At 51.1% G+C, this 109758-nt stretch overlaps 30 protein-coding genes and 1 non-coding gene across 31 annotated transcripts; 13 read left to right on the top strand and 18 right to left on the bottom strand.

Moving 5' to 3' along the window:
• Positions 1-1206: 1206 nt before the first annotated feature.
• Positions 1207-3506, bottom strand: J4E82_009512 (uncharacterized protein; the record flags this gene model as incomplete). Its single annotated transcript, XM_051735736.1, has 3 exons — positions 1207-1386; positions 1526-3252; positions 3302-3506. 3 exons carry the CDS (start codon positions 3504-3506, stop codon positions 1207-1209), a joined length of 2112 nt encoding a protein of 703 aa, XP_051584476.1.
• Positions 3507-3860: 354 nt separating this feature from the next.
• Positions 3861-4750, top strand: YPT5 (GTPase Ypt5; the record flags this gene model as incomplete). The annotated part of the gene is made up of 5 exons (XM_051735737.1): positions 3861-3933; positions 3993-4012; positions 4061-4087; positions 4142-4333; positions 4397-4750. The coding sequence occupies 5 exons, from the start codon at positions 3861-3863 to the stop codon at positions 4748-4750; spliced, it is 666 nt and encodes a 221-aa protein (XP_051584477.1).
• Positions 4751-9512: 4762 nt separating this feature from the next.
• On the bottom strand, positions 9513-11370 carry J4E82_009514 (uncharacterized protein; the record flags this gene model as incomplete). The annotated part of the gene is made up of 6 exons (XM_051735738.1): positions 9513-9964; positions 10105-10582; positions 10675-10799; positions 10849-10917; positions 10973-11075; positions 11128-11370. The coding sequence occupies 6 exons, from the start codon at positions 11368-11370 to the stop codon at positions 9513-9515; spliced, it is 1470 nt and encodes a 489-aa protein (XP_051584478.1).
• A 1424-nt stretch (positions 11371-12794) lies between these two features.
• MIC60 (MICOS complex subunit mic60) lies at positions 12795-14741 on the bottom strand (the record flags this gene model as incomplete). Its single annotated transcript, XM_051735739.1, has 1 exon — positions 12795-14741. The coding sequence occupies one exon, from the start codon at positions 14739-14741 to the stop codon at positions 12795-12797; it is 1947 nt and encodes a 648-aa protein (XP_051584479.1).
• Positions 14742-15505: 764 nt separating this feature from the next.
• Positions 15506-16192, top strand: J4E82_009516 (uncharacterized protein; the record flags this gene model as incomplete). The annotated part of the gene is made up of 1 exon (XM_051735740.1): positions 15506-16192. The coding sequence occupies one exon, from the start codon at positions 15506-15508 to the stop codon at positions 16190-16192; it is 687 nt and encodes a 228-aa protein (XP_051584480.1).
• A 533-nt stretch (positions 16193-16725) lies between these two features.
• On the bottom strand, positions 16726-18624 carry J4E82_009517 (uncharacterized protein; the record flags this gene model as incomplete). The annotated part of the gene is made up of 2 exons (XM_051735741.1): positions 16726-18353; positions 18408-18624. 2 exons carry the CDS (start codon positions 18622-18624, stop codon positions 16726-16728), a joined length of 1845 nt encoding a protein of 614 aa, XP_051584481.1.
• Positions 18625-22517: 3893 nt separating this feature from the next.
• Positions 22518-23984, bottom strand: J4E82_009518 (uncharacterized protein; the record flags this gene model as incomplete). The annotated part of the gene is made up of 2 exons (XM_051735742.1): positions 22518-23361; positions 23416-23984. The coding sequence occupies 2 exons, from the start codon at positions 23982-23984 to the stop codon at positions 22518-22520; spliced, it is 1413 nt and encodes a 470-aa protein (XP_051584482.1).
• Positions 23985-25012: 1028 nt separating this feature from the next.
• On the top strand, positions 25013-26086 carry J4E82_009519 (uncharacterized protein; the record flags this gene model as incomplete). Its single annotated transcript, XM_051735743.1, has 1 exon — positions 25013-26086. One exon carries the CDS (start codon positions 25013-25015, stop codon positions 26084-26086), a length of 1074 nt encoding a protein of 357 aa, XP_051584483.1.
• Positions 26087-29840: 3754 nt separating this feature from the next.
• Positions 29841-30861, bottom strand: J4E82_009520 (uncharacterized protein; the record flags this gene model as incomplete). Its single annotated transcript, XM_051735744.1, has 2 exons — positions 29841-30229; positions 30312-30861. 2 exons carry the CDS (start codon positions 30859-30861, stop codon positions 29841-29843), a joined length of 939 nt encoding a protein of 312 aa, XP_051584484.1.
• A 1182-nt stretch (positions 30862-32043) lies between these two features.
• J4E82_009521 (uncharacterized protein) lies at positions 32044-33879 on the top strand (the record flags this gene model as incomplete). Its single annotated transcript, XM_051735745.1, has 1 exon — positions 32044-33879. The coding sequence occupies one exon, from the start codon at positions 32044-32046 to the stop codon at positions 33877-33879; it is 1836 nt and encodes a 611-aa protein (XP_051584485.1).
• A 569-nt stretch (positions 33880-34448) lies between these two features.
• Positions 34449-35801, top strand: J4E82_009522 (uncharacterized protein; the record flags this gene model as incomplete). The annotated part of the gene is made up of 1 exon (XM_051735746.1): positions 34449-35801. The coding sequence occupies one exon, from the start codon at positions 34449-34451 to the stop codon at positions 35799-35801; it is 1353 nt and encodes a 450-aa protein (XP_051584486.1).
• A 904-nt stretch (positions 35802-36705) lies between these two features.
• J4E82_009523 (uncharacterized protein) lies at positions 36706-38314 on the top strand (the record flags this gene model as incomplete). The annotated part of the gene is made up of 2 exons (XM_051735747.1): positions 36706-36946; positions 37023-38314. The coding sequence occupies 2 exons, from the start codon at positions 36706-36708 to the stop codon at positions 38312-38314; spliced, it is 1533 nt and encodes a 510-aa protein (XP_051584487.1).
• Positions 38315-38759: 445 nt separating this feature from the next.
• J4E82_009524 (uncharacterized protein) lies at positions 38760-40477 on the top strand (the record flags this gene model as incomplete). Its single annotated transcript, XM_051735748.1, has 3 exons — positions 38760-38765; positions 38819-39463; positions 39518-40477. 3 exons carry the CDS (start codon positions 38760-38762, stop codon positions 40475-40477), a joined length of 1611 nt encoding a protein of 536 aa, XP_051584488.1.
• Positions 40478-42952: 2475 nt separating this feature from the next.
• On the bottom strand, positions 42953-44063 carry J4E82_009525 (uncharacterized protein; the record flags this gene model as incomplete). The annotated part of the gene is made up of 3 exons (XM_051735749.1): positions 42953-43419; positions 43468-43944; positions 44006-44063. 3 exons carry the CDS (start codon positions 44061-44063, stop codon positions 42953-42955), a joined length of 1002 nt encoding a protein of 333 aa, XP_051584489.1.
• Positions 44064-47494: 3431 nt separating this feature from the next.
• Positions 47495-48943, bottom strand: J4E82_009526 (uncharacterized protein; the record flags this gene model as incomplete). Its single annotated transcript, XM_051735750.1, has 1 exon — positions 47495-48943. One exon carries the CDS (start codon positions 48941-48943, stop codon positions 47495-47497), a length of 1449 nt encoding a protein of 482 aa, XP_051584490.1.
• A 1340-nt stretch (positions 48944-50283) lies between these two features.
• J4E82_009527 (uncharacterized protein) lies at positions 50284-51649 on the bottom strand (the record flags this gene model as incomplete). The annotated part of the gene is made up of 4 exons (XM_051735751.1): positions 50284-50348; positions 50613-50691; positions 50741-51203; positions 51249-51649. The coding sequence occupies 4 exons, from the start codon at positions 51647-51649 to the stop codon at positions 50284-50286; spliced, it is 1008 nt and encodes a 335-aa protein (XP_051584491.1).
• Positions 51650-53320: 1671 nt separating this feature from the next.
• On the bottom strand, positions 53321-54259 carry J4E82_009528 (uncharacterized protein; the record flags this gene model as incomplete). The annotated part of the gene is made up of 1 exon (XM_051735752.1): positions 53321-54259. The coding sequence occupies one exon, from the start codon at positions 54257-54259 to the stop codon at positions 53321-53323; it is 939 nt and encodes a 312-aa protein (XP_051584492.1).
• Positions 54260-55022: 763 nt separating this feature from the next.
• Positions 55023-56236, bottom strand: J4E82_009529 (uncharacterized protein; the record flags this gene model as incomplete). The annotated part of the gene is made up of 4 exons (XM_051735753.1): positions 55023-55411; positions 55458-55604; positions 55656-56147; positions 56206-56236. 4 exons carry the CDS (start codon positions 56234-56236, stop codon positions 55023-55025), a joined length of 1059 nt encoding a protein of 352 aa, XP_051584493.1.
• Positions 56237-56744: 508 nt separating this feature from the next.
• On the top strand, positions 56745-57587 carry J4E82_009530 (uncharacterized protein; the record flags this gene model as incomplete). Its single annotated transcript, XM_051735754.1, has 1 exon — positions 56745-57587. The coding sequence occupies one exon, from the start codon at positions 56745-56747 to the stop codon at positions 57585-57587; it is 843 nt and encodes a 280-aa protein (XP_051584494.1).
• Positions 57588-58862: 1275 nt separating this feature from the next.
• Positions 58863-60209, top strand: J4E82_009531 (uncharacterized protein; the record flags this gene model as incomplete). The annotated part of the gene is made up of 1 exon (XM_051735755.1): positions 58863-60209. The coding sequence occupies one exon, from the start codon at positions 58863-58865 to the stop codon at positions 60207-60209; it is 1347 nt and encodes a 448-aa protein (XP_051584495.1).
• A 2550-nt stretch (positions 60210-62759) lies between these two features.
• Positions 62760-63887, bottom strand: J4E82_009532 (uncharacterized protein; the record flags this gene model as incomplete). The annotated part of the gene is made up of 1 exon (XM_051735756.1): positions 62760-63887. The coding sequence occupies one exon, from the start codon at positions 63885-63887 to the stop codon at positions 62760-62762; it is 1128 nt and encodes a 375-aa protein (XP_051584496.1).
• A 142-nt stretch (positions 63888-64029) lies between these two features.
• Positions 64030-64967, top strand: J4E82_009533 (uncharacterized protein; the record flags this gene model as incomplete). The annotated part of the gene is made up of 2 exons (XM_051735757.1): positions 64030-64724; positions 64949-64967. 2 exons carry the CDS (start codon positions 64030-64032, stop codon positions 64965-64967), a joined length of 714 nt encoding a protein of 237 aa, XP_051584497.1.
• An 18080-nt stretch (positions 64968-83047) lies between these two features.
• J4E82_009534 (uncharacterized protein) lies at positions 83048-86287 on the bottom strand (the record flags this gene model as incomplete). The annotated part of the gene is made up of 4 exons (XM_051735758.1): positions 83048-85576; positions 85622-85902; positions 85963-86047; positions 86105-86287. 4 exons carry the CDS (start codon positions 86285-86287, stop codon positions 83048-83050), a joined length of 3078 nt encoding a protein of 1025 aa, XP_051584498.1.
• A 419-nt stretch (positions 86288-86706) lies between these two features.
• Positions 86707-87980, top strand: J4E82_009535 (uncharacterized protein; the record flags this gene model as incomplete). The annotated part of the gene is made up of 2 exons (XM_051735759.1): positions 86707-87068; positions 87116-87980. 2 exons carry the CDS (start codon positions 86707-86709, stop codon positions 87978-87980), a joined length of 1227 nt encoding a protein of 408 aa, XP_051584499.1.
• A 183-nt stretch (positions 87981-88163) lies between these two features.
• On the bottom strand, positions 88164-88287 carry J4E82_009536. The gene has a single exon. It is a non-coding gene; the product is annotated as a tRNA-Lys (tRNA).
• An 850-nt stretch (positions 88288-89137) lies between these two features.
• J4E82_009537 (uncharacterized protein) lies at positions 89138-91579 on the bottom strand (the record flags this gene model as incomplete). The annotated part of the gene is made up of 1 exon (XM_051735760.1): positions 89138-91579. The coding sequence occupies one exon, from the start codon at positions 91577-91579 to the stop codon at positions 89138-89140; it is 2442 nt and encodes an 813-aa protein (XP_051584500.1).
• Positions 91580-92534: 955 nt separating this feature from the next.
• On the top strand, positions 92535-93871 carry J4E82_009538 (uncharacterized protein; the record flags this gene model as incomplete). Its single annotated transcript, XM_051735761.1, has 5 exons — positions 92535-92637; positions 92722-92729; positions 92782-92890; positions 92942-93385; positions 93453-93871. The coding sequence occupies 5 exons, from the start codon at positions 92535-92537 to the stop codon at positions 93869-93871; spliced, it is 1083 nt and encodes a 360-aa protein (XP_051584501.1).
• Positions 93872-96626: 2755 nt separating this feature from the next.
• On the top strand, positions 96627-97775 carry J4E82_009539 (uncharacterized protein; the record flags this gene model as incomplete). Its single annotated transcript, XM_051735762.1, has 1 exon — positions 96627-97775. The coding sequence occupies one exon, from the start codon at positions 96627-96629 to the stop codon at positions 97773-97775; it is 1149 nt and encodes a 382-aa protein (XP_051584502.1).
• Positions 97776-99962: 2187 nt separating this feature from the next.
• Positions 99963-100411, bottom strand: J4E82_009540 (uncharacterized protein; the record flags this gene model as incomplete). Its single annotated transcript, XM_051735763.1, has 2 exons — positions 99963-100334; positions 100367-100411. 2 exons carry the CDS (start codon positions 100409-100411, stop codon positions 99963-99965), a joined length of 417 nt encoding a protein of 138 aa, XP_051584503.1.
• A 469-nt stretch (positions 100412-100880) lies between these two features.
• Positions 100881-102187, bottom strand: J4E82_009541 (uncharacterized protein; the record flags this gene model as incomplete). The annotated part of the gene is made up of 3 exons (XM_051735764.1): positions 100881-101224; positions 101279-102093; positions 102150-102187. The coding sequence occupies 3 exons, from the start codon at positions 102185-102187 to the stop codon at positions 100881-100883; spliced, it is 1197 nt and encodes a 398-aa protein (XP_051584504.1).
• A 910-nt stretch (positions 102188-103097) lies between these two features.
• J4E82_009542 (uncharacterized protein) lies at positions 103098-105019 on the bottom strand (the record flags this gene model as incomplete). Its single annotated transcript, XM_051735765.1, has 2 exons — positions 103098-104461; positions 104518-105019. 2 exons carry the CDS (start codon positions 105017-105019, stop codon positions 103098-103100), a joined length of 1866 nt encoding a protein of 621 aa, XP_051584505.1.
• Positions 105020-109758: the final 4739 nt, after the last annotated feature.

Raw genomic sequence — 109758 nt, forward strand, 5'->3', positions numbered from 1 at the left:
TTGGTTACAACGATAACTCTTTTCCACCTGATCATTCCATACGATACCTCACGGACTACCGCTTTAGTCTACCTCGCCTTAGTACGGACCGAGCCTAGAGAAGTATAGCCTAACCCCGTGTAACATTGCATGAACCCTCGAGAAGATGCTAATGGCAAAACTCAAGTGGCCGACGGCGTACATTCACGTCTTCGTAATCGTATCCTTTGCGACGATAGTATCCATGTCAAGAAGATGGGATTATCATGTTACCGCGTTGCCGCCTCTGCAGACGCTGTCAAAGAGGTGCTTGGTGGCTCTCTTCCTCATTGGTGGGAGCCTACCACAGCTCAGAATCGGGTGTGCATACTCAATGATGGTAGTGACCGCTTTGTTGCCGCGTATCCACTCCGTCATCACGAGTACATGAACTTCTCATGCATCTTTCCTTCCCGTATGTCGAAGCAAAGCAACAGAACCAATTCATGGTCTGCGGACGCGAACAGCGACGAGATTATAGAGATTTTTCATGATTTTGAGGAGTCTTTCCGCAAGATTCTTAGGTAAGTAACGTTTTATCCTGTTCACCACACCCTCAAACAGAGTTTCACTTTTTGCTCACATTTTCTTTCCAAGCATCGCGACAGAAGTAAAATATTGGGAACTACAGGAACTTGATGCTCTGCCTACTTGGACTCGGGGCCGTGCAATTGTCATCGGAGATGCCGCCCATGCAATGCCACCGCTGCAAGGTCAAGGAGCTAATCAGGCTGTCGAAGATGGTGAGAGCTTCCGTTTGCTTGAAGGGGTGGAGCCCAGAGATGTTCCGAAAGCTCTAAAGCAGATCGATAGTCTGAGGAGACCCCGAGCAACGCAAGTTCAAGAAGATACCCGTAATATGGCCGGTGAAGTCAGTTGGGAGGACAGAATGGCCAAGTACGATTTTCTGTATAGTTATAACGGTATTCGTGAGGCTTAGAAAGCACAAATAGATTTCTACTTGGGTACCCTGTTATAGAATGCCTCTATACCCTAGAGGACCACTGTAAAGATTATTCTTATACCTTCTCTACCAATATTAAAAAAAGGAAAGAAGAAAGAAAAAACTATTTATACATCCGAAAAGACTCATAGACACTTCACTCTTCTCCTTCTTGTCTTTCAACGGCTCACCTCACCCCCTCATCTCGATCTTTTTTTTTTACAAGAACCACAATAGCTAACCATCTACTCAATCCTCTTCTTCCCCTCCTCCAGTCCCAACAACCTCGCATCACTCTTGCCCCTCTCGTGTTTCGCCGAACCCCCAACCAACGGTCCCACAACAGGATGGTTCCGGACCTTCTGTAGCGTCTCCTGGAAAGCTTCAATTTGCGGGGGTTGTCGGTTTAGTTTAGGCCAGTTGACCTGTTTGAGTGAGGAGAGGAAGTTAGCAAGCCGTTTTTGCGAGAAGGAAAAGGAAGAAAAGAGAGCTCCCTGGACGATGGTGCAGATGGAATGGACAAAGACAAGAAGAGAAAGGAAAAGAGACGGAGAAAAAACTTACGTATAATGTACCATGTCCCCACATAAAGTTCAGACAAGCCGCAGCCGTCAGAAGAGACAAAAGGAGGAGAAGACGCAAAGGCCAGACAGCAGCATCAGGCGCTCTCCGCGTCAGACTGCCGACGAGTATGAAGAAGACGGCCGCAGCGAAGATATACGGTATCGACTGAATGAACAGTGGCCGTCTATCCGCAAAGAGAAGTTGTCCACCCCCAACCCCATCGCTCGGCAGATAATTACCCAAGAAGAGATCAAACCCATCTTGTCTCGGCCCATCAGCAAAGTTATTGAGACAATATCTCGTAATACTATTATTCAAATCCTGCAACGCACCCGCCTTGGTCCTCACGCCCAGTCGAGTGAAATCAGTCTTGAGTGCGCCTGTGCCCGAATACGACTTGGACACAACATCCGCATTATCGGCCCAGACGTTGCGGAACAGAAACTCAAAGTCTTTATCCTCCTCGGCCGACTCGCCTTCGCGCAGGAGACCGAGGTCAATCAACATGCGTGACAGGACGAAGCGCCCCAGCATGCTCTGCACGACATTCGTGCGGTCGAGACAATCCATGCAATTCGTGCGCACGACAGCCGTCTGGTGGCGGCGGACTTCCACACCCGACCCATCGCCCGGCATATCGACGCCACAGAAATATCCGTGGCGCAGAATGTGCGGTTCGAGCTGGTTGAGCAGGAGCTTAGCGCGGTCCCAGCGGAGACCCTTTGTTTCGTTGTGGAAGTCAAAGTAAATGTAATGTAATCGATCGTAGACGGTTTGCGCCTTTGCCGGATCGATAATGTGGAACTTCTCCGACGTGATGCGGTCGCCTTGGACGTTTTCCGAAGGCGACGTGTGCAGCAGGTTGACCATTTGCTCGTAGGCTTCTTTGACGCGCTGCTCGCGGCCCTTTTGGTTGACGAGGTTGACCATCCAGTTATCGCCGTAGAGGCGGATTTGTTCGGCAAAGTGCTTCTTTGCGGCGGGGAGGGCGTTGTCGATGCCGCGGATTTGCAGCTTGGGCGTGTACTTGAGCGTGTTTACTTCGGCCCAGTAGACGGGTACGCTGCCTCTGGTCTGGACGTAAGCGAGGACTTGAGTCTCCTTGCCCGCCGTGCTGGACGGGTTCTGGTTGGAGCCGAAGCCGCCGGGGCCGCCTGATGCGTTGTCGTTGAGGATGATGGTCTGTTCGGTTTCGTTGAAGTTGGACACGTTGCCGTTCTCGTCGATGCCGCGGGAGAAGTAGCGGGTGCCTGCCTTGAGGCGCGAGCGGCGCGTGATGAGGATAAAGGTGAGCGGCGTGCCCTTGATAGACGTGTTTTTAATCTCCAACATGCCGTACATGACGGGCAGGATGTAGGGGTCTGCGCCCGGCTGGTGGCCACTCGAGTGCCTGCCATATCCGCCACTGAGACCACCGCGGAAGTCGATGAGGTCGCTGGACACGAAGCGGTTCCAGTAGAAGCGGTCGTCTGCGCGCTTCCACAGGGGGGTCGAGGGGTCGAGGTGGGCCTGGCGCTGGAACGTATTTGTTATGTCGAACGAGTAGGAGAAGAAGAGCGGGCTGGTCTTGATGAGCGTCTTGAGGAGACTGAGGTAATTATCTTCGTCGGCATCGTGCAGCGGCTTTTCGCGTAGGGAGAGGAACTCGGTAGCGACGACTCTGTAAATCATGTGGCCTTTGATCCTACCCATGGGCTGGGCCTTTGTGATGACAATGATGTACTTGTCTTCACATGTCAGCATTCGCTTTCGTGTCGCCAGAAGTGCAGCGCATACCCAGTCGCAGCTTGATCATGCCGAGGATGCCAGCAATGCTCGAGACCCTCTTGGAGCCCAGCAGCTTGCCATCATGAAGGCGGATGTCACCTGACGGGCGGTCGACGACGAGGGTAGGGGCTGAGGGCGACGATGGCGAGGAGAAGGCGTAGTGCGAGGGCGAAGAGTGGACATTGATGTCGCGGTAAGGGAGGGCGACACTCATGGCGGCGGGTGACTATAGGCTGAAGAGCGTGGAGCTCTGTCCTGGAGTCGTGTGGAGTAGTTGTTTGATACGTCGTGTTTTCGACGACGGACTGTTCCAGGGTTTCGTCATGGCGGCCATTGCGGCCAAGGGTCCCCGACTCGTGCGCTAGGGCCAAGCACCGGGACGCAGCACCTCGTCACAGCACCCACCAGCTCTTTCACCCTCACCCCAACACCACGCCTCTACATATTCCCTCCCACAGCCCGATATACCGACTGCTCTCGACAGTCTGTCCGCCGCTTCCACCGCTTCCGCCCTTCCACCGCCCAACCTCGAATACCCTACACCCGATAGCGCCGCGTCACCCCCGTCATGTCGGCCAGGATGCAGCAAGGTCAACGGCCTGGAGGCTCTAGATTTGCACAGTTCAAGCTGGTGTTGCTGGGTACGATCTGTTTTCAAAAAAAAACTGTTGGCGCAACTAGATAGACTAACAAGCACCAGGAGAATCCGCCGTCGGAAAGGTGCGCAAGCCTATCAAGGCAGCCATGACATAAGCTAACACCTCGCAGTCGTCTCTCGTGTTGCGCTTCGTCAAGGTGCGACATGCTCCTACCGCAAACACATGGGAGCTCAGCCGCTAACCCGACCAGGATCAATTCGACGACTACCGGGAATCCACCATCGGCGCCGCCTTCCTCACCCAGACCATCGCCCTCGATGAAAACACAACCGTCAAGTTTGAAATCTGGGATACCGCCGGTCAAGAACGCTACAAGTCGCTCGCGCCCATGTACTACAGAAACGCAAACTGCGCCGTAGTCGTCTACGACATCACACAGGCTGTACGTCCTTGATAATGCCATGGAAAGAAAGAAAAAAACTAACATAGCCCGTGAACCTTCCAGGCCTCCCTAGACAAAGCAAAAGCCTGGGTAAAAGAACTCCAACGCCAAGCCAACGAAAACATCATCATCGCCCTCGCGGGCAACAAACTCGATCTCGTCACCGAATCCCCCGATAAGCGCGCCATTTCCACGGCCGACGCCGAGCAGTACGCCAAAGAAGCCGGTCTGCTCTTCTTTGAAACGTCGGCCAAGACGGCTGAGAATGTTAAAGAGCTTTTCACGGCGATTGCGAAGAAGTTGCCGATTGATCAGGCGACGGGGCCGAGGAACTTGAGGCCGGGACAGCAGCGCCAAGGGGTTAATTTGAGGCCCGAGGCTAATCAGACGCAGGGGCCTGGTGGGTGTAACTGCTAGAACTTGATCATGGGCTATTCATGGCGTGTGCGAAAGGGGTGCTGTAGATTGTGTAAACTTGGGCATGGGGAATCTATGTACGCCATCGCCCGGATAGTGTGTGTCTGTGTTCCTTGTGTCTTCCACTATGTTCATTCTGGAACATATTTGGGCCTTTGGTGGGGATACGGAGTCAGGATTTTGTTTTGGTCGTTATCAGTTTCCCTTGTATTTCAAGAAGAGAGAGAGAGAGAAGATATTGGGGCCACCTGAGCTTTTTTTTAATTAATGATTTCGACAATCTGCTCTCCTGGTTCCGTTTCTTTCTCTTGTCCATGGTCTATTTCTGTCCAAGGGGCGGAAACGTTTTGCAACTTGATGGTGAAAGAGAGGTTCAACGAGAGATTTTGTGGGTTGAGGAAGAGAGGAGAGGATCGATTCACTCGAGTCCAAATTGTAAGTTCTGCGCAAGGTTTGTGTTGATTGGAGAGTCTGCGCTTCAAGATGGCAAAGTCTGCTTATTGTGCGTTCGCGTAGAACGACTGTGGTCTGCCTCTAGGTGGTCTCGATGCACTTGCAGTGTCTGACGACGTCATCGTGATTTCCCCTACATCAATTCGCTCTGGACTATTTCCTCTCTACACCACTTCTTTACACAAGACCTCCTCTTACAAAACTTCTCCTCGCAACACTTCTTCTCGCAACACTTGCCCAGCATGTAACATTGTTGAAGTAGGTAGCTTTCAACACAAGACGTTACACACAGGAGAAAAGCGCTGACAATACTTAGGCATCTCGAGTCCTCGTCATCACCCTCGTCCTCGGTATCGTCACCCTCATATTCCCCATTTCAATCAACAACGCTCGCACCGGTGATTCCTGAAGCGAGACACACAAGACTTAGGTGCTAACAAAGCTTCAGAAAGAGCTGGAAGCCGGGCTGCGATAGCGCGAAGCAATGCCATAGTATATTCCGTCTCACCCCACCGTACTGCAGAGCCATGGACGACTAGCCATTCCCACCTACCGCATCAACGTTGTTGCCATCGATGGAACGTACTCCGGACGACCAAAGCCTGCCAAGGGTGTCTGCACCTCAGCGCTGGAAGGCGTCCACCTTGCGGCTAGTACCCTTCTGCGCCAGATGTCTCTCCCCAAGGCCCAACGTAGCCGACCCTTAGAGCCAATCCTTTTCCCGAAGTTACGGATCTACTTTGCCGACTTCCTTTGTCTACATTATTCTATCAACTAGAGGCTGTTCACCAGTGCCTTATCAGAAACTGGCACTTCACTCGGCTCGACTTGAGTCATATCGTGCCCGCAAGTGTACCGAACTGTGCACTCATCGATAACAACGATTATCAACACTATTGCGCACCACCCTACGTCAAGCCAACAGCCTTGAGAGGCGCACGCGCGCTACGCTGAAAGAGCCAACGATCCTTTCCCCTCATTCGAAAGCATTTCTAATTGTCGTCGAAGATGTGGTGGTAGCCTCTTTGCTGTCCGGAAGTAGTGGTGGTTAGAATTATGCGTGGCTGGTATCTGTAAAGAACAACATATGCAAAAGGAAGAGCGCCGAGCTCGATTCCCCGCAGTCGCGCTGCACTGACGCTGAAAGGGCTGCAGGGAAAGTGCCCTGCTACATGGAAGCGGACGTTGTTTGGCTCGCTAACCGCCTTCAGAATAACTTTGCATTACATGAAACAGGGTGTGTAGGACATGGCTTACTCTGATGGCCGCTCTCGATGTGCCATAACCTCTTGCAGCCCCCAAACTCACACGCAGCACTCGCTTATCTGCTGCTACCATTGGTCAGCCGGTCGCCTCCAATAATCTCAGCCTTACATGGAGTAGGCTGTGCAGGACATAGCATGCTCCGATGACTGCTCTTAATGCGCTGTAGCCTCGACCCGCAACAAAGCTTGTTGAAAGTGATTTTGAATGTAGCAATCCTACATTATTGACATCAGAGTGGCACGGTTGGTCATTGCGCTTATCTTTATATCTCTATATTATCAAACATCGCTCACGATAGCCCTTCAATTGCATATGAATTTGTGCTTGGATTTTCTTGTCGAAAGCTCTTCCATCGGGGCGCCGTTTATGCACATCAATCAACCGGGATGTCTTTCCAAGGAAGCCATCCTACTGGAAAGCAAGACGTTTTCAGGTTCATTGCCTCTCTTGTCTGGCCCATCACTTTGGTTTTTACTATTGTCCTCCTAGGAGCTACTAAGCTCCACGACAAAAATTTGAACATCTTTGCTATAGCGTTCCTCGCTGCTAACGTCACTTGGGTCGTCACATTGGAGATAGCCGTGCGTTCCAACCGGTCGGGAAAGTGTCTATTCAAGGCCTATATGTAAGTTATTGTTCCATTCTTTATACATATAACTGGAAGTAGCATCCAACTGATCACTGTGGGGCGCAGAAAGCAGTCCAAGAATGAAAGTTTTGGATATGGACCTTCTATGGCCTTGTCGCGCCGTGGATTTGACAGGCAAACTGCGAACGAAATGACTGATGTGCAGCAATCTCCGTTAGCTGCTAGCAACCCAGTGCTTCCTGATGGCCTAACACATCTTAGCCGCCCTGCCTTCCATACATCCACCTCCAGTCTTGGACCGACCTGTAACGTCTACTCTCCATTGATAGGCGACGCAATCCGCTTGCTTCATATCCTTCCATCTACAAACGAAACGTGGGGCTTGGAAGCCGACCTAGTACATTTCCCACTACTATCTGCTCAATTAAAGAACTACAAAGCCTTGTCTTACACATGGGGAGAAGAGAAGGCTTCGGTATCTATTGCCATAAATGGTGTGTCTATGTTGATCAGACCAAACCTTGACAAGATACTCCGGAAACTAAGGGCTCTTGAATATGAGTATATTTGGGTAAGCCCAGGGGGCTCTAAGATTTTCAGCAGCTCGAGAGTTAACAGCAAGTTTAGGTTGATGCTATTTGCACAAATCAGCAAGACGACACAGAACGTAGTGCCCAGGTCATCCGCATGCGAGCCATCTACTCTGGAGCACAATCAATAATCGTCGCCACTGAAACTGGAGCTTCGACCGCTGCAGACCGGATCATCCAAATACTTGATTCCGTTGGAAAAGCATCATATCCGATCAGCCACGCTACCATTGTCGCCGATACCAGTTATGCCGCCGATACACTCAACGACGAACTGACTTTCTCGGCGCTTGAAGCATTCTTTAAAGACCCTTACTGGAAAAGGATATGGATCTTACAGGAGTTTGCGATTGGAAACAACACAGAGTTTCTCATCGGGGATCGTACGATTGCGGTCACCAAGTTGCGGGCATTACTCAATAAGCTGTACACACAAAGTTCAGTTCAGGATCGGTGGAATCAAGTATACACGGTTTTCAAGATCCGAAGGGATTGGCAGGGAGAAGTTTCACTGAAACTTCTACTACTTCTTGAGATCACTCAGGGATCATTGTGTGGTGTCAGACATGATCGCGTCTTTGCCCTACTTGGACTTTCGGTCGATGCGTTGAAGTACTTGCCCGAACCAAATTATAATATCGACCTGACCACGATGACAGTGGCAATCACACGCGCCTACATTCAGAGAAACACGTTAGAGATCATCCTCTTAGCCCCACATTGCCCTCACACTGATCTACCGACCTGGTCTCCAAACTTGTTCCATTTCGATTCCTTCCCTCCTGAAAGCCGACTAATCCACATGATATCGAACAGCGATTCCAAATCCCGGTGGCGAGCGACAATTGAAGCGGAATCAAGTATAACCTTTCGAGACCAGAGCTTCCTGACGCCTGCTGCTCGCATTGGATCCATTCGCAGTCTTGGAACTACATTTTCCGACCCTACGGAAACAGGATTTCCAGTCCACGACGCTACCTGGGCCCGAAAAGTAGGTTCTTCTCATCTCTGTAGAGAGTTGTACGAAGTAATGCTTGAAGAACTTTACACGCCAAACGCCAAACCTTCTTCTCTCAAGCTGTCTCACATGCGCATGTGCACGGTACATGGGCATAGTTTCGTGAAAAGCTTTCTCCCGAGCCATGGGTCGCCGGATCCAGAAATGCTACATAGCGAATTGGTGAGATGGATTTGTGCGAACAGAGCCTTTTTCAATGGCGCAAGCACACTGGCGGAGAGTGCGACGCGACTTAGACACCCCTTCTTGATGCATGGCTGGAATGCTTGGGATAGGACTTACTGGAATAACAAACTTTGGGGAAATCAAGCGGATCAGGTTTGGGCAAGAATGAACAGGACGGCAAAACTAGACATGCGCTTGATGTGCTTGGATGATGGCCCAAAGTACAAAATCGGTTGGGCGGCGAAAGGAGCGCGACTGCACGATGGAGTTTTTCTTATTCCTGGTTGTAGCAGCCCTGTTATTCTACGCAAGCGGCCTGACGCAAAGTACGAGGTTGTAGGTGACGCGATCGTTACAGGAGCTATGCAAGGAGAGCTTTGGGAGAAGTTGCGTTCAGAACACGTTCAGGATATTGAGATTGTGTAGAAGTATGTGAAGAAGAAACAAGGTCGGCATCGCTTGCGAGTGTACCAAACTTTGCAAGAGTACGGGGCATGGGGTGATCCCAATAAACATGAGGAGTCTGTATCTGTTGTCATTCCAGTGAGAGAAGCTGAGCAAGAGGATAAACAAGGGCGAAGACCACAGAAAAAGGAACAAACACCTACTCATCCCAAAGATGTTCGCTTGCTTTCTTGCCTATCTCATGCCACCAACTACCAGCTTCCCAAACACCCCGTTTCACACATACACCAACCCTTCCAAATCAACCTCCACCACCTCCTCCTTCCTCCTCCTAAACCTCAGCCGATTCCCCTTATCCAACGCCTCCGTCTCGCCAAACAATATCTTCGACGACAAATCACAATTCTCACCTACCTCCCAGTCATACTTGAGCAGCAAATGGCATAGCGCAATCTTCATCTCGTTTGCGGCGAAAAACCGCCCGGGGCAGCCTTGTACGCCGTGGCCGAAGGAGAGGTTGTCTGGGCCTGTGGATACGAGATGGGCTTGGCTGGCTTTGGTGGGGTCGAGACGCATGCGGTAGTAGCGGTAGATGTCGTATTTGTCTGGGTCGGGGTAGATGGCTGGGTCGGACATGTGGTAGCCGTCTACGGCGATTTGTTGGCCTTTGGGTATGACGGTGCCGTCGGGGAGGACGACGGTGCGTTTGGCTTTGCGGCGCATTGTTACTGTTTGGTTTGACGTTAGTATCTGTCACATGTTTGATTTGTTGTTCTCCTTTTCTTTCTTTCTTTCTCTCTCTCTCTCTCTCTCTCTCTCTCGCCATTTTCCAAGAAAAGGATAAAAGACGGGTTTTTGCACAACTTACAATACGCAGCGGGCCTATACCTCTGCGATTCCTTCAAGCAGCTATCCATCAACTTCAAATTAGCCAGCGCCCCCTTTGTCAACCCCTCACTACTTAACACCCGCACAATCTCTTCTCGAAGCGCGTCTATATATTCCGGCTCACTTGCTAATAGCGTCAAGGCATGCGTTAGCAGCTCACTTGTCGTATGTATCGCCACAAACGACAGCGCAGTCTGGAAAAGCGCTGGATCGTACTTGGTCCCTCGAGCTTCCTGCTCGTACCAGTCAATCATGTCGTTGAAGACGGGTTCGGGCTGCCCGTTCCGTCTTGCCTCGGCTTTTAGCGCTTGGCGCTGGGTGAATAATGGGGTGAGGATTTCGCGGCAGAGGTTTCCGTTTTCACGTACGGTTTTTGCTTCCGAGGAGAGGTAGGGGACGAGGAATTTTAGATATGGGGGGAGTGCTGCCATTTTGAGAGTCATGATGAAACATGTTGCCTGGGGTTCTTTACGTTAGTCTGGTGGTAATGTCTGGCTTGTATTGTCTTTTTGAATACAATGTTCTTTCGTGAAAAGGGATTTTGACTGACGGTGTAGGCTTTTGAGGCTGAGAGCCAGGCTTCGTTGCGGCACATGGTGTCACCGAGGAAGATTCTGGTGGACAGACGGGCGGTGAGTTGGAGGATCGAGTCTGCAATGACTGTTTCTTTCCATTCTGCGGGCGTGATTAATTGGTGTAAAGAAGGATGGTGAATGCATCGTACCAGGATCTTTGCCAAATATCACATCGCACGCATAAGTGGCTTCTTCTGAGAGGGGCTTTGTCAATGTGTCTTGGAAGATATTCGTTAGCTTGGTATATTCTACACAACTACTTGATCTGCTTACTCAAGTATTTGGTGAGTTGTTTCATCACAACGGTTTGTACCAGTCGTTTCTCGTGTAGCAGGACAGCGAACATTTCGAAGCCATGCACATGTCCAGAAAACATCTAATACTTGATGAGCTCCGACGTCATGTATCGACGGTATCAAATAACGTACCCTCACTACTGCTTCTGCAAAGCTAAGATCCATTGAGTTGCGAATCGTAGCCGCATACTCTGGAGGTAAGATAAGACATTCGCCCGTATCAGTAATCAACCTGTAAAGTTGCTTGCCATAGCGCCTCCTGGCTTCGCTCATTATGGCCCTCCCATTCTGTTGGAATTCCAGTCGTTTGAAAAGTGCAGTCTGATACCAGCGTGGAGGATTGGCTAGAGGTGGTTTCGCTTTACCGCTGGTCATGACAACGACCGAGAGTACAACCATGACGCCCAGAGAGATTGTCATCATCGCTGGCAAAGACGGCACAAGTGCGTCTAGCGATGGCTCCGGTGGAACATGAGGGATTCGCGATGGTCCAGGAATCGACATATTGAGGATATCGTGGTTGAATGGATGACTGGAATATCTGGTGTACACAAGAACAGCAGTTCTTATAGCGAATTCTCCATCAACGCAACCTCAACATCAGGTTCTTATCTAAGTACATCTTCCGTGCTAAGCGCATCGATAATCCCTTTGTCATCTGTACCCAGTCGTGTGGCTACATTTGACGTTGTACCGACCCACTGATCAACCACAGTCCACGGATAGCAAAAGCTCCTCCTTCCGAATGCAACCCCATATCTTTCAAGGCTCTCTTTAAGCCTTGGCATCATATGCATTGTATACGACCGACGCAATGGCTTCCCACGTTCAGAGGCCTGGTGCCTGAGCTCGAACCAACGCAACCACAACCCTCCCAACCCAACCCCCCAAATCCCTCGCCAAATCAGTCCTCTAAAATGGTAGAAAAGCCCCAAGTATAAGACGCCTGAGTGCCGTTACAGAAAAACCCCTGCCACCTGACCCGCTTTACGCTCTAACCAGGCGGGCGGGAGATTCTTTTTTTCTACCGACACTAAAACCTCCGAGTAACAACGACAGTTTCGAAAACCCTCCGAATGACGTCAGAGGCGCAGAAGTCCTGATTACTTGCGACATCCCTTATTGGCATGGTAGATACAAGGCCAGGAGCCGAAAGCTTGAGGTTGCTTGTTGAAGTCAAGTCCACCTCTTGCCATACTCTGACGGAACGGGCCGACGGCTTGGAGTTGCTTCTCGAAGCCAAGTCTGCCTACTCCCGTGTTAGTTGATACAACATCATCCGACACTTGGTTCTCATCTTGGATGCATCTTTTACTAATTCTTCTATCCTGTATAGAATAAGCGCCCAGTCCTCACTCAGCAACTGCAATTCCAGCAGAACCTATTTTTTATTCCTCAAACACTCTCTATCATACATCCCAGCGACATGAATGTCAACAACTGCGCTATATGCCCATCACTATATAGAAAACCACCATAAAAACAGCATATCTTCCCAACTTAGTAGTCAGAATGATTAACATCCCTGGCTTGCGATCACATCAGCAAGCCCATCTTTCAAATGTGCAAATCTTAACATTTACCACACTGTCAGAAATAACCTCCGAACAGAAACAAGAACAAGCAAAAAAGAATAGCTTTTCTATAGACTAATACTCGTATTGTTACAAAACTACAGTAGTATCGGACTACGGAAAAAACAAACCACCAAATGGGCGGGTTAGAGGGACGGGCAAATAAAAAAACCCACATTCGGCGCCTCCTCTAACCACCAAGAAGCTCATATCAAGCCTTGTCTCTTAATCAATAAGCAAGCTATTCAGCCTCGCCTCCGTAGCAATAACATCCAACGCCTGCTTCACCTCCAACACCCTCCTACACTCGCCCAACCAATCCTTACTCAGCACCTTAGCCCAACCCTGCAAGCCATTCATCTCACGAGCCGCGGCATCCAAATCGCCTTCCTCGAGCAAAACCTCTGTTCTGCTCAGCACAGCTTCCACATCCGCACCAACCGCCAATCCCGACTTCTTAAACAGGACCTTTGACATGGCCAAGCTAGCAAGATGGCTCGCCATGCCCGCATCCTCGGGCAAGAGCGCCGCTTTCCTGACTTCTGCCGCGACGCGGCGGAAGCGATCGATGAGGAGAGCGGAGCTGGGAATACCGCGCTGGTACGCTTGTGGGTTGATGGAAGCAATCGCCGCGCTGACGACGGGATCATCAGCCGCGATTTCCTTGAGGGCAGCCAGTTCCGTGACAAAAGGTTTGGGCGTGGCTTGGGTTTCGAGAGCCGACTTGACGGCCTCGACGGCTACGACGAGATGCTGCGTCTTGAGGTTGGCGTCGACGACGCTGTTCCACTCGCCCGTCAACTTTTCGAGCTCGTGGACAGACGACGAGAGTTCGTTGAGCTTGCCGAGGCGGCCGTCACGTTCGGCTTCGACGCGTTCGCGGACGTTTGCGGTAAAGGACTTTTGCATGTTGATGCTTTGCTCTAGGAGCTGGTTCTTGAGCTTCTGGTCGTAGACCTTTTGTGCGGCCTGGAGTTCAGACTGGAGACGCTCTTTGTAGGATTGTGATAGACGCTCGCGCTCATTCTCAAACTCCTCCTTGAACTGGGCTTCTTGGGCTTGCATTTGGTGATCGAGACGTGTGACGAGTTCCTTGGCGGCTTGGTCGAATTCCGCGTGGGCGGCGGCGACCTTGTCTTCGGTCTGCTTCTGCAGGCTCTCCTTCATCATGTTGATGTCAGACACGACCTTTGCGAGCTCGCTCTTGGCCTTGTCAAGCGCAGAGTTGTATTTGCCATCGTGGGCGTTGTCGGCGTTGATGACAGTGATGATGTTGTTGACGATCTTGACAACGTCTTGGACAACGGGCTCGGTGGCGGAGGGGACGCTGAGGTGGTCTAGCTGGGAGATGGGCTTGGCTGGAGTCTCCTTCTTGACGACCTCCTTGACCGGGGCGGCCTTCTCTTCTGTCTTGGACGGCGCGGGTGAAGGTGCACCGGAGGAGACCTTGGGCTGCTGACCACTCGACTCGGTGCTGTCGGGCTTCTTGTTGGCGTCGACAGCGCTCAGATGGGGGCCCTTGGAGCCCAGGTCGCTCTTGTTCTCCTGGGCTGGGCGCGCCGTCAAGCCGCTCCGTCCAGGGATGGTGACCTTGTTCTCGCCAGAGATCTGAGGGTGGAGCCTCGGTTCTCCAGCGCGGCCGGGGAATCGTCGCCTGAACTCGCGCTCCTCAAAGTATGCAACGGCATCCTCTCCGTACGGAATGTATTCGGTGAAGAAGTCATGGAAGTTGTCCGAGACGAGCGAGTACCAGACACCGCCGGCATAACCGAGGCCGGAGAGGACGGTGAGCCAGAGAAGGAGCTTGCGGAAGATGCGTCGCTTCTTCTTGGGCTTGGGCTGGATTGGGTCGGGGGCTATGCTCGACGATCCGGGGCCGGTGGGCGGTGTTGTCTTTGGCGATATGGCGGGCGCATCGCGAGAGGCTGCGGCAGCCACGGAGCTGTCGGGGGCGGGCGGTGCTTTGGGAACGTCCGAGGCCTGGATGGAGCCCTCGCCGACGGGGGTCGGGTTGGAGGGCGATGTGGTGGGTGCCGGGTTGGGGACGGCCGTCTCGCCCAGGTTCTTCTTATCGTCTGCGTAGAAGCGTTGGGCGACGTGCCATTGCGGGCGAGCGGCGCGGACCAATGGGCGGGCAGCTGGACGGGCCCTTAGGATGGAGGCGCGCAGCATGGTGGGCTGGCCCGGGAGATGCTGGATGTTTGAAGGGTTGGTGATGGTCGTCGATGTTGACCAAGGCCATGAAGATTTGGAGCTCAACCGACATCACACGTCAGGTGGTCCGTGTGTACCCACCTCCCTCTCGGCGCACACATAACCACGACACCGACAACACCGTCCCAAATTCGACACAACGTCGACAACATGCCGTGTCAAGTCCATATTTGCTCGCTGCACACAAGTCGCTGCTGGTAATAAGTTGCTGCTGCTAACAAGTCACTGCTGCTAATCAGTCACTAACTGCAGCTTCACTTTTCCCCCATTCTCAACCACCCGCAGCCAGTCGCTTCTGCTCACCTTGACCCTCCAACTCTCTCTCTCTCTTTTTTCTTTCTCTACATTGCATTTCACCTCTGGCTCTTTCTCTCACTCAACATCTTGCTCGTACCTTCCGTTTTGCAAACTCAAATAGACCCCGACTGAAACAAGACAAGTTAGCACAGCCTTGGGCGTCACCAGCTCGCAACGTCATCAGATCACGTCCAGAGCGCCGCCAACAGGCAGCCGCACTTCCACCTCAACAACATCCGCCCACCTTCACCCCGCGCGTTTCTAGCGGAGAGAGACCCACCTTCCAGATCCGTCTGCAGCGAGAAAATTTCACCTGTGGCTTCGTTCCTCGGCTACAAAGTGGCAAGCTCCAACACCAACATCAAGTCTGCACCTCCGTCAGCTGAGCAGAATCTGAACACCTGTCCCCACCTCCACCAAGGAAAATGGCCAACAACGCGCGACAAAGCGCCGCGGCGCATGACGACGAAGATTATAGCTACGATCTTAGCAACGCCATATATGGTCACTTCCCCATATCACCCCACCAGTCACGCGCCACGTCCCCAAACTCTTCCAAGAAAAGAAATCCCATCACCACCAGCGCCAACCAAAATCTCGCCAGAAAAACCACCATCTCACTCAACCGCCACAACGCACCTCCAACCTGGCTTCCGCAAGCCCAGCAATCTGGCAAAAGAGAATACAACATGTCCATCCACCAGAGCACGTGCTTGAACCTGAACATGGCGGCGTCGGGACAGAGTTCAGAATCCGATCTGTGGATCTTACCCGAACTCGACGACTGGGAGGAAGGCGAGGAGACGGAGACGGAATCGAGTAGCCAGGGCACCCTATCGCCATCGGCATCGCAATCGTCGACAACAGCACCCCAACCGCCAGCAGCATCTCAGGGACCCAACAAGTGGGCTGGGAGCTTTTTCCGCCGTGCAGCAAATAGTAATTTGGAACGTCTGCGGACTCGTCTTGAGGGGGATGGCTGGGATTTTGTGGGCGGGCGGTATCGTGATGATGAGATGAAGTGTCTGGGTGGTGGTGGTGGTGCTGAGGGAGAGGAGAGTTTGGATGAGGAGTTTGATGTTGTTGTTTTGTCGGGCGAGAGGGGGGTGTAGTACTACTGGTTGGTCGTGAAAGAGAAGTTACCTGGGTGAGGTATCGGTGGTAAAAAGAGAAGTATGTGGGCCGAAGACGAAGGGTTCCGACTTTGACGACAACTTTTCATGACATGAGTACACGAGGGTCTTTGCGGTTTTTTTCTAAAAGCGAGTGTTTTTCGACGATACCCCGGCTGTTTTTCTTTTGTAGTACATGCTATTGGTTGGTCACGATGGTGGAAAAGTTGACCAGAATATTACGAGTCACTAATGCAAACAAATATCGACCAACATGTCGTTATGACGGATACCCATGCTGTTGGAGATCTCTACCTGATAAATTCTGTTATCGCTTGGATTGTCCAATGAAGCTCATGTCTTCTGATCTGCATGTTATTGCCGTCGACCACTTGGAATGTATTCACGGTATACTTATCAGCGCACATGGTAACAAGTCATCATGATCATTATAACATTGTATGAAACCTATTTTCTAACAATAAGCCACACCATCCACCATGATCCGCCGTAAACGATCTCAACTCATCAAATCAGTGCACATGTGCGCCAGCCAGCTTAACCAGCTTAGGGAAATCCGGTGTTCCAAACCCAGTAATCGGATCCCAGCCTTCCGTGACGGGGAAACCTTCAACATTACATCCATGGCTGAAGCCCTTGGTAATATCAGTAAGGCCCTTGTACCCCTTCTTGTACAACCAAGGGTTCAAGAAACCCAGAGTGGGCTTGCCACTCGCCAACAGCGCATCGTTGACTAGGGAGAAGATACCAGCAGTCAATGGGCAAGACGCCGAAGTACCAGAAATGGTGCCTTCGGTGCCGTTCCAGAAGTAGGCAAAGTACAGACCTTGGGCAGCCAGATCAGGGTATCCGCGGCCCGTCTTGTTGTACAGACCCTCGTAGGTATCGCCGAGCGAGTCAACGTACTGTGGCACGACGCTGTCCTGGTACCAAGGGCGGGGGAAGTAGTTGCTAAAGCCACTGCCGCTAGAGTAGAGATCGCGGAAACCAGCAGACGTGTTGCGACTCGGGCGGTAAGCCGATTCCTCGGGCTCAAAGTTCATGGTCGCACCGACAGTGGTGACGTAGGGGCAGGAGGCGGGGAAGTTGGGCTGGAATTGGTACTTGTTGCGGCCGTCGTTTGTGTAGCAGGTGTCTGTGCCGCCGAGACCGCGGTCGCCGGAGGAGAAGAAGAGCGTTGTGCCTCTGGCACCTACTTGGGCGAATTGCTTGCAGACACGCTCGGCGTAGCTCTTGGGCACGGTCTGCTCCGAGTCGCCGTACGAGGTGGAGATGATGCGGGGGATGGAGTGCTGGGAGAGCAGCCAGTTCACCCACACGAGGTAGGGCTCGTTGGTGTTTGTGGGAGTGGAGACATCGGGTGTGAAGGGAGGTGAGCCGCCGGTGGAGAAGGAGGTGATGGGTGTTTTCCAGCTGATGCCCGAGATGGCTTGGACATCGAGGTTGGCCTCGCGGCTGATGCCTTCAACGGTGGACTGGTTGTAAGTCAAAGGACCGTCTTGAGTGGGGCCGTTGTCGATGGAGATTTGCTTGAAGGCGTAGGCTTGGGATACGGCTTCTGGGCGGTATTTCTCCAGGAACATCTTGGTGTCGGGTCGGATAGGGATCTCGCCGAGGTAGTTTGTGAAGCCGACGCTGTTCTTGCGGCTGGCTTTGGTGTGGTACCATTTGGTCTTGTAGAGAGTCTGGAAGCATTCCGGGGTGACGGATGTCACGTTGCAGACAGCAGAGATGGAGGAGTTCTGGGGTGTGTGGTAGCTCGCGGGTACCTCGACCGCCTCATCGACAAACGTCGCCTCGTTGGGGGCAACGCGGAAAAAGGATGTGGTAGGCTGGATGGTGTCGATGTGAGCGTGCAGGTGGCGGGGCAGAGACCAGGCAGTTGTACGCGCAACAATGGAGCCATCCTTGTGCTTGTAGGTGTGGTACTCGGTGTCGAGAAGGCTCTCGACCATCTCAATGGGAAGATGGACAATGACCCAATCCTTAGCCGAGCTGTAGCCCACATTATCGGTGTCGATACCGCTTTCGCGGAGCCACTCGTGCACCAGGTCGTGAGTCTCGGAGCTAGGCGCAACAAGCTCGTCAACCTCATCGGCGCTCAGATGCTGACCGTAGCGCTTGTGGTCTGGGTCGGAGACTATGCCATGTCAGCTACTCAAAGGTACCCAGATCTCAGATGCAACGAACGTACCTTCATGAAGATGGCGGTCAAGCTCCTCAAATCGACCCTGCTTGAGACCAATCTGCAGCTGGATAGTCTTGCCACCATGTGCCCTCTCGAGCTTGGTCCACTCCCTCGGCGCATAATGCGTCTCTTTGACAACATATGGGCTTCGAGCCTGGATAGGAGAAGCCAGCGCATCACGCGCGGCGACAGCAGCCAACACAACAGTCGCGAAGATCTGCATAATGAATATTGGTCTTGAGAGCAGATGGCAGACGCGCCCAGTCGCATCAAGCAGTCTTGATAGCTATTTAAGCTTCAGCGAAGCACCGGCTAACGTCGCGTCATTACTACCCAGAAGCTCGTTGGTACCTTGGCGTACTCCAGGGCCTGCTGCCCCATGTGGAAGGTTGATAATAAGGTGCATAGTACTTGCATGTCGATCCCCGTATAGTCGGAACAAACGCGACTGCTTTCCTATCGCCTGGGAGCGCGCAATCTGCATCGCGGCAAGCTGGAGATTGCCAGGATGGCACAAACGACATGCAGCATGCACATGGCGTGCTGCAATTCGTGGCGTGGTGATATGATAACGGTAATGACGATGTTCGCAGAGGCCGGGGACAAGGCTTGCGACATTGCAGGTCAGTTGGTGTTGCTAACGGAATAGCCTCGGAAGTAACCGCGCTAACGCCAGAATAGGAAGCTACAAAACTTGGACTCATTCGTGCCGCTCGATAAACAAGCAAAGTCAAGCCGCTAGTCGGTGGAACTGACGGCATTCAAGCTGGTCTTGGTAGAGCTTGAGTCGGTCTTGGGAAGGTGATTAAGTGGACCGTGTTCCGGACTCGACTGACTACCAACGACGACCCCGCCGCCAACCTGGTTGACGGCTTCGAACGATTGTACTGGGTCCGGTAAAACAGGAACGCATTTTCGAGCTCTTCATTGGTGAATTGGACATCAAGGTGCTCGCATTAATCTGTTTTCTACCATGGGTGGATGGGCAATGGGATTCAGCGCCGCGCGGTAGTCTAGCCTGACAAAGAATGATGTGAACTCTTGATAACTATACTATAGTGTGGTAGTCCTCACTGGAAACTTGTTGCTCACTATGCTTGCTTCCGAAGATCTCAGGACGAATGCGACGAAACAACCACATTTGATCTTTATAAAGTGGCCTTGAGGTAACTGCGGCAACGACAGTGATCACATACCCACTTATTGTTATAGTCTTCCTCCTTCCACTACCGCCCAATGATCTTCCCATGTCAACCTCCATTTTACACTCCATCACAGAAAATCATGCTATCTGTATGTCAACGATGCGACTTATCACATGACTGCCAAGGACGCCACCGGTACTGCGGGGCTCATGACCTCGCCACCCAGCCTGGTGCTTGTTCAAGGGCTGAAGATATCCTACTCATGCGACACCCTTGACCTTCACACGCAGACAAGCTGCGTCCTCCCAACACGATGCAATCAATAGCTTCAGCCCGGCGACAATCTTGGATGCCAAGCTCTATGAATGATTGTTGCAAGATGTGTCGCTCATTTCTCAATCTTGTTGCGTTGCAACGGACTAGTAGTGAAGCGATAGACTTTCATAACATCCAGCAGCTAAAAGAGTCTTCAGAGAATGGCTGTCATATGTGCATCTTGATCTTATTGTGTATAACAGCGGAACAGCAGCGTCGGTACCTTGAAGAGCTGGAACGCGCAAGCGAAGGCGAGCCCCAATTCGTGGCTGTTGTTGGGTTGTTCGGTCCTGGCGCCGTAACAACTTTGTACCTACACATTGAGGAAGCACATCCAAGACCACCTGTATGCAACCGAGAAATTGTCTGCAAATTGAAATGTGAGGTTCCGGCAGATGAGCATCAATTGAGTACGTATCACTATCCCTTGTTGCACTTCTCCACTTATGTATCGGCTACCAGCACGGCTACTCAAGCGAGTGCAGCCCTCTACAGACTCTTCTGAGACTCTCAACATGATACGTTACTGGCTGAGAGAATGCGAAACGACTCACATGAGATGCGCGAAAAGAAGAGGCGAACGGTCTCGCCGGACTCCTACCCGACTGCTGCAGGTGCAGCCCTCAAAACCAAGCCCCAAAGTTCGTCTCCGCCAGACTGCTCAAATACCAAGAGATGCAAGGTACACGACTCTAAGTCACTGCTGGGGTCAATATATGCCAGTAAAGCTTCAAAGGAGCACGTTGCCAGCATTTCTGGATGGGGTCAATGTTGACAAGCTTCCACCAACCTTCCAGCAAGCCATCATACTTACCAAGTCGCTTGGTATAGAGTACATATGGATCGATTCTCTTTGCATTATCCAGGACGACGACGATGACTGGGCTAATGAGTGTAGTAGAATGACCTCTGTCTACATGAATTCATTTATCAACATCGGGGCGAACGCGGCTGGAGACTCTCGAGGAGGTCTCTTTCAGCAACGGTCCTGGAAGTCTGTTGGCCCCTTATTCGTGCCACTTACGTGTACACCCGCAGGATGGCATCGCAAACCTGTTGTATTATGGCCGAATCCTGGAATCGGGGCCCTGCTGGATAATGCGCCGCTTGGGGGTAGAGGGTGGGTCGTCCAGGAGCGTCTTCTTGCGCCACGTACTGTCCATTTCCTGAAACACAAAGTCATATGGGAATGTGATGAATGTCAGGCATCCGAGACGGACGTCACAGGAGAGCTTGAATACCTTCACGTGTCTAAGAGGGCATATCTGGCTGTACCTATAGCACAGAGCAACGACGCCAGCGGTCGCATCACCCAGTTTCTGAACACATGGGGCAACATTGTCGACTTATACAGCACCGGCAAGCTGTCGGTAGCCACAGATAAGCTAGTAGCATTATCCGGAGTCGCAAAATATATGTTTGAACATCGTCAGGACAACGAGGGTTTGCGATATTACGCGGGCCATTGGAGCCAAGACTTCGAGTTGCAACTAACGTGGTCTGCCTCCCCCTTCAGCACTGGCAGTCGGTCACAGACTTACGTCGCACCTTCATGGTCGTGGGCATCGTACAATGGCAAGGTTTCATTCCCACGTCCTTACCGCGAAACCTCATTGGTACAGCTCATCAGTATAGAGACCTTCCCTCAATCGGACCCGTTCGGTGCAGTTTCAGCGAGCTCCCGGGGCTATGTTCGCATTCGAGGTCCTTTATGCAGAGCTGCTGTCACACATCTTAGCCGCTTGGGTGACGGGGAAAGCCCTAGCACACTCAGATCGCTCTCGTCTGGCGTCAACATTCGATGTGCTGATTTGTCATTTGATGAGCCTGACGAAGTGGTAATACTCGAGGATAGTGTTGAGCAGCAAAATTCTTTTGTTATCTTTGGGGTCTCACAGGTCGATTATAGCAGCAGACCATTGCAAGGGATCCTACTGCAGTTGACTGGGGTTCAAAGAGGTCAATACCGTCGAATTGGTTTCTTTCGAGTTCATGAGTTTGGGCAAGATCAACGGTACCACTTTAGTGCTTTAACAGCTGCGTTTGGTGCTATGGATATGCCTGAACAATACTATGAGCACAGGGGAAACGATTGGTATGAGTTTATGATTGTTTGAAATTGACTTCACTCTGGTTTGCTATGTACTTCTCTGGATCATTACTATCACTACGATGTCCGTCTTACACTAAGCGGTGTATAACTCCTCGTCCTCATACTTGGTATGCGTTCCCTACTCTTAGCATGTATGCACAAGATAGCTTTGGAATTACTGTTTTGGAAACTAAATAGAGTGCTATTAGAATCTGTGCTCTATTGAGGTATGCCTTAGCTGGGATAAGAGGCATGTTGGCACGGTCAAGACGAACCTAGCTATCTCCATGGCTCTCATCATGAGACCCTCATCGAGGTAGTCACAGTACGGAAGGCTCTAGTATTGTCATCTTGGAACACATAATTCGTGATCATATAGTTCCTACTCGTTGTCTTGACATTGCAGATCGCTGAGTCCCAACCAGCACATCTAAAAGCTAGACTACGTTAGAGCTAGATAGTGAGGCAGCTAACATGACTAAAGTTGACATGGCCTGGTTGCAAGTCCGCCAGACCAGGCGCCGCCACCTCCACCGATAAATCTCACTCTCTCCCTGCCCCGGACTATTCCGCACCATTCGAAGTAGCAACATCAGGGTTGGGGTAGTACCACGCAGCCACAGCCACAATGACATAAACAATGATAAGCATAGCGCCCTCAAGGTAGTTCGACTCGCCGTCTCTGAGGAAGTTACCCACCACAACAATAGCCAGCACCAGCAAGACAATCATGAAGATCTCAAAGTTGAGGTCCATATCCTTACCCATGATCCAGCCAACAATAACCACGAGCGGGGCGTTGAAGAGAGCAGTCTGGATAGACGGACCGATGCAGTGGAAGAGGGCAAAGTTGATCTGACCATCCCACGCTTCGTCAATAGCAGTCAGATGCTCAGCCGCCTTTTCGACAAGCGGCAGCATGATGAGACCGAGGAACTGGTCTGGAACCCCAGATTCAACAACATCTTCGATGCGCTCGACGAGGAAGACGGCGAGGAGCGTGACAATAGCGAGGGACAGGACAAGCGCAACCATGCACTCTGTGAAAGTAAACTTGGGCTTGGCGAGATCCTCGTGGTGGTCCAGATCAGCGTGTTCGTCCGCCTCGAGAACTTCGTCAAAGAGCGAGTGCTGGGAGCGCGCGTTGTACCAGATGAAGATGCAAAAGGCGATGATAAGGAGGATGGAAGTCACCTGACTGATCCTGAGGACGTTGTGCTGCAGGATCTTTTCCGTAAACTCGTGGTGCTTTGACGAGTGAGCGACGGCGGAGCCCTTGAGCGCGGAGTAGTAGGCTGATGGGATGAGCAGACCGAAACCGGCTACGAGGAGCAGACCGGACCCGACTTCGCTGACGGAAGCGTGGAATTTCTGGCTCATTTGGCGGAGGCCGCCGACGAAGAAGCAGCTAGCATCCAAGTCAGTATAACGTGCACACTTGAACTTGTCGTGGAGTACTCACAGTCCAAGACAAAGCAGCAAATTTGTCAGTATAGATCCCAGGATCGCTGCCTGGATGACCGGAATGAGGTTTCCATGCTCGCTCGAACCGTCCCTAGAATGATGTTTGGCAATCAAGATGATGAATAGGATGATTTCCACGATGCTTCCGAATGCAGTCTCGATCAGGATTCCGCTGACTTTCGGCATCTTCCTGGCAAACTCCTGGCCTGCGAAACCCAGGAGATTGGCTACTGGCACCATGGCGATGTAGCTGGTCGCGAAGATGGCAATGGGCATTGACGGTGCAGCAAAGTGCAGCACAATGGCTACGATGACAAAGGGCCAAAGGAGGTTGGTGTATTTTGCTGCATTGCTGCCGGAGCGCCAGGCTACGTTGATGAAGTGGGATGGGTGGAAGCCCTTGCGGCCGGACTCGCCATCGGGGTGGATGTGCGAGGGGATGATGTTGTGGAGGAGCGGGGTGGACTCGTTGTGGTTGTTATTGCGGTTGTTCTGCCCATTGACATGGTCGTACAAGACGCGTGAGACGTTGTGCGAATTGTCGTGGCCGTGGCGGTTGGAAGACATGGTTGCGAGATTCCGGGTAACCGGGAGTGAAGGGCGCTGTGGTTGGTGGGGATTGATGGATAAGCTACCCTGGAACGGCGGGCAGCTTTTGAGTGGCCCGCTGCAACGCTGGACGGGAAGCAAGGCTTGTCTTGCTGGTCAATTTGGCTCGCGAGCACAATGCGAGATGCGATGAAACTTCTTCCTGCGCAGAGCAGTTGGGATGGAAGAGTTGAGGTGAGAGCTGGAGGTTTTTGCGGAGGGCGGTGACGCGCTGCGAGACTGCCCAGACGCGGCTGGGGCTGGGCGTTGCCGAAAAACAAGGCAGGATCGTCGAGGTTTGCCAGCGAAGCAGCTTCTTGCATCTGGCAACATCGTCAAACATCACGAAAGATACTGTTTCGCGTTGCGATATCGCTCAGGGCTGGTATCTGATCTCTTCTGGCGCTCGCGATGCATAGCAGTGGTAGTTGATGGAACGTAATGGCCCTGGACACTTACGGCTGGCGAATGAGCTGTGTACGAAAACAAAGACCATCAGCGACTTCGCCTTGGTTGCTTCAAGTCGCTTCTAATTCCCCCGTGAACGACATGTGATGCGATATACCGGAAATCCAAAAGCGCGGTTCTGAATGAGTTCCACCACGGAGTTGACTAGAAAGCGTCTACGCGCGAACCAAGCCCGCCAAAGATCATGTTTCATCCATGGTCGACGCAGTTGACATGACCACGAAGAGACGAAAGTTTTATCTTCCAGACTTGCATGGTATTATCTTTGCTCGAATCAAATGCGCCTCCACGAGCATCCGAGGTGCGGACGATGAGCTCAACCGTAGGACTCTGGTGGGCCGTGGTCCATCCCCATCCAACGTCCAATGAGGCGGATTTGCATACAAACACCAGAACCTCGGTACAGAAATGAAGACTGTATATCTGTCCGACTGCCTCAAATTACTTGTAGGTCTTTACATGTTGCATCAGAGGTGCCACCGGCATACTCTGTGGTCTTCTCAACGTCGTAGCGACCTTATAGGAATAATCCAGCCATCATGCCTATGTCAACCGCTTCGAGGCCGAGCGGAAGCTGCACCAAATTTCCTGAACATACGCCGCTGCCAGTGGAGACACCCCTGACCGATGCGAAGCGCGGTATATGCCGACTACACTTCCTCGAGAGCGAAGGGCAAGACTCATTAGACTACCCCAGGTACAGGATTGCGATTCAGTTCGAACTCTTTACCGCTGTTCGATCATGTCCGCTATGCGATGCCGAACTCATCCGTTACGGCATGATCGCTCGCGTCGAGCATCTTCTGGCTCAGGCTTGCAAGGCCGAGGGCAATGTAACCGCCTTGAGAAAACGCTATGATTACGCGTACGAACCGTTTGAGCGACTTGAAGAGCTAGAAGAAGACGTAGCTAGCGTCATGGAAGATTTCAGAAACGAAACGAACAACTTATCCCAGCCGACTAAGGATTCCCTGTTCACCAAACTGCACAAAGTGCTCAACAAGGACAAGATCTGGGGCAGAGACTTGGACTACCTTGAACAACTTCTTCTGGACGGTCATATTGTTCCTGAAGCCATACAGATATGGTATACGTTCAAGCTCGACTGGGCTCAAGAGGACTTCGCGGCCCGAAGTAAGATGCTAGGCAAGCAACTCGATCCTCTTATCGATGAGCTACACGAACTTGAGTACGCCCTCCAGGGTCTATTTGCAGACCTTCACCAGTTCGACGGATTTTCAGACCTGGAGATTGCTTCGGAAGTACAAAACGTGTTTGGCTCCACCAGTCTATCGGACGAAGTCCTCGAAGAGCCGGAGGAATGGAGTTGTTGGCAAGATGACACAGGGCTGAAGATGGAATACGCTGAGATACAATCTGATTGGTTGCACAGAACTATCAGTCAATTTCAACGCGGGCTGAGCAGTCTTGGAGTATCGGGTCGCGTAGAGCGGGAAGAAGGCAGAGCCGACGTGCATATTGCGGTTACGAATGCGCTGGAGGTGGGTCATGGTTGGACGGAAGTGGAGGAATTTGCGGATAGCGAAAGTGTAATGGATAGTGACTATGGGGATGAAGACGCGATGGATTTTGATGTACTAGAATCGCCTTAGGGCTGCTGATGTCCTCGGGTATGAGCAAGGCAACGCCGTCGAACACCCCAAGATTCGCGACTCGATGAAGAACTCTAGTATCAATGAAGCTCGGGGGGTAATGGGAGTTGCGATAGCTATGCAAGATGTTAGGCTGCCATGAGGCCGAAAGAAGGCAGACCCGCTTCCCCGCCTGAATATGCCTCATGGCTAGGCGCATGCAACTAGTCATCATTCGTTGACTCTTGTTGGTCCAGCTGGACATGCATGCTGGTGTTTAGCGAAGATGCAGTCGCATGAAGGCTGGCTGGGGTTGACAGCCGAAAGTTGTGATTGGGGTAGCAATGGATAGTTGTGCTCAGCCACCACCACCCAGACCAGCACACGGAAAGAAGAATTACCATCCTCCGTGAACATAAGCAATCCGTCGTTACCACCTTCAACCGATAAAGCGACCCTCTCATCAACACACACTCTTTCGTACCATTGAGTAATGTGCTTCTACGATCAACACCGGTTCAAATGCGGGGATTGGAAATGGGGGCACTTCCGCCAACATTGCGCAAAAGAGTGGAGAATTGGAGAAACATGTGGGATGAAGTTAATTATGCAGATCGTTCCAGTGGATGCGCGTTGCAAATTGTGTGAGAAAGTCGATACCAAGATGCGACGCCGTGCTGCCGAGGTTGAAAGGGTCAGCCAACTACAGAAGCAGGGAGCGAAGCCTGCTTTGCTCAGTATCGGCGGATCGCTCACTGCCATCCAAGGCCTCGACGATGGAAGACCTTATTGGGACCTCGAACCAAAGTCACAATCTGGAGGCCAAGACTTCGGATCAGGTTTTACACCCATGTATGGAACCATGTGGGGATCAAGTTCTACACCCATGCTTGGAAGCACGTGGGGATCAACTGAACATGCGATCCAAGTCGCGAAGTACGCAGATCACAAGCTACGCACAAGGAGCTTACATGGAGCAAAGACGTCGTCCGGGCATAACGGAGAGCTGCCACACTCGGCCGTAACTTTTGTTACTCCCCTGGGATTCATACAACAGTTTGCCGGTACTATCTATAAGCATGCCGGCGCTCATCACTGGGCCGGACTCACAATGGCGCGATACTCTCCGACAAGCGTCAGGAACAGCCTCGGAATCCTTCTCATGGACTACTGTAGTAGCCTGAATAACAAATTCGCGACAGGGATTACGTCTTTTACGGACGCCAACTGGAGAAATAAGGAACTTGTCCTAATGGGAACATCTCTGGTAGAGGAATTCAGGATTGAGATCGCGGTGAACCTTTGTTCAATTCTATCTTCTGACTACAGCTCAGACGATCCTTCCCTACGAGAGATTCGCCCCGACTGGTTTGATCAGAGGCAGGAGTTTGAGCTTCACCAGAAGCGGCTTGAGCTGAATTGGGCACCAGTCACGCTACCGAGCGACTGGATCGAATCCTCAGAATTTCGCAACGAGGACGCGGCTAGTGCAGTGATTGAGGCAATGATATCCGAACGAGGTTCAACGGATACACTAAAGTGCTTAGCGCAAGACGTCCGCCGTGAGCTTTATGAAGATGACAGTATCGCAATGCGCACCATCGAGACGATAGTGTCAGAAAAATGTCGCCCCACGCTACATGGTTACGAAGCTATATTTCAAATACGCTGGTCGATTGAGAAGTTTATACAGGATCAGTACAGAGAAGACATGCCCCGATTCGGGTCAGTCTTGACTCTTACTGGTTCCGCGCTATATGCACAAGCCTCGACGTGTGCCAATTATATCGAGATGACATGGCCCTCTACTGGAACGTTCTTTTTGGAGCTTTTGGATGCCATTTACGCTTCTATGGTGGCATCGGATACAGAAAGACCAGTCCAAATTGACCTAGAAAGTGATCGGGGCCTCTCCGTCAACTTTAATGTCATCTACATACCCGATCTCGATCCCGTCGCCACCTGTTTGGCACATGCTACCGAAAGAAGCCTGCTTGTAGAGTTCGCTCAGCAATTATCTTGGTTGAGCTCTGCATTCACGACATCGCCGTCCAAAAAGCAACTGGCTTATTCGAGCCCGTCACTTGTTCAGATGGGTGGAGGTGTTTTCGAGATCACAATCAATTGCGAATTGATCGATGAATCTGAGAAGGCATGCTGGCTGCCTCTTTTTGATGGTGCATGCATCGTAGCCGGGTTTCCTATATCCGAGAGAGCGGACGAAGTGGGTCTTGAAGTATCGTTAGAGCTTCTAGCTGGGCTCTCAGGCGCTCGACACGTATTTGAGTATGACGGAGGCTTAGTGATGAAGGGCTTCTCACATATCTTTGTCCCAGTTCGACGGCAACTCGATCGGGTTCAATGGCACGCCGTCTCTAGTCCTGACCAAGAGACACCGCTATCGTATCAGGACGGTGTTTCGCGCTGCGCTTCGCGTGCCATGCTCGACGAAGTTAATCTGCAGGACCTTGCATCACTACGAGCCATTGTTGGATGGTGCTCGGAGGCAACTATTTGCCTTGGTTCTAGCCACGCGGATTACGAGAACATTGACTACACCAAGAGCGAGGAAGCTAATTCAGGGCTGAGGTGTACGGGAGGATCTCTCGGCTTTCAACAATTTGGAGTGGCTGCGTTGGATGTCAGATTCGGTCTGAAGGATGGAAAGAGTCACTTCCACAGAAGCGGTCCCTATCAGAGGATCATTCAATTTGCGGAAGGCAACCCAATAGTACTACTTGACGTCGAGGGGAAAAGATCGTGGCTTGTTCCTGCAACTAATGTCATGTTGCACATAGTCCAGCATCGTCATCGATTGTATCCTTTCCAGGCGAACGGGAAGACAATCAGTCTCGATACGAACATTGCAACAGGGTCATCGGCTAAAGAGGTCTTGCTGAACAATCGGACTCAAGTTCTGTTCGAAGACGACGAGCATACTTTCATGAACGAAATACTGGATATTTGGTCGCTTCTAGAGTTTCTCCTCGCTCAGAATGTCACCCGTCAACGCGACACGCCTGGAGTTCGTATTCCAAGCTCGGTTCACGAGAGTATATGCGGGTTTGAGTTCAAATCCATAGTTCACCAAGATGCGCTCTATAAGCTCAAGAAAACGACTATTAGCAGGAATCATGGCGGATGGATTAAGCTTGTTGAAGATATCGATGCCTTGGTCCTATTTGCTAATGGTTTTGGAGATGTCATCCTACCAACAGGTGGATTTGACAATTTTTTGTGTCAGAAGTGGAGAAGAGTACCAGATGGGCAAGACTATTTGACTACAACCACGGATATGCTGCAACGACTATTTGACAAGGCTGGAAGTCGGCTGGATCGGAAATACCTCACCACCAAAAGTAAGCTTCGGTGGCATCAGGGAAGCTCCACCTTGTTCAATGCATGCCGAGATGTGGCTCTTTGCGATTGTACCCGCCTGCAACAGCTCATCCCAGAATCAGCATTCAGAAGCGTTCAGCCCCCCACTTCTATAGCTAGTAAAGGGGCCGTAATCTTCGGACGTCCTAACCCTCGTCCAGCGCCACCGCGTCCCACAGAACCGCAGATCACCAGTAGCTTGTATAGCCAGCCGAACATACCAATCACAACAAGCGTCATCGCTCAGCACGACAACACGATCGATGAAGCTATGGAAAAGATCCAACGGTTGGATGTCGAGATCCATGAGTTGAGCTGTGAGCGCAACCGCCGGCTGCAAGCCATTCACTGAGCCGAACCTGGGGGCTTTGAGATGTGTTCATTCGTGTAGCAGCACCTATGCAACCACAAAAGACATAACCACCACACCTGCCACCAACGTAGCCATCCCCGCTTTCCTACCCCACTCCATACCCGCCGCCGCATTCTCATTGTTCACCGACTCCGGCGGCACACGACTTCCCTCCCGCACATGATCAGGCGCAATGCAAACGACCTTTGTCACGCCGCCCATAGATGCTTCTTCAGACACGGCAGCAACTAGAACCGGGACAGGCCTCGTAATGTATTCGTCGTACCAAGTGAAGTTGTCAACATTGGTATCGTAGTCCCAGGGTTCTTGTGTGGGGCCCACACCGAAGAGTCCACGCGTGCTGAAGCCAGCTGGTACGTCGATGCCCGGGGGAGCGCCGTTGCAAGTAGTGTTCGTGAGATTTGCTGTGCGGGCTAGATGAAGTGTTAGTGAGTCCAGACTAAATGTGATGTCGTCGTAGATAATTTGGTGGAGAGAATAAAACGCTGTGCTTACTCGTGCTAATTCCGCCCCAGAACCCTTCACCACAAGCTTCGTCTACTTCATCCTTGTCAAGCGACAAGCCAGGGCATTGATAGCCGTTTTTTGAGCTGTCGATGAGTTGAAGAATGTTAACAGGAAACGCGTATTCCTTCTCCAGTAAGTCCTGGCATTTCTGGGATATTACGCCGTCACAGCCATTCTGGCCGCCGCCTTGCCGGTGGTTGTCTATCGAATCAAACATATATACACATGCTTGAGTTGTTGTGTTTTCAGGAGCGCTAATGTATGCGTACGTCCATGGGTCGAAGACGCGGTTGTCGGTGCTGTTGCGAGGATTGTTGCGGGATTCGCCGAATGTGAGGGAGACGTAGAGGTCGATTGCGTCCCCGAGAGAGACGTTCCATGTACCTGTGCCATTTACAGGCTGCTCGTAAGAAGGCGTACGGCCGCCCGGGTTGCAGTCAACGGGTTCTGTGGTATTTGTGGTGTTTTGTGCGGCGGAGGTGCTTATGAGGGATGCAGCGAGGAGGACATTTCCGAGCCGAGATGATTGTGGTGCCATGTTGAAGGAGTTTCTCGAAATCGTTTAATCCTAGAGGTGTCAGGTTCGAGGGCTTGAAAGACCACGATGATGGTGTTGCCTGTGTACGTGCAACGCGCGCATCGCGTGATTTTGTACGCCCTCAGGCCTACCATATCAGACCGGTGGTACAGTTGACATTCATCGCCTCGCCGACTTGACGTCAGTTGTGATGGGCCCGTTCCATTCGTTTTACAAGACACGCGATGGGACGCCTAGCCAAGTATCGTGCTTGTGCCGATTTATCCATCCAACTATAACGCTAAGCATCGTATTTCAACATGTCCGGGTCTCATTGGAAGTAGCCGCAGGGATCCGGTTGGACGCAAGGCTGACTTGCTTAGACGAACTTAAGGCCATGGCCGTGTTGGGAAAGATGTGATCTTGCCAAAGTGAGATGTGTGGCATTGACATGCGCCAAGCTGGCTGTAACGGCTTAGCGATACCCACCAGGCACGCCTTAAATTCTTAAATAAAGAACGCCGATCTTTACAACTCCGTCATTCTGCACATAACTGCGGATTGAGCCGTCGCGACAGCAGGTGACCTTGTGGTGTTGCTGTGGTTCTCGGCGACCAGCATCCCGATAACGAGAGTGCTTTTGACGTGTATGTTACATTGCGGTAGGATGCCTCATCGAAGAGAGTGAGGCCAGCTAATGCAGCAAAATCATTGGTCGCGGAGCACTAGAGAAGGATATGAGTATGAATATACCTCTCATCGCAGGGTAAGAACAATCCAGAGCTTGTGCGCCGCCCTGGTGAGATGGCTTGATGACAAGGCGTCGTTTGAAGCGGCCGGGAATGCCGTCTCATGCTTGCGAACATGCAACAAGTGTGCGGAATAGGAGAATTGACGCGTATGCGTCGTAATCACCATTAGAGCATGTATGGTGCTGAGAAGTCTGGATCCAAGTTAGGGGAGAGAGGACGGGTAGGGGCTGGGGATCAGAGAGGCTAAGAATGCGGGGAAAGCTAAAGCCGCCACCCGCGCTCTTATCACCGGCACGAAAATACCATCCACTTATCCCACCTTCGATAAGCTCTGCGATGACTATATCGGACGTTGCTCTTATCATGCCAATGCACGGGATGGCAAGCTTTATCGACTTGCGCAAGGCCTCTTGCGTTACGTTCAGACTCCTCGGAAGCCCGTCTGAATAACATGCCCCGCAACATTCGCATAGCTGCCGCCCAAGTTGGTGCAGTGCATCGCGATGCCAGTCGCGAAACCACATTGCATCGACTCCTTGACCTTCTGTGTCAAGCTGCCACTCAAGGCGCACAGGTTGTGCTCTTTCCCGAATGCACGTTCACAACCTTCTTCCCGCGCTACTTCTTCGCCGATGAGGCGGAACTTGAGTCGTTCTTCGAGCATGGCGACGTCACCACAGCGAAGGAAACACGAGCGATATTCGATAAAGCTAGGGATTTGGAGGTAGATATCTGCATCGGATTCGCAGAAGCCACAGATGAAGGCGACCATTACAACGCGTGCATCTACTACCACGCCAAATCTGGTTCCATCCTGTCGAAGTATCGGAAAATCCATCTACCCGGAGATGTCGAGCCTTTTCCAGAACCTGATGCAGTCAACCAGCTTGAGAAGCGATACTTTAAGCCTGGTGATCTGGGCTTCAAGGCCTTCCGCGTACCGGGCTTGACGGATATCACACCTGAGGATGGCGAAACCATCTTCGGAATGATGATCTGCAACGACCGGCGTTGGGCCGAAGCATGGAGATGCTTAGGTCTTCAAGGCGTCGAAGTCGTTCTCGTTGGGTTCAATACACCAGGCTTCGCGCCACAGATGTGGGGTGCTTCACCCGATGTGAGTCCACAAGACGCGCGGGCTGAGGCTATCTTCCATCATAAACTTGTCATGCAAGCACATTCATATACAAATGCGTGTTTCTCTGTCAGCGCAGCAAGATGCGGGCTGGATGATGGGAAGTACGACTTGGTAGGTGGCTCGACTATCATTGGTCCTGACGGAAAGATCATGGCCGAAAGCAAAACAGAGGACGATGAGGTTATCGTGGCCGATTGCGATCTTGGTCGATGTATACCGGGCAAATCACGGACGTTCGATTTCGCGAGACACCGACGAACGGAACATTACGGTATATTGACTGCGCAAACGGGGGTCATCGAACCTCTAAGGCTGTCAACACCAGCGTCTGCTCCTAACGACGATGGAAAAGTCCTGGACGATTCTCAAAATAAATGCCTACACTCAGTGACTGGCACCACTGGTACCAGGCAAATTCGCATCCTCCTTTGCAACCCTAACGCCACGCCCTCGATGACGCATGCATGTCTTGAGATGGTCAAATCTACACTCACGCCCGATGTCACAGTCACTGGTTTCACGGCGCCCAAACCCGCACCCTCAGCCATCGAAGGGGGTTTTGATGACGTCATGTCTGCGGCAGCAGCCGCCCGAGCCATCATCCCGATCGCACATCAGTACGACGCTTTTCTTGTCGCCTGCTACAGCAACCACGCGCTTATAAAAGTGCTCAGAGAAGAGCTGTCGCAGCCGGTCGTCGGTATTATGGAGGCCTCGCTGTTTGCTGCGCGAACTCTTGGTGGACGGTTTGGCGTTATTGCTGCGTCACGGCGATCCAGGTATACCCTAGAAGAATCCGTGAAGCATTACGGGTTAGATTCATTTTGTATCGGTGTACGAAGCTGCGACCTGGGCGTTTTGGAGTTAGATTCTAAGCCCGAGAAAGAGGTGCTGGGTGTTATGTGCGAGGTGGGTAAGAAGCTCGTCGACGAAGGTGCGGATGTCCTGACACTTGGGTGTGCTGGCATGACGAATATGAAAGCTGCTGTTGAGGAAGCGGTTGGTAGCGATGTGCAGGTGGTCGATGGTGTCCTGGCTGGCGTGCAGCATTTGGCTGGGCTCTGTAGACTTGGTATGCGAACAGCTAAGAGGGGGATGTACGCTAGTTCTGCGAGTGACAGGGAAAGGAGAGGTCAGAATTGGTACTAAGAATGTTTGTAGGCTCGCTGTTCGTGTGCTAGAATTCGCTGTCGTTGTCGGGCTAGTACCGTCACCAATCGGGGAGACCATTCGTCCTTTGTCCACAAGTACGAGAAGGGATGTGTTGCCAAGCTTCATCGTACATCGCAGGTTCTGAAGTTCCGGAGCCCGACCCTTCCGCGCGTTCGATGTCCGACATTCCTCACCCAATCAGTGGCCACCACGCCTTATTCCAACTCTCTGTAGCGTCACGGTGCACAAGGATCTCGTACGAGACCAAAATATTCGCGGCATGAAATACAATCTATTCGGCGCGGGCCGCAGACCGCAGTCAACCGGACGAGTTTCTCAGATGATGGCGGACATTCTGTACGCTCAGCCTCAGCTCGTTGCTGAGTCGCATAAGATGATATATGGACTTGCAGCCAGTGGCCTTCGCAGTGTCTGTACAACAGCTCTACTCCAATCCCTTGACCCCCATCTGCACACGTGGATATCTTGAGACTCTATCTACAAATCTCGACGCAATATTCTCCCTCCGCTAAAAACACCCGCTGGTGACAAAACATCCGCAAACAATGGCAGCTGCAATGCAAGGCCCTTACGTAGGCGTTGGCCCTTCGAACGACGATCAAGAACCCGCCATAGAGATGACGAGGACACTCACTGGAAGGAAGCGGTACTCAGGACCCAATGTCTCGCCCTTGAAGATGCTGAAGGCCTTACTCCCAGCAGCGTTTTTGATAATGGCCGTCCTCTGGATCAACGCGTCCCACATTTACGGCCTGTTTCATCATCAAGGAGCTTATGTTCACAGAGCGAAAGTTGCGCTGGCAGACTTTGATGGAAGCGACTTTGGCGAGGCTCTACGATTAGCAGCAGCATCGAACAATGGGACTTACGGGTTTCCCACCTTCATCAATGTCAATACCACAGGATCATCCCCTGAGCGGATTCGACACGAGGTCTTCGAGGGAAAATATTGGGCAGCGATCGTTGCGCAACCTGGGGCAACCACTCGATTCGACGATGCCGTCAATGGCACTACTACACAATACGATTCCAGTAACGTCTATACCTACTATGTACTATCGGCGCGGTACTACACCCTCTACGCCTCGACAATACTCACATCGACTATCACCACTACATCAGTCGCATCCAGCATCTTCAACACTGAATTCATGACAGCCCGCCTCGCCAGCGGCTCATTTGCCAAAAGCACTGCTGCACTATCCGCTCTTGCGGTTCCTGCACGTGCTGTCGAAGCCCAAGCAGGATCTCAAGACTTCGCCGACCTAGACGACAAAGCCTTCATCAATACCCTTGGTACCGTCTTACCCATCCTCATGCAATTCTTCTTCATCATGGCATGGAACGGCATATGCAACGGCATGCACTTGTACGCTGCCTACGACCTGCGCACACATATTCTCGCCCGCCTTTTCTGGAGCACCGTTTGGCCCATATTCACCAGTTTATGTACTGCGGGATGGACTTTCGCATTTCGCGGCTCTTACCACATCGATGCGAAGATGTTCTTTGCTTTCTGGGCTCTGACTTGGGTATTCAGTATGATTCAATTTGATGTCCTGGACATCATTACTGGATTTATACCTATGGCTTTTGTGCCATTCTTCTTTCTCACTTGGGTAATCTTCAACGTTGCGGCATCGCTTGGGCCGGAGGAAATCCTTCATCACTGGTACAGGATCAGCTACTTCTTTCCATCGCTACATTGGTACAAGACATTTATTACCATCATCACACAGGGCGGCGTCAACAGGCTATACTACACACTACCTGTGCTCGCTGCTTGGCTAGTCTTGGTGAAGCTTTTGAGTCCGCTGGCTACGAGAAACCGTGTAAGGAGGGCACAGGAGGTGTATAAGTGGTACAATGAAAGGCACGCTATTGGCGGCCCTCACTAAGTGAATGTATAGGGCGGTTGTACTTTACCGCGCATTTCTTTTGTCTATTGCACTCAGTTCAGCATAGCATACTTCAGACTCTTGTCACTTTACACATCTTGTCCTCGAGGATCTCCTTATCTCAGTTTATAATATACTCTTCCAACCCATCTCCTTCTTGCAGCAGACCCTACCTTCTTCACTGGTTCGGCGAATCATCTCTAGCTTTTCATAATCTTAAGCATTCCATGACTTCTTCGGAAAGTTCTACATTAGCAGAACTGTAACGTGTTTAAGATATGTAGTTGGTAGCGTTGGGTAGGGTGATAAGTAATACAGGGCATTGAGCGCACCGACATGGCAAGGTGAAACATCAAGTTCACGGTTAGTCTCTAAGTACCAAGCGCTAGCATCGTACAACGATTGAGTCGCGCCAATCGGGCCGGCTTGTGAGGCAGCAGTCATCGTCTGCAACGCTCAACCCTGCGTTACCTACACTGCTTTTACAGTGTATCGGTTGAGAAAAAGAGCCAGTGAGAGACTCTCGAATATACAGGTTGTAAGTGTGCTAGAAGGACAGCCGGAAACGCGCTTACCCATCTAGACGCTTCCAATTGCCGAACTTTCTTTCCGCTTTAGAGAGGTGTTCTTAGGCTGTTGATAGACTCGGCCGAACCTTGGAGCGAGACTATTCGCATTCTATGGAGAATCATGCCAAGTTCCTGCAGGCTAGTAGCGGAGCGCGTTGTTCTGGTCATTATGCATGACGTCCGTCGGCCTAACCCCGCCCCCGCATGTTGTACGAGCGGTAGGCGCCGCAATTAGTACCGATAAATCCATGTATCTCAACGGTGTATAAAGATTCTTTCAAGCCGAGTTGATATCATCACGAGAGCACCTAGGTGGCTCTACTCCGACGACCATCATGGCATATCTCCTGTACACACAACAGACGGCCGGCGAAAGCTCGCACGGGCGATACTACGTCTACGGTGTGGTTGTGCTGCTTGTTTTGATCATCTTCAAGTATGTCTACCAGACCCTGGCTTCGCCTCTTCGAAGTGTGCCCGGCCCCATCCTCGCTCGCTTCACGCGACTCTGGGAAATCCATGCTGTGTGCAAGCACGAGAACTCAACCCACAACATTGCACTACATGAGAAGTATGGTAAGATCACACCAACATCAATGCTAATAGCGCTGTGAGCAAAATAGCGGTAGAAAAACACGGCTAATATACGCAGGTCCTATCGTGCGGCTTGCACCAAATCGGTACAGCATAAATGACGGAGAAGCCGCAAAGATGATTCTCGGACATCATGATGCCATGGATAAATCAAAGTACTATCATCCGTTCGGGCAACCGGATGAGTACAACCTCTTTTCCGAGCCGAGCATATCTGTTCATGCCAAAGTCAGACGTCCACTTGCGCAGCTATATTCGCAAACGAGCCTTCTATCCTATGAGCCTTTCGTCGACACTTGTAATAAGATCTTGTTGCAGAGACTAGAGGAGTATGCTCAAGATGGCAAGGCTCTCAATGTGAGAGAGCTCATGCAATACTACGCTTTCGACGTCATTGGCGAAATCACAGTCGGATCGCGATTTGGGTTGATGGAAGACGGTGGTGACAAGTCCGGCATCGTCGAGGCTATCGACGAGAGCATGACCTACGGAGCGGTCATAGGCTTGATTCCTGAATGGCACTGGTGGATCAGTATGACAATGGATACGCTTCGAATCAAGCCTAGCTTCAGGAAGCTTCTTGACTTTATAAACTTCCACCTCGACAATCGCGTCTCAGGGCGTACCAAGTCGCCCGAAGACCGCAAAGATTTCCTCGCCAAGATGCTGCCCATGGAACAGGAAGGCAAGGCGACACGCTTCCATACCCGCCAAGCCACCTCCCAGAATATCGTAGCGGGATCAGATACGACCGCCATCTCGCTCTCTGCCGTTTTTGCATACCTGACCATGCACCCGGACACGCTCGCCGCTCTCCGCCACGAACTCGACGAGGCCATAGCAGCCAGCACTCTTTCTGACCCAGCGACCTTCCAAGAAGCCCAAAAGCTTCCCTACCTCCAAGCCGTCATCATGGAAGCATTACGTGTACACCCTGCCGTCGGTGCACCCTTGACTCGAGTCGTCGGTCCCCAGGGCCTCGTAATCGCAGGTCAATTCTTCCCACCTGGCACCGAAGTCGGCGTCAACGCATGGACGATTCACAACAACAAGTCAATCTTTGGGCCCGACGCGCACGTTTTCCGTCCCGAGCGCTGGATCACAAAGAACAAGGAGGATCGCGCGTTGCTGGACCGCAATTTCTTGGCTTTTGGCGCGGGGCCACGGACGTGTATTGGCAAGAATATCAGTTTGTTGGAGATGAGCAAGGTCATTCCGCAGATTGTTAGAAAGTACGATTTCGAGATCCTTCCGGATGTGAATGGTGAGAGATACACGTGGAGGACGAGGTGGTTTGCGAAGCCGAGCTTCAATGCTGTTGTCAGGAGACGGATGGAGAAAGCTGCGTGAGGAGGTCAATAGTAGGACTCTTCATTACGTTGACGCTGGGGAAGTATCAGCAGAAATTAGTAAACACCATGATGAGAGAAGCTAGACCACTTGTCTCCAGATAGATGCCTTGAAATCGATGCATTCTTCAATCTCAGACTAGAACTACATCCACATACAGCAGAAGACGAGGGGATCGTTGCGCCCTATTCCTGCAGGACATAATTGTTCAGCCAGATTCTGGACATTGAATGTCCGGCGACATTACACTAGTCCCTAGCAACTAGCCACACGGCTCGGCAAAAGAGCTTATTTCCCCGCACCGATGGCCCCGCATGGGGTAGACGACCCAATTATATTCCTCAATCTGCGCATCATGGCGGAAGATTTACGATTGATAGCTCATGGGGATAAGTCGGGTAAACCACCGACATGCATCTAAACCAATGGCCAACAAGTCGGCAGAATGACCGTCATAGACACGCATGAGCATTCACCACGAGCTATAATAGTACATCTAGAGAGAAAAACGACTCTACGGATATTCTACCTTTGCTCTTTACTATAGACAGCACATCCTTCGCCATGCGACCTGGCGTATATCAGTTCCTCGTCGGGTGCTTTGCATCACTGGGCTCCTTCCTCTTTGGATACGATCTAGCCGTGATTGCAGAAGTCGTAGCATCCGACTCTTTCAAGTCCCTCTTTTTGCAACAAAACTCCGATTCTCGATCTGGTACCGTCGTTGCGCTCTTCACCGCAGGATGCTTCTTTGGCGCTTTTGGAGCAGGTTTCACCGATAAGCTCGGTAGACGAGGTACCATTCTGATGGCTTCGTGCATCTTCGTTGTGGGCGGTATTGTTCAGACTGCTGGCGTTGTCATAGGCATGTTGTATGCTGGAAGGTTTATCGCTGGTTTCGGTGTTGGGTTCTTGACCATGATTATTCCAATCTATCAAGCAGAGATTACTCACCGTCGTATTCGTGGCAAGGTCACTAGTCTTCAGCAGCTCTTTAGTGCAGTGGGGCAGATCTTCGCCAGCTGGACGGGCTATGGCTGTTACCTCACATGGGCAGGGACAGGCGACAGCCGTGAGTGGCGCATACCGCTCGCTGTGCAGATCATTCCAGCACTTTTCTTAGGAAGCTTGATCTACATGTTTCCTGAGGTATGTTTACGACCCAAAATTGCCTTTCGATACAATGCGCTGACGACACGGTAGAGTCCAAGGTGGCTGTGCGATCACGATCGAGCTGATGAGGGTCTTCGCAACCTCGCCCTTCTTCATGCTCACGGCGACATTCCGGATCCCTATGTGGTAGCCGAGTTCGACCTCATCCAAGCACAGATTCAGGCGGAGCATCTGGAGAAGAAAAAGACTTACTTCGACCTTGTTCGCGACTGGCCGAACCTCAGGCGAACAATGCTTGCATGCTTTATCCAAGCCGAATGTCAAATGACGGGAGTCAGCGCGATCCAATACTTTTCACCTCAAATCTACGCACAAATCGGCATCTCAACGTCTCAATCTTTGCTGTTCAACGGAGTCAACGCCATCATCGCTTTCGCCGGCACATCCGTATGTATCCTCGCGATAGATCGAATCGGACGACGGCCACTTGAGATCTACGGAGCGGGTCTCATGTGCATCACATTCTTGGTCAACGCCATTCTCATTCAACAGTTCCCAGCATCAGCTACCAACAATGGGGCTCATTGGGGTTTTGTCGCTTTGACATGGGTATTCAACTTTGTCTTCTTTATCACATCCGGCCCATTATCATGGGCGATTCCAGCCGAGCTCTTCGGAACTGCGCTGCGCATGAAAGGTGTGAGCGTTAGCGCAATGACAAGTTTTGCTTTCAACACCATGATAGGACAAGTCACGCCTATCGCCATCAGCGCAATCGGATGGAAATACTATATCGTCTTCATTGTCTGCAACTTTGTCAATGGCATTGTTTTCTGGGCGTTCTTGCCAGAAACCAAGGGACTCAGCCTCGAAGACATGGACGAAATGTTCTACAACAGTCCGACTTTTGTCCCCGGCAGCAAATGGGTGCCGCACTCTCATTTGGATGAAGATGCTCGCAGGATAGCCAATGGCGAAGATTACGCAGATGGAGTGGTGACGGCAAAATACAAAGCCACTGAGGTAGAGCATATCGAAGACGGTGCCTGATGTGGAATCAGGAAATACGATCCACGCGTCAGAGGTCCTGATAGACAGATGCAACATGAACACATAGGGCGTGCAGTCGCATTCTCGTGGCATGTAGATCTTATGTGTCCCATATTACACTATACAAAGACCTATGTTTGTGAAATTGATAGGATGTCATGTGATGTAAGCGAAAGAAATCCTTGTGCATTAGTAATACTGTGACGTACGTTTTCGTATATGCGGTGGCGAACCTCGTCCCTCTAGGCTGCCACTAACACACCTATCTGCATCTTAGATCATGGATGAGCCATTCAGTATAGCGCGATACTCAGTCACCATACGAAAGACTAAAAAATGCTCAGGATGCCTCGATATGGACCCGGAAATATTCGACTGGAGAGCGGTCACATGGGCGAGCATCTATCCAAAGCTTGATCCTCAGAAGATCATACATGGTTCGCAGAACCAGTGCATGTCATGCGCGATGATAAAAGAAGCCTTACACAGCGTCGGCTTTGATCTAGACATGACGCATAACAAGCAGAATCTTTCGCTGAGTCTCTTTCACATGAGCCAAGGTGGCAGTCTTGGAGTGTCCGCTCACTCCGGCATTGACGAAGTATATAAATCAGTGGATCTTTATACCGTTCTTGGTGAGTCAGCATTTGCTTTGTTGATGGCCATTGATCTATGCATCATATGTGAAGTACTAGAATCGCGCGACTATGCAACCGACTAATGATATTACCCAGAGAGTCCATCTTCGCCGTGGAGCATAGTTCGTCCCAATACACATTTATCGGGTAGCACAGCATTGGAGTTTAGTTCTCATAGAATCCAGAGGTGGATGAATGACTGCATTCTTGGCCACGGACAGTGTTCCAATCAAAGCGACGTGACGCTACCTACTCGGGTACTCGACCTAGGAGGCTCAAATGGATCTATCAGGCTGATAGAAACTCACGGATTGTCAGGCTCGTACATCTGCCTCAGCCACTCTTGGGGAGGTTACTCGACCATTTTGTGTACAAGAGAAACGTATGGCGGCTACCAAGAAAATGTATCCTGGGATACTCTTCCTCCATTGTTTCAGGATACGGTGAAGGTATGCCGCATGCTTGGAGTTCGATATCTATGGATTGACAAGCTTTGCATTATCCAACAGGATGCAGATGACTGGGCAAGGGAAGGATCGAAGATGGCGCAAGTGTTTGAAGGCTCTCTGCTCACAATTGGAGCAGCCATCTCGAAAGGTGACAAAGATTCACTTTTCTTCCAAGACAAGAAGCGCACTGCCAGCTTGAGAAAACATGTCGTTCAAATGGACGATGGATCTTCTTATGCCATCTATTCCAGGCTGCCTCATCGCTACCATCCGACCGATGGATTTAGCTTGAAGGGGATCAGCGAAGACTACCCCCTCATGGAACGAGCCTGGGTATATCAAGAGAAATTACTTGCACCACGCATCTTGTACTTTGGCGAAGAGTTGAGCTGGGAATGCCGCGAAGCATCAGCTTGTGAGTGTTCGGAAGCCAGACCGGGCGTAAAGTTAAATCACAGCTTGTCCCTTCTACCTGGATGTTCTAGAGAAGAACTTTACCTGCATTGGCAAGACATTATCCACGATTTCACGGAGCTCCAGCTCAGTCATGAAGAAGATCGTTTGCCGGCCATCTCGGGCCTCGCACAGCAGTTCCAATGCCGTCTGAGGAGTCCATATTTGGCCGGTCTCTGGAGAGACAACATGATTGCTGATTTGCTTTGGCATGGTTGGGACGGGGGTCGCAGCGGGGCCGAACGATATCCCACAAAAAAACCGAAGGAGTGGCGCGCTCCATCTTGGTCATGGGCATCGGTTGAGGGTCAAATTCTATTCAACGGTCCCTACAGGGCTGCGACATTGGAAGCGGACACAAAGAATTTGAGATGTTGGGTTGAAATCATCTCTGCTGAGTGTACACCATCATCACTCGACCCGACAGGTACAGTTGCGACTGGAAGTCTCGTGATCAGAGGTAGCGGGCATCTTGCCCGTCTCAAGCATACGGAAGTTTGTACAGGACACGATACTAGGCACTTTTCAGTCAAGCATACAGGCCTAAATTCGTCTTCTATTCGATCAAACTTCACTGTCGGTGGAGAGGAAGCCTATGTGGACTATGACCTTATCGATCAGGGATTGATGGAAGCAAATTCCGATATGAGCATATATCGCTTATACTTAGGTGGCATATTCCATACTGAGCGAACGTTCAGGCTTTCTCAAGGAGATTACATCTCAACCTCGTTCTTTAAGACGTGGAGCCTCCTGTTACACTGCGTCAATGGCAACATCTTCAAAAGAGTAGGACTTCTAGTATCTGACCATTACAATGGCGATGAAACGAGCATTTGGAATGGCTTAGAGAACTGCATGATCACAATCATATAATAGCGCACGTAGAATAATGATTTCAACTATTAATCAAGATGGGTCATATATTTCATCATCTAACGGAAGTAAGTCGGCGCCGTAGCCTTGGCAGCCATCCAAGCCTCATCCAGCGCCTTCACGACATCATCAGGGAGCGGACCCTTTTCCAAATCAGCAAGGTTCCCTTCCAACTGCTTCAAGCTGCTGACGCCAATGATGACGCCGTCGTTGCCGCCTTTGACCCGAGTCTTCAATTCGGAGTGGTGAACACACCATCGCAGCGCGATCTCAAGCAAGGTCAAATCATGCTTCTGCGCAGCCTCTTCAGCAATCTTGAGTGCCTGGAAGGTAGCGTCTTTGAAGTAGCGGTCACGGTACATGCTTCCGACGCGATCTGCTTTGGTGCCAAAACGGCCTTCGTCAGGCTTGATATCTTTGGATTTGATCTTGCCAGAGAAGAGACCGCCGGCTAGGGGGTTGTAGATGACAATGTCGATGCCGTATTTGCGGCAAGCTGGGATAAGCTCGGGTTCAATGGCACGAGCTGGCGCCTGTTAGAATAAAGTTAAAAGGGAAAAAGGCATACACTCACTGATAGCATTGTACATGGCCTGGTAGATGGTTGGCTTCACCCATCCCCGCTCCTTGCAGATGTTGTACACTTCCGCGACTTCCCAGGCGGCAAAGTTAGACAACCCTAAATTGACGAACTTGCCCTGCTTGTGCAGCTCATTGACGGCACCAAGAGTCTCCTCGAATGGCACGGAATGGTCTGGTGCGTGCAGATAGAAAATGTCCACGCAGTCTGCGCCCAACTCGTTGAGACTAGTCTCAAAGTGCTCTTTCAGCCTGTCGGGCTTGTGGACGCCGGCCTCGTAAGGATAGACTTTGGTGGCGAGGGTGAAGCCGCGGTCTTTCCATCCGGCCTGGCGCGTCCATGCCTCTTGCTTCCCGCCAACGTACATGCGCGCAGTGTCGATCTCATCGTAGCCTTGGGACTGGAAGTAATCAAGGTGCTTGGTGAATTCGTCAAACTCTGTGATACGTGCGCCGCTGCTCTCATCGGGGCCTGAGATGCATTAGTAATGGCTTTGGAGATGGGTTGCAGATGGTATATTAGCGAAACGTACCAAAAGTCATCAAACCGAGGATGACGCGGTCTTTGGGGTTTTGCGCGAGGAGAGGCATCTTAGCTATCTGTATCGATTGTGTGACCGTGAAGTGTAGAGACTATCGAGTGGGAGATTTGCATCTGCCGCTGTCGTTGCGACATGACGACAGCGGGGTGCCCGCCCGGACATAAACGCGTATTTCCGACACGTCCAACGCGTTTTCGCTTTCTGCGCGTCGTATCCCGCGATGGCTGCTAGTCCCCTTTTCACTGATAAACGACGAGACGGGTCATTGGTGTGCGTCCCTGCCAAGTGGTAGTAATCCAAATAACCCGAAACCCGAGTCAGCCTCACAAGTGCGATCGAAACAGGTCGCAGCTTTGATCTCGGATTGTACCGCGTTCTCCACTCCAGACCTCATGATGCGTGATCAACTCTAGCTATCTATTGGATGACTCATCGTGTAGCATGCACTATGCTCCATTCCAGACTCCTCTTCAATACTCCGGCGCCGCCGATTTCGTTCTTTGCGGTGTGTCTACGGCAGTTGCAGTACAGGATGACCATTTCTGGCTTCCGAATGGTTCCTCGATTCATTGGAAACGCCACGGTTTGGTTGAGAAAAGGCGTCTTCGCGCGACTATTGGACGGCAGCCTCGGACCTACTAAGGCTCCGTGAACTACTTGCAGCGCGGCGTCGAGGCGGAGCAGATGTCTCACGAACGCTGTCTGTGCTAAGGAACAGCAAAAGCAGGAACAGCGCACTCCCGCGGCCGTGCAACCCTTGGGGGCGATGATGAGAAATGGCTGAAACCTTGCTGTTCATCACAGCCAACATTCACAGCTCGCTTGGGGGCTGTGGGGCCCCATAGAACCAATGACGTCGCTCATGGGCCGATAAGGATAAGGAACCCAACATGTCGCAGCGCCGGGCTGGTCAGGCGGTCATCATCATGCAGCTAAGCTGCACCATTATGCAGCTAGCCATGCCCATCACTCTTGCAACATGGCCGAACTCTGCACCCAGGATCGTCCCGCAACCGTCCCGCCGCTCTTCTGTACAGCACAGGTGCCACGTAGCAGCGACGCAGGTACGCACAGAAGCCGCACACAAAGAAGCATAAACCGTTGCGGGCAGATCGCTGCACCATATAAGACTGACAGCTGGCCCTGCGCTGGCATGTACCAGCGTTCTACACTCCATTTCAACGCAGACCGACATCTGCAGTGCGCCAGAGGATGAGTCGATCAGCTGGAGCCCGAGGTGTCATGTGGCCCAGTAAGCCACTGTGTGCAAACTTACGAATCAGTCACTTCCTCGCACACCATCAAGTGGGCTCCGCTCTGATTGGAGCGCAAACCCTCGATACAAGGTACTTTGACTGAATCCTTTCTTGATTTAGCTTCTGGCCATGCGTCTATTGGAATTCGGCCTCCACGCCGCGAATGCGGTGCACTTGTTCCCTTGCCAGGCCGGAACACTCTTTGTCCTGACATGATATCATAATAGTGAGGCCGCTTCTCATCAAGTCTCCTCTGCCTTGAAACGCTAGGTTGTTCCTATCTATTGGTTTGTGTCGCGCGTCTTAAGTAGCACCTTGCGTCCCTCATCGTGCATCTTAGCACTCCGAACTTCGGCATTCACATGCATGCAGTCATCACCACTTCTGAACCTGGATACTGGACTCGAACCTTGGGCGCATAGCGATCCGAGCCTGAAATCTTGGTCGCTATGTGCTGGTCTTTCAACTTTGGCTTTCCGGGCAACAAGAAGCGCAAGAGCTCGTCGTCATCGGACGAAAAGAAGAGACGGGACCGGCCGGCGGATAACGCGCTTCATGGAGAAGGAAGGCCAGTTGCCGCAGAATACTCAGAGAAGCGCAGCTCGAAGGAATCGAGCAGAAAGAAACGATCTGGAGATTCTACCCCACGCTCGCCGCGCCGCGAAAGAGAAAGGGAGGAGCACCGTCCGCGTTCGCAACACCACTACGAAGATGCCCACCGCAATCGCGAAAGGCACCGTTCTGTACCAGATGTCGAGGTGCCGCAAATGTATCGACGTGCACCTGAGCCAAGTAGTGTCAATTCATCTCAAGAGGCTCTGCTGAATCCGCGACCCCATCGAAGCCAACATCATAGGCGGCGGCACCCAAAACAAACGTCACAAAGCACTCTACGCGGGCGCGGGGCAAAGCGCGACCCTGTAAGACACTCCAAATCCAAAAAGAACCTTCGACCCGAACCTTCTCGCGGATGGTCACTGTTCGCGCCGTCCCCACCCAAGACACCGAAACGTGAACATCGCAGCTACCAGACACTGGAGTCTTCACCCCGCAGTCAACGCTCATCTCGACAACATCGCTTCTCGACAACGACTACTTCTCAGACAAGCCCAGAGTCGCTGCGGTCATCGGCGAACCGCCACCACCGATCTCGTCAGCATGAACAGTCAGCTTCTTCGTCGCGCCAAGCTCGCTCCCGCACACCCAATACGGCGGCGCGTCGCGTGCCTGACAGACGCTTCGCCGTGCTCGCTGCTACCAACCAGGCGCTCGAAGAACTTCGGCAGGAGGCTTTTGCGCAATCGCCTCCGCCTCCGCGCCGGGAGAGGCTGCGACGGTATGAAGGTGTTACTATCCCGACTTCTCAAATACCTTTTAATTGGGATTGCGTAAGCAGCTCGCAGACTTCAGCTGGACAGGGTCATCGGAATGGCGAGCCGAGTAGTCGGCAGAGACGGTCGCGTCGCTGATGGGGGGTCTTGACTGATCGTGCATGAACACGATGTGTCGCGCATTATACAAGGCGGTTTGTTTGGCAGGCGTGCTCTTAGTGGGTGTACTCTGAGGGTTCGAGCGGGACGTTGGGCGACCCTGTGGCGCATCATTCGCACGTGGTGTAGCGTTGTTTTCCTCCTCTTTTCCCTTTTTCTTTTTTCTTGTTTTCTTCTTTTCGCTGTTTCGCATTATTCTCCGTTCGGATATGTAGTAGGATACCCCCTTCACCCCCTTGACATGTAATCGGTAGTTTGGGCGTTCGCATTGGTACGTTGTATTTGGCGCATGTATCTCCGCACATATCAGTTTGTCAGGCGTTTTGTTTGGACAGCACAATACCCCTACATCAACATTCTTCTTTGTTATCGCATATATCTTACTTTTTGTTCAGTGTTGGTCGAATATACAACGTTATATTCTGATACATTCGTGAACTATTGTCGCATTGCGCGATTAACGTTCTCCGATTTTCAGGTGGTGAGCTATGTATGAGTACATGTTGGAGGCATGCAGCAATCGCATTTAAAGTCTAGTCGCCTTTTGACTCACAAATGACGAGCTATCGTTACTATCTTTACAATCGTTAAAACCCTGTCATGTACGTGCTTGGAACCACCATCAACATGAACCATTTCTGCTTTCCTCGACTACTAGCATCTCAGATATGCTAAAGACTGTCTAGTTTGCCCGCGTTGCTCAACTTGCGCCAATCGCAATGTATATGATACTATTACTGCGTCGAAAGCTCGGCTGTTATCTCCTCCTCCTTGACAACTATCTCTTTCTCGATGACCATCCTTTCATTCTTAACCATTTCTTCATTTGCATCTGCGCGTTGCTTCGCATCTGATCTTTCCTTTACAAACATCACTCCCTCTGCTTTTACTGTTTCCTTGATGCGTACGGATGCTTTTGCGACGGTGGCTTCATAGTGCTCCAACAATTTCTTTGAAGTCACAGTTTCGTTGTTCTTTTTCATTCCATTGACAACTTCCCTCCAGTCAGACTTCAGCGATCCACTTAGCTCGTAGGGATTGGCCTTCTTGAAAAGCTCCACCCAGGTGCTCAAGATCTGTATCGCCCGATTTTGGTTTACTTCAAACCATTCCTGATGACGTACGCTTTTACCTTTGTTCTTCAAGCACCCTTTGCAGGGCTGCTCTCGACGCCACTCTTTGATCAGCTCGTAATGCGTAAGCGTCTCCACACGTTGCGCGTACGGAACTCCAGTCGCTCTGAACAATTCGATAGGAGTATACCCGCATTCCGACCATTGTGCGAGACGTTCGTCGACCGATCTGGCCGTCCAACCAATCTTGACATAACCAGGTGACGATCTGCGGCTGTACATGTAGACCATTCCTGTTTCGAGGTCCCGCTTGGGATTTCGCACGTTCAAATCTTCACAGATCTTCCATGCGACAGTATCTTCAGGCGTAGGATCGTGGATATGAGGGGTGAATTCTGCCGATATGGAGAGTTCGACTCGTTTAGACAATTGTGTAAGGGAATCGCTCACTGCGCGGGAACGGAAGTAGTACCGGTTGTTCGTTCCTAGAGGCTCTGCCTCAAATGGCGCATTGTCTGGTATGATCATTGGGGAGACACATAGAAGAGGTGCTGAACTTGCTTCTAATCGCGATGAGTTTGGGCTGATAATCGGCCATTCCGATCTAGCAAAAGGAGTGTGCGATGGACTGGACAAGGGTGTCTCAACCGTGGTGGCGCGACTAGTAGCCGAGGAGGGAGATGTGTTGCATGAACTGGGGACTGAACTGCTGGATCGTGAAGTTCGTTTGGGCGTTGTAGGCGCAGAAGAATCAGCCGATGGCCTTGAAGTCCTTCCCAAGTCCTTCTTAACCTGGATCTCGTCCAGCCAGCGCTCCACTAAAGGAATCAAAAGTGGACTGGACAAGATGACATCTCGATGTTTTGCTCTGGAGCAGCAATTGGACTGAATGTAGTCTCTGATATGATCTACAAGCTTATCTTCCGACTCGTTCTGAGCGATGATAGGATGCAGTTCAATCGCTCGTCTGTTATCGGATTCGGAGCAGTCCCACCTGCACCGTCGGTCTGAACGGTCGGCCTTCACGAAATATATGCATTGTTTCTGCGCATTTGGGTTGAGGTCATTGAAGCTGACGAAGAAATCTACACCTGGGTCTGGAACAACCATCTCGAGGTGTATGTAGGACAGCTCTAATGCGAGTGCGAAGACTCACGAGCTATATGAACACCGGTGAACCAGCCTACGTGGGCGGAGTCGCCAAGCGGCCGCATTGCCTGCAATGTTCAAGCTGAGAGGCCGAGCAAGGGCCCTGTGACCAAACCTGGATTAATTTTAGGAACAGCTCGGGGTGTAGGCGCCAGCGGCACTTCGCGGGCCATTAAGATCATGCTTCAAGACAAGGCTAAGCGAATGCTTCGCTAGCCCTTGCGCTATGCCGGAGTTGTGCCTTCTTGCTGGCTCGTCGATCCGTAAAATTGGTATTGAGTGAGCCTGTTATTAATGAATCTTGAACTTTACGAAATACGGATACAGTAAAATACATTTTCAACCGGTTCAGCCAACAGCATACTTGATAAAGTGTGTAGGACTGCGATAAGTCTTGATCTGGGCTTACGTGCTAATGTACCTCGCGGGCTAACCGAACACTCACCCGAAACTCCAGCAATCCACTCTCCGCCCAGCATTGCTTTCAACAACTTCATATACAATCAAAAGTCTGCTTCTAATCTATGGATGATGTTTCTCTATGCGTCGCGAGACGCCACGAACATTCTTTGGCATAATAAAGGGCACAGGACATTGAAAGATTGGGTGTTCTTATGGTGCGAGCCTTGAGCTGTAAATTCTACTGTTTCCAATGTCTTTAATCAAGAAATTCTACTGACTGTGCAATACGACAATTCAGCGTAATTATTACGCAACGGAGCTTTTCCTGCTAATTATAGATGCCTTCCAAATTCTAGGCCTAGCTGACAATATATATACTATTCTGCATTACTGTTAGCAGTTTCCTGATCAAACGAAACTCTTGACCGAAAAATATGTTGATGCAGGACTGCCTTTCGACAATAATTTCTGCAACACACTTAGCCTGCTCTTAACTGTATGCGCGCCACGTAGTACTCACTACGAAGACCGATACATGCAGCAAGCAATAACGACTGATGTAGAACTAGCGACGATACAATTCTATTCAATGCTGGACAATTTTGAATCGCTCAAGATCTATCCAATGTTTACTGTTGTCTAACATAGCAATACATTCTCCAATTTAGACCTTCCCCCTGGATGTATTCTGCCTGCCGCATGATGAGACCAGTGGAAGTTTTATCGAGATTGATGATGCCTGAGCTCCAGCAGCAGAAGCGAACGTGGGAATGTTGAGCTTTTGTCAACCTTAAGCATCCTAAGCTGGACGACACCTGTTTCAAAGGAGTTGTTAAGCAAGTATGAGCATCCGTGCAATTTTGAGAAATTGAGCACATCTAACAGTATAACCTTCCAAGTCAGTACGTCCCTGCCTCTATTTTCAGATGCTCAATATACCCTAGCAGTGTCTTATCCAAGGTGTCTATATCCGTCCTTCCACAGCAATATACCAGCCAGGAATTGATTGCTTTTGGCCCGATCTGCGGTAGATGTGAGATCTCCGATCGGGGACAATTAACTTTCGAACGCAGTCTGCCCTTCTTTGGTGGATCTCTGATATACGCTTGAGCTAAGCTAATTAAATAACGTGGCTTTTGGTTTTGCAAACCAATTCCTCCGAAGTACTGACCAAGAGTTTCAGGCAAGGCCTTTGAAAGTGATTCTGGCGTTGGATATGCTGCCAGACATTCTGAGGCGCGTTGGCAAGCGAGTTGTTGTTTGTTTTCGGCGCGCTGGGTGAAGATGGTCGCGATCAAGAATTGGAACTGCGCAGGTACATCAGATGAGTAGTAGTGGATGCGCGATTGGTCTTACCTGGTTGTTTCTGAATTGTAGAAGGGGGTATTTTGAAGCGATGTTCGCTTGCTGAGTATTTCGGAATTCTGATGGCGCAATGCTTTGCGAGCTCAAAATACTACCGGCAGTAGTTTCCTGAGACGCATTCATGACAGAGATATTACTCGATTCGCATGACAATCCAGGCGTTGATGGTGACGAAGTTGTTGAAGACGATATCTTTGTTTCCGTCAACAATTCCGTGATATGTTCGAGCTTCTTCGCGACAATTCCAATGTCTGTCAGACCTTCAAAGGAGTTATCGCTTGCTAATTGTGCAAAGGGCTCTCCACCCCTGGAATCTTTCGCGGTTTCCGCTTGGACCTCAGAGTTTTCCATTACCCTGTGAACGTTTGTGTCGTATGTTTCCAGATTTCTGCTTGTCTGTTTTACTGATCTGAGGACCTCTTGATTCATATCACGGATGTCATATAGCAGGTCGCTATTTGATGTTAGTGACCGTCAAGAGAATTTTCGGATAGCCTACCTTTGTAGCTGATTTTTGAACTCAAACATGATGGTCTTAGTCCTATCCAAGCTTCCCCTCAGCTTTTGCGTTTGGCTAAGCCTGACTGCGAACCTGAACCGCTTACGTTTTCCAATCACAAGATATGCAGCCACTTCCTTCTTGAGTTCTTCGACGCTGTCCTGAGCGTGGCCAATTGCGCGTGCCAATTCTGTGCTTTCTCGAAGTCGCACATCACGCTCGTTGCACTGCCGAATGACTTGCGTGATCAACTCTTCTACTAGTTCAAGGTCCGTCTTCATCTCACGAATATCTTTCGGGCAGTCCTTCATGTCGGTCGTGAGGTCATATAAGAACTTCAGACCTTGCGCAACGGGGCCTGCTAAGCCGACAAAACTAACGAGCGCAGCGGCAGCTTCCATGACGATGCCTTGGGGCGATCTTCTCTCTCTGACTGATGTGGGAAGTGATAACGATGCAAGAGTGTCTGATGGTGCTGCTCTGATTCGACAAATCTTGCACTGTAGTGTTGTTTGACATTTATTGATGCAGTCGCGACGGATCAGCAAAGAGAGCACAGGCTTACTGTACGAAGATTTAAACTAGAGTGTAGAGGCAGCCCGTGGGGGCAGTGCACCTAAATCCTCTCACCGGCCACTGACCGGACGCTGACCGGATCTAGCGGGGCGGGGAACGCTAGGCGCTAGGCTCTAATTAGCAACAAGAACACACAACGTTAATAATAGTGTCTAACAACATATCGCTCTGGTAAATTATACCGCATAGTAGAGAAAATAAGGGTTGTGCTAAATACTGTGCCGGTGTACTCGATGTTACTAGTCCTATAGGCAGAAAGAGGCCTGCTAACGAGCGTGAAGATCATGCTTCAAGACAGGGCCTAGGGAATGCTTCGCTAGCCCTTGCATTATGAAGCTGTGTATTCCAGCCGAATCATCATTTCGTGAACGTGGTCTTGCTAATTGAGCTGGTGGATGGATATGAAGGTAGAAGGTAGAGCACTATTGTAGCTTGTAGATTATGCGAGGCTTGATCTTAGTACACGAACGTCGTGCAGAACGAGTCTGACTATCCTTCAGCTTACTTTTCTAGCAATTACCCGCTTGTACAGCCAATGGGTCATACTATGGTCTGTGTTTAGGTAGCTCCGACCATCCCTCCGGTGCCGGTCAATCGTATCGCACCCAGTCGTGGTAAAGCTTCCTGAACATTCCTCAACACTCACATTCATCAGCTGTTGGACTCTACTCTTGTCCTTCCTCCAGCCACTCCACTTCCTCAGCATCCTTATCGTCGTTCTCATCACCATCATTACCGCTGCTATGATCACCGTCGGTACTTGCCTCCGCTGCATTCTCCTAAGACGATTTTCTTTCCCCTCTTCTTCCTACATCTCTGTACCCTTCCTTGACGTAACAAAGCCTCCAGTTCATTCATGAAACGAGAGAAGACTATAGCATTGTGTTCCGCATGTCGTAAGTTGCGTTGACCAATCGAACTCTTTTCACATCCCATAACTGTCCTGTGTATGGAGCCTCCATGCCGTTCATCAACAGGAAGATGCACATGGCACTTTTTCCATTTGAGAGTTTTCTTCATGACCATGGTGGTGATCTCGTGGTTACCAACGTGGATGGTGCGGCCTTATTTGAAGCGGTAACTTTTCATGATGATTAGTGTTTCGCTTAGGTTTAATACCTTTTTTTGTAGCTTCGAGGACCAGTTTAGGTGTATACGCGTTCTTCATGTCGAGGGTAAGACGCGCGTTGCTTGAAGCGTGCTCATGGACAAAGAGGAATAAACCTCAACTATCGTCATTATCTTCTAATGATCGTAATAATCTGGTCTGACTTGGTCTTGGTCTAGTCTAGATTGATAACGTGAACAACTTCGTACTCGCAAAAGAGCTACGCATCGTAACAGACGACGAAAGCAAATAGTAACGCGAGAGAAAGAGTTAGGGTGTTTAGCTTGATTGGTTGGAACTTTTGTATGAAGCAGACGTTACAGATAATTTAGTGTTACAACTTACAAAAATACATGCACCTATCCTAATTGTTGCCACACCATATATTCTATATCTTTGGGGGCTGCGCAACATTGCCGCGAAAGCGGTCTGCAAGAAGAGCGTAATTCCCCCTTGTAGTATCAAAAGGTATGCTATTCAGACGATCATAGAGAAGAAAAGATCGACTGAAGGTGACAAAGCTCGCATCGAAGTTGATACCAAGGTCTTTGTTCTTTGCAATAAGTTTGGCCTGTGCATTTCTGAACGCAGTAACGGAGGGGTTGTCGTCGCAAAGCCAGAATTTGAAGACACCGTTCAGACTTGGATTATTGTAACCACCATAGTAGGCACGAGAGTCGAGACCAGGAACCGGCGTGTGAGTACTGGCATTATAGATCGTACCGGAGGGGATGTCCGCGAGAAGACTGTTCATAATGTTGGCCGCGAAGGTCGAGTTGTCAAACGAAGACGTGTTCGCGTTGGAAGCATTTGCAACAACCCAATAAAAGGCGTTGTAAGTTTCGAAATTATCGGAAGATTGGCAAGTATTCTGTACGTCCTGAAATGCTTCGTGAGCGTAAAAGCTCATCACTCCCGAGAAGTCACTGAAAGCATTCCCATCGGGACCGATGACCGTCGCAGTGTAGTTGTTCGATGGTGGTGTGGCAAAGGCTGATTCAGAACGGCTGTATAGCTCGGTTATGTCGTTGTGGCCGAAATAGGAGGGTTGAGCATGATTTTCCGTGGTATTGATGCCGTAGGCTGAGTCAAAGATGTGGCCCTGAACATAGGCGATAGGCTGGTCGACAGTGTCTGGAGCGTTCCATGATTTGCGGCCATGAACTATCGTATGATGGTACAGGTATTCCGAGGTGGTCAGACCTTGACGACGCCGGTTAGCGACAAGTTGCTTGGGAAACGAGTTGGGCCAAGTAGTGGTAGCGAGGCACTGTGCGACCAAGCATTGACTAAGAAAGATCAGAACCGAAAGATTGCGTAGCTGCATGACTTATCACAATGATTTCGACCTCGTGAGATGTAATCGTGGCGCTGGCACATAGCTGCTTTTATTGCCTGTTTATGTCGGGATGTGGAGGTTGGTTACTTACATAAAAGAGCCGTCGGCCCGCGCACGTCGCACGAAGTGGTCAGACAGTGGAAGAGTGAACATTCGTAAATAGCTCGCCGACGCGCGGCCAGACTCGCGTTGGCGCTATCTATAGTAAATTATGCCATGCGAGTTAGTATAGTTCTTAGATAATATAGACATAACTCAATTCGACCTTGTAGATTATGATATAATTCATCTTTGTTTGACTTCAAGTTCGTTCTGTCGGGTCAAGAGAAATAGATTTTGATTTCAGGTAGGGTCCCAAACCAGATAAGGTTCAACATTAAACTCGTCACTTGCCTCGATCCTGACCACTGTTTTGTGATTCTTTGTCTCTCCGGGCGTGTCGACAATACAGACTTCTAAGACAGGTACTGCGAAGTGACTTTCTCCGTCTAATACAATATCGTTGTCGCCTGAATTGTTGAAACTATGCATCCTGATATATCGACAATTACTGAGGCAGAATATTGATCGAGCAGGCGAGATGATACGCTATATGTATACTGAGCGCAACGAAAAGCTTGATCAAAGTGCGCGTGACTGTTGGCTATAATATGCTTTATGATCACGCAAAGCAACTGAGAAGTGACAAACGCTCAACACAAACTTAGATGACCTTTCTAGGATCAACAAATATTACAGTTCAAGTAAGAACCTACTGCTGGTCAGCCAGACAAGTGAATGTACCACCCGCAGCCTCAACAACCCGCTTCAACGCTTTCGCAAATACCTCCCAAGGATCTTCGCTAACCTTTAACTCCCCAGATAGGTCCGAAAGGTGTGACTTGGCGTCATAGTATACGTCTTGTCTACTCTGTTCCTGGACATCTGCATCCTCTCTATTCTCGTTCTCGCCTTCGGTACCGTCATCGTCGTGCTCACGTTCGACTCGAGGCGGTTGCACTATGTAGTAAGTCACATCATCGATGTACTCTCTTGTAGGACTGCCTGGAAGATGATAATCGAGAGCTTTTCTGGGGATTGACACGCGCTGGAGAAAGCTTACATGCATGCCCGTCTCGTAGCGTTTAACTTCAATGGTTGCTTCTAGAGATTAGCGATGTAAGAGTATGTTGATAGACGTACTTACAATTTTCAGTGAGGCGTAAGGGCCTCCGGATAGAGCCTTCAGGTGCCATATCAACACTGGACAGGCGTTGAAGCACAATATAGTCTCCGTCAATAGTCAGATCCCAGGGCACGGAGTAGGTTCGCCGCGCTGTGACATGTATGCGTTCTGAAGCTATAAGCGACGGTTTCGACAAAATTACATTGGAAGTAAACACACCACCTGCATTGCGAGTTTCTTGTGCTGGCAGATTCGACTGGACAATGGTTCCAGTCTTATCCGGCTCACGTTGTTCCGATCGCTCGGAAAGATGTAGAAGATCAATCTCGCGAGCTTGTTGGTCGTCCATCACCGTGTTCGAAAGTTCATACTGCTTGAGATCCAATGAGGTGGCAAGTTGCTCTCCACCCGGCTGCTTCCAAAAGATGGTGAGACTCGTTTCGGTCTCACTTGGAACGAGCAAGATGCCCGGAAGGCGTATTCCATGTTTGCCGGCGATGTCCACTGCATATAAGTGGTCATGTGACTGACCTGATGTCCATTCCAGTGTCGTCATTTCGCCCTCCTTACGGTAGACCACGACCTCTCCATAGAGTTCGTTCGGACTAATGTAGATACCTGGTCTTCCAGTCGCAAGGTACCCATTAAGAGTCTGTTCATCTGGTATCGCAAAGGTTGGGTTTCTCGTTGTCAACATCTCGGTCGACCTGGCTAAGTTGTGTTCCCTGTATCTCTGCGACCGGAATTCCATCCAGTTATGCATTCATACCGTCTGTCATAGTTTGCTTCTTCTCGGCCATCATGACGAAGATAAGGCATGGGACAAGCTCGTGTGATCAAGCGCCTGGACAAACCTGCTGTCAGTCTCAAAGTCATTCTGATTGTAGATTACGAGAGGGGAAAACGCGTTTCATGGCACAAGAGTCAAGACGTGTGTGATGTTCAGGTGCAGCTTTCCATTCCGATTCCGAACGGAGCAACCCCCGCGTTGAGCTAGGACGACTCGGGAGAAGCGGGGTACGCCTCTATGCCACTTTGCTCCTTGTGGCCAACATCAACTCCGTGCACAAGCGGGATGACTCTTTCTGACGCGAAAGTCTAGGCTTCATGCCGAATCAACCAGCATGTTTCGTGAGCGTCAGCGCTAAGCCAGAGCGACTTAATGCGACGCCCGTCATCGCATGAGGCTGCCTAGTATATAAGTTCACACAAGGAAGGCAGCATGCGCTTGCAAACATTAGAGCATTTTCCCACTCAACGCACGAATTGATACGCATAACTTCAGCAAGAGTAATCGCAATCGCAATCATGGCAGAACAAAAAGCTACTTTCATCAAAGTACCCACCGACCTCACCAACGGCTTCCAAACCATGCCCGTCGAGCCCTCAAGACGGCTGCCTGAATCCGACATACGCATCGAACTCTGCAGCGAACACGACGCAACCAAGATCGCCGAGGGCCTCTATCTGTGTTTTCCCGACGAATGGTGGGCAAAGAAAGAACCACTGGATCTCCGTCCCCAGGAAAACAGTGACCAGATCCGTATCCAGCGCATGGCTGCACGCCTAACCCCAGCCATCACCGACCCACATCACAATTTCATCAAAGCCGTCTACGTCCCCACGGGCGAAACGATTGGTGTAGCAGGCTGGACGCTTCCATCGAATCCGGGCGTGCACAACATGTTCCGCCGCACTGCCGTTGACCACTACGGGTGGCAAGAGAAGATGGGCTGGAGCGATGCTGAGCTCGAGGAGATGTGGTCGCACGTTAGCAATGAGACTTGGAGCGTTCAGTTTGGCAAAGATGACGAGACGAGAAGGGAGATTACAGAGGGGAGGCCGCATTGGTATCTTGCGCCTTTGCTAACGTGGCCCGAGTGGCAGGGACGCGGGGTGGGGAAGAGGTTGATGGATTGGGCTATCAGGCAGGCGGATGCGGAGGAGGTTAGTACGCCGATGTATTTGGAGAGCAGGCCGAGTGCTAGGCCGGTCTATATGCATTTGGGGTTTGTGCCGTGTGGGGAGTATAATATGCTCAGGAGGGGGCCGGCGGTTGTGAGAGGGTTGGAGGCGGAGGAGGAGAGTAAGACTGCGGATGTTAGGGTGGATGTCGTGGCGAAGGAGACGGAGGCTGATGTGGTAGGGTAGGTTCTATGTCACGTTATGCCCATAAAGCAACGTTTCCACGGCGGTATCTTGAAGAAGCAAAATCTTATTGTTATATATCTCTATTTGAATTACCTGATATTATAACAACGTCAGTGATAGTCTAAAAGCAAACGGATATCGACACGCTTACTCAAGGTACGAAAGCGTCATTCCGCGTGACAATGGCGAATGTGCCGGTTGCGACTGAGTGCTCATCAAGCTCCTCGTTGGTGATGGTCTTCCCGCCAGCTGAGTATTCTCTCTCGGCCGTTTTGATCGCAATGCGCACGTCGCTACAAGGTGACCATGGGTAGAGGCAAAGGTCACAATGGTGTTACCGATTATGTGTGGGTGTATACGTACCGGAAGATCTCGACGATGGTGACGCGAGAGATGTGAGTAAGAGCAGAGAACTGAGAAGGAAAGCTGTGGTAATGAGTCCGTGGACCGCATTTGTTTGCTCCCTCCCAGCCAAAGAACGACGAGTCGCTCTGAGCACGGACTCACCAGGTACGATGCTGATTGGTCCCAGAGTTCCACTAGACAAGTGCAAGTGAAAGGAGAAACGCGAAGCACTACTCTGCCGGAGCTATCATGGCAGCTGCCAAAAGACGACTATCATATCCTACAAGTCGCGCTGAGAACGAACCAGGAACGTGGGTATGCCACTTTACTATCCGCGACGGCCAAAGCAATTGGAGCAAACAAAGCAACTCACTCGTAGTAGACAACAACCCTGACCTTCCAATGGTTGCGAACACCACTAATCTCAATCGATACCCTGCCGCCTCTCAGCCTCTGCCCGCACCTCCATCAGCTCCATCAACTCCAGCACTCGCATCGTCATCCCTTTACCAACAAACCCCCTCACCTATGCCGTCCGGAGGGAAGAACAAGATGTATCATCTCATTTCTTAGTCTCCCAATCTTTCCGGATGTCCCCTTTTCTCCATCTCAGCGTGATAGTGCTGAAGTCAGCGAGACGTGTCCGCCACTCTTCGCTATACGTGATACAGGCTTCATTTGTGGCACGCGCTGGGACATATGGACATGAAGCTTTGCGAATTAATTTCTGCTTAGATCAGATGAGCAGCGATGGAGTATATGACTGTCGTGGACGTCGTAAAGGCCATGTCGTAATCAGGCCGTGGCGGTCGCGCATCAAACGGCCGGCTAGCCGGATTCTCGCTCCACCGAGTACATTAGCGCCTTCCCACATGGCGCCAGGCCGGCCCATCCAAACATGACCTCCAGAGGCCGCACCTCACCACCACCATGAGGGTGCGATTGACGCCGTTGCGCCTCGCATGCGCCGTCGCCGTCTTTGTCGTCTTCTCCCTGTCCACGCTCGTCGTCCGCCTATGGCGCGGCGAGCGCGGCTACGATATCCTCCCGCCGTCGCCCGCGACACCCGGCGGCGGGCCTGCCTCGCACGTCGCCTACGGCACCGAATGCTCTCCCTTCTCCGGCGGCGTCATGGACCGCGTGACCGTTGTCCTCAAGATCGGCGCCGGCGAAGTCGCAACCCAGTTGCCGCTCTACCTCAACCGACTCGGGCGCTGCAAGCAGGACCTGCTCATCTTCTCCGACCGCAAAGACACGTACAACGGCTTCGACATATCCGACGCCCTCGCCCACCTCCGCCCGGAATATAAATTCAATAACCCGGACTTCGACGTCTATGACCGCATACAGAGCTCCAATGGCACGGCAGCGGCGGGTGGTGATAAGAGCGAGGAGGGCTGGCGTCTGGACAAATACAAGTTCCTGCCTATGGTCGAATGGACGAGTTACCACCGCCCGGAGTCGGAGTGGTATGTGTTTCTGGAACTGGACACGTATGTGAATTGGGACAACATGTACCGCTTCCTGTCCACGTTCAATCCAAAGTCGGCGTACTACTTCGGCTCCCCGGTCTGGCCTAAGAAGAAGACGGTCTTTGCACACGGCGGCACGGGCTTTGTCCTATCGCGTGGCGCGCTCGATAAGATCATGGCGCTGGGCCGTATGTTTGGTGAAAATAAGCACTTTCCTGGGACCCATTTCTTCGGCGTCGATGTCAAGAAGCAGTGCTGCGGCGACGAGATGCTGGCGCAGGTGCTGAAGAAGAGTGGTGTCTCACTCCGAGGATACTGGCCCATGTTCAACGGCGAGAAGCCCATTACCATGCGCTTCGACAACGAGCAGTGGTGCGAGGCGGTCTTGACGATGCATCATCTCGGCGAAGATGACTTTACACGATTGGCACAGTGGGAAGAAGCGCGGAGTCATCCCGAGAGGCCGCTCATGTTCGAAGAGCTGTTCACTATGATTGAACCCAATCTGCAAGACAGGGCGGAAGACTGGTCAAACATGTCCGAGGACGTCGTATACAGAAAGGGCAAGACAGCAGCCAAGTCCTTTGACAGATGCCAGAAGGCGTGTGTAGGCGATGGCAGGTGTCTGCAGTTTGAACACGACGGTAATGAGTGCCGCCTTGGCTATTCCATTCGACTGGGTCACCATCAGAGCAGTGAGGGCGAGCGGAGATGGACGAGTGGATGGATGTTGCCAAGGATCAAGGCGTTCAAGCAAGCCCGCTCGCCATGTCAGGGCGCGCGCTTTGTTCACTCCAATCCTTGAGTTGCATCTCTTTTCCGGAAGCATGGACGACGATATGATATGTTTACGGCATTATATGGCGTTTGATACCCCCAAGGCGTTTTTGGATGGCACGTTGTTGTTGTTGTTGTTGTTTATATTGTGCGGGTTGTTGGCGAATCGCCATGGTTTTGGGGATGGCGTGGGGATGGATCAAGGTATTGGCAGACATCTGCTTGCCATGGGATGCTGCGGACTGGAAGAAGGAACTTGGCTTGACGGATTCGGCAGCGCCACCGACGGGTCGATGTGAGTGGCTCCGAGGGAACGATCTCGCAATGCAACTTTAGCCGCGTCTTACCATAGCTTGTACGTGTGGAAAGAGATCGTGGCATGTCTTGTATGGGTGCCGGGCCACTTCGATACCTTCATGAATGCTCGGAAGCGTCTGAACTCTCGAAGGATTCAACAAAGCAATCATCCTTCTGTGTCAGCTGGAAGCACTGCAATGAGTGGTGGGTTGGCTTAATACTCGAAGATAATACACGTTACACATCACTGCAACGCGCAGCACCGGGTGCTTACAGTAGAACAAACTCAGCTGCTTGTTTTGATGCCGTCGTCACCACTGTCTTTGTTATTGCTAGTGATGGTTGTCAAAGTGTTCAGCTGGTACTGATGGTGCTGCCCTTGCTGCCCTTCTGAGTGGGAAAAGAAGGAGCTCCTAGCTCCATCGTGGTTCACACATACTCTCCCCCTGATCTTTTTCGTACTTATCTGATCGATACACTGCTCGATCCGCTACTTGATTCGACCGTTCAGCCCCAATAGCATTCGTCATGCGGAGGCGCGCGGAACGATAGGATTGTTGAGTGTAGCGGACGTATCCCGCTACGCTTATGTTTCTCTCCTCTCATGCATCTACCTCAGCCACGTCTTGGCATGAAACAGGCGTACTAATTGAGTCGAGATGCTTGCCAGCTGAGTACGGGAACGCCATCCGGACACTAATGCAGGTACCGTACGAGCCAAGCCGAGTGTACACTCCGCGATCATTCTTAGACACACACTGCAACAGTACAATTCGTGATACACAGCGTTACTAGTACGTGCAATACTTTGTAATCAGGATATATACATTCCCAGATCCGCCTCACCACGAGCGATGTGGTTTGCTCCATACGAAATATCCTTACAGACATAACAAATGACCCCCTCGAAGCGCCTTCCCTCGTGGCAGACGCAAGAGCAAGGGATGAGAGAGCACAGTCTAGACGTCCGGAAGGCCGCACATTGTCAAGCGCAAAAGCAAATCACACCTAGCGGAACGGGTCGATACCAAGAGTCCCAGTATCATGGACGTTCGTTGGCTCCAGGAACTCACGCCACGTGCGCCCGCAGGCAAAGACCGCATTCTCCTAGCGAACCAGGACTCCAGCCAGCCGCAACGCGCAAACGGGTGTCAACTCGTTAGCTCTGGCGGATAATTGCTTGTTTCGACATCTTGGCTCTCGCCTAAGTGCCCCCCCCTCCCCCCCCCTCCTTCTTGCAATTGCTTACCTCGGCGCTAATTGATCAAGCCTCCACGACAAGGACGCGACGGGGATCGTCACCCGTGGACATTTCAAACACCCCAACCCCACATTTCGGCAGCCCCGTCCAGCCTTTTCTGCAGGTACTAGAGTCTAGATCGTCGTTATCGATTGCGATGGGCTATGCGCGAAAGATATTGTCGGACCATGTGGCGTAGTAACTCTTGTTCACCTCCCTGGCTGAAGGGGAACATCGCATCTCGCTTATTCGCCTGTGGATCTACCTAAACGCTGTGCAGGTCAACACATCACCTACATGGGCATGTTCGGGCCATGACAGGCACGTCGTCACTGTACCTGCATGGTAATTGCCAAGTCTGTGGCTCTACTATTTACGAAAATAACTTCCACCGCGATGTTTCTTTTCGGCGTCGGTGACGCCTGGGATGGGGATTCGATGAAAGCCTCTATGCCACAAGCTTCTCTCTCCATGGACTTGAGGACTATATATGATCATGTCTCTTATGCTGGATGGAGAGTCCACAGCAGACATCACTCGCTCATCGTCTCTTGTGCTTTCCTACCCGACTCTCTCTCTAGTTGATTCCCTTCTAGTGTCATCATTCGTTCTGACGCGAAGGTCTACATTCGTTCATCTATATCGCAACCATGCGTTTGGCATTCGTCTGGGCTTCTTTGACTGCCCTCACGGCAGTCTCGTCTGCTGCGATTACGGAAACAGGGGAGTGTGGCGGAACCACCGGTCTTACGTGCGAAGGCTCACGGTTCGGCAACTGTTGCTCGCAGTACGTAACTCATGGAAGATGACTCTTCTGACCAAGCGGACTAATAAACATCCCAGGTACGGTTGGTGTGGTTCTTCGCGCGCCCACTGTGAGACGTCTCAGGGCTGCAAACCCCAGTTTGGCACTTGCACCAACAAGCCGGACAGCAAGATCTCTCCTGATGGGTCTTGCGGTGGATCTTCTGGCTACGTCTGCGCTGGATCTGGCTTTGGAGACTGCTGCTCTGAGTATGGGTGGTGCGGTTCTAGCACCGCTCACTGCGGCGCTGGTTGCAAGTCTGACTTTGGTATCTGTCCTAACGCTCGCTCTTCGTCCACTTTACAGACTTCTGCTCGTTCTTCATCGGCCGTTCGCTCTTCTTCTAGCTCTGCTAGATTGACTACTAGCTCTGTTCGATCATCTTCTGTCCGGTCGTCTTCGACTCGATCAGCGTCTACGCGAACGACTTCTACACGCACAACTCCTACGAGGAGTTCCTCTGCTAGGTCTTCTTCTACCCGCACGACATCGATACGCTCGTCTAGCAGTCGGACATCTTCCTCCACTCGTTTGACGTCGAGCTCCTTGAGGTCGTCAACATCGTCTTCTGTTACGCCAACGAGGTCTAGCAGCGCTTTTGTGTCACCATCGTCGTCGAGCGCTACTTCGACGCCTGCTGTTTCTTCCTCGGTCGTTGCCGCGTCCTCTACCTCCATCACGTCTTCTGAAGAGGCCGTCTCTTCCGCCGTTGTTTCACCCGAAGCCTCCTCTTCACCAGTCGTTGCTTCTTCGGATGTTGTTTCGTCATCTGCCGCTGTCTCCTCCGAGATCATCATCTCGTCTTCAGCCGCAGTCGACACTCCAGAGCTTTCATCCTCGTCTGTTGTTGCTACTCCCGATGCCTCTTCCTCCGAGCTTTCGACCTCATCCGAAGCTACCTTGACAGAGACACCGTCGTCGACGATAACCACAAGCCTGGACGTGGTTTCTTCGACCGACACCGTCACCACCACGTCGCCTGTGGCTTCTACTCCAGTTGCTGAGAGCTCGTCTTCCACCGCCAGCGAGGTTTCCGATATCGTATCTTCGTCCGTCGAGATCTCCTCCACCTCTACAGTAAGTGTGGATGTTACTCCCGTTTCGAGCGATGCGGATGTCACGCCTTCTGCTGTCACTTCTGATGTCGTTACACCCTCGGCCATTGTTACAAGCTCTTCCGAATCAACACCATCTGCTAGCGAAGAGACTCTGACAATAACTGAGACTGAGTCGCTGAGCACTGCGAGCTTCGAGGTAACTCCGACTAGCACCGAGCAACCAGCACTGTCATCAGATATCTCGAGCTCGGTTCTTGCTGAGGGTACTACGTCAACTGTCGACGGAACTGCGTCATCTACTGTCATCTTGGAAACCTCCTCGTCGGCAATCGAGACCAGCGAGTCAGTTGCTGCCTCTTCCACCCCGAGTGATGTGGTTTCTTCGACTCTCGGTGGGGTCGTTTCTTCTTCTTCCAGCGAAATTGTTCTCCCAACTATCAGCGTGGTCATGCCTTCCATTGCTAGCGAAACCCCGACCAGCTCTAGCGTTGTGCCATCTTCTGTCATCGTTGAGCCCTCCAGCTCTGCATCATCGTCTGCAGCGCTCCCCTCGACATCTTCTACTTCGTCGTCAATCCTAGTGTCCTCTACGCCTGTCGCGACCCCGCTACCTTCGTCGGGCGGTCCGTCTCCAACTCAATCCTGCATTGCACGATCCGCAAACTACGTTTCGAACGGCAACTTCGAGAGTGGAGCACTCAGCGGCTACACCATCGACACAAGCCGCTCAACCGTCAGTATCGTCAACGACGCTTCATCCGCCCACTCCGGTAGCTACTTCATTCGCGGAACAAGTACCGAGAACAACAGCAAAGATAACAACAAGGCCATCTTCACGCGCTACAACATCAATATCCCTTCGGGCACCAAGGTCGTGGTATCCGCATGGTTCAAGTCGCTAAGGTCTGAGACTGAGAGAATCCAGCGTTTCAGGATCTACCTAGATGGCACTGAGCTTGGTAATTTCGTCCCTGTCAATGGTGATAAGAAGTGGGTCAGGGTCGGCAATACCGAGTCGACGCCTCACACTGTCTCGAAGGCTATGACGCATAAGCTTGAGTTCCGTGTCGACAACAACCCCTCTGATGGTCCATACTTTGACATCGATGATGTTTCTATTGTGGCCGTTGACTGCAGTACTGTGTCAGTCTCGTCGTCGAGTTCGGTCATCGTACCGTCCAGCTCTAGCGTGGTTATAGTGTCGTCGAGCTCTTCTCCTGCTGTTGAGTCGACTACTCCTTCTACTCTCTCTGCGTCTGCCTCTTCGTTCAGCGATGTTGTGTCGATTGCTTCAAGTACACCTGCGGCAGAGTCGTCTTCTGTCTCGAGCGAAATTCTTACCAGCACCTCTCCGACCGAGACTGCAGTAAGCTCATCAGTTACTGAGATTATTTCAAACCCTCCCCAGAATACTCCTTCCGCTTCTTCGATCGAGTCGTCTGTAGTTGTCACTTCAAGCACCCCGGAACCTACTCCCGAGACCACATCCAGCTCTACCGACGTCGTTGCTAGCTCTTCAGACGTCACTCCCACCACGTCTGAGTCAACTCCAGAGGCTACCACTCCTATCGACGTCGCTTCCAGCACACCCGAGCCCACCGCCAGCGTATCCTCAGACACCGTGTCTGTAACTCCTGAGACTAGCCCAACTTCCTTCGACGTAGTTTCGCAGACGCCTGAAGCTAGTTCGGAATCTTCTCTGGAAGTCACTCCTACCCCATCATCTTCCGAAGTTGGCACAAGCACTCTCGAACCTAGCCCGACTTCTTCAGCAGTGGTCTCCCAGACTCCTGAGACGACACCAAGTGCTTCTGCATCAGAGACCGCAAGCTCCACAATTGTCGAAACTAGCTCGTCTTCTTCCGAGGCGATCTCCAGCACTGTTGAGGCTGTGACTAGCTCTTCTAATGTCGCGAGCGTAACACCGGAGACTACTCCTACTCCTACTCCTTCGCCAGAAGTATCACCCAGCTCCAGCAGCATTGAGACCACACCCGGCTCTTCTGATGTCGTTTCCGCGACGCCTGAGACCACTCCCATTTCTACACCAGTAGCGACATCTTCCGAGGTTTTGTCGAGCACTTCTGAGGCTACGCCTAGCTCATCCGATGTCGTCTCCGCTACACCAGAGGTAACCTCGACCGCTTCTTCGGCTGTAGTTGAATCTACTTCCAGTCCTACAGATGTGGCTTCTAGCACACCGGAGACAGTTTCTAGCTCTTCCGAGATTGTCTCTAGCACTCCCGAAGTGACAGTGAGCTCTTCAGCTTCCACGACTAGCACGCCGTCTCTAGCCTCGAGCTCCATACCTGCTCCCGTTACACCCACTCCGACAACCCTCGTGACTCGCACATCCTCATTCACCTCGACGTCCACTTCTACATCACTTCTTCCATGCTACACCGCTAAATCCGAATACCTCATCAACCCTGGCTTCGAAGCAAGCTCCGGCAACACCATCACGCCTTGGACATCGACTGACACTGGATTTGACTACTCTGTACAAAACGACAATAGTCACTCCAGCGGCCGAGTCTTCCGTGGTACCGCACCTAGCAGCAGCTCATCTACCCTCAAACTTACACAGGCCAATATCAAGGATCTACCCGCTGGGACTACCGTTACCGTGTCTGCATGGATCAAGCCAATGCGTGACGCGATCACGACGAGCAACTCTCTGTCATTCAACTTGAAGTTCGACGGTACGAGCGTCCAGACTTTCACCGCTAGCAATGCAAATAAGAATGGTTGGATACAAATGACGGGTTCGATCATAGTCAGCAATGCTGTATCGCATACTGTTTCGCTGGAGGTGAACACCAAGGGTAAGAATGGCAATATCTTTGCGGTAGACGATTTTTCGGTTAAGGCAACGATTCCGGCGGCTGGGTATAGGTTTTGCACGAAGTAGGCGGTCTGTTTTCGTAACAACACTCTTTGTATACGCCAAATTTCTTTTGCCTTGAGACTGAGCATACGGGGAGGGTAATTAAACCGAAAAACGTTATGTGAGTTACGCAGATTCATACATTCCTTTCAAGTATATTCTACATTAAATTCGCTGTACAATTAGTCGAGAAAATCAAGCGTTGCTCCCAACCCGATTGCCTTTTGTTGTTGCCGCTTCTCGATACACATCTATAGCGCTCTCGTCGATACTGGCATCAGACGACAAGTTTCTGTCGCCGAATCAAAAACAGGTTCACTGTAGCGGACCGTTGAAACGGCGGATATGGGTTCCGATAGATTGTTGGCTGCCGATGCGAAGGCGACAAGGCAATCGAGCAAGAGGTTCAGTTTCAAGAATTGGGGGGGGGGGACTAGGAGCTCCTGGCGAGGCGAGTTCTAATTCTAACGTTCAGTACCAACAGTGTGAAGGACAGAGACGTTGCAAGATTCCCACACCGTGAACCGCGAGACGTAGACTCGATAGAGGAGAATGAGGTTCAGGCTGTCATATTAGCCAATGGCAGTGTACAGAGAAATTGTGAGCGTTGGAAGGGTGCGGGCTAGAAAATTGTAGAATCGCGATCGCTGTGTGCATGTTTTTCGTACCGCTATAGCCACATAATCTGGTTGTGATGGGACATCCACACTCAACGGCGTATTTGGATCGCGGCACTGTTTCCGGGTTGCTAGCAACGTCAGATGGTAAAGTATGGAGTGAAAAGAGTGGCTGAAGCAACGCCATAAGTATTAGAGGCAGTCTTGGTTGCACGTGGCGGTAAGCCAGCCGGCGCTGCTGGATTCGGCTTTGACAATAATACGGAAAATCGGCACAGCAAGGCTTCAGTATGATGAACCATGCGACTGTAAGTGGCTGTGAACTTGTAGTGAAAATCAAATCAAGCTTGGATGGAGATAGGAGAGGGGAACAGGCGGTGAAGGCGATCTCAAGATTATGGGCTGCAGGTTGCGACAGTGTGCTGACTGTCGACATGGAGGCGGAGCGGAAACTGATGAGATGCAAGGAGGAAAGTAGGCGGCAGGCGGAAATGAGGGAGCCGGGATGAAGAAAATTGGCAGCGGGTGGGATAGTACGAGCTGATACGATTGCCATTGGCGAGATTGGGACCGCACGAATGTCTCTAATGTGTGCTCCGCGGATCCTTCAGCCCTGAATTTCGCCTATTTTCCTGATCCTAGAACAAGGCACAAGACCCACTCGTCGCTCCCAATGTGTAATGGATCCGTTTTTCTACAACATCATCCATCACGACAGTCATTATTAGTGATTGCGGTCTGACGAAGTTGTTTAGCATCCTGGGACCCGCTCAGCTGAGCTCTTTGTCGGTCGCCGATGATGGTCCGTTGACGAAGACGACACAGTCGACGGCTACGAGCTAATTCGTGATGGTGATACCCAGCCTGAAGACGGCAGCACAGACAATCGGCGGACCAAGCGAGTCATTTCTCGACACTCGATGCGTGTGGGTCTGGATGGTGCGTTGCTTGCAGCTCACCGCCGGCGCACCCTGTCTACGTAGGCTAGAGCCGAAAAAGAAAGGATGTCGCTTACGCTTGTAGATCGCCATGGGGCTTGCGGCGGTCGTGCATTGAGGACGCGGACGACGAATAGCAGGGCGCGTAGCCTGGAGGACTGTGATTCATTCCAAACAGATACGAGCATCATGTGTCGCAGGATGGCGTGCTCTCCTTGGTTCGGCAGATTGCACCCAGACTGCATTGCTTTTTCTCTCTATAAGTGTCCCGGAACATTGCAACGGCTGAAGCTTGCCGCCCAGCGGTGATGCGCGAATGCCGGGATGTTAAACACGGCCCCGATCCCTTCTAGAATCTTCGACGGGGCCGCGCTATCAACGTCGACGCGGAAGCGGGCCACCAGGGATGGTATGACAAGTCGCACTGGGGTGTCGGCTAGCTTCGATATGTTGACTGTACAGCGTAAGGGACCGCGCACTCTCGTCTCAAGTCAGCAAATCTGGGAAAGCGTAACCTCACACGGGAAGTCTGTGAGTGAGGAGGCCGAGTACCCGTGACGGCGATCAGTATGACTGGGTTCATGTGCGCCGTGAGGTCTTCACAGCAACGCCAACAGCAACAGGAGTAGGACCTCGACGGGAAGAACGAATTGGAAGATCACACATATCATTTTAGACTTGAGGGAGACGGAGAAGAAGCTGGTCAAACTGTCCACTATATCTTGTGATTGGTTTATTGTTTGAGCTCTCCATGATCGACGCCCGCGTTGAAGTATGTTAGAGGTACCGGAAATGGTGCTTTCTCATGCCTAGCGCTCGCTGTAAGCCCGCATTCTTCGCTCCCTATGCCCATCGTACCCCAGCCGGGAATCTCGGGTCCGAATTTGGGATACTGACGTCAGGATCAGCCAACGGTGCTGCTAATAGTGGATTCGATCACTCATACAGCCTCTACGACGATGCTTGTAAACGTATCTCCATTGGGCCATGTATGGTTTGGAGTCGAAGCTAACGAACGTGAGGTGCAGACGGTACCTAGGTAGGCTGAAGCGCAGTACAGCTCACTGTGTGTAGGATGTGGAGTCAGGAAGTGCGCTGGTATGCATGTCTTTTGCTGGAAAGACGGGGTAAGTGCCTTTGTACATTGCTGCTATCGCAATATCTGCACCATTGGCCGCCTTGTATGGAATCGGCATCTCAACTACTTGGCGACATTGCAAGGAAATTACAGTCTGCTTTGCCAAGAATAAAGTCGTCACGTGGCGACAGTCGTGCTGCTCAGATGTTAACATTGTCACTTTTGAAAAGTTGCTAGGGTTGTTTGTGAACACGCCTAGAGTGGGCCGTGAGCAGTGGGTACAGGCACACTATGCGGCCATGTTTGCTGAACCGCTCACCGCTGCAAGTTCCGAAAGTCAATGTGGTCTCTTAGGAGTCATAGCATGAGACGGCAGGGGGCACGTGCGAGCCACGACGTTGAAATTAACCCCACGCGGTCGGCTCGACGCCCATCTGAAACGCGCATCCTGCATCCGCACAACGGGCCGACGTCAGTCCCAAAGCGGATGCCATTGATCGCCGCTCCGCCGCCGCTCTGTCGGCGTTCTGTCGACGCTCATCCTCTATGGGTACACCCGCGTTGAGGGCTGCTACTGTAAAGACCCTATCGGCGCGCCGCTGCACAGAAATCGCAAAACCGACATATAACGACGACCTCACGCACCACTGACAGAAGATGTCTGCAGCGCACACATCTACTTCAAGATGCCGAGTTGCTCTACATCTCTCACAATCTTTCAGATATAATGCAATCTTTACTTACCCTAAACACTCTCTTCATCACTCGCTCCTAATAATCACCTTTCGCTCGCTATCGCCGCACTCATATACACATATACTCCATCGACTACCCTTCGCATATCACGGTCATCCCTACATTCCACAACGACACTCTTTCACAAAAGTCAAACAGCATCCTTCCTGTGCGATCACACTACGACAATGTCTGACGAACGCATTATCTCCCGGTCAGTTTCTCCTACCTTGTACGAGGGGATCAGACTCCAAGATGACAGTCATTCCACTCATAAGCAAGAAACGTCAGTAACTGACACGGATGGCGAACCAATCGCTTCAACACCGACCCAGCTTTCCGGGACCGTGGATGAGGACAAAGCCATACAACTCCTGCTCCAACGTGGCTTAAGCCCTGAGCAGATTATTGAGTTTGTGAGGATTCACAAAGAATCGAAGGATGCCGGTAACCATGCGGCTCTCGACATCATCTCAGGTGTTCGAACGGATGAACTGCCAGAGAGGATTCATACGGTCGGTCAGTATTCATAGCTAAACTATCTTCCTGAGCTAACTCCAGTGGAAAGCCAATCTAATTTCGACCGGATCCATGACCCCGATCATACCTGTACTGGCAACTACACGTTCACCGGCAATCGTACCTTCACGGACAAGTTCACTTGTCTCTGCGACTGCACCTATTCCCGAAACCATATCCGTACTTCCGGCCGTACAGGTATCCACGAAGCCCAAGCGGGAACCTTCGGAGGACTTCGATGAGAAGCTATACTCTTGCCCTCAAGGCGTCAAACGAGTGCGCACGACCTGTGTGGAAGAAGAGTCGGAGTTTGCAGTTATACCGGAGCCTACGAACGCATCAGACGTTCCAAAGATTGTTCGACGAGGTTGCCCAGGCGATTTTTGGAAGTGCAAACCGGACGAGCTGGAGAAGAGGACATACTGGACATCCTTTTTGAAGTTTCGCAAGCATTTTGAGGCTCATCATCTGGACGGTAATCTCACGGACGATTACCGTTGGAAATGTCACTTATGCGATCACGATTCTTTTGGAGCAAACGGGCACAACCTTATGATGCATTTTTGGGATACCCATTTCAAATGAGAGGAGCTTTTCGCTATCATCGAGGTCACTTCAATGTACGGCCTGACGATATTCAAGGTATACTTTATCACTTTTAATCGACGATCATACTTTTCTTCCACAGATAGACTTTTGAAAAGGGGATTTCATGGCCTTCGCAACGAACTACTTTTTAGACAATGATAACAATAATTATAATGATTCGGGTTTTGTTCTTCGAAGTCGTTCATAGCTATTCGCTTGAGTGGGAAATGTCGTCCTTGGTTGAAGGCGCCGGTTCGCTTTATCGTCGGGTACACCACGGTGTTTCTTCGAGTTTGGGGTATGTGATAAAAGGTCGCCAGACATTGATCTCATTGACTCTCGCCTGATGTAAGCTAAACTCTTATTTGCGGCGATTGTTAAGTCACCAGCTGCGCTGAACCAAGCTGTTGAGATTTGAGGCGGTGCCACAAGATGCTGCACGTCAGTCGGAGATTCAGCCCATGTGCCGCACAGGGCTCAGCCCGATGCGACGAACACGGCAAACATATAGATCACTGGTACAACAGTTGTTTGGAGCCACATGCTAGTCGGAAACATGACAGGGGTTAGCTTGCAAGCAGGTAGCCAATCCCTCACCCCGACTTAGACACATCCTTGGTGATATGATTCATCGTATCAATTGGCATGTCAACGATACAAGGACAGATTTGATGCGTCACAGGGGATTGTGCACAGGCTTAAATGCGCTCTTTTTGCCACGTGTGAAGATCCACCTTAGGTTCTTCCGTCTCTGAGGCTATCCTTGCACAGAATCGGCCGTCATGTTAGAGTGCTGTGGCAGGCCTGAACTATGAGTTGAAACCTCTCACAATGCATTCAGGCGCCGATTGGACCTCGCAATCATGGTAATCGAGCTCGGGAGGCATGTATGGGCAATCGCGTCCATGACAGCTTATCGCACATTGACAAAGTTGCTTTCCTCGCATCATGGCCTCAAGCTGCACGACTCAACAGTCACACGACCCGTGACCCGCGCGGAACAGCAGCATACCAAGCTATAACTATGTCGGTGCAGCACTCGACAACCTTTAGTACTGCTGCAGTCTACTGGAATGTTGCCGGTTCATTCTGGATTGGTGTACTACCTAGGCGTGTCTATGCGCAAGTGCAGTCATATCGGTATCCAGGTACCGAGTGATGATGACGATCTTCTTATAGTCTTAAACCTGCGACTCCTATCGTCCCGCATCACATGCGATTTTTCATTGCGCACAGGAACCTGACAGCCGGCGTTGCTAAGTCTAATATTTGCGACCACACTAGACCCCTGTACATCACCTGGACAGGGTTTCAGCATAATCGATACCACAACCGGAAGCCAACATATTTTCCAGCAGAAGTTCTGAAAAGTCCGGACTAAGAGAAGAGGAGAGGACTATCGTCGAGAATGGTTCGTCAGCGGTAGGTCACGAGTCGCGATGTGTTTGGTGTCGGCGCGATGGGAGAGCAATGGCCGAGACTGAAAATGCTGCAAGCTCAGGAACGCTAGAGTCACAGCTTTCCTTCCAAGCCCGGGCCTCGTGCGTTGCCATTACCTTTCCAGAGACGCAACTTGAACGCAAAGTCAATCGAGCGTCTTTTGCTCATTTTCCTGTCGAACTCTCGTTTTTGCTTGTCTTCGAAGTTTCTGCTTCGATGGCTTGATCTCTTTAGTTGATTCATTGTAGAAACAAATGTATTCGCTCATTCTTCCAGATTTTGCGCGAATTCTTACCAACCTTTGACCACAAACATTTGCACGTGTAGCGTCTTCGCTACCCACTTGCCTTGCAGCAATCATGTTGTCGAATCTCCTAGAGGTCTATTTAACCTAGTGATCTCGCGCAGCGGAGAACCATCCTGAATTTGAAAGAGTTTTCGGCAGACGTTGGAGATACTTTCTGTCGCACGCCAACGGAAGCGCTCAAGGTGCCGGATCTTCATTTGACAACGATCACCAAACCCGCGTACCGGTTTTTAGTTTCGTGCTTGGGCGATAGGTGGTCTCGGGATTCCGAAGGCATGGGCAAGGAAACACCCTTGTAAAACTCCACGCTACATGAAGATCACCTCCGCAGCTCGGTAGATATAAACGGAAGATGCCTATGGATTCTGTGTATGAACGACACGCGGTATAGCTTACTCCCCCAGTGGGTATTTGGTGGACAAGCGCAAGGTATTGACGGCAGTGTGATCCACTCCTCAGTCGTTGCGTCGATCGACCGAAGCATTTTTGCGCTGTGTGCTAGGCATACCGCTACAAAAGATCTCCACTCTCTCGTATACGCACGATCGTCACAGGTGCATGTCTGTGCCCTTGAGATGTGTCTATCAGAAGCAGCAACCGAGTCTTGACGGTACGATGTGTGCTGACAGTCCATTAGGGGCGGGACTAGTTGCAGGAAGGCTGCACATGAGCACCCTCCGACCAAAGCGTTGTCTTCGATTGGCCAGCCATATAGGGCTTGGCACATGACAAACGTGATGTGACGAAAGTAGTAGGCTAAGAGTGACGGGCTGAAATCGGCTACCAGCCGTGTGGTCCTTAGCGGCAGGAGCCGTACGGTCGCCAATCAGTCATGTGCAAATGTTCCAGCAGCCTATTATCCGCCGACGTCGTTTTCCTGTGTCTTCGCTGGAATTGCCACTTTCGTGAAATGTAGCTTTCAGTAACGTTGCCTCTCCTTTTATGAAGTTCGACTAGGGAACCGCCTTGTGTGCGAGACCTTTGTATTTGCTTTCGCTCCACTATTTGCTAAGCACCCGAATATCAAATGCCTTACGCCAAAGGAGCTCTTTCGTGCAAGCAAAATTAGTGTATGCAGTAGATGGTAGTAAACAACCGTGGAGAGACACGATCTTTTCTCCATCCGGTTTATTCTAGACACCGGATTCATGTTAGGTACGTCTATGAAGTACGACACGATGCTAAAACACCACCCTCTTGATATTCAGCTCACTCGATATCCCACAAAGATTGCACTGCCATTTGGGGAACCTAGCGTAAAGGCCGGTGCTTCCCCTAGCCACCATGCAGACGCACCCCGCCCTGACAACCCCACCCCAGGAAACAGGAGCAAAACAGTCAGCTTCTGTTACTCGACATTGTCGCAATAAATCTCTCATTTGATAGGCCATTAGTCTTCAAATTCGCAATCAGCGGCTGTGATCTAGAACACTAACTCGAGCACCAACTTAGAGCGTTGTATACAGTGAGTCGCATCTGCAATTCTGCTCCCAAGCAGGAATTGTGTCGAGTAGCCAGCCAGCATAGCGGCGTCTGATGGTGAAAGAATGGTTTTGTAGGAGCTGCAAGAAGATACATGCAGATGTGCTACATCTCGACTATCATTTCCCTGACATGCCAAGATCGCTTGACACGCCTGCCCCACTGTGCCCATCACACCGACTTGACCCCCCTTGCTATACTACCATCACTATTATTATCACTACTACTCCTACTGAAACTCCTACTAAATTTCCTACTTTGTAGACTCCAGCAGGGCTAACATGAAATCTCCGTTCGTGAAGACTTTCGTTATAATGCTGAAGCCCCGAGGTTCGAAGCAACCCAGGTTAGCGCACCACGAGGTCGCTTGATTTACCAGACCCACTTAGCCTACCACTACCGCACATAATCTCTTGCGTCCGTCCATGTGCAACCACGGCATGTTCACCTCAGTCACGTCCGGCATTGCGCATGGTCAGATTTGATTGGCTCGCCGTGTCTGACCCAAGCCTCTCGTCAAACTTGATTGGCCTGCCATGTCCGACCCCGAATGCAACTTTCACATCGGCATCGCAGGCGACAGAGTGACATCTTTGCATATTGCCCGCCTGTGCTTTCAACGTTAGCAAAAGCAAGATTAAAGAGACCATCGTGTGTTTCTTGCAAAGTTGACAGAACGGCCAAGGATCGCGAAAGGCTCATTATCCCTTCCGTATCATCGACGTCCATGTCTTACAAGTTGCCTTTAAACTGCCTATGCCTCTCCATACCATCCACTACTTGTGGATGATACTTTCTCCTTTCTCATCAAGCAAAACATAGCGTACCATTCTTTGTGTATTGCTTATCTCGTCTATATCTTCAAAGTTCCAATGTTCGACGAACCCCATCTCTCATCGCTCGGCGATGGTACGTGCATCCCGCACTCCCCAACTATTTTCGAATACATCGGGTTGCCCGAAGATGCATTCTCCAATCTCCAGGAAGACTGCCTGCCTGACGGACCTGGATTCAGGGCGGATGAGGAGGATCATTCTCCTAGGGGCAAAAAGCGCGTGCGTGTGAATGCAAGCGACAAAGAACCAAAGCTCCCCAAGTCCGCAATCAAGAAGCCCAATCGGTATGGCTGCCCGGGTAACAAATGGTCCTGCTTGCCCGAAGAGACGAGGAAGAGGCGTGCCTGGACTTCGTTATCAAAGTTCTACGGCCACTTCCAGACTCATTTGGAAGAATTCGCAACCCCTGAGGGCCTCAAATGTCTCGAGTGTGAGAGGTCACAGCTATCTCCGAGCTCCGATCCCATCGTAATATTCCCAGTAAAAGGAAAAGAGCTCGCGAAGCACATATACGATGAACATATGGTCGTTCGCATCAGGTCGAGCCAGCACCAAACTACTGCTGCAAGAGCGGATGGCCAATATGGCGCCAGCGGGTCTTCCAGCATTTGATTTGTTGAGTTTAGCAGCACTGAAAAATGGTTATCCCTTCCTATTCACATCACAAGTTGCGCCGAAAAGGAATCGCTGCCTTATTGTTGGAGTTTCATCGTCTTCTCGATTACAGACGCATTGATCTTCGCTCGGAAGACGTTTTGTTTCCGCACTTTCAAGACCCTCATATCTACCTAGAGTCTTATCCTTTTAGATCATGTATTTCCACTCGTGCATGGTCATGTATCCCTCGACGTTTACAGTGATGTATGTTGATTCATGTGTGATCCTGGACGTAGATTCCAGTCATTGCCAGACGGAAACAGGCGTTTCTCACTCTCCACTTTGTCTATTGTTTTGAAAAGCCTCAGACCTGCCAATGTATGGATGTCACGCTACTTGCCTTCAACATCGACAAATATATCAACAGCACTTCTCTAGGATGAAAGGTGATCCTGCTTGACCTATTTTGCTTGGAACGAGATGCAGTTTTGCTGCAAACCACCGGCTGTTTGGGCAAACACAGATTCTAGCAAGTATCTAGAACCGTAACTCATCGTATCGCGTGGAAATAACACATACTCGCAACGGCACCAACGTGCCTGTACTATCCTCTTCATAGTCCTCAAACAAGCCCCCACTATCGGCCGGGCAATCATCGCCAGTATGTCCAATCTAAAGATACATAAATTCCATGGCAAGCTGAAAGCACTCGAACGAGGAAGGAACCATAGTGATGCCATAAATGCATGCTGCTGATACACGGCGTATGTGCTGCCATCCGGCAATTCTACACTTCCAGATTACCAAGCTCCTACATATACTTCCTCCCTCTTCTCAACACGCCGAATCCCCATCCACCCTTCCAATTACCATCTTCCCTATCCCAACTTCCCCTCCAACCAAACCTCACCTGCAGATGCCTCAGATACCGCGACCGATCCGCCGCGTCGAGATACGTCCCCGTTGCCGGCAGTGCCACATATGGATTATCCCTTACCGCCAAACTAGAAACATTCATGAGTACATCCGGGCCGTGCGACAGCCAATTGCGGACATAAAATGGGATCAAACTCGCTGTAATGAGGACAGCTGAGAACACAATGAGCGCAACGACCCAGCCGTGATGTGCTTGGAAGACTGCTACATTACTTCGTTTTGTGCCGGGGCTTGGCCACGTTCCTGCGAATAAGTAGGTTTCCCTAGACGGCTCGCACTGATAGCTCTCGTCTTGGTAAGACCCGATCCTCTTATCATCGGGCGGAAGCGTGCTCTCGTTGAAACGGCGCACAAGCGAGTTTTTGCAGTACATGGTTGACCAATACGCATTCAGTGTTTGACTAAGACGTATCGACAACTTCTCATAAGACAATCCTGGAGCGTTCGCGGGCGCTGTTGCCATGTAATTCTTTGGGGTGCCGAGCCAACTCCTCGAGTAGAGGTTTATCGCCGGTTCGTTTTTCTTGCTAGCATAATCATCAGATCCGACGTGTTTGGACATGTTGGCCGACCACGAACTTCCAGACCCGATTCCAAGGAACCATCCCAGACGAGTGCGGTCGGTCGGTGGATGTTCGTGGCGAGAGCGTCTAACGCGAGAGGCAGAGCAGGTGGTGTATGTAGGGCAGGTAACTCTCACTTCGACATATACCGTCTTGGCCGTACAATTCAAAAAGGGAAATTCTCCTCTCTTAACGACGAAGGTAAAGGGATTGAGATCTTGAGGGGGTGGTTCGGCGGTTGCTGTGGTGTAATTGTTCCAGAATACATGTCCTATCCACGTTCTGATTGGACAAGAATCGAGATTGCCCACGGTACTGGTCGCACATCAGATTGAAGTACATCACCTGCACTGTGGTAAAATGGTCGAAAAAGTCCGCCGAATCGATGCCGCCTATAGTAATACCAATGAAGGAAGAGTAAGAGTTCAAGTCCAGAGTAAAGTTTGCCGTCTTGTACCAGCCTTTGTCTTCAGGAGTTGATGTACCCTCGTAGTATTCGATCCTAGGTACTTTAATGTGACCCCAAGCATCACGTGGATATCCCCTTGCTTCCGGCGTCATGATGCCAGCTACATAGAGACCATCCGTTTGTGTCTTGGAGATGGGGACGTCGGGTGTCCAGACGTTAGAGTTAGGAATGACATGGAAAAATACCGCATCCTCGACAACGCTCGTTGGACCAACGCTTATCATCGAAAGGAGGATCGACCGCCCACTGGAGATCGCAGCCAGATAGCGATCAAGTCAAGGCCTATGTGATCCATGAGCCGCATTTGGACTTGTGAGACGACAGTGCTTGTGAGCGATGTACTACCGGCAAGTAAATCCAAAGTACCAACCTTTTCGCCCATTCCAAGTCTCCAAAGTAGGATCGCATGGGTAGCTCGTCCGACGATGGGTGCAAACAAGATAGGATAGATCGTAGGGACCTGTATCAGTGAGCAAGTAAACGATGTAGCCTGATCAGTAGTGTGCTTACCCAATTCGAAGCTTGTTCAAATCTCTCAGCTGCTTGTCGATGCGAACTTACTGGCTTGCCGTTGCATCCGAGGACAAATAGGGCAAAGGTCAGGAATGCACATGAAAGTGATAGTAAAGCAATGTCGACGAAAACATTCCATATCCGTGTGCTCATGGGAAGCTTGATCGCCTGCGGTGAGGTTGGCCAACCTTGAGGTATCATTCCAGATGGCTTTTCTAGCACAGTCTTGTTCGGTAGCCCACAGTCTAGCGCAGGATTTTGGACGGTTCCATGTGCACTGTCTGCACCTTCCTCTGAATTCGAGACGAGTCGCTCGCCGTGGCGAAGGGGTTCTAGAAGTGGTGCATCATTGGTGAGCTACGACTCTGACGGAATTCGTTCCTCGCTGTAGGTGGACTGGACTCCTATCTTGGAGGCAGCATTCATGTCATACGCAACGAGATCGTGTGGCGCAAAAACTTTGCGGCACTGTTCTTACAATATAACTTCGAAAGGACGCGCCTCTTATGGAGTCATGGCTAAGCCTAGATACGTAACTCTTGGCGATGAATCAGATACTCAAAATGAACATTTCAAATCTCACTGTGTACTGTTGCCAGTACAGCTTCCGTCCAATGAAGTGGCAAGTCATCGAGTGCTGCTTCGGGAGCCACAGCGGCTACAGGAGGGTGGGTGGATTTGGCGAAACCACAAGGAGTCTTCGCACCGATCCGGTGGCAAACCCCACCAATGACAAGTGCCCGCCCCCACACAAACACGATGTTCCTCATGCACAAGGCTGGCAGCCCTGCAGGTCGTGCAAGCGCTGGCAAGCCATGCATGTTCGTCAAGCATTGCCGAGGTATCGCGAATATAGTATCGTTGAGCTGTGCCGAGTATCGCGCATGATGAGCCATGACGTCACTAAAGCACTCAACCAATGACCGTTGGTCTACAAGCCTCAGGCCTACAGCAAACCCAGATGTACATCTTCCTAATCGTGGATGGATGATGATGACGTCATAGTACATGAAATCTGTGCTGGACCTAAACGAACCTAAGTTCACGTTGACGCGTTACTGTGTCCGTGCGTGTGATGCGCGGATATGCTTGACGCGCGCTGGCAGATAAGATTGTATAGTTATATATGATAGCTATCACGATAGCTGTTTTTCTGACAATTTTTCTACACGCCTAGTGATAGGTGAAGAGCATATAGAATCGTGCTCTTCTAAGTAGTAAAGAGGTTACGTTCAGAAATTATAGTGTATACTAGGATAAAGCCCTACACTACTACGCTGTCACAGTGTTCCAACGCTACGCGGCCCTAGTCATAGGCAGGCAAGCCACTGGAGACCCTTCAGGCCACTGTCGGCTTGCAACAGCCACGATCACGTGCTATAGATATATATGATCCCTTCCGGATGCTTAATAGCTCTTCAAGGATTCGTCTCAGTACAAGCTCGTACCAACATCTTAGCGCCTGCCCAAATGCTCCTCACATACGCTCTTTAGCTGCTTGTATCGACAACTACGATAATAAATAGCTAGATCTTCTACCGTGCATAATCATTTGTTTTGGCTAAAGTAAGTGATGTATTGCCTCCTAACACGAAGTAATTGCTTAAGCGCAAATCAATCGCACAGTAAGGCGAGGACACAATAAAGGTGCCTATTTTTTGTAAGGGGCAGGCCTACCAGGCCTTGCGTACAACTGCACACGCCAACCGCTCAGGCAAACGATGGCATAAGACAACAGAGCGTGTATTGTCTTGTGTAGTTGATACTCAAGGTCGCTGCCGCAACCTGCAACATGAAGAGTACACCGAGGTACTGCCGAGGATTCTTACTCCGGGCCTAGCCCATCACAGTTTCTGAAGGAAGCAGCATCCTTAGCGCGGAAATATAACCGCCATCTGTCCTAAACAACACTAGCTCCGCCTTTCCCGCATACTGCCCCGGACGAATCAACAACGCAGTTCGCCCACTTTACGATGCAGTCAATTACATACTTAAGCTAGCTTCGGTCCCATAGATTTCCTCTCAGGATTCCGAGCCAGTGCGAAACGCATCGTCATGATGGCTGACCCTATAAGCCTTGCGTCCGGTGTGTTAGCACTAGTCATCTTTGCCCACAAATCATGCCTCGCGCTTCATACAGCAGTACGGAGCTTTAAGACCCAACCTAAGCGTGTGCGCGATCTTATCGAAGAGCTAGAGGCTCTCATCAACGTTCTAGAATCATTGAGCGATACGATGAGGTTACATACAGACGTAGATCTTCCCGCGCTTGATCTACCTTTACGACGATGTAGCACCGCTTGCAACGAGTTTTTACAAGAGCTCGAAAAATGCTGCTCACGATCTGGAGGTGATCGACAAAGCTTCCGCGACTGGGCTAGGCTAAGATATATGGGGGACGACATCGACGATTTTAGAAATTCGCTAGCAGCATACAAGTCAACCATCAATATCGCGCTCACGGACATGCAGCTGTAAGTGTCTTAACTCTACGTCCGATATTACATGATAGATCTGACCGATCTCCCTCCTTTAGTCGAAAGTCTTCTGTTGCTCTGGAGCGTCTTGGAGATTACTAAGATCTTATCATGACTGCGACCAATGACCTCGAGGCGCGACTCGAGACAATTGATGAAAAACTTCAATCCTTAGTAGAGCGCACTACGTCAAGTTCTGCAACACCAGAGCTTCAAAGCATGAGAGAAGAGCGCTCCAGCACGCAAAAATGCCTTCTTATCTGCACTCGGTTTTCCAAGCTTATCGATGAACTCCAGTTCACAACAGCAGCAGATCTTCCTCAGGGCTCAGACAAAATGTCAGAGAAGATTACAAGTGATGGTATACAAGAATGCAAAATAAGCATGGAAAAAACTGCTGCGAGGTTAGAGGTGCACATGCAGGACGTTTTAGATCGCATGGTGTTTACCTCAAGCGCAGCAATGACCCAGGAAGATACAAGTTACCTTGCAAGGTTGCGCGAAGAATGGACAAGTGCTCGTAAATGCAGAGACATCTGTCTCCAAGCAGACCAGCACTTGAAAGAGAGTGTGAGCATCATCGACAATCACGCTACAGGCAATGAAGCCGTACAATTCTTAGTATCGAACAGCCAAAAGACAATACATGGGAAGAATCGTGGATACGGGGATCAGATCAAACAACTCGGTGGTCATCTCAGCGACCAATCAATTCAGAAGGTCTCTGGCGATTTTTTGCAAATGAGTTTACAAAAGTCAGGATACCGACATCTAGAAACCGCAGTGTCTAGAGCTGAGGATACAAATGAGAGGGGAACGAACTGGCGGTCGGAATATGGTGGAGGTAGGACACTTGAGTCCTAGACTATTGCAAGTAGCCTAAGTAAAGAGACTAGTTCAGATAAAGCTAGGATCTGATGCTTGGTAGTGTGAGGGCGTAACTGTAGGCAATAGTACTTGCTTCACGTTACAAAGGTTAGTGTAGGGAGTATTTAGGTAGGCACTAAGATGATAGTTTAAGCCTATATCAAGACGAATCTCTAAAGAGAATAGTATATACTTACGGTACGTGATTATCGCTAGTGTAAGCTAACAGCAGCGTAAAGGGCCTCTAAAAGCTTGCCTACTAGTAACTAGTCCCTGTAGCTTAGAAAATCGCGATATATCACAGTTTATAGAACGTAGTTTTTAGTGATTAAATAATATATCTTGATCTACTAGAAATATCACCATGTTGGCCTGCTGTCAAACAGTATGCTAATCAAAGATACTGGATACTCATTGCTCTGCAACATAACCACATTGCTGTGTATACCAGAGACCAATTGCTATCGAGTCACGATAGCGTTCGGTCTAACTTTATCCTCCAGATCGAGTCGGACGGGGCTAGAATGGGCCGGGGCCCTAACACCTGCTTACATTATATAGAGAGAAGAGCCACAAAGCGTTCTCAAATAATATAGAGCGCCTTCTATCGCTTACAGCATAGGCAGACCTACTTCGAGGAACTAACGGCTCGCTGCAATCGCCATGAACGGGTACCATTTTCTTCAAGGTTGCACATGGGCAACTGCCATGGCCACGCGATGAAACAAAGGCAACGTATTGGAGTGGGATCAGATCTGCGATTATGAGTTGGTCGATGCGGCGGTCAAGAGGAAGCTTAAGAGCGTCAGGACTATGCTGAGGGCGAGATCCATTGACGCATACGGTAAGGCTCGTCGCGCAAGCTACGCTGCTGTCAACGACCATCTCACGAAGGGATATTCCTCGATGGTGCTTAATGAGCGGGCTTAATCGGCTTGGAAAGGCTTTCACCACCAGGGTCTGCCTTACCTGTACGCAAGCTCGCACCGGGTGAGAGGGACCAACCTTCTATTTCCGCTGTCCTTCTCTACAGCTCACAATGCTATACGCGCGTCTTTCAGGCACTGCGATTGATCTAATACGTTTCGTGCCATTGCTTTGGTATGCTCTCGCTGGATAAGTCAATTTAGAGTTCTGCAACATTTCGTAGGCTGTCTCCGTACTGTTGGTGTCGTTGGTGCTAGATATTCCTGTCATGTCCGGGCTCGTATCCTAGTATTCCCGAGATGTCTTCCCTCGTCTGACCACATCGTAACTTCGTTGCCATCACTTCTGAATACGTCTTTGCCGTTCATTGCTGCCCAATACGTATTCTGCATTTGCCCAAATCGTGTCATAGCGTTGTTAGTAGGGCGTTGTGAAGATCGTGCAAAGCCACTTGAATAAAGAATCGCTATTACTGTATCCATTTCCCCATTCCCACTCCGCTCAGAAAGCCGGAAAAGAAAAAGGGGGAAGAGAAGAAAGGAAGAAAGTCAACTCCACAAATCTCCCGGTATTGAATTCCCCCTGCAATCTCACATCACCACAGCGCACTTTCTCGCGCACAAGTGACCCTGAGAACCTCCACCAAGACCTCACCCTAATCGTACACATCAACCCCACCATCATCATCATCTACCTCTTCCTCTTCTTCGCTTTCCCCTCATCCTCACTCCCGCCACCCCCCGCTTCCCTAGCCTCCTTGTCCTTCCTCGCAGCCTTCTTATCCAACTCATCCCAGCTCTCGCCCTCACTAAACTCCTCCTCACTCCCCTCATCGCTCATCTCATCACTCGCATTCTCATCAAAGTCGCTCTCCTCACTACTCTCATCTGAAATCGCCAGCTCACTCTCACTAACCTCAAACGCACTCTCCTCTTCCTCGTCGCCATCCCCTTCGTCATCCGACTCGTTGGATAAGAAACTCCAGCCGCCGTCCGCAAAGAACTGGTGCGGATCCGACGTCACCGTCTTCATGATGGTGGCCCAGTTGAGGTTCAAGGGACCCTCGGTAAATGGAATGTCGACAGAGTCGAGCCAGTCTTTGACTGGGTCGAGAGATTCGACGGGGATGGTGTTGATGTGGACAGGGGGCCGATTGTAATCTTTAAACACGACGACCATGTCAAAGTTTCTCAGACCGAATTGCACACGTTCCAAGTGCACGATTTCAATCTCGCTGAGCGTGAGACAGGTGAACGGCGGTTCGGTGAGTTGAACAAGACAGTCGGTCGTGGGCTGGACGAGCACGCTGGACCGACTAGGCACACCGTTGAAACCCAACTCACGGTATGGGATATCAACACTGACGTTCTCGTTCCTCGCCGCATCGGCAATCTTTTCGGCAAAGTTTTTGAATTCCTTGTCGAGAGCGGCACGGCGCCTGCGCTCCTCTTGTTCTTGCTCAAACTCCTCTTCGTCGCCGAATTTGTGGCGGCGCTTGCGGTTGCCCGTCTCGTCGAACTGCATCTCGGTTGCTTCCCGGACAAATTGAACGTCCTTGGTCTTCTTCTTACCGAGCATGATTGGGTTCTTGAGGTGCACGTGGATGATGACGATCAACTCGTGTTGTGAGGGCTGGAAGAAAAGATGCTTCATGTTGCTGAACAGAACATCGATCTTCGCAGTACCGTTGCCGTGGATGTAGCGCAGACCGTTCTGGTGGATCTCGACACTACCGGGGATACGCTTACCGTCGAGCGCTGGGCGGATGAAGATGAGGTCCAGCATGTGCGGCTTGCGGGTCTTGAGCGGGATGAGCTTGTCTTGTTCAACAACGTCCTCCATCTGCTTCTTCTCGGTCTCACGTCGTACGACGTCCTTCTTCAGCTCTGTAATGTCCTTGGTGATTTGGTCGATGCGATCAACGTCGTGTGACTTGAAGGTCAAACTACGGATAAAGTGCGCGTTGGGGTCCTCAAAGGGCTGGTCGTCTTTTCGGCCCACACCTTGACCTGGGGACAAAAAGTTGATGCGGAGTGATGTGAAGTCTGCTTCGGGCGTGTGCGAAGCGTTCTTGATGGTGTGGATGTAGAAGGGTACAGGTCGACCCATGATGGGCAGAAGAACGGTAAGGTTCTTCTTGTCGACTACAATCTCCAAGTTGGCGACTGAGTTGGGGAACTGGTTGTCGCGCTTGTACGACTCAAACTTCTTGAACTTCTTCTCTTCAGTGCCGTTGAGAGACTTTGCGCCTTCGCTGTACTCGGCCAGACCCTGCTCCTGCTTCTTGGCGTGCAGCTCTCTCTGATGTTGTCGCCGTTGCTCCTCCTTCTCCGCATCTTGGTTCGTTGTCCGCTCGTGTCGGGTACGAGTCTTGGTGATGTTTGTCTGTGCAATAGCGGGGCGCTCCTTCTTCACCTTGGGCTTCGCTTCCTCCTCTTCGTCGTCGAAGAAGAACGAGACGGCGTCCAAATCAGAAGTGGTGTCCTTGGTAAAGACTGCGCAGTCAGCTGAGCTAACACGAACAGTGTCTACCAAGACCAGCGAATAGTTCTTGCTCTTCTTGTCTTGGGGTTTGCTGTTCTCCAGATCCGACAGACCAGTCTGAACGACCAGAGTCATGCCGTCCTTTAGAACACGAGTGTTCTTGCCGCTCAAGAGGAGCGAAGAGTCCTTGTTCTCGGTACCGATACCGTAACCAAGGTTCTTGGGGAAGTGCTTCTCCCACTCTGGCTTCTTGGATTTGAGATGTGCCAGGGCCTTGTTGTAGACGTCCTTGGCCACAACACCGTCCTTGATAGATTTGATGACCAAGTCGTGGATCGCCAGAAGCAGCTTGTAGGCAGTCTCCTGTTCCTTGTTGGGTCCTACCATGAATGTTCGGCCGATCATGGCACCGTAAGTCTGGTAGCGCAGGCCGAGGACCGAGATGATGACGCCCGCGTGCAGGTTGTTCTCGTCGGGCTCCGCAGCGAACTTGAGGTCGTACGAGCCACCGCTCTGGATTGTAGGCTGGAGACACCAGTCGAGCTGCATCGAGTCGAATGTCTTGGAGAGCTTCTGTTTCTCAAAGAACTTGGCGTCGTCGATCTTGTTGGAGACCTTGTCGGCGAGGGCGCGGTGTGAAATCTTCTTCTCCGAGTCGAGGATGTCGGACATTTCTTCGACGAAGTAGTTGGACATGAGGGCGCTCGAGGCGCGGGCAGCGTCGCGGATAGTTCGCTGCAGGGTCAGCCAAGCACTATTCTGGTCCGTCGCTCAACTTACCAGCTCCTTCTCGTCCTTGACGGACAAGGCGGCGTTGGACATGATGGAGGCCAGATCGACCTGGTCCTCGTCCTTGAAGCCAGCCTCGTCGAATGCCGCCTTCCACTCGTTTGCGAAAGCGTTGTTGGCATTGTCCTTCTTGAGCACCGCAACCTTCTTGCCGGCCTTTTTCATCGTCTCGAGACATGTCTGGAACTGCCTCTTGTTCTCCTCGGCGTCCTTGCCCCGCACGAGAATCTCAACAGGCACCTTGCCACCCTTGAGCGGCTCGAGGTAGGAGGCTGCATCGCCGTTAGCACCCACATGCCATGTTCAGGCCCGGACAAGCATGTCGGACTCACCCTTCTTCTTGGTTGTGACAATCTGGAGGAGGTCGGGAGTAAGGACGAAGAGCGTGGCAGGGAACTCGTAGCCTAGCAGCCATAGCTATGTCGTCTCGTCAGCTCACTGTCCATCATCACATGCGGATCGGCGCAATCTCACCTGGAATGCCGCTGGCTTCAGGTAGATGCCTGGCTCGCTCGCCTTGCCCACGAGCGTCGCGATTGAGCTTGCGCCCTGGAAAACCTGGTCGCCGGAGCGCTTGTCGGCCTTCCACTTGGTGACGAGGTTGTTGAGGCGCTCGTGGAAGAGCGCCTTGTCGATGACAATGTCGTTGTCCGCCATGTTTGGAGGTGCGCGCAAGAGAACCTCCAGACAAGTCGACTGGGCTGGGAGGGGGGAGGTAGAAGAGAGAAGGCGACGATGGGAAAGTCGCGAAAGGATGATGCGACGCGAGGTACGCGCTCGCGGGCCGTGCGCTCTTTAACTCCACATCGGTGCTAGTGTCTACAATTACCTTGCCTACGTAACACTCTGGGATAGCATCTTGACGTACATCTGAGAATCGTATACACAGCTGTTTAGGCCCGTTTTCTCTTTTGCCCGGCTGTCTTATTTGCTCTTGTCCACCCGGAGCTTGGTCAAAGTCACTCCCACTCACCCTGTGACCATCCCACGCGGCTGCCTTTGCCAACTTCAACCCTCCGACCCTCCAACACCCCGCCCATGCGCCTACAGCTCTCACCCACCTCCCATGCTATGCAATGACGGCCGGCTCCAGTCTCCGCGCTGGAGTCTCTCTCCGAAGCGATGCCTCCAATGACACCTCTCCCCCCGAAGCCCCGCAAGCGCCCAACAAGGCACCAGCGACAGGTGTCCAGGCCGCCGGTATGCGCGCCGTGGCAGCGAGAATGGTTGCCTTTTACTTCCGAGCACCAGTCAAGGCCTTCTTCCGCGGGAGGATAGATTACATGGGCTATGCGAGGGCCATCAATCCACACGTCATGGCGGATGCGAAGTGGTCGTGGAGAATGACTACGCCCGCCGTGCTGGCGCATGCCATACGGACTGAGGGATGGGGCTTCATACCGAAGCAGGTGCTGCCACCTCTAATGGCAAACACATGGTATGTATGACGAGTTCCTGGCCCACGCATATGCTCACAGCGCGCAGTATTGGCGCAGTCCTATATACAGCATACCTCCATAGTCTCTCCGCACTTCACGAACCCTCGTCCTATCAAACCAAGCGCGTCTACCCCCCGCCACCCCCCTCTGTGACCTTCACAGCCGGCTTCATAGGCGGGAGTATCCAATCCATCATCGCCGCCCCCTTTGACGCTCTGCAGACCCGTTTCCGAACGGCCGACATCCTCGACGGCAAGCACAAGACCATGTGGCACTACGCAGGACACAAGCTGCGCTCCATCGGCATCCAAGGCATCTTCGCCGGCTGGTCTCTATCCTTTACCAAAGACGCATTCGGCGCCGCCGTCTTCTTCGGCACCTTTGAGACTGTCAAGAGCCAGGCGTACCTCGAGTTCGTGTCGCGGTACTACGGTAGCCGGACGCGCGATACGCTGCTCGAAAAATCTATCCCGTATCTGCAGGAAGACCACGATGACCGGCCCGTCATCAGACCTCACTATATGCTCGAACCCATGTTCCTCCTCTTGGCTGGCGTCTCTGCGTCAATCACGTCTCAGCTCATCCAACATCCTCTTACCGAAATTCAAGACGTGCACTACCGCCGGCTAGAAGCACTGGATTTCCAGGCCCATCAGGACAACAAGCCTAGTCACATTGTACGACGGTACTACCACGCTTACGAGGAGACGTTTGCCCAGTGCAAGATACTAGCCAAGCGAGCTGGTGGCTGGAGAAAATACTTGTACAGGGATTTCTTCATGAGTACGATTAAACAGGTGCCGAGTACGGCGGCTGGCCTCATTGTGTTTGAGATTGTGAGGAGAAAGTACTCGTTTGAGAATGAGGAGGTTATGATTCTGCATGAAGATGCGAGGATCTTGCTGACATAATACCACTATCCTAAAGCACAAAATCTGATGAGGTGTGTGTGTGTCGAGGTGGCAGAAATGCTTGGCGAAAAAAAAAACTTGCCCCAAAGTCAACCATCACCTCAACGATCGCGACGGCATGGTCGACAGAAGAACAAAAAGAAGAAGCCCGACGTGGGGGTCTAAGAAACATGTTAGGCGTTGAATCGAACGTTGGATGTTTTGGAGCTAACTAACCGAACCCACAACCTTGAGATAACCAATCGTGTCTTGTTAGGACGTGAAAGCTAAGAGTCTCACGCTCTACCGATTGAGCTAGCCGGGCGATGCTGTTGATTGATGGAGCACTGAAGAAATACAGAGAAGAAAGATTGAGGTTTATCCTCGTTCAACGCGTCGAGCGTTAATTTTTGCATATGATACCCGGATATAGACTGCCAAGACTTATAGACTATGCATTTTTTGTACCATGTACCCGGAACGTCGTGTGTATATATATATGTATATAAACAAATCGCACTACACTAGTATAATCTCTTCCAAAGCATGCTCAACCAAGTGCGCACACACTCAACAATCAAACTTCCCACTTCTAAATCTCCATGCCCTCTGTTTGCCTTCCCACTTTCCTCCTTCCCCTTACTGTCTCTCCGCCCCCTCCATCTTCTCTTTCAATCTCGCGCCCACGCCCCACATTTCCAGACCTAGGATCCACCAGACGAAGCTCCGGCCCACATGCCATGACCCGTGGAGGAACTGGTATTGGCGAGTCCTAACAACATGGCTTTGTTAGTTCGAGTTCCTCACCTCATATGGCGGGGAAAGGAGGGACAAAGAGAAAAAGAAAAAGGTTCTTACAAACTCACACGAAACAGAGGAAGATGGACCCGATGATGAGCCAGCACAAGGCGCCGAGGAAATGGGTTTGCGAGGAGGAGGAGAGGATGTTGAATGCGGTAGTTGTTGTTCCGTGGGATGATGCAGAAGACGAAGTGTGATTATTCTCGTCCCCATTACCAGACGATTCAACACTGCGCCAACAACCCAGTCCAACAGTCACGCCAAGTCTCGTCGTCAAACCGTTCTCTGCTGTCAACGTCGACGTGCTTATTTGCGGACACTCTGGGTCCCAGATGATTGGTGAGTTTAGCTGTGGTGCTAGACGTTTTTGAACATGATTAGTTATATACTTCGCGCATGGTGGGGTTCAGATGCTTACCTGTTCCTGTTGGTGCGGGAGGGGGTGTGGGGAGTGGTGCTGTTGCTTGAGGGATGGCGGGGGGAAAGATGAAGGATATGCCTGGAGGTAGGGATGGGATGGGAGATGTTGTGTTTAGGGAGTCGGATTTGGGTTTCGCTGTGGGGTGTGCGGATGTAGTGGACGGAATTGTGGACTTGAGATTCTTGGAGGAAATTGTCGATGTGTCGTTGTCGGGCTGGTCGGCATCGTCGTCGGCTGGAGCGTCGTCGTCGTCGTCCTTGGTCGAAGTGTCTTGGTTCGCGTCGTTAGTAGGTGTGGCTTCCTCGTCTTCTGTGTGTTTCTTCTTCGTGGACGTAGGTTCTTCGTTGGCGTCTGCAGATACGCTCGTAGTCGGTGCGGTATCTTCCTCATCCGTAGACGTAGGCTCCTTGCTTCCACCCCCGTCTCCATCTACCACCTCATCAGCCTCAGCCTCTTCGCCAACCACCATCTCCTCTTCCAGCTCAGCTTCTTCTCCCTTTTCACTACTTCCGTCTTCCACAAGGCCATCTTCGTCCCCGCCACCACCGCCCTGCTGTTTACCCACCAAGTTCGTAGCAACAACTGCACCCTCCGTTCTTTTCACCTCCGTACTGACCCTGGGAGATTTCATAACCCCTCCATCCCCCTCATCATCAATAGCGATATCGAAAAACCCTTTCTTTTCCTGCCCAGCATCCTCAGCCAACCCCCTCCTCCCTATCCTTGCATTAAACCCATCCGTCAACCACTCCCGACCATCTCGACGCCACCACACAAACGGCGATCCAAACCGCCTCACCCCCGCGTTCCTCGACGCCGTCGCAGAAGCCATACCAGAGTTGTATAGCCAAGCAGTCGAAACAGTACCCGTAGTCCCCATCCAGCTATAATCAGACGTATACTGCATACTCCCCTCCCGCGTCGATTCAGCTACACATCTAGCACCACCAGCCTGCTTCATCGCTATGGACGCAGCACCCCGCCTCCCTAACCTCACAGCTCCGTTCGCAGAGGTGGCGGTCATGATGGGATCATGCTCCATACTATCTGCTGTCGATGCGGTGTCCTCGGCGGTCTTGATGTATTCGCTGATGTAGGGGTACCGTGTGTTCATGCTTGATATGGTGAAGACGTCTTGTTTGCTGCTGGTCTGTATTGTGCTGGTAGGAAGGGCGAGGGGTGTGGCTTTTGGCGATGGGGAGAGTTCTGGATCCGCTGAGGTATCTTCGGGCTCCTTGGTCGAGGAGGTTTTGGATTTGGTCTTGGGGGGTTGAAAGGTGCTCGTTTCTGGGTCAGAGACATCAGGGATCATAGATTCCGTTCTCGTGGGAGTGTGTAGTGATAAGGGTGTTTCTAGTGTATCTTCGTCGGATTCGCTTGCGGAGGACTTTGTCCTGGACTTGCTGAGTACTTCGGTTGCTGATGCTGGTATGATGGACTCAGTGTCTGAAGATGTCGCTGGAGTAGACGATCTCCTTCTAGACTTGGATGTCTCTAAACTATCGCTAGTTTCGTCATTATGTGAGCTTTGAGTCTTTGTTGCGGAGGATGTGTCAGAGTCAGTTTCTGAAGCTGATGCCTGGGAAGACGTATGTTTGGACAAATTTGATGTGCTCCTCAACGTTTCCTTAGTAATCGAAACCTTTATCGTCTTTTCCTTTGTCGACGAGGCTGCTTTTGTTGAACCCGCAGTTGCTTTGCTATTTTTCGAGTCATCTGTATCCTCTACTTTCCTGAACTCGAGGCAGAAACTAGCAGCTGCCTCTCCATGAACCGGTATAGCGACCGTTTTCGTAGCATCTAGAACAGCAACATGGAGTTCGCGTGCCTTTGGGGAATCGTCAGGGTCTTGCTCTACTTCGTTTTCGCAGAATTCGTATGCTGTACTGTTGGACATGTACACTGAAATATAACCTTCAGGCGCAAGGTCAACTCTGAGATTATAGATGTTGGTGTTTCGCTTATCGACGGTGTGGAATTCGTAATCCAGGGTCTGATCGTGCTTGGTGGCGTCATTCAAAGATGCGGGTCGATCTTTGCGCGTATTGGAGATGACAGACTCGCCAGTCACAGATACTTGGGAGACCCTGGGCTTCTCTCCGCTTAAGGTTTCGCGCCTGAGGTATGCTGTTGATATAGATGAGGCTGAGCGATAATGCTCACGCTCAGAGACCCGCTCGATGAAAGAACTGGTGGATTCGTTGGAGATCGCACTCTTGATCCTACCGATATCACTATGGTAGCTCGAGTGCAGTCGTCGTACTTCTGTATGATAGAATGTTTTTGTTATCGTCGGTATCGTACGACCCTTGTCCTCGACAGCAGCTGCCAGAGCTAGGTCAAAGGCAAGAGCATATGTGATCGATGACAGGGTCAGTATAGTCGAGAGAAGCTTCATGTTGATGCTGTTTTACGGTGGTTTACAGACAAGACAACCGACTATGCAGGAACAATGACATGAGTATTCTAACTGTAGTGACGATGCATGCTCATTGATCGAGGGAATCCCGGTGACATTCAGCTACTTGGAAGCATAGGGTCATGGAATGAATGACGGAAGATCAATAGAATCTATAAGATTAGCTGTGAAGACAGGGCGTACTTTCGAGGTCCTTGACGATGACGCCATCCGCTTCCCATTCTCTCACGCGCACATCGCATCTCGCCAGTTGGTCAATACCACGACTCTTCACAACGACCGTGGTGTGATTTTCTGTAGCTGCCAGAGTGCAAAAATCATTCACAGTCTTTAAAATAATGATTGATCTCGTGTTTATGCGGCACACCAGACTCTAAACGAAGGAAGACCTTCTATTCCACCACAGTAGAGGTAGAAACAAGAGCTTCATCAGATACGCAAGCTCTACTAAGCAACGACTCCGCTCCATCTAAGCCTCGTCGTGTGGGAGACTGTGTTGTCGTGCTTGCTCTTACCCAAATCTCATGTTACAGCGGCCCTAAGAACAACCATCTCGGATGATATCTACTGAACACCATAAGCCTTGTTTAAAACGTGCAGCGCTTTAGCGTGCGCGTTCAATCGCAACTCGACATGAAGTGACGACTTTCCTAGCTCGCCTAACTACGCGTCACAGTTACGCGTCTACTCCTGACACTACTATGGCTAAGCCCGTCTGGAGTTAGCTCGGCCAATCTCGGAGGCCACGAAAGTAAGCATGTACAAACATGCTCTAGGGATCCAAGTACGTAGTGAGGATTATGAAACACTTACGTACGGTCCTTTGTATAGCACAGGAGGGTCCGCACTATGTAGATAAGCCAAGGGCTACTTATATACCTTGTACTGTGGACCTTCTACCAGGCATCGATTCTGTGGCCTGGCATTACGAACAATGCGTTTCTCTTTATCCACTTTGCTCTTGGCTGTCGTGCCCAAAGTCTTTGGCGACAAGCATTACTTCTTTTCTGGATTCTTCACGGGGAATATGATTGTAGGTGTAGAATTTGATGATTCGACAAATGACCTGACGCTCGTGAACAACATCACTGTAAACGCATCAGAGGGCTCGAAATAAATAGCTATCGATGTACGAGCCCAACTGTTTTCACCAAAACCATCAACAAGCCTAATACCAACAGGAACGCAAAAGGAATGTCTACGTCGCAACGACCGGCCAAATCCAAAGCTACGCCATAAAATCAAACCGCAGCCTCACATCCACCAGCAACATAACCCTCTCCTCCTCCTGTCAGCTACCTATACTCCCTCGCAACAAACCCATCTAACAGTGAAATCCAGGTCAGAATGCAAACTACATAGCCACTACAAACGCTTCTCCCTACACTGTCTTCGGCGTCGCCTACAGCACCGGCTGCGCCGCCCAAGCCCTCGCCGTCGACTCCACCGGCGCTCTCACTGCTGCCACCGCAAATCTGACTTACAACAGCACCTCTGGCGTCCATGGGCTTGACATTAGCCCGGATGCTGCATTCGTGTACTCTGCCGATGATATGGGCAATGCCGTCTGGGCGCATTCGTACGACAGAGAGACGAAGACCGCGCAGACACTGCAGTATCTAGCTGCGCCCGAGGGTGCAAATCCGAGGCATTTAGCTGTACATCCGAATGGGGCCTGGGTGTATGCCATTTACGAAGAGGCGAACTCATTGGCGGTGTACAAGAGAGATAATAAGACAGGATTGTTGACAGACGAGAAAACGACGTATTCGCTGTTGCCGGCTGGTATGTTTATCCTTTTTCCTTGCTGTAAGACTAGAGATTGCACATGTAGTAACGCACCGCTACCCAGGTTTCACAAACACATCCTCCTACTGGGCCGATGAGGTCAAATTCTCCCTCCCCACCTCAAACTCTACCAACACCACCACTTCCTCCCTTACCAATTTCATCACCTCCGCCCAACCGAAATACCTTATAACCGGCACCCGCTCGCGCTCCACCAACGCCACTGGCTATGTCTCGGCCTTCGCCCTCGACGCCTCCACTGGCGCCATAACATCCCAGCTCTTCCTCCTACCCACGACGGCCAGTGGTGGATCCGCGAATGCGGTGTCGCCAGCGCTATTTAGAGAGGAGTATCTTGCTATTACAGATAGTGGGGCAAATTTTGTGGAGGTGTGGAAGATTGAAAGGGAAGGGGTAGGGGCGAGCGCGGTGGCGCGTTTGGGGTTTGAAAGTGGACCGGCGAATGTGGTGTGGATGGACTAGCGGGGTTTGAGGATCGAAGGATAGTTGGGGTACAAGGTAAATCCTCGGGCCCAACGGCTGCTGTAGCAGAATTTCAATAAAATTTACTCTATACAGAACATATATCCTCAAGGCTCAGGAAGTAAAGGCTGAGTCTCCGCAGCGGTATTCTCCCTATCGATTCGTCGGGCTGAGTCGTCTTTGTCAGTACCCAAGCGCCTGATACTGTTGAACACACGTGGAGACAATAGCGCAAGGCTACCGAGAGGAATGGCCAGCCCGTGTACGACCTGAAGTCTTGATTAATTCATCGGTATCATTGTGCCAAGGATTTCACTTACGACGCTAGATATCACGAGAAACCATACTATGACCGCGGTCACTTGAGCCAACGCGATACAGTCCTCCCGTTCTGGATGTTCGAGTTGGATGTGGAGCAAAAAGTCCTGCGTGACATACAGATAGAAAATAGCGCTTATGCCGATTGGGCCAAAGAAGCCCATGATAAGCGCGTGGCGGACGTTGCGGATTTGAGGAATCTGTTTTTGGAGAGTGATTATGACTGGCAGGCGACGAAGGAGAAGAACCAGAATACCGAGCAGAATGAGTCGAGAGCTTGGTATCACGTCCCCAGAAAAGAACTTTTCCCAAGGACATACGGCGCCAAGCCACATGAACACAGCCACGTTGAGGAGGAAGTCCATGATAGGCTGAAGGGAGTCATGCTCTGTCTGCTCGCGAAACCAATCACTAGAATCATGTCAGCCAAGGGCTGTAGATTGGATATGAGGCCCAGAAAAGCTCTTACTCCCAGGTGAAAGTGTTTCCCGCGACGAAGCAGGCCAATACATCGTCCGCATCGATGAGTCCGACAGTACCTATGATCAAGAGCTGTAGAGAGATCAGCGACCGAGTGGTAAATCTCCATCGTGTGGAAAGATTGGCTTACAGCTAGGGCTATGGCAAATAAGTAGAGGCTTTCTTTATCGACGAGGCGTCTTCTGTCTGCCCAGAAGAGCAGATGTTTCGCCGCCCAACCTGCGACAGCGCCATAAACGACGCTTAGCAAGATCGTGTACAAGCAAGTCACGCTCAAAAAGGAGGTCACTGCCGTTCTTGTACCACCTTCCTGACCAGCGAATTTGACCAGATATAGCGGAAGGAAGAGGAAAAGGTAGCCAAGACCGTCATTGGCGCCTGATTCTGCAATGATTATTTTTTGAAGTGGTCTCGACATGTGCTTGTCGGCAAATGTTCCCTTCACAATCGAATTCGAAAGGACAGGATCAGTTGGCGTCACGCAAGCACCGACGATAAGGCTCTGCACCAGACCGAGGTCTGGCACGAGTTGCCATACCAGAAAGCTGGTAATGACCCACATGCCCAGCATTCCGGGACCGAGCAAGATTGCTAGGCTCTGCCATTCTGTTTTGAGATATCTGCTGGGCAGCTGTATTCCAGCTATAACAAGTTGTATTCCCAGCACGAGGCGCGTAAAGCAAAGGGTGACAGTAGCGAGCGCTTCTGGAGAGCTGGCGTATTCGTGTGGGCGGATGAGACGAATACCGTATGGAGATAGGAAAACTCCGGCGCAGAGAGACACGACTAGCCATAGAAGTCAACGTGACAGGAAACTGAGTTCCTGAGGTGTAGGTGCACATACGTGGTTCTGTCACATAAAATCCCTCCTTTAGAAGATATGAAACCAAACCGAAGAGAGCGATGAAGCCGCCGCCGACGCAGCAAACCAAGTTGAAATTTAGTATAGGATCAATGCTCTTGTTGACCATGTCGTCCTAGGGGAAGGCTAGGCTGCCAACGTATATTGCTTGTTGTCCTGCAGAGCTTCCGAGGCGCGATTTGTTTGCTTGAGCCGAGCAGAAGTTTTAGACCACGCTGCATCAAAGTCGTGTCTATCTGAGTGAAGGGCTTGTCAAGGCGAGACAGAGGGGGTGTGCGAGTGTGGGCTGCACAAGCTTTTTTGACTGTGTTCATGCAACAATTGCGAGGACTGAGCTCACCATCTGGTACAAGGTTGTCCGCGAGCTTACCTAGCAGCAGCGTGAAGCAGCTGCTGTAAAGCGTCGAGAGGGAAGAACAGGGGACTACATATGCCGCTCGTCAACAGATGGACTGCATCCTCAGCGGCGTGGGTCATCGGCTGTTGGTAAGCCGACGCGTGATGAGAGCACGAGCCTCGGCCAGGTCATGCACTACGCTTATCGTGGTTATTAGTCTAGTCTGGGGGATTGGTAACGTGCCCGTGCTCCTATCAACGCTAACTAGCTGTCACGGGGTTAACCTCCCCCGCTACAAAGTTGAGTAGGTTTAAGAGGCAGCGGGGGTTAGGGTAGCTCCTCATCGACTGCGCAGGGACCATATGTCTTTACTTAGTCAGCTAGCTCGGTGGATCCTGCAGCGGAACCCGAATATCGGCAGCCACCTACCTAGGTCCTTTTCAGCGCTTCACAAGACAGCTGCGCACACAACCACACGAAAGATGCGCCGCGATACGGGATGAGATGTCTTGCGTACCTGTATGACAAGTCATCTTCTCGATCAGTATGTTGCTATACGCTGATGCCGCGTGCGTGATGGCTTCAGAATCGCAACGATAGACCCCTCAATCCACTCCGAAGCAAGTGCCGAGATGGCTACCTGCTGCGATACACGGTGATACATGATACATGACACCACTATGCTTCCGCGACTCTTCTCCTCGTCACCTCGTCTTCTTCCCCATAGAATTCCATCATCCCACGTCTCTACACGCACCATGGCCTCACTACCCATCAAGCTCGCCGTCCTCGATGACTACCATAACATAGCAGCTTCGCACTTCACCCACATCGATCCCTCCAAAGTCGACCTCACCGTCTTCAACGACACCTTACCCTCCTACTCACACCCCGGAACTTCCGATGCCGACCGCAAAGCCCTCGTCAACCGCCTCGAGCCCTTCTCCGCCTTGTCAACCATGCGCGAACGCACTCCCTTCCCAGGCGAACTGCTCCGTCAATTACCAAACCTCAAAGTCATATTCGCTACGGGCGGCAAGTTTGAAAGCTGGGATCTGGATACGATGAAGGACATGGGTATCACGGTATGCGCAGCGCCCGGCAAAGGCAGAACGGATGGCAAAGGCAGTGGCACGTCTCCGAGATCTTTGCCTATCAAGCAGGGCGGTGGACACCCGACAACGCAGCATGTTTGGGCGCTCATATTGGGCCTTGCGCGGAATATCGCTGCAGATGACGCCGTGGTCAAGGGGAAAGGTGGGCCAGCGGGGTGGCAGACTGAACTCGCCATGGGCTTGCAGGGAAAGACGCTAGGTTTGGTTGGTCTTGGCAGAATTGGCGCGCATGTTGCGAGAGTGGGTGTCCTTGCTTTTGGCATGAAGATCGTGTGTTGGAGCGCAAACTTGACGCAGGACAAGGCTGATGAGTTGGCGGACGAGTGTGGCTTACCGGTGACGGGTGGAGGTATCGCCAGCGAGGAGGACAAGACGTTCAGGGTAGTTACCAAAGAGCAGCTTTTCAGGTCCGCCGACGTGGTGAGCGTGCACTATGTTCTTAGCGAGCGCTCGAGGGGTATTGTTGGCGCACGGGAGCTGGAATGGATGAAACCGACTGGACTTCTGATCAACACTTCTCGTGGACCGCTCGTGGAAGAGGCTGCGTTGCTGGAAACGCTCCGGCAAGGACGCATACGTGGCGCTGCGCTCGACGTGTTTGATATCGAACCTCTTCCTGCTGATAGCCCGTGGCGGAGCGAGGACTGGGATGTCAAGGGCAAGAGCAGGGTGTTGCTGACGCCGCACATGGGATATGTTGAAGAAGGTACCTTGACGACGTGGTATGAAGAGACGGCAGAGAACCTGGAGAGATTGATCGAGGGCAAAGAACTATTGCATCGGATCATCTGATGCTGATGCAGATAGGCTGACGTCCAAGTCGTATCTAGGGTTTAGAATGGGCACGCGCATTTAATCTGTCCACTGACCCTCGTTCTCCACTTCGTGGACTATCCCATCCTCTCATTTCTATTTGTTATACCCCTCATCTATCCCCTTAGCTGACGAGCGGGATCGGAAGATGTTGATTGAGGGCAGAGAATTATTGTGTCGAACCAGTCAATGCTTACGATATATCTAAATGGCTAAGCCGAATTTTGGTTTCAGATACCACCCATACTGTACAGGTGTTGGAGTGTATGAACACACTATCACGAGGATGCCGAGGCATCTTCTTAGCACAGTTAAGAGAAGATGGATTTACAGGTGTTGTACAGTTGTACTCTGGTAACTAAAAGAGTGTGATCGTGCCTCTATCGGCTGCTAATGTACAATATGCCGACTGCCGCCCCACCCCACAAGACTTGTTGTCTAGTAACCCTGACGATCGGATAGACGGGTTCTGGAGTCTTGGGAGCAGGCACTGAAACAATAGTGCAAGTGCTAGAACAATGGGTCGAAGAGCCGGTATTGTGAGTATGGGCGTTCGATGTGTACGGACTAGGGCTGGAAACGTATAACCATGGGGGGATGCTTCACCGACACCGCTGTGTGCGCCATCTCCGCCATCGTCGTCGTTCGAAACGTGTTCTCGTTTAAGTCACGGTACCTCCAAGGCGAATCTCGTCCGCTTTGGGTATGACATGCGGCGTATACGATGTGTCTTTTGCTGGTACAATATTTATATCAGGTATGTTTAACCGTTCCGATAGGACTGGAATAAGATCTCCCATCGGAGGGCATACGTAAGGGAGAGGTGAGCCACCTGCGCAACGGCTTTGTAGGTAGTATTCTGTGCGACGTGGGGCAGTGATTTTGTTGATTTGTGTTGGTTCTGTCATTGTAGCTTTGTCGTGAACTGGTGTGGAATTGGCATTGACCTAGGCCGGCTCTGTCATTGAAGCATAAGTCTTCAGACCCTTGGCAGATATGGATGCGGGGAGCCTACCATGTCAATGCGACGCTACGTGTCAAGCTGCGCGAGGCCGTTGTATCCCTCTGGAGGATACTCGGCGGATCAGAGGGAAGCAGAACTTCAGACGTCGCTGTCCACGGTTGTGGCAAACAGGATAGGATCTCCCATCGGAGGGGATATGTTGAGGACTGCACGTCCGGGTCTAGTGGGTAGAGCGAACTGTGAAAAGCTACACCGAACATGTCAACAAACAAGAATAACACTGAGGCTAAGTCTTCTAGAAAATACCCAAAGTGAACCAATTTTTGGACAAGGCGATAGAACAGTATGTGTGATAGCATGAATTTCTGACGCGAGACAGTGTCTGCGCCTTTATCGGTGTCATATATTGTGAGAAACATTATTCTCCAGGCCGTGCGAATCGCATCTTCGCTCTGCTCGTTGTCCGATAGCTGGAAATTCCATCCGGCTATGGCGGTTTTGAAATCCGCTGTTGTGATGTCGTCTCGTAATGAAGGTTGCGTCTGGGCAGCTTGGCCTGGTGGAGGGGCGATTTCACCGTCGATGGGCGAGATGTCAGGGGTGGGTAACATCGTCTCTTTCGCCCGTTTGCTTGGGCTTCCGGAGACGGAACTCGCTGATACGATTCTCTTTGCTGGTGATGCGTTTGACATTTCGTATTATGCGTGTGATGCGGTGTTAAGTGATTGACAGTGAAGTGTAGTTCTGTATTGGGTTCGAGTTCGACACGTGAGCAATCTGGTATAATGGTGAAAGTATCGTGGAGAGACGTGGGTGGTAGGAACATCAACATGACAAAACAATGCCGTTCGAAGAGAGAAAGTACACTCAGCAGCAGAAGTGAGTGCCTTTTGGAGTATAAGAGTGATGCATTGAATGCTATGGAGGACTTGGTTATGTAGGCAAGACGCTAGAGGTTGTGGCAGGTACCAATAACAACATGAGACGGCTCTTTCTTCAGTGCCCACCCACCACTTCCGCGCCCAAGGTCAATAATACCACACATTCTAAAGTTGGGCAGGCGTGAATTCTTCAAATGTCTTGCACGAGTTTCCGGCCTGACCAGCCCACTTGAGGACGATTTCAGCCACCCTGGGGTAGATGAAGTCATTCATCACTGAGCCCTGCCACCTCGACTGGTTATCGCTCATTGACCTTACAGCCTACATGTGCTCGCCGGACTGCGTGACCTGATTGCTAACACCTTTCAAAAGACTAAAGATGTCTTTGAGAGTGATCTCGTGTTGGATGATGTACACCAATTTTGCGGCACATAAAAGGCCAGACACTTCGATTGTGATGGACTGGTCTGCTGGCACGAGATCAAGGTATGGTCGAAGCCAACCGGCTTCATTCGCCCACAAGGACGTGTTGTCAGCTTGGTCGGTCGGCTTCTTCTCGGGGCTCTTCATGTCGTATCCGGTCGCGCGACCGCGGATCCGCTTGGCGGTCTTGGCCGGCTTGGTGATCCTGCCACTGAGGACTCGGTCGGAGGAGTCCTCGAGATCATCGTTAACCTGGCGCCCAGCTTCGTTCTGAGGTTCTGGGGAGCATGTTGATCTCTCACCTGCTTGACAGTCTCAGGGATCACGGATCTTGTGGGAGGAGCCATTTTGTTGTTGGTAGTGTTTGGTAGCTGTGGGCATATAGTGATCTGGTGGTAGTTGGATTTGGTGGTGTCATTGTGGTTTGCGCGCAAGCGGTATGAATTTTCGCTTCGTGTCTTTCAAGATTTGGTTGAAAGCGAGTCGAGTGTTTGTGAAAGATGCAATGTCGGGATGCATGAACCGTTACATATATACGTTTTTATTATAAACTGATACCGGATTTACAGTCTTGGTGAGTCATAAATTGGCAGGGGGTACACACTGTCCCGTGGTACTGCGATGACGCAAAGCAGATGAGTCGCACACGGATCCCATTCTAATGGCCGACGAGCCACTCATGCATTACCATCGTTGGGATCGTCCAATATTTTTTCAAAATGTATCGGCGAGAACATCGATGCACCTCAACTATTCCTATATACAATGTCGCCGGATAGCACATCGATGCCCTTCTATTTGATTATAGCGGCTCCGCTAATTGACACAAGTATATGCTTCGTATTGGTCAGCATTTTGACCTTCCAGCACTGCATGTTGTGGGTATGGGCAAAGTCTCCTTGTCCTGTTACTTCCATCTGAAGGCTCCGTAGCCAGAACGTACTCAGGGGCTATACCATCCTCTACCCATGGGATGAGTGCTTCGAGAGAGTGGTACTTTCCAGGAACCTGAGGATAAGTTGTAGCGGGCCCGCAATGACCACCACCCGGGACCATGAACAAGCGCCAGAAATCATTGAGCTGTGCCTCGCCATAGATAGCTTTCGCTTCGTTGTGCTGATCGATAGGCCAAGTAGGCGCGTTGAAAGGGTCAGCCCAGCCTATCCACGTATGTCAGTGATTTCGTGCTCGCGTGAATCCGGTGGACGACAAACCTTGGGATGCAATAAGTTTTCCACCTCGAGCTCTGAACGCATCGAGTCTTGGAGATATTGCAGTGATTAAAGGACCTGCAACCTTGTCTACAATCTCGACGTCGTTCTCAAAGTCGAAAGTGGTGTAATCATAGCTCAAGTTCTTGAAGACAAGGTTCTGCAATATAGGTACTGCATACGCGGTGTAGAGGCTTTCTTCCTGCATAAGCCATTCGGATTCCGATCCCTTTGCAAACCCGGGGTATACATCCGGCCCGGGTCCAGTGTAGAACGCCTCAAAAGTGGCAAGCTGCGTCTCGTTCAGACATGTCGTCGTATTATTCTCAAATTGGGGCTGCCCAGACCGGCACAGTAATGATGTAATTTCAAAGTCGCACTTGCTTGGGTCGTCGATCACTCCGTCTTTCACGCCATCGATGTTGTCACACTTCTCCAGTGCTGCATTTCTTGCAAATGTGAGTAGGTCCTGGGCCAGAAATGCACCAGACTTCTGTGCATGAAGGCCGTTCCACAGAAAAGAAAGGATGAGGTGGGTGTACCAGTTGCCAGCGCATCCTGCAACAATACCATCGAAGAGATCGGGATGGTACTGGGCCAGTGCATACCCTTGAGCACCACCTGTGGAACAGCCTGAGAAATAAGATTTTCGTGGCGGATATTGGAAGAAAGTCGCTGTGATGGTTTTTGCTGGTCTAGTGAACATCGCAATCGAATCCCGGATCCACGCTGTGGTCTGGGCATATGAGTGAAGGAATGGAACATAGCCTCCTGGCTTGGTAGGGCCGTTCTCGGACACCAAATGTCCGGAGTCACACCTTGAAGCATATCAGTCAGCTCAACATGACAAGATGCAGAGGGGGCAAAAACAAACCCTCCGACAGCGAAGCCAGAGTTGAGATTCGTGGCCATTGCCTGGTAATCTATCACGCCTGCAAGTCCGCCATTGCCTACATGTTGATGTCAGCAACCACGAGATACAGGCACTGATCTGACTAATTCAATACGTACCGACAGACAAATAGCGCCCATTGTAATTTTCGTGTTCGGGTAGCCAGACTTCAAAATTTAGCGTGTTATTTGGACCGTATGGCATGAGTCCAATAACGCGGCAAAAGGAAGCTGTGTTCGTCTCCGTGATATTTTGAGCAGCTACAGCTGAAATTTCTGCAATTCCGCCAACGTTTACACGACTGGAGCTGACAACGTAGTCCGCACTTTGTCGTAATGAAGTACAACTGTCATGGTCCACAGGGCTAGCAAGTGCTGCCGCAAATAACGCGGCATACGTGAGCTGCGTGTAAGCAAAGTGCAACATGGCAGAGACTTCAGGATCGTCAGAAGGAGTGGACCGCTTGTTTGTGATAACATCCAAAGTATTTGTACTTTACGGTGCGTGACTCTCGGCCCGATCGTAACTTCCGTAGAATGTCAACCCCGCAAACCACTCCGCATCGTGAGCCGTCCACCATGACCAAACCCACGCTCGGTAGATTCTGCAAATGCATTGCAGTGAACTACTGACTCGTAAAGGAAGCTTTCGGGGATCGCCACCGACGCTTGTGCGTGGATCGGGCGGGCTGACCGACGTGGAGAGAAGACAATCGGCGACGGGCGACCGAGCCCGAGTAGGAGCTAGACTAGATTGGGTGCATGTCTCATGCTCGGCTGATAGCTTCCGGTACAACAGAGACCCGACTTCTGCCTGCAGAATGCTTGTTGATTCTCATTCTAGACAGTCAAGGTGCCATAACTAAATCTTGCATATCATATTTGTGTACTGCGACAACCATGTCCCGATAATTGGCTCCATCTTAGCACTTTACATCGTTCTTCGAAAGCTCTTCTTCTTCTGCGTTGTAGGTCTACGGGCCACACTCTTCTTACCAGATTTCTGGGTGCTCACCTCTCGAGGCAGCGGCTCACAAGTGCTCTCCAAAGCATCGAGCATTTCAGGCTTCAGCACCCACTCACCCGATTCCTTGTCTTGCACATAAGGCTCTTGTAGAATCCATTCACGCCACTTCCTCAGAACCTTGACTACGTGCGCCTGTCCCGCGTCAAACCACTCTTTGTGCATTGTTCCACAGCCCTCACATTGTCTTCTTTTCCTGTACTCCTTCAGCTCAGCGTGTACGAGCTGCTCTACGCGATGCGCATGTGGTATCTCGACCTGGCACTCCGTACTAGAGTGGTATATATGCTCGCGACCGCATTGTTGGTTCCAGCTCTCAAGCCGTTGAGTAAGATCTTTGGTGTAACCAATCTTGACCATGCCAAAATACTCCTTGTCCCAGAAAAGGTATACGAAACCCCGCTTCTGGGCTATCACTCCCAGCGGAGCAGTAGCTTTCTGGTAAACGGCATCGAAGACTGAGGTCTTCTTAGACCTTTCCGATTGATAGGGTATAAAGCTTGATGAGGATGAGGCTTGAATCGCAGTAGCCGGAGTGGGCACTCCAAGCTTGGGCTTTGTGACCGGCTTGGGCTCTGTGGCAGATTCGGGCTGTCTAATCGGCTTGGGAACGATCACAGTTGCGTAGAGCCAAGAGATATGGCCTATAGACGCATGCGAGTCGGAAATTGTATCGAGCCACTGCATGAGTATGTGATTCTGGTCTTTTCCGATTTCTCCAAGGTTTGTGAACATCCTATCCAATTCCATAAGTTTCGACTTAGCGTTGGGTTTTCTCTTGTTCTCTGGTTGTCCTAATGCGGTATTGCGGTGCACAACGCACATGACTGATATGACGAGCTGCTTAATAAGATCAAGCATATCACGGTAACGCTCTTGGCTCTTGGCTCTTGCCAATTTCTGGATGATGATGCGTACCTCTTCGAGTACGTTGCCATGTTTCAAACGGGACTTGCATCGATCGGATGAGTCCTTTACCAAAGATCCGGAACACCTTCCTGAATCTTGGGCAAGTCTTGCATGAAGATCTAGAGGTACAATATGTTCTAATAGCGTTCGGAGTTCGACTTGTGACGGTGTGGGGTCAGGGTGCCGAGAGTCTTCGATGTGGGTCTTTCCCCCGTTGAATGCGGCATGTATGGCTGATGTTACTGGTGTTTTCTTGGCAGTCTTAGATCGCGTGCGGGAGCTAACAGCGGCGTTGTCATCGAAATTAAACGAGGGATCGAAGTCGTATTTCACGCGAGCACCCGCGACGCTCTTCTCAGAGACTGTGATGAATAGGTCAGATGCTGTGCATTCAAATTCAAGAATGATATATGCGTACTTGCTTCAAGCTCAAACGTGAAACCTCGAAATAACTTTGGTTGGAAGAAAGGGTCGTCTGGTAGTGTTACATCCTTCTTTTCGAGAAGAGGCTGCTTCGCCGCTGAAGCAATTGAAGAACCGAAAGAAGGTTGGGGAATCGGTGTGAAGAGCAATTTCTTGGAAGATCCGAAAGTTGTAGGCGGTGTCAAGGGCGTCAGGATGCTGCGTGAAGAGGCTTCATCTGACGGACCAGAGGGCGTCTTCGGCGAATCCCAAAGGAAATCGGCGCTCGCCAGAGACGATGCAGTAGAGACTGTCGACACCGGAGACAACCATGAGAGGTTTCTTGAGTCTAGCCAAGAAGACAGGTTATCATGTCCATCCTCTTTCGAGGTAGATTGTGATAAGAAACTACTGCATGGCTGGCGATCGGCGATTCTCTTACGAGGCGTGATGTATTTCCTCTGGAGTATCCGTTGAGCGTCATTTTGTATGCACGTCTCCTGAAAAATGGAAGTCATAATGATAGCTCTAGTAGAAAGCTTGTTGATGTGATGGTAGTGATGAGAGAAAAGAGGAGATGGATGTATTGACGATGCTAGCACAAGCTATTTGCATGACACTTTATATTATCGGCCCTACCAAGAAAAGTAGCTCAATTGAGACTGCACCAGAACCGCAGAAATGCTGCCATATCTGCCTCAGACATTGCGATCGCATGATGTTGTAAACGCAAAGGCTCTACAGCAGTCCAACCGCGAAGCCACACTACCGCTACGGGCAGGTGACCTCGTCTCCAAAACATGTAGGAACAGACCAAGGCTAAGATGGATGCCTATCCCTAGGGTTTGAAGGTTTTGGATCGGTGGTGGTTGCATGACCCGTGCCGCAGAGCCGCAGGTGGCTGCCTTGCTCAGCCTACTTGAATCCCTGGACGTAGAGGCTCATTAGTGTCGATGCCCATGAATCGAATTGAACCATCAGCACACCCCCTCGGCGTTCTGACACTTGATGGGAAAGAGTCCGAAATCTGTGGCTGTAATGACGGAACATGAATCTACCATGTGCCTGGAAGGTAGCGATCTGTGATAGCTTGGGATTTTGGCCCCATACGGAAACAAAGCTTCGAAACCTTTGGCGTAGTACTCCGTCATGTAAACTGTAATTCTGGCAGCACGCACGCGCCACCGTAAGCGCGTCTTGTGTGAGATGCCTTCCTGTCATTTGCCGTTTTCTACTCAGAACGTGGGGTTTGAAACAAACGTCTTGATCTTGAAGCGGGCCGTGCTGGAATACGCGCCGCCGGCCATGGAAGCGTGGAGAGTGGGTCAGTCCGCCCCGCGCGGGTCAGCGGCTCAGCGGGCGCTGCTGCGCGTCGGCTCTATACCCCCGAAACGCCGGTCACCACGCGTACAAACCCATTCCTTTTGTATGAATCTTCTTGCGTTTGCGTTCAAATCCTGACAGATGCGACGACATGGATTTGGATGTGAGTGGGTCTTGGGTACTTGCCGCTAGTTCCGTGAAGCGAAGGAGAAGATATCTCGCTTAGATAGCTTATGGTCAAAAGTCGCGTTTGCGAAGGCAGTAATCTGATCAGCGATAGGACAACGCGTCGACAAGACTGTTGACAACCCTTATCAAATGGGCACTCTCTTTCCTTGATCATGCAGCGACGGCCAGTGCCCTGGACATCATTACAAAACCTTAGCTGACACACGAAGTTTATCTCTCCTGAGCTCTTTTGGCTGCATGGCCGTTCGTGCAGGAGATCCGTGTGCTGCTATGCGGCGCAGCAACGTTACTGCGGCAAGCCAACACTGCTCTCTACGGATCCTGACGCGAGAACACCATAAAACTAGTAGTGGCTACGCGCTCTCGTTCTAAGCATATCGACTTATTTTCTTCCCTGATCCCGAATTCACAACCACTCAGGCAAAGTGCCTTTTCTGTTGCTCATGGCTCGCCGAGGTTCACTTGCTTCAAGTCTGACTGATCAAACGGCTGCTTCTGTACGCAGACAAAACGCAGGCAAGAGACTAAGTGAACCCTTTCGAACACCAGAGACATCATCAACTTCGAGCTCAAGATCGCCCTCAACGCCAGGTTCTACGCTACGAACCCCGATCTTGATAGACTCGGACGACGAGAAGGACAGCACACCTACACAACAGAAAAAACCCAGCACTCGGTCTTCACAGGAGAACTCATCAACGAGCTCGACATTGGCACTACTGGAAATTCCAGTTCGTGCTAAGCATTTGACGACTGTGAGCGCCAAGGAAGATGCCCAGGATATCAAAATCAGCGAAGAAATAACGAGCGACGCGCAAGACACCAGCAACTACCCACAGCTGATACACGCTAAACTGGGCAAAATCGTTTGTGAGACGCTCCTCAAATCTGAAGGGGAGGGCTTTCTATACGTCTTCCGAGATCCAAAGCATAAGGGTGCAGTGAAGATCGGATACACAAGGGATATCAATAGACGCACAAAAGAACATGGAAAATGCGACTTGGAGCTGATCTTCGTTCATATCTCAGGGCGGGTCAAGGCAATGAAACGGGCAGAGCAGCTTATCAAAGCCGATTTGAGGCACTTGCGTAGGCCGTGGGATTGCCCTGCTTGCAAACGTACTCATGAAGAATGGTTCGAGATCGACGAAGAGACTGCCAAAGCAAGAGTCACTCTATGGGTTAATTGGATCAATAATTGCGACCCCTACGATTCGTATGGAAATATCAAACCACTCTGGAGATACCTGATAGAGTATGGAAGAAATCCTCGGGAAGAGTTGGACAGCAGGAACCACGAAGCTCGATGGAAGCATTGGAACTGGGTCTTGTCAGAGCCTCTGCCCAGCGACATGCCAGGATTCCAAAAACACCAGAGGAGATCCAGTGGCATGAGCAGGCGACCGATGCCGTCACATCGGCATGGAGGCCAGCAAATTGCTCCTACGCATAATCAGATCATTACGCATGTTGACAGAACGTCGATTGAAGCGCTGCAGACGTTGGGCATAAACGAATTCCTCCATGCCGCAACACAAACAGCGACAAACAACAACATCAATTGGACGCTAAGCATAAATGTCCAGTGTGACGCTCATGGTAATCAAAGGAACCCTCCGATTGATGGGTCCTTGTGGGAATGATCCGGTAGTCCAAAGACTAGTATACCTTTCGTTAGTGTTCACTGTCGCACTGTATTTTTATCGAGTTCTTAGTCCTTTACGTTATGAGTTCTCAAAGACCGGTTGCATTGGATTCTTTTGTACAGTAGACTTCTGCATTAGTCATCTACGCGAATGTCCACATCTTTGATCGCATCTGCTCGACTCCCTGCCCGAAGGACGCGTGACGCGAGAATGGAGTGGTGATAGATACCTGTAGCTTGTAGTGCGGCTGTAATCATCCAGATATGGATGTCAGAGACGTTATCGGAATCTTTTTGCACTTGAAGTGAACAAGATATGTTGAAGAATTAGTAAAAAGACGTCGTGATCTTGCCTTAGGCCTGCTTGAAATACGCATGGTTGATGAGTGTGGGGTAGTACGTCTGAACCACGAGAAAGTAGCAGGCAAAGTAGGATAAATTCTATGGGAGTCCATTGATAGTGGACAGCGGGGCTACCGCCACGTAAATAAGCGAAAACCGCCACGGATGGGCTGTCTACCGCCGAAACGCCAGCCGCTGCGCAATCTATCCACTGTATTCATACATATACCCATGCACCTCTCCTTGAGTGTGGCAGTAGTTGTAGTAAGTGGCTGCTTGCCTCCCCAACAGTGTCTGAGTGTCATATATGTGGCATGATGACCATCCGAGGTATATAAGTATGGCGTTTGTGCGCCGACGTCGATCACTCGGGATGGTAGCGGCGAGTGATTGCCTTGGTAACAACTTTTAAGATTTATGCCAGCCGTTCTCACTGAAGTCGTACGGCATGTGAGCAGCCTCGAAGTACAATGGCGTCACTATCTGCACGCTTCAGGGCTCTTGGTCGTGGTTCTTGCTTCCCTATTCTTCTTTGTCCCCGGTAGGAAATGTCTCTTGAGGCTCTGTAGCCGGCATCTCTTCAGTGTATTGACATCGAGCAGTCTCAGAGCAGTACACGTCTCTTGACAAGAGGAGCTGGGGCGGATGGGACGAGCGCGCAGACACGGAGAGATGCTACAAGCAGGAACGGACAGCAACTCTGCTAGCTTTCTGGCTGGGCGTGTTCGGTGCAGACCATTGGTACGCGCGCCACTGGATTTTGGCTGTCTTCAAGACGGCTACTCTTGGTGGCTTGAGTATCTGGGCTGTAGTTGATGTAAATCCCCGGATCATTGGCGGATACTATGGAACTCCCGGGTGCCCTGGCGGCCGCAAGAAAGAGTAGGCTTATTAAAGACGCGAAGATTCGGTCAAATGATACCAAAACCCATCCTGAAGATCTTTATTGAGCAGCTGTGTGAGAATTCGATTGCAGAGAAACTCAAATCGGAATCGTCTTCGTCCCCGCTTCATATGTTCCCCTTGGATTGACGCGTCGCACTCTTCACAAGTTCTCCGTGGATAACGATGCGTCTCTCACTTATCAATCAAACATGTCGCACAACATCACGCGTTTATTGAAGTTGGGGGATAGTTGAGGATGAAGACGGGGTGGGATGTTTCAACAGATGCGCTTGCACCAAGTGGGGGGAGGGGCGAGCTATGACACGCTCCTGCGATATGCGGCTCTACAAGTCCGAGTCCCCCGATGAATCGTCATGTCTTCTCCAACGCGACCCTGTGGAAAACGTTGTCGCTGCATTTCCAGGGTGATCTTCCATTGCAATCCCGTAGGAATTCTGAGCGCTTTTGGACTCAGCCCCCAGCAGTCACAAGATCTGCGTAGCCGTTGGGCGCTGACGTGACAAATCGGACCATGCCACATTTCACTCCAGTGTGCTCCACTCCATCTTTTCTAAACCAGTCTAGTCCTTTCCAAAACGACCTCATGAAAGACCTTGAGGCTGTTCCCAGGGATATGACTCTGTTTCCATTCTCGATGGTTGCGCCCACTTCTGAGTCTTCCAAGTTGTCAGCTCTAGAAAGTCACAAGATTCAGGCAACCACCAATAAGATATCGTAACACGCCAGAAGTTATCGTTACATCTTTCGCCCTCCCAATACTAGAGGAAGTTGCTCGAAAAATGAACATGGAACTGTGTAGCGTCTGCTCGCCGCGGGGGGGGGGGGGGGGGGGGGGGGGGGGGGGGGGGGGGG

This window comes from Alternaria postmessia (genome assembly GCF_024291825.1).
Source record: "Alternaria postmessia strain BMP 2775 chromosome Unknown scaffold_93, whole genome shotgun sequence".
In the NCBI taxonomy this organism is placed as follows: domain Eukaryota; kingdom Fungi; phylum Ascomycota; class Dothideomycetes; order Pleosporales; family Pleosporaceae; genus Alternaria; species Alternaria postmessia.